The sequence below is a fragment of the Bufo gargarizans genome, chromosome 4 (genome assembly GCF_014858855.1).
Source record: "Bufo gargarizans isolate SCDJY-AF-19 chromosome 4, ASM1485885v1, whole genome shotgun sequence".
Taxonomy (NCBI): Eukaryota; Metazoa; Chordata; class Amphibia; order Anura; family Bufonidae; genus Bufo; species Bufo gargarizans.
The window spans coordinates 509,033-646,756 of NC_058083.1; the positions used below are offsets into that span (position 1 = coordinate 509,033).

At 44.5% G+C, this 137,724-nt stretch overlaps 1 protein-coding gene and 1 pseudogene across 1 annotated transcript; one reads left to right on the forward strand and one right to left on the reverse strand.

Moving 5' to 3' along the window:
- Window positions 1–42,032: 42,032 nt before the first annotated feature.
- LOC122937335 lies at window positions 42,033–42,179 on the forward strand (annotated as a pseudogene).
- Window positions 42,180–77,516: 35,337 nt separating this feature from the next.
- On the reverse strand, window positions 77,517–121,682 carry LOC122933979 (vomeronasal type-2 receptor 26-like). Its single transcript, XM_044289070.1, has 8 exons — window positions 120,945–121,682; window positions 119,838–119,932; window positions 119,312–119,398; window positions 97,149–97,440; window positions 92,048–92,869; window positions 89,503–89,721; window positions 82,299–82,422; window positions 77,517–78,424 (listed from the first exon to the last, which is right to left on the reverse strand). Exons 1-8 carry the CDS (start codon window positions 121,680–121,682, stop codon window positions 77,517–77,519), a joined length of 3,285 nt encoding a protein of 1,094 aa, XP_044145005.1.
- Window positions 121,683–137,724: the final 16,042 nt, after the last annotated feature.

The following is a 137,724-nucleotide window of genomic DNA, read 5'->3' on the forward strand; positions in this document are numbered from 1 at the left end:
GTTTAATAGGTAAAGTAAGGTCTTGTCACGGATGTAGTAGGGGAGAACACCAAAAGACAACAAGGAGGAAGGGAAAAGACACTAGGCCTCACCGCTAGGGAAGGAAAAGGGTCGCCACCTATAAAACCCTGGTCCTGGCCCTAACTCCTATCCGTATGGGCACCTCTCGATGATAGAGATGCCCATACACAGGAACCTAGAAAACCCTGATGGCCCTCGAATGCCCTAAAGGTAATGACAGGGTATAGACAACCCGCTCCTTCCCTGGTGAAGGAACCAGCGTCTCGCTGAGGCCTAGTAAACAACAAAGGGTGGGGGGGGGAATACAAAACACAACAAGTGTAACACTTAACTTCTAAGGATGATGGATGATGGACGATTAGGACTTCAACAAGAACCACACTCCAGCTCTACCAAAACGAAATGAAGCTATCCAGAGCAAGGAGTGATGGGTAAAGTCAGACTAAATAGGGGGAGGTAAAGGTCACATTATCCACACATGAACAGGACGTGTGGACATACCAGCAACACACAGACAAAGTGAAACCAAAAGAGGCTGTCAGATCACTAATGTGCAGATAATCTTTCAGACCTTCTAAAACCTGTCACCGGTGTGACAGGTCTATAGGCTTTGAAAGTAGAGTTTGTAATTGGATTGAAAACTGGCTGAAGGACTGTGTCCAGAGAGTTGTGGTCAATGATTCCTATTCAGAATGGTCCTAGGTTATAAGTGGTGTACTGCAAGGTTCAGTGCTGGGCCCTTTATTATTAAATTTATTTATTAATGATATTGGGGACGGGATTAATACCACCATATCTATTTTTGCAGATGACACTAAGCTGTGTAGTACTGTGCAGTCTATGGAAGATGTCCACAAACTACAAGCTGACCAGGACACTCTGAGTGATTGGGCATCAACTTGGCAAATGAGGTTCAATGTGGACAAATGTAAAGTTATGCATCTTGGTAGTAATAATCTCTGTGCTTCATTCGTCCTAGGTGATGTAACACTGGGGGAGTCACTTATAGAGAAGTATTTGGGTGTCCTTGTAGATGGTAGATAAAATTACAGCATACAATGTCAATCAGCTGCTTCTAAGGCCACCAGGATATTGTCATGCATTAAATGAGGCATAGACTCGTGGGGCAGGGATGTAATTACAAAGTGTTGGTTTAACCTTATCTGGAATACGCAGTCCAGTTCTGGGCACCAATCCATAGAAAGCAGGCCCTGGAGCTGAAGAGAGTACAGAGGAGAGCGACTAAACTGATAAGGGGAATGGAGGGTCTTGTTATGAAGAAAGATTAAAAGAATTGATTTTAGAAGAGACGTCGACATGATTAACCCGTACAAGTATATAAATGGGCCATACAAAAAATACGGTGAAATGCTGTTCCATGTAAAATGCGCTCAAAAGACAAGGGGGTGCTGCCTCCGACTGGAGAGGAAAAAGTTCAGTCTCCAGAAGCGTCAAAGCTTCTTTACTTTAAGAATGGTGACTCTGTGGAATAGACTTCCTCAGGACGTGGTCACAGCAGGAACAGGGGACAGTTTCAAAAAGGGTTTAGATGATTTCTTAAAAGTAAACAACATTAATGCTTATGAAAACGAGTAGAAATTACTTCTTTCTGGGATTCACGTCCCCACTGATCCCTTGGTTGAACTTGATGGACTTATGTCTTTTTTCAACCGTATTAACTGTGTTACTATGTCAGGCACAGCTTTTTCAGTCACCATGTACAGTTTCCCAAGACTATGTGGAGGCAGGGGGTTAAGTCTATTTCTTATTATCCGCTTAGTCTTCCCAGAGTGACTAAGAGGTTTAACTTGATTATCTCACTATTACAGTACTCTAACTCTCACCGCCTATAAACAGGTGATCAGGAGGTTCCCTTAGTATGATGGGGGACTTGAAGCCTATTAGATCTCACAAACATGCAGGGAAGTCAGTAGCCAAGATGCAGACACTCTAACTTATGGAATCACCACACTCTCTTTATAACCCAATAACTTCTTCCCTGAAGGGCTTGCACATACAGTCATGTGAAAAAATTAGGACACCCTTTGAAAGCATGTGGTTTTTTGTAACATTTTTAATAAAAGGTTATTTCATCTCCGTTTCAACAATACAGAGAGATTAAAGTAATCCGACTAAACAAAGAAAACTGAAGAAAAGTCTTTTCAAGATCTTCTGTAAATGTCATTCTACAAAAATGCCTATTCTAACTGAGGAAAAAGATAGGACACCCTTGCCCCTAATAGCGAGTGTTACCTCCTTTGGCTGAAATAACTGCAGTGAGACGGTTCTTGTAGCCATCTACCAGTCTTCGACATCGGTCTGAGGAAATTTTACCCCACTCCTCAATGCAGAACTTTTTCAGCTGTGAGATGTTTGAGGGGTTTCTTGCACGTACAGCCCTTTTCAAGTCACCCCACAGCATCTCAATGGGATTCAAATCTGGACTTTGACTTGGCCATTCCAGGACTCTCCATTTCTTCTTTTTCAGCCAATCTTTGGTTGATTTACTAGTATGTTTTGGGTCATTGTCATGTTGCATGGTCCAGTTCCGCTTCAGCTTTAATTTTCTAACTGATGGTCTCACATGTTCTTCAAGCACCTTCTGATACACAGTAGAATTCATCGTGGATTCTATGATGGTGAGCTGACCAGGTCCTGCTGCAGCAAAGCAGCCCCAAACCATGACACTTCCACCTCCATGCTTCACAGTTGGTATGAGGTTCTTTTCTTGGAATGCTGTGTTTGGTTTACGCCAAACATGTCCTCTGCTGTTGTGTCCAAATAATTCAATTTTGGACTCATCTGTCCAAAGAACATTATTCCAGAAGTCCTGGTCTTTGTCAACTTTATCTCGGGCAAATGTCAGTCTGGCCTCGATGTTTCTCTTGGAAAGCAAAGGTTTCCTCCTTGCACACCTCCCATGCAAGTTAAACTTGTACAGTCTCTTTCTGATTGTAGAGGCATGTACTTCTACATCAACAGTAGCCAGAGCCTGCTGTAGTTCTCGAGATGACACTTTAGGGTTTTTGGAGACCTCTTTTAGCATCTTGCGGTCTGCTCTTGGGGTGAACTTGCTGGGGCGACCAGTCCTGGGCATGTTGGCAGTTGTTTTGAAAGCCCTCCACTTGTAGACTATCTTCCGGACAGTGGAATGGCTGATTTCAAAATCTTTTGAGATCTTTTTAAATCCCTTCCCAGACTCATAGGCTGCTACAATCTTTTTTCTGAAGTCCTCTGACAGCTCTTTTGCTCTCACCATGGTGCTCACTCTCACTTCAACAGTCAGGAGCACACCAAACTAAATGTCTGAGGTTTAAATAGGGCAAGCCTCATTCAACATGCAGAGTAACGATCTACTAATTATGTGCACCTGGTGTGATATACCTGTGTGAGATCTGAGCCAATTTAAGAGGGAATACATGTGAGGGTGTCCTATCTTTTTCCTCAGTTAGAATAGGCATTTTTGTAGAATGACATTTACAGAAGATCTTGAAAAGACTTTTCTTCAGTTTTCTTTGTTTAGTTGGATTACTTTAATCTCTCTGTATTGTTGAAACGGAGATGAAATAACCTTTTATTAAAAATGTTACAAAAAACCACATGCTTTCAAAGGGTGTCCTAATTTTTTCACATGACTGTATACTGTTACTTTGCTTCTTTTTGCAATCTATAGGGTAAGAGTATTCCCTGTACAGTTGTCTTCCTAGTTGCTTACACACTCACTATCTACATCAGGCCAACCTCATATACTGCAGAGGAAGAGGTGGTGCCAGCCCATGCCTAGCAATAGTAACTAGGACCCACCACTCTCTCCATACTCAGCCTATGAGACATACTGTACATAAAGTACAATCACAGTATCACTTGCTGTGGAGATACTGCAATTGCCCTTCATCAGGGCAGGGTATATAGAACTGGCTTAGCTGGGTGAGATGCCTTTGTAAGGAATCAGGAAGTACTATCTGTCCTTGTGAAGAGCATTTAGTAGGTGTAAGGACTCCTATAGATCATACAATGCTTCTCTTGGATAAAAAAGTATGCAAAAATGCTGTATTTTCCAATTGATTTGCCCTCTATCTGACACAACCCCCAAAAGCTTAATTTGGATTTATTGTATTTAATCATCTTTCTGAAATTGGATTTTATGTTGAATTACTGTAATTAGTAGCTTTTTAGAGGAAGTGCAGGAAAAAAGTCCTTTTTGTTTATCCTCTACATTGCACCTTCTTTCCACCATTGGATCCTGACAAGCTCCTCCTATGATGTGGATGACCAAGTCCAGATAGCAAGCCTCACACGTCCTGCTACAGTATGTAGTATATGTGCCTTATGGGTGTTGTGACCAATCATGACACAAGTAGGTGAGTGACCTATTGTCTTCTCAAATCCCTATGTACGTTGGGCAGCACCCTATATTTGCACTCTAACTTTTTAAAGTAATGGTAAAGAGACAGACGCGCTTGGCTGGCCCTTAGGTCGCTTCAGAACAGCCGCAGATCATGTGTCCTCCAATGCCACTTCCAGATTTGCTGTCCTTGAGCTGTGTTGGAAAAACAAGCATCTTTGAGTCAAAAGTCCAGTGCAGTTTTAGATTTCGTAAAGATTGACTATTATTTGTATTGCATTGCCTTGTATGTTATCTACTGTCTTACATACTGTATGTGTGGGACCTTTTCACATATGATTTAGTCTTATTGGTCATGGATGTGTAACGCCCCAGAGGTGCATTACCACCTTCTACACCTTCCCACTGTCTCCCATGGTTCATCTAGTGTCATTCCCTGTATTTATTTCTAAGGCCTGCAAATTGTGCATTTGTATTTCTTGTTTTGTGACTGTTTAAGTGTAATGTACCTGGTTAACCAGCAGGTGGCAGCGAGCTTGGCAGAGCTATGTTAGCTAGGATGGAACCTTCTTGCCATTCTAACTCCCTCTCTAGAGAGGGAGGAGGTTAGTCAGCGAGGAGGGAGTTGAGAGTACCCTCTCAAAGGGGAAGGAAGCAGGCCTTCGTCCCTGCTGGACGAGCCCTGAAAAAGCCAGCCAGAGAACCATCAGCTCTGCTAGATTAGGAGGCCAAAGCTGAGAGCCTCGGCAACCAGGAGTAAAAGTCCCCTGGATAAAGATAAAGACAGACCAGAGTACAGAAAGCTAAGTTCAGTAGAAAGGAAAAGTTTCAATTGAATCCTGTTAGCACAGCAGAGCCAGAGAGCAATAGACGTAGCAGAGCCTAGTGTGTTTGCCTGCCAGAATTAATGCCAAAGCCTGCTGGTAACCAAGACAAAGTAGGAAGATTGTTTCCTGATGAAAGTTTATTCAAGTAAAGCTGTTATCAACTTCAATACACGCCTGGACTCAATTTATTTCATCATCCCCTTCACCAACTATTTCTCCTATTTGCTCTGCTTCGCCCGACGACGACTGGGGTTCCAGCGTATCCAGGTAGGAGCACCATGACACGTGCACAGCCACATCTAAAAGGACATTATAGGCTACCTTACCCTACTCTGGCATTCCTACACCTGGGTACCACCAACACCATCTATTTAAGGGGACTCTGTCCCTTGTTGCTTCAATGCAACTGGCATCACGACAAATTTACTTAAAAACAACCCCAGTAGCAAAAATCGAACAGGAAAAATCCAGATTCCCAGGAATAAAATAATCTAGCCAGGTGAGCACTGCAATCTGACTTTGTTTAAAAACAACCCCATACGCATGTCGGACGCTGCAGATGTAGTTTACACTAATATGGGTCAATGTAAGTTGGGGTGCAAGAATATAGTTACAGGTGAGTGTGACAACAGCAGAGAACAGCTGGACTACCAAGTCCGCACAGCCAGGGGCCATGTAGATGTTCTGCCCGGGCACAAACAACCTCTGACTCTCTGTCTGGACAGGTATTTCACACTGAGGGAAGTGCCAGTAATTGGGGACTGACTGAATCTTGACAAATGTTGGTCATGGAGTTGAGTAATCAGAGGAGCCTCTGGGTTCAACTTCATGTGGTGATTTACCAGGATTTAACTGATTTCGTAAAGTCCATGTCTAGGTGTCTGTGGTCCTTGACCAGAACATCATTTCTACTGTTCTACAATCAGTGTGTGATTCAAAGCTTCTCTAATTTACATTATTTCCTCACCAATGAAAATGTATCCACAGACCCGTGCCTCAGTATTACAAGGACCTTCTGACTTTCCGTTTCGCCATTGAGGAAATTAACCGAGATCAGACAATTTTACCTAATGTCTCTCTAGGATATCACATATTTGACTCGTGTTCCGACAGTAAGAAAGCTGTGAAAAGTGTCCTACAGATTCTATCAGGACCAGGAATGACCGTCCCCAATTATTCCTGTAGAGGAAAGAGGAACGTGGCTGGTTTTATTGGAGATCAGAGTTCATCAACCACAGTGTCCATCGCTGAGGTCCTGGCATTATACCGATACTCACAAGTAGGTGGCATTCTCTTATTGACTGTAATAACCAGTAGTCACACATTTGTTGATACTAAGGGCCTGGTAGAATCTTATTTGTTCAGTTATGGGTCAAAAACTGATTAAATAACTGAAGTGTGAACTCAGCCTTACAGGTCAATGTTAGTGTCAGGTATAATGGACTTAACCGTGCAGTGGCCTAAGATTGTATTACAGTGCCTTGCAAAAGTATTCACCCCCCTTGACTTTTTCGTGTTGTGGTGCCTCACAACCTGGAATTAACATGGATTGTTTGAGGACTTGAATAATTTAATTTACAGAACATGCCCACAACTTTGAAGATGTGCATAACTATTCACCCCCCTAAAGTTAATACTTTGTAGAGCCGCCTTTTGCGGCAATCACAGCTCCAAGTCGCTTCGGATAAGTCTCTATGAGCAGTTGCCACATCTTACCACTGGGATTTCTGCCCATTCCTCCTTGCAAAACTGCTCCAGCTCCTTCAAGTTGGATGGTTTGCGCTTGTGAACAGTGATGGCCAGTTCGCATTGTTCGCCCGCGAACATATGCGGGCTGCCATCTTTATTCACAAGTCCGACGAGGCACAGGTAAGCCCTTACCTGTGCCTGTACCGGTAGCCTGTCTGAAAACAAATGTGGTCACCGGGAGCAGGCAGTTCCGAGAACAGCCCGATGAAGGCCCCCGGTGGCTGTTCTCAGAACTGCCTGCTCCCGCTGACCGCACTTGTTTTCAGACCGGCTCGCGAACAGGCACAGGTAAGGGCTTACCTGTGCCTCGCCGGACTTGTGAAAAAAGATGGCAGCCCGCATATGTTCGCGGGCAAACAATGCGAACTAGCCATCACTGCTTGTGAACAGCAATCTTCAAGTCTGACCACAGATGGCCATTCCAACACATTTACATGTTTCCCCTTAAACCACTCAAGTGTTGCTTTAGCCGTGTGTTTGGGGTCATTGTCCTGCTGGAAGGTGAGCCTCCGTCCTAGCCCCAGATCACGCACAGAGTGGGACAGGTTTTGCTGAAGAATATCCCTGTATTTAGCACCATCCATCTTTCCCTCCACTCTGACCAGTTTCCCAGTCTCCCCAGCATGATGCTGCCACCACCATGTCTCACTGTGGGGATGGTGTTCTTTGGGTGATGTGATGTGTTGAGTTTGCACCAGACATAGCGTTTTCTTTGATGGCCGAAAAGTTCCATTTTAGTCTCTTCAGACCAGAGCACCTTCCTCCATACATTTTGGGAGTCTCCCGCAGGCCTTTTCGCAAACTCACAACGTGCCTTATTGTTTTTAGCTGACAGTAATTGCTTTCTTCTGGCCACTCTGCCATAAAGCCCAACTCTATGGAGTGTACGGCTTATTGTCGTCCTATGTACAGATACTCCAGTCTCTGCTGTGGAACTCTGCAGCTCCTCCAGGGTTACCTTAGGTCTCTGTGCTGCCTCTCTGATTAATGCCCTCCTTGCCCGGTCTGTCAGTTTTGGTGGGCGGCCGGCTCTGGACAGGTTTGCTGTTGTGCCATGTTCTTTCCATTTGGTTATGATAGATTTGATGGTGCTCCTGGGGATCATCAAAGATTTGGATATTTTTTTATAACCTAACCCTGACTTGTACCACTCAACAACATTGTCCCTTACTTGTTTGGAGAGTTCCTTGGTCTTCATGGCAGTGTTTGGTTAGCGATGCCTCTTGCTTAGGTGTTGCAGCCTCTGGGGCCTTTCAAAAAAGGTGAGTATATGTAATGACAGATCATGTGACACTTAAATTGCACACAGGTGACATCATTTCACTAATTATGTGACTTCTGAAGGTAATTGGTTGCCCCAGAGCTTTATATTAGCTTCCTAACAAAGGGGGTGAATACTTTTGCAAGGCACTGTATAGAGTGAAAGCGCGCACTCCTTTTACACCATCTGCTGATTACACATAGATTGCTAGAGAACATGTTCTGGTACACGCTGATCCACGTAGTGGCCCGTGACAGAGTGTCAGCAATAAGTTTGTGTTGACATCACTGGTTATTTTGCCCTTCTTCTGATCCGTCAGAAGATTAACCAGAAAACAAATGGATCCTGTCTTTTGAGCATCTGCCTTCACATGGTCAGTATTTGGTCAGTAATTGATCAGTATTGGTAAGGCCAAAAAAACTGTAGTCGGTCCAAAACAGAGATGACACATGATTGGAATGTTGGCATGTCTTCTGTGTTTAGGACCCACTCTTGCTTCCAAAAAATTATCAAATCCTGATGCAAAATGCTGACCTGTGATAGAGGTCTCAAGGTCAATTTGCATGAGTTTTTGCAATTTACCTCTCAAAATCAGTTTTATATAGATGGAAAAAAAAGTCCTGCATGCAGGACTATAATGGCCTCTATCACACAGTCAGTATTTGGTCAGTTTCTTGCACCAGTATTTCATCAGTGTTGGTAAGACAAAAACAGGAGAATAAAGGCCAAATGGAACTGCTTAACTGTGAAATCAGGTGGACACCACCATAATGGTTATATTACACAGGATATTTACTCCAATTTGAGAATCAAGGTGTAAGAATCAATTTGACATATGGCTACTCTTAAGAGCATTGTCTAGGTGGTCTTCATGTCTTTACATCTTGCAGTAGGGTCTGTTCAATGACAGCTGACACAGGTGGGTTAAGAGACAGTGGTGTGTAGCACCCAGGTACCATACAAGAGCGAGGACAGGTGATAACCCGAGGTCAGGGTAGACAGAGTTACTGTAGTAAAGACCCATAAATAGGGAGAAGGTCAGCACAAGCAGCCCAGGCTCAGTATGGAAATCAGGTAGGAGACAGGGCAGGCAGCACAGGGTCAATCCGGTAAACAGGCGAAGGTTGGGCACTTGACAGGAGCTCAGGACAAAGCAATGACTTTGCAGGACTAGACTTCACACATTACGTGATGTTCTCTTTCTAACAAAGCTAGAACCAGCCCTGTACCTCACATGTTACCAGAGATCACCCCAATCATTGCTCCAGTTGTCTGGTAGATTTATTTCAGGCTGGCAGCTTGGGGGGCATATCCTTTCTCAGGGATGTGTCCTCTCTGATGTAGATCTTACCCTGTAACTGCCACAGCTTCTAATAGACAATATGGTTGGTGACAGCTGAAGATTTAAACTAACTGCTTGCGACCACCTCCGTGAGGTGCAGATCTAAAAAATGTGTAATATTTTTTATGCACAACCCCATAAAGGGGTTATCAAATACTATAAGCTGCCCCCCCCCCCATATGCCGGGCCCCTCACTGGGAATATACTTACCCCACTCCCTGCGCCACTCCTGGTCCCCGCACCCCCACTACTTCTTCTCCCTGTGTGCTGATTAAAACATCCAGTGTCAGGGGCGCGCAAGCCAATTGCAGCCAGGGACAAGAACGAGCCTCCATAGCATCACACGCAATGCAAGAGAGGCTCGTCCCCCTCCCTGCCTACCATTGGCTGCTCCCCCCCCCGACACTGGATGTTTTAATCAGCGCACAGGGAGAAGTAGTGGTGGTGCAGGGACCAGGAGTGGCGCACGGAGTGGGGTAAGTATATTCCCAGGGAGGGGCCCGGCATATGGGGGAGAAGTTTATAGTATTGGATAACCCCTTTAAAATAAACCACATTATGTAGCCATTGGCTAGGGAAACATCAGGCCACATGTGCCTTTTAAGAGCCTGGGAGAGTATGCAAGCCTTAGACAGCGGAGCAGGAACTGGCAGGTAGTGATGGCCAGGAGAAGCCTAGAATGTGGAAAGACTCCAGCAGCTATGGCCACCAGGAGAGGCAAGTGAGACACAGGCAGCCTTGATCCGCCAGGAACACAGAGCTGCAGGAGGGGTGATTGCTCTGGTGCATCTAGGATTAGGGAAATGATCTGCATCTAGTCTGATAAGGGGTCATTACAAGATTTCATTTATTAGAACCCTTTACCATTTAGAAATTCAGTTCTTTCTTCTAAGTTTTTTCTAAATATAATTTAGATGTTGTATAAGATAAGATCATTTTACTTGTTTTCTATTGTTATCTCTATTTTTGTAGATCAGCTACGGTGCTACAAGTTCTGTTTTGAACAATCGGAATCGCTACCCAACATTTTACCGCACCAGTCAAAGTGTCAAAATCAGTTATTTGGTGTTATCCAAGATGATCAAGTTCTTTAGATGGACGTGGGTTGGGATTTTATCTTCAGATGATGAGAGTGGGAATGAGGAGGTTCAAATTTTGACACAATATCTGACCATGAATGAAATCTGTGTGGCCTACACCATAAAAATAAAGTATGTTCCCCTACGTTTTCTGGATGCCATTGAAAAAATGAACTCTGAGATCATCAGAAAGTCCTCAGCCCAGGTTATAATACTCTGTGGGACATATTCTACATTCCTTGGAGATCAGCTAAAGATAATACAAGATGTGTTCCGTGATAAGACCCTGGTCCTCGGTCCTGCATTTGCATCAATCACTAGTCTTATGGAGCATCACAAAGAAACATTTAATGGGAGTCTGACTTTTGAACCTTCTGAATTTCCTGTACCAGACATGACAAGTTTCTATGAAAGGTTCCAGATGATAAATCATCCAGAAGACATGTTACTGGCTCATATTTGGTTGTTATACCTGCACTGTTTATCAAGAGATCGTCGTATGAATGATTTCCATCAGTTCGCATACAACAAAACTCTACATAACTGTACCGGGACAGAGCGGGTCACCGATTTTTACAACTTTAAAGGCATAGGACTCTCTGACCGAGTGTATAAAGCTGTTTACTTATTGGCTCAGGCTCTACATGATCTGCACATGTCTACAGACAGATGGTCTACTGATAAGACTGCTCTTCTTCATAGATATAGACATCAGGTAATTATATTGATGGACAATGTGCAAAATGATTGTTTTGAAAAGTGATACCATTAATGAGCACAACCCTCGATGTTCTCAATAGGATCCGTGGCATCTAAGTGGTTAGACAGGAGGAAGGGGCCCCTTTGGTGCTCCATGATGCCCTTGTGTTCTTATGGTAGCTGTGTGCCTAATGTAGGCCCCAAGGTCTACCATCTTTGTACACCTATTAGCCCCTGCCAAAGTCCTTTATTATAAGTAGAGATGAGCAAAGTTTTCAAAAAGTTTATTTGGACGCTTTGCCAAAAATTTTTAAAAAAATTGCTTAGATCCAAATTAATTCATTACAAAGCACATTATAAATCAGCTATTTTCCATCCTGCAGGGAACATGTATCTCGGTGTACAGTACAGACCAAAAGTTTGGACACACCTTCTCATTCAAAGAGTTTTCTTTATTTTCATGACTATGAAGGCATCAAAACTATGAATTAACACATGTGGAATTATATACATAACAAACAAGTGTGAAACAACTGAAAATATGTCATATTCTAGGTTCTTCAAAGTAGCCACCTTTTGCTTTGATTACTGCTTTGCACACTCTTGGCATTCTCTTGATGAGCTTCAAGAGGTAGTCACCTGAAATGGTCTTCCAACAATCTTGAAGGAGTTCCCAGAGATGCTTAGCACTTGTTGGCCCTTTTGCCTTCACTTTGCGGTCCAGCTCACCCCAAACCATCTCGATTGGGTTCAGGTCCGGTGACTGTGCAGGCCAGGTCATCTGGTGCAGAACCCCATCACTCTCCTTCATGGTCAAATAGCCCTTACTTTCAAAGTTTTTCCAATTTTTCGGCTGACTGACTGACCTTCATTTCTTAAAGTAATGATGGCCACTCGTTTTTCTTTACTTAGCTGCTTTTTTCTTGTCATAATACAAATTCTAACAGTCTATTCAGTAGGACTATCAGCTGTGTATCCACCTGACTTCTCCACAACGCAACTGATGGTCCCAACCCCATTTATAAGGCAAGGAATCCCACTTATTAAACCTGACAGGGCACACCTGTGAAGTGAAGACCATTTCAGGTGACTACTTATTGAAGCTCATCAAGAAAATGCCAAGAGTGTGCAAAGCAGTAATCAAAGCAAAAGGTGGCTACTTTGAAGAACCTAGAATATGACATATTTTCAGTTGTTTCACACTTTTTTGTTATGTATATTGTAACGGCAGACGAACAGGAAAGCGTATCAGTCAGCTTACACTCCTGGCAATCAGTTTCTAACAGCATACAGGGAATCCCCCCAATAACAAGACAAGGCTCCGTCTTGAGGGTCAGCAGTGGTCTGATGTGCTGGCACACCCAGCCTGGTTTTTATTACAGTTTTGCAAATACAGAACAGATACAACACATCCCCACAATGCATCATGGTTTCCTCCTCTCTGTCCCAGAGACAACCGAAGGCAATCCAATTATCTCTCAGGACAAAGGGAGATCGCCAATACACATGTGGAGACAACAGGACAGACATCACCATTTAAACACACAATGTCACACCCCCACAGCAAACACAGACATCTAACATATCCCCAGATAGCTCAAGTCTGAGTGCATATCATTAGGTGAATGGCACTCAGAATACACAAATACAATGATATTAGCTATCTGGGTGCCCTCACATAACATACAATTTAACCGAACGCATAATAACATAAAATACAATTCTACAGACAGATTTAAGCTGTGCGGCCGGTCTGTCTTCTCCTTTAAAGTTACTATGGGCCATAATCCTGAGGCAAGAGGCCTTCAAACAGCCCCATCCAAAACACCGTGGCGAGGTTGGTTTCGCCACATATATAATTTCTCACACGTGTTAATTCATAGTTTTGATGCCTTCAGTGTGAATCTACAATTTTCATAGTCATGAAAATAAAGAAAACTCTTTGAATGAGAAGGTGCGTCCAAACTGTTGGTCTGTACTGTACATCTGTCAGAGGTAATGGGGAGATAAAACACAGAAGGAAATAGACCGGAGTCTAGGCCTCATAGCTAAGGGAGAGGTATGGTCACCTCCTAGGAATCCCTAGACCTCTCCATGACTTCTGCCAATATGAGTAGACCCTGAATGTGGAAATACTTATACACTGTAACCTTAGCCCTGGAGACCCTGGAAAGCCCTAGGAGTGGTGACAGAGGATGAGACTACTGTTTACTTCCCAGATGAAGGAACCAGCATCTCCCTGAGGCCTAGAAAACAACAAACACAAGCGAACAACAAAATGCAAAACAAAATGCACTTAGTTCAAAGAAGAATGGAGGAGCGGGAGATCCAAAGGAACAACACACCAGCTCAACCAACTCCAGTGGGAAATATCAACCGCATGGTAAGCAGTGTGAGTCAGAACTAAATAGAGCCTCAGTAATGACCACAAGCTGCACCTGACAAGAGGTGTGGTCATTACCAAACAACAATACTGCAAGGAGAATACAGAAAGACTGTCAGATACCCTCACATGCCGCCAGTCTCTCAGATCTTCTCAACTCTGTCATGGGAGGGACCGTGACAGTACTCCCCCCCCCTATACGGGTTATCTTTGGACACCCAGGGCCTACTTTGTCAGGATGCGCCCTGTGAAAGGCCTTCACAAGACGACTGGAATTAACGTCGGTCACAGGAACCCACATTCTTTCCTCTGGACAGTAACGTTTCCAGTGCACAAGATACTGAAGAGATCGACGGAGAATTCGTGAGTTTCAGATTCCTGGCAATCTAAAATTCAAGATTACCTTCCACCAAGACAGGAGCAGGAGGTAAGGAGGACGGTTCAGCAGGTTCAGCAGTTCACCCCAATTTGAGAATCAAGGTGTAATAGAATTGCTTGTCTATTAAACAAGGTGGGTTCTGTTCAATTAGATATCTCTGTGCCCTACACAGGGATTGATGCAAACTGCACCGTTTCCTATGGATCCCTTCGGCTTACAGAGTTGGAGACTTCGGAGACCGAGCTGGATGAGGCTTTTTATAGGGCTGTGACATCACAGGGGCTGGTTAGCTGCCGATTGGCTATCTGGGCGATCTCGCATTCCTGGGCTTCCTACCTTAACTTTGTAATATGTGCAGAAGCCATTTTACAAAAAAACTATTTCGTTACCATGCAAGTAAGTGTAAGGAATTTCATATTTGTGGCAAATAGAATTTTTCCTAAACTTTGGATCAGATTCCACTCATTAACTTTGATTCATTCAACACTAATTATTAGAATAAAATGAAAAAATAAAAAAAGTTTTCATGCAGTAGCTCTTATTACCACATGCGAACTATAAAAATGTCTTGTTATTTAACCTGTATCTGGGGGGAAACTCTGTGTAAATTGCTGTTTTTTGGTCACTTTGATGCTGAAAAAAAAGGTATGAGGAAGATCAATAAGTTCAATCAAATAGGGCTGTAAGAAAAAGTAAGTGAACCCTTTGGAATCACCTGTATATCTGCATGGATTGATTATTATGGTCTGATTATTATAGACAAACACAATCTGACTGAAATGATAGCACACAGACAATTGTACCGCTCATGTAAATTTTATTGGGTACATTGAGTAAACATCCACAGTGCAGGGAGGGAGAGAAAGTAAGTGAACCTTTACATTTTACAAGCTGTTGAATCTCTTTAGCAGCATTCACCTCCACCAATCCCTGCCTATAGCTTTAAATACAGTGCATCTTCAGATCCTTTCTGTCTACATGATAGATGCCTTTGCTGAAGTGACACAACCCCTTTAAGGGGTTTAGTTTATGACTGATGGGCATGTATCTGCACCAGGGCCATGAACCTCTACATAAGCCCCTCAGGACACGTGCAGATCTCCTCTAGTTTGCGCTTCTTCAGTAGACATGGTTTCCTGGAAATAACCAGACACATTTTTTGTTTTTTACTCTTTCAGCTTCACCGGTTCCTGGGAAGCCAGAAGGATAATGCTGGAAATCGTCTCTTCTATGAAAATGGAGATTTAATCACTCAATACACACTAGTTAATAGGCTCAGTTTAACGAATAGATACCTTGGCTTAAATTATCATGTTGGATCTGCAAAAACAGTTCAAAGTCTTCCTACATTTAATATCACAGTGGAGAAGATCATATGGAAGAACAGGAACAACAAGGTGAGATGGAGGCTACGCTGAGTTACAATAGGAGCAGGTGTAGAATGCTAATATGTGTCCACCCATGTGGACATACGTACAACCACACATACTGTACCAGCTCTCTATGGTTTCACGATAACAACCACTGAAAAACTTCCATAGCTTCCATGCTATTCTAACAATCTTTAGATCCTGGAATCCTATCAACTGTCTGGATGCCAAAAAATGCAGGCAGAGAAAGGAGGACCATCTCAGGGCATGAAAAACCTCCAAGTAGAAGGCAGTATAACCGACCTTTCACTGATGACCTATCCTCAGGATAGGTCATCAGTAGTGTTGAGTGAATCGAGTTTGAAACTAATTTCAGGGAAAATTTGATTCACTGTGAAGCCGAATTGTCTTGTGCTTCGTGGTAATAAAATGATTTCCCTGAAATGGGGGTAATTTTTTTTTTTTAATCATACTTGCCTCCTCCGTTTGAGAGTGAAGAGCTGGATGCCACCACCTTGAGTGAAGATCCGTCGCGAAATCCCTTGCTTGGTGATATATGACGTCACCAAGCCATCCCCCATGGTGACATCATCACGGGCCGCGCAAAATAGAGCTGGATCTTCAATCAAGATGGAGACTCGTCACGATTAAATGGATCAGGTAAGTATTATTGGGAGCAAACTTCAATCCTTTATTTAGTAATTGACTTTGAGTATTTGATAAGATGACAGAACTCAAATTGATAATAGAATCGTTGTCCACAACGGATTCACTTATCTGGGGTAGTGTCGCCTTCTTCCTTCCCCCTCTCCTTGTCTTCCCCTTCCGTCCTTGTATTGTCTCGCCCTGGGGCGGTGATTCTGGTTGTGATAGTAGTTGTGTTGGTTGTGTATTCTCCCTACTGGTTGTGCTCTGTAATTTAGGTGATTTTGGTGAGGTAACTGTGGTCTGTTCCTTAAATTGTAGTGATGATCTGTGGGGGTGCTCAAGTGAGACGGTTGTGGTCTCATTATTGGTGACCTTGGTTTCGTGCATATTCTGTGATGCGGTGGAGTCTGATCTAAAAAATGCTTCCTCTCTTCTAAAATATCAAATCTATTGCGTGTAGGTATAGTGTACTCTATGTGTTCTAAATTATCTAACTCTATAGTGCTAGTGGTCTTCATATTGGTTGCCCCCAGACTAGATACAATACCCTTCACTCCTTCTCTATTTACCCCATATTTCTGTGTTTCTTTAGTGTTTCTTTTATTATATTTTAATTTTTTCATCTTTTTATCAATTTTTTCTCGTTCTACTTTATCCAAATTATAACACAATTTGGATCGTAAAGAGTTCAATTAATCATTTTGCGTGAATTTGTCAACTGCAATTTTTATTTCAGCAATTTTGTTAGTAATTTCTTCCAATAATTCAATCCGTCTTCTGTTTACTAAATTTGTCAATGCAACAGATTGATCATGTAATAAACTATCCCATTCTTTATTAAATTGAGGGCTACATAAATCTTGAGCCGGAGTTTTAGTCAATGTTAAACCCTTTGGGATCTGATTGATCTCTGTACATCTTTTCAAGGATTTGATCTCCCACCTTTGTCTTAATTGGCAAGTTAATAATATTTCCAATTCTTTAAAAACCTCTGTTACTATCACGATCGGCGTGACTATCACATACGTGACACAGAGGGAGGGAAAGAGGAAGGCCCTGCCCAAGTGAGAGGGAAGGTGGTGACCCCTGACTCACCTTGCGGCTGGCACCTGGCTGCCCTGACGTCCCTAGACGGGTTCCTCACCCGTACGCCGATCACGTGCCTAAAACCCTGGCTTTCCCTAAGATGAGCCCTAGATAGTGAACAGGGCGGTGGGAACACTAGTCCGCACCACTAGCTCTAAAGGAAAACACCAAGGGGAGGACAGACAATACAGACTAAACATATAATCCCAGGTGGGCGACAACAGAAGACAACAAAAAGCCCAACAGGGATCCGGAGGGTAGCACTCTGGAACAACAACCAGGATTCACAGCTCCAGTGGGTCAGTATAGATGTCCAGGCAGGAAGCTCTATAACTGGCAACTAGAGAAGTGAGAGAGGAGAATATAAGGAGATTGGGAGTGACAGACAAGAAACAGCTGAGGAGGAGAAGCTACGGATCCCTGAGTGAGACAAAAAGGATTGCAAGGCAAACACAGAAAACAATCACTAAGAAACAACGTGATCTTTAGACATAGAGCGCGCAGCCACCCGCTGCGACTTCCTGACCCCGGGTATAACGGAGTCAGACGTGGCTCTTGACACCCTCGTGACAGTTACACTGCATACATCCTCAGTATTTGCTGAGTCTGCTGTATCGAAATGAAAATTATCCACTTTCTGTTTTTTTGATTCAATATGGTCCAAATATCCATGATCTAGGTTGATCCGTGCAGTCACAAGGGTGAAATGGACAATAAATAAATATAAAATAATGGGACGCACTGGATAAACCTAGGATCAAGTGAGGTGCTCTCAGTAGAGTAGAGTCACCCAATCTATTCAATAGAATCACAATATAAACAACAAATGCACTGGGCATTCTCGGATATTGCGACCAATATTGAGTTTATTAAATGTCAGGTACTACCAGATAATAATGGGTGCTAGGCACAATAAAAAATATAAAAATCAACCATACACAATTATGATAAAATCGTGACACTAAAATCGTAACAATAAAATCGATAAGTGTTCGATATATGATAAAATTGCCAGTTATATTGCCTATATAAATGTTCGCATTCACTAGCAACATTCAAGGGTGTGAATATATAACATTCGAATCTTCGATCCGAACTAAATATAGGAAGACAAAATCTCAGTCCCATATGAATAACTTTGAATGAACAAAAAGTATCTCTTAGAACTGAATATAACTTGTGGTGGATTAATCACCCAAAGTTTGCCGCAGCCTTCACCCTCCTCACCAAGCACAGCGCCATCCATTTGATAGCGGCTGTGCTTGGTATCACTACTCAGCACCATTCACTTCAATGGGGCTAAGGAGTGCCTAGGCAATGTGACTGATGAATGTGACTTTACATGGCCTAGGAAAAGCTGTAGAAGGCTGCTGAGCGCTGGTGCTTTCTCAAACAGCTAATTGACGGGGGTCCTGAGTGATGGACCCTCAACGATCAGATACTGATGACTAGTATTGATTGAATCAAAGCATAGGAAGCGGAATTCGATCTGAAGTTTAGAAAACATTTGATTCAATACAAAGCCGAATTTCCTCACTCTTCGTGATTCGGTCATTACTACCGATGACCTATCCAGAGGAAAAGTCAACAGTAAAAAAAAACACTTGGAAAACTCATTAATGTGACTAAAATCTGAACTTATTAGTGCAACAAGGTCACTACCTTAACATTTAACTTACTTCCACCCATGACCTTGCCTGCATGAAGAGAGAGAGCGAAAGAGATGTTTATTTGAATATATTTTTCCTACACACCCAGAGGAGCTCGACTGGCCTATAATACTACTCCTGCCTAGTGTGCTCTCTCCATAAGTAAAAGTAGTACCCCCTGGACCCTGACCAAGGCCTCTCTGCTTGCTAAACCAATTCTCTCTGCTTTGCTCTAATAAAACGCAATTTCCCTGAAATAGCTGCTTGCAGGTAAGATACTGGCTTAGCTATTATCTGGGTTATGTTTGAAGGCCTGTTTAAAAGGTTGAGTTTCATTACATCAGGTGTTGTGAGATGCTTAGTTTTCTTTTCATTTTGGGAGGGAAACTGATTTACACAGCTATTTCCTAGAGATGTGGTCTCTGGCCTCTTTTCTCTTTTTCATATATTACAGTGGTTTTCCAAGACTTTTATACTGATCCTCTGAATAGGTCACCAGCATCTGATCAGTGGAGGTCCGACATTCAGGACCCCGGCAGTCAGCTGTTTGAGAAGACACTGGCCCTTGCAGTATCACCAAGGTCTTTTCAAAGCTTAGCCTAGGTGCAGCTTAGCCCTATTGAAGTAAATAGGGCTAAGCTACAATATGAAGCACAGCTGCGAAAAAAATGAAAATTGCTGTGCTTGTTGAACTGACAGAAGGCAGTGGCCCCCACCGACCAGATACTGATGAGCTATCCAGAGGATAGGTCATCAGTAGTGTTGAGCAAATTAAGCTTCAGATCATAGCTTCGGCCGGCGTGATGAGGTCAACGTGGCCTGCGCAAGATTTTTCGCCAGACCTTCAATCAAGATGGCGGTGGGCGGCCCTTCGAGAGCAAATGGATCAGGTAAGTATATATATACAGTACAGACCAAAAGTTTGGACACACCGTCTCATTCAAAGAGTTTTCTTTATTTTCATGACTATGAAAATTGTAGATTCACACTGAAGGCATCAAAACTATGAATTAACACATGTGGAATTATATACATAACAAAAAAGTGTGAAACAACTGAAAATATGTCATATTCTAGGTTCTTCAAAGTAGTGGTGACTCGGATGAACTTCTCCTCCGCAGCAGAGGTGACTCTTGGTCTTCCTTTCCTGGGGCGGTCCGCATGTGAGCCAGTTTCTTTGTAGCGCTTGATGGTTTTTGTGACTGCACTTAGGGACACTTTCAAAGTTTTCCCAATTTTTCGGACTGACTGACCTTCATTTCTTAAAGTAATGATGGCCACTCGTTTTTCTTTACTTAGTCATAAAAATAAAGAAAACTCTTTGAATGAGAAGGTGTGTCCAAACTTTTGGTCTGTACTGTATATATATACTTACCTGATCCATTTGCTCTCGAAGGGCCGCCCACCGCCATCTTGATTGAAGGTCTGGCGAAAAATCTTGCGCAGGCCACGTTGACCTCATCACGACCAAAGGTTTGGACCTTCTCATTCGAAGAGTTTTCTTTATTTTCATGACTATGAAAATTGTAGATTCACACTGAAGGCATCAAAACTATGAATTAACACATGTGGAATTATATACATAACAAAAAAGTGTGAAATAACTGAAAATATGTCATATTCTAGGTTCTTCAAAGTAGCCACCTTTTGCTTCGATTACTGCTTTGCACACTCTTGGCATTCTCTTGATGAGCTTCAAGAGGTAGTCACCTGAAATGGTTTTCACTTCACAGGTGTGCCCTGTCAGGTTTAATAAGTGGGATTTCTTGCCTTATAAATGGGGTTGGGACCATCAGTTGCGTTGTGGAGAAGTCAGGGGGATACATAGCTGATAGTCCTACTGAATAGACTGTTAGAATTTGTATTATGGCAAGAAAAAAGCAGCTAAGTAAAGAAAAACGAGTGGCCATCATTACTTTAAGAAATGAAGGTCAGTCAGTCCGAAAAATTGGGAAAACTTTGAAAGTGTCCCCAAGTGCAGTCACAAAAACCATCAAGCGCTACAAAGAAACTGGCTCACATGCGGACCGCCCCAGGAAAGGAAGACCAAGAGTCACCTCTGCTGCGGAGGAGAAGTTCATCCGAGTCACCAGCCTCAGAAATCGCAGGTTAACAGCAGCTCAGATTAGAGACCAGGTTAATGCCACACAGAGTTCTAGCAGCAGACACATCTCTAGAACAACTGTTAAGAGGAGACTGTGTGAATCAGGCCTTCATGGTAGAATATCTGCTAGGAAACCACTGCTAAGGACAGGCAACAAGCAGAAGAGACTTGTTTGGGCTAAAGAACACAAGGAATGGACATAGACCAGTGGAAATCTGTGCTTTGGTCTGATAAGTCCAAATTTGAGATCTTTGGTTCCAACCACCGTGTATTTGTGCGACGCAGAAAAGGTGAACGGATGGACTCTACATGCCTGGTTCCCACCGTGAAGCATGGAGGAGGAGGTGTGATGGTGTGGGGGTGCTTTGCTGGTGACACTGTTGGAAACTTATTCAAAATTGAAGGCATACTGAACCAGCATGGCTACCACAGCATCTTGCAGAGGCATGCTATTCCATCCGGTTTGCGTTTAGTTGGACCATCATTTATTTTTCAACAGGACAATGACCCCAAACACACCTCCAGGCTGTGTAAGGGCTATTAGACCATGAAGGAGAGTGATGGGGTGCTGCGCCAGATGACCTGGCCTCCACAGTCACCGGACCTGAACCCAATCGAGATGGTTTGGGGTGAGCTGGACCGCAGAGTGAAGGCAAAAGGGCCAACAAGTGCTAAGCATCTCTGGGAACTCCTTCAAGACTGTTGGAAGACCATTTCAGATGACTACCTCTTGAAGCTCATCAAGAGAATGCCTAGAGTGTGAAAAGCAGTAATCAAAGCAAAAGGTGGCTACTTGGAAGAACCTAGAATATGACATATTTTCAGTTGTTTCACACTTTTTTGTTATGTATATAATTCCACATGTGTTAATTCATAGTTTTGATGCCTTCAGTGTGAATCTACAATTGTCATAGTCATGAAAATAAAGAAAACTCTTTGAATGAGAAGGTCCAAACTTTTGGTCTGTACTGTATATATATATTTTTTACACTGCATTTTTACAATCAAATGCCACGATCATGCATGAACATGGCATCTGAGGGGTACAATGACAGGGTGCAATCGCTGCTCCCTGTCACTTCACCCACTAACTACAAATAAATGCTCTTTGTGATGAAGTAATTTTGCTCATCTCTTATCGGAACCATGGTCACTGATAACTTGAAGAACATTGTGTTGGCACTGCGTTAAGGAGGGTTGACCCATGCAGCCCGCATGGTGCACATCTTTAATCTGTCTGTAAATCGGTTCCTGAAATCTTCCACCCTACTGCAAGACATCTTGAAAATGGCCAGGAAACTGTGCATGCACTTCAGCCACTCTTACCCTGCAAAACACATCCTTTTGAGCTGCAAAGGCAGAATTTGTTCCCCAACATCGCCTCCTATGCGATATTTCCACCCGTTGAAACTCCACCCTCCACATGTTCGACTGACTATATAAGCAGCGGAAGGCCCTGACCGATTTCTTAATGATGCAGGTGGACAGAGGTACTCCCCTGTGTAACTTTTTTTGTCAATCACCAGGACTATGGGATGAATGATGTCATTCCACTCCTTCACATCCTGGAGCAGATGCTGATAAATCTGTCTGGCCAGGAGACAGGAGATTTGGCGCCTACATTTCAAGGCCACCTGAGCCCTGTGGGGGCTGAACTGGCAAAGGCGGAGGAGGACATTAATGCCCAGGAACTGTGTACAGAAATAGGTGGTTTATTTACCCAAGAAAAAGGAGAGAACCTGGAGAAGAATGAGGAGCTGGAGGGCGATGAGTAAGATCAGGCCTATGACCCAGACAGCCCGTACAGTATGCAGGGGAGTCCCTCCGATTCCTTTGCACAAATGGCCAGATGCATGCTGCATTATTACCATTCGGTAGAGGAATGGGTTTCCATGATGTTAGTCCCTCGCTATTGGACCAACATGGGGGCCTTCTTTACACCTTCTGAGAGGAATGATAAACTCAACTACTATTGAGACATCATATATAGTCGGTTGGTCGCTGCCTATGTGCGTCATCGCCCATCCTCATGCAGATCTGACCGGGGGGACCCTCTGCACTCGGGCTCCACTGCCATGACTGCTGGAGGGGGATAGGGGACAGGAGCAGCACCAGGTTCACATCAGCAAATGAAGTCTGGAGTCTCTAATGAACACTTTTCTTCACACACCTACTGAAGAAACCACCCAGCATCAGCAGGTGCAACAGGCCCACTACATATGCCTGGGGAATCCCTTACCCCAAAAGAGGTATTTGCGATTATATGTACCTCTGTTAGAGTAAGTAGTCGTGACGCCAGCTGCGGCGAAGCAGCAGAAGCACAAGGCTCCCTTTTGTAGTGATGGTATGGGTACCCAGATGTAGGAAGGCCACAATACCCCTGGAGATGTTGTGTAGCACGTGTCACGGTGCTCCTACCTTTGGATACGGTTGGATCCCAAACGTGGTGTGGTCTGAAGCAGTGCAAAAGGGGGTTGGTAACTTGGATGTAGTAGAATAAAGTTGAGTCCAGACTTGGTATAAGGTTGAACAATTGCTTTACTGATAATAAACGATAATCCATACAGTTTCCAGACTTTATCTTGGTTTTCAATAGGTTTCAGCAGGAAAATGGCAGGCAAATACTCTCTCTGCAAAACAAACTCCTCTCTGCTGTATCCTTAGGGAGTAGCTCAGCTATGTTAGAAGTAGTAGTCTGTCTCTTGCTATAGGCAATCTTAGGAACTTCTTGTCCTGGCTTTGAGTAACCCAAGCTCTGGCTTTAGCTTGGATTCAGGCAATGCAAGCCCAGGAGGGGACATGCAACCAAAATGTACAACCTTTAGTGATAAGGTTGGCTAGGACAGGCCAGCTCGTCCTTCCCCTTACAGGGGTAGACTGAAACTCACCCTGTCTCGTTAACTCCTCCTCTCCTTCTCCCTCTAGAGAGAGAAAGAGAATGGATAATCCAGTCCATTCCCTGTAACTAGCACTGCCAAGTGTTGCTGCCACCTTGTGGTAGACCAGGCAAATTACATGAACATTAAAAAGTTACAGGAATAAATATGCACAGTGTGAAGGACATGATACAAATGCAATTGATTACATGAATTAGCACATAGTAGACTGTAGCAAGGTGCCAAAAGGAGTGGCAATAGCACTCTGGCATATTACGCAGGAAATGGAGCAAAACCTGAATAAGCAGGTGGTTGCATACTTGGACTGCACCCTGCCACCCAAGATCCAAGATCCCCTGGACTACTGGGCAGCTAAACTTTACTTGTGGCCACAACCAGCTGCGGGGAATATGGTTATCCCAAAGAGAACTCTTTCAACACAAAATGATGAGAAATTAACTCTTATAAAGATGAATCAGGCGTGGATCAGACAGGATTTCCACTCACTGGTGCCTGATGCCCCAGACTCGATCACTCTGGCAGTATTGTATTGATTGCAGTGTGATGCCACTATGTTGACTCCTCATGCTGTTGCCACCCTCCGCACTCTATGACTGGGCCACTATATTGACTCCTCATGCTGTTTCCACCCTCACCACTCTGTGACGGGGCCATTAGTGTCCCTGTTTGGCCTTGTTAACATCACCATTTATTTTACCATTCTTTTGATCTGTAAGAAGAAACCTAAAATGAAAAACACAACAGATTCTGTCTTTGGAGCATCACACACAGAAGACACAAATATTTCCATCACACGTACCTGTTTTTGCCTTACCAATACTGATGAAATACTGATGTGAAATGCTGACCAAATACTGACCGTATGATAGAAACTTATTTTCCATCTGAATAAAACTGATTTCATATGCAAATGACCAAAACTTATGCAAATTGTGCATAAGGTCTCTATCACTCTGGCAGTATTTTGAACAGGATTTGATCATGATTTGGAAGCCAAAAGCATGAGTGGGTCTAAAACACAGAAGACATGCAAATATTCCAATCGTGTGTCATCTCTTTTTGGACCGGCTCCTGTTTTTTTTTGGGCGTTACCAATACTGATCAGTTGCCTCTCCTTTTGGACCAGCTCCTGTTTATTTTTGGCCTTACCAATACTGATCAGTTGCTGACCAAAAACTGACCGTGTGAAGTCAGATGCTCAAAAGACAGGATCCGTTTTTTGGGTTTCTTCTTCAGATGGATCAGAAGAATGGAAAAATAAACAGTGACGTCAACCCAAACTTACTGCTGACACCCTATCCACTCTGTCATGGGCCCGATACTTGTATCAGCGTGTAACAGAACAGGTTTTCTAGCAATCTATGTAAAATCAGGTGACGACTGTGTAAAAGGAGAGCGCTCTTTCACTCTGTTGTAGAATCTTGGGCCGTTCTTTTATACCTAACGCTAACATTGACCTATAAGGATAACTTCAAACAAGTTGTTTGGTCAGTTTTGGCCCTGTAACTGACCAAATAAGTGAAGTGTGAAGTGTCATCTGCATGTCATACTGACTCACTGTACTGTTTCACTCCACAGCGGACTAGCTACGAATGTCTCTGCAATGCACAGTGATGTACACTGAGATACACTCTCCCTGCAGGCCGGGATATGGCTGATTTCTAACGCTCTTTGTGACAAACTAATTCAGATCGAATCAAATTATTTTGAAAAATTCGGCGAAGTGTCCAAAAGGAGTTTTGGAAAACTTCGCTCATCTCTATTCATAAGTAATCTTGTTCAGTAGACAAATACAAAATAAACTGAGCTCTAACTAAGAATAAAATAATACACGAAAATCGTTTTTTCCTATTTGATTCTTAGTGAGAGGTCAATTTATTTTGTGTATGTCCACCAAACAAGAACTTCTTACAAGCTATTTACTAAGATTACCATCTCAGTAGAGGGAAGGACAAGACATCAAGTGTAGCTCCTGACCAGCAGCTGAAACCTTCAGTCCATCTTCCCCCAGCCCTTTTTTAGTCCTGCCCTCCTCCTGCTCACACCTCATGGTCTGTCTTTGTCTATTGACACCTCTATGTTAACTGCTTTGCCCCAAGGAGTTGGCTGCCCATGGTATTTGGCTGGAGCAGTCATAAGTGACCATACTGATGTGGTGGGCTGCAGGACTTCTCTGACCCCTACACCCCACCGGCAACAGCAACTGACAAGGAAGGCCACCAGTAGCCGAAATTGATTCTCAGGCCGCCTCTGGGAGTGATTTCCACCTGTACATACCTTAGCCCTGAAGTGTCATTTTGACTTTTGCTCCTGGTTGACTAAGAGGGGACTAGGGTTCAGATGGGAGGGTGAATGGGCACTCAGCCGAGACCTATCTTGGACCTGTGGTGAGTAAGAAGGGTCAGTAGCTGGGGCCTCTTCCATGGGTCAACACTTGAATTTCCTCCAGCCATCCATGCCCAACCTAAGAAATCTCCAGGTTAAGCTGATTCAAAGAATCCACCATAGTAAGATGGCAGGGACCACACCTGTGCTGCTCTTCTATCCACTAAATGGTGAGACGTCTTCCTGTAAACTTACCTATGAATTCACAGTGCATTATCACTTTAAACCTTAGCATGACAATAGTTCACTATCTTTAACTTCATGCTCCCCTGAAGCCTATAGCCACTTCTTACCCACTTCAGGGCCTCTATGTAGTTTTTTCATCCTTACATCATAGAAGATTATCATATTTTTTCTCCAGGATTGTAGAGGGATCATAGATCACCTAAAAGTTCTCATTTTATTTTATTTTTTCTAGATCCCTAGATCTCAGTGTTCGGAAAACTGTTTACCGGGAACCCGAAAGGTCTCAAAATCCAGAATCTATTCCTGCTGCTATTATTGTGTTCAGTGCTCCGTGGGAGAAATCTCCAATACTACCGGTATAAAAATATTATGTTCTGGTAATGTGAATATTATGTGGCTATAAACCCCACACCGAGGGGTAGTTTAATATAAACTAATACTAGGGAAATGAGATATTTTCATTTTCTACTATCTATTTGCCTTCTCCTTTGTGAGATCTATTAAAAGGCTGTCAAAGCCCCCACACGTACACCCAGTGGTGTATCTATCACGAGGCAAACAAGGCATTTGCCTAGGGCGGCACTTGCCAATGGGGCGGCAAAATGCCTTGTTTGCCCCTTGTCCCATCAGTCTTATCTGCCTCCGGTATACTCAGAAGATCCGATGGTATATTCTAACCCCCAGGCGTTCCCATGGTGACGGGGACGCTTGCCTGGGGGTTAGAATATACCATCTGATCTGAGTTTTCACGCTCTTAGTGAGAGCGTGAAAACACAAATCCGATGGTATATTCTAACCCCCAGGCGTTCCCATGGTGACAGGGACGCTTGCCTGGGGGTTAGAAAATACAGGGCCCCGCCGCTCACAGGAAAACATTTAAAAACGAATCAGTAACCTTAACTTTATTCATTGGTGATGTCTTTACTGTATACCTTACTCTGTCTTTCAGCTCCAGTAACAGCAGGCAGTACGGGCGGGCGGCGCTCACTCACTGACGTCACGCGCCTGTGCCGCCTAGTGGGAGGAGCAGGCGCGTGACGTCAGTGAGTGAGCGCCGCCCGCCCGTACTGCCTGCTGTTACCGAAGCTGAAAGACAGAGTAAGGTATACAGTAAAGACATCACCAATGAATAAAGTTAAGGTTACTGATTTGTTTTTAACTGTTCTCCTGTGAGCGTCGGGGCGTGGGGAGGAGGAATCTTTGGATGGCACCGTTCAGGGGAGGGGGGGGGAGCAATCTGTGAATGGCACCGTTTAGGGGAGGGGGGGGAGCAATCTGTGGATGGCACCGTTTGGGGGGGGGGGGGAATCTGTGGATGGCACCGTTTAGGGGAGGGGGGGAGGAATCTGTGGATGGCACAGTTTAGGGGAGGGGGGGGCATCTGTGGATGGCACCGTTTAGGGGAGGAGGGGGATCTGTGGATGGCACCGTTTAGGGGAGGGGGGGGTCTGTGGATTGCACTGTTTAGGGGAGGGGGATCCGTGGATGGCACTGTTTAGGGGAGGGGGATCTGTGGATGGCACCGTTTAGGGGAGGGGGATCCGTGGATGGCACCGTTTAGGGGAGGGGGATCCGTGGATGGCACTGTTTAGGGGAGGGGGATCTGTGGGGGGCACTATTTAGGGGGGATCTGTGGATGGCACATAGGAAGGGGTGGGATTTAGAGAGAAAGGGGTTTGGCCTTGACAGGAAGGGGATGGTCAAATTTATATTAGGGGGGTGCCCGAGTTTAGTCTCGCCTAGGGCAGCACAAAACCAAGATACACCACTGCGTACACCATGTTGATAACACTAGACAGTCATGTAATCTTTCTCAAAACTGTGTGTACTGTCTACAGGCAAAGGGCCAAATGACATATTTGCGTGCACAGTAACTGTACAAGGCTTCTAAGTCTGTAATACGAATAATTCCATGCGTACTGTATTATATACCAATTCCATATGGACCCATAATACTGTGGTGTTTCTGCATTTTAAAAGAGTCTTCCAGCCACTAAAACCCCAAAATGCTTGAAATAAAAAAAGAAGAAGCAATACTCACCTCACCGACTTCCAACACTTCTGTTCCAATGCTTCCTTTTATGCTTACTGGTCCCTCTTATCACAGAAATATCCACCATAGCCAGTGCTTGACTAGTCAGCCACATATCTGTGTCGACAGAAACCGGCAGGTGTGAGAGATTAGTGATGAGCGGCAGGGGTCATATTCGAATTTGCGATATTTCGCAAATATTTCGTACAATATTCGCGATTTCGAATATTCGTTATATTCTACAATTTTTTACTTGAAAAATCGTCAAGGTAATGATGGCGTAATATGCGAATATTATGCGATCAATACAGGCGTGGGTCAAAAACAAATGTATAGCACTATAGAATTTAGTGCTATATATTCGTTTTATAGAATATTCGTCATTTTTTTCCATCTGATGTCATGATTCCTCCCTGCTTATTAGTGTTTAAGCTGGGAGGAATCATGACTTCAGATGGAAAAAAATTACAAATATTCCAAAAAACTAATATATAGAGCAATATAGCTAATATAATGCTATATTCGTTTTTGAGAGAATATCATGACTTCAGATGGAAAAAAATGACGAATATTCTAAAAAAAGAATATATACGATATAGTGCTATATATTTGCTTTTTCGAATATTCGTAATATTCTAAAACAAGAATATATAGCAATATAGCAAATATTAAAATACTAATATAGAGCAATTTAGCTAATATAGTGCTATAATCATTTTTTTTATAGTTGTAAGCTTTTCCAATCTGCACTTTAGATGAGAAAAAAATGACAACTATTAGACAAAGAAGATTATAGCACTATATTAGCTAAATTGCTCTATATTCGTTTTTTTCGAATATTCGCTATATTGCTATATATTCTTGTTTTAGAATATTACGAATATTCAAAAAACTAATATATTCAATATAGTGCTATATGTTCGTTTTGTAGAATATTCGTCATTTTTCCCATCTAAAGTCATGATTCCTCCCTGGTTAAGTTGCTTGTGGGCCAATGACTCATTGGCCCACAAGCAAGAAGCAGGGAGGAATCATGTTTTTACACGGCAATTCAAAAATTTGCGATAAAATTCGCATTACAAAAATTTGCAATCAATACTACTCCTAAAGTCAAAGAGACTGCAACCTTCTCATTGGCCCACAAGCTAGAAGCAGGGAGGGATCATGTGTACTGATTAAAAAAAAACTTTAATATTCGAAATTACTAATATATATCACTATATTCTAAATATTCGCAAATTCTCGAAGTGTCTATATTCGCGATAAAAATTTGAATATTCATGATCAACACTACGAGAGATGTGTCAGAACAGGCGCAGCAAGGGATCGGTGAGTTGAGCGGTGCTTCTTTTTCTGCTCAACCACAGTTCTTTCCAGTCATGTCGACAATGAATCTTTTTTCTGACTCTAGTCCTTACATGTTTACATTCATATTTGGATGGATGAGGTTCCTGTGATTAGTACATTGTGATTAGCCTTTATTTATTTCACATGCCGCTCTTTTATTTCATCCATATGTTTGCCAGACAGTGAAAAATGCATGAAATGTTTGGACCTTGATTGGCCCAATGAGAAGAAGGATGGTTGTGCTCCAAAGCTGCTGGAATTCCTCTCCTACACAGATGACATAATTGTCCTGGTTGTTTCTCTGGTTTCTACTCTACTTTCTTTCCTTACATTCTTGATTCTTATAACTTTTATTTTGCACCAAGACACGGCCATTGTGAAGGCCAATAACAGAAACCTGAGCTTCCTTCTCCTGGTCTCCATCATGCTGAGCTTCCTCTGTGTCTTCTTGTTCCTCGGACATCCAGTTGACCTCACTTGCATGCTACGTCAGGTCTCATTTGGAATCCTCTTCTCAGTAGCTGTTTCTTGTGTCTTGGCCAAAACAGCTATGGTTTGCATTGCTTTCAGAGCCACAAAGCCCGGCAGCTCCTGGAAACGCTGGATTGGAAGCAAGTGGTCTAATTCTCTGGTGTTGTTCTGCTCGTCCATCCAAGTAATGATCTGTCTGGTTTGGTTGACTCTAGCACCTCCCTTCTCAGAGCTGGACACTCACTCCAATCAGGGAAAGATCATTGTGCAGTGTAATGAAGGCTCCGTTATTGGGTTCTACTCAGTCCTGGGTTATATGGGGGTCTTGGCAATTATTAGTTTTATTATGGCTTTTTTAGCTCGGACATTACCGGACAGTTTTAATGAGGCCAAGTACATCACCTTCAGCATGCTGGTGTTCTGCAGTGTCTGGATTGCTATGATCCCAGCTTATCTCAGCACCAAAGGGAAATACATGGTGGCTGTGGAGATATTCGCCATACTGACCTCAAGTGCTGGAGTCTTAGGGTGTATATTCTTCCCAAAATGTTACATTATCCTGTGGAGACCTGAACTCAATGCAAGATCACATTTACTGGAGGGAAGACAAAAATGAAAAGTTCCGACTCCTCTGGATAGATCATCAGCTTCTGATCGGCTGGGGTCCGACACCCGGGACCCCCGCCGATCAGCTGTTTGAGAAGGCAGCGGCGCTCCAGCAGCGCCACGGCCTTCTCACTGTTTACCGCCGGGCCGCCCGCCCACTGACGTCACGACTTGTATCAACTAGAGTGGGCGCGGCTAAGCTCTGTTCACTTGAATGGAGCTTAGCCGCGCCCACTCTAGTTGATACAAGTCGTGACGTCAGTGGGAGGGCGGCCCGGCGGTAAACAGTGAGAAGGCCGCGGCGCTGCTGGAGCGCCGCTGCCTTCTCAAACAGCTGATCGGCGGGGGTCCCGGGTGTCGGACCCCGGCCGATCAGAAGCTGATGATCTATCCAGAGGATAGATCATCAGTTAAATGAAAGTGAAGAACCCCTTTAAGTGACCATCAGGTTCACGCTTCTCAACTGTTTAATTCAAAAGATACAAAAATAAAAGCTATAAGTAATTTTAGAAAGTTTTATGTCAGAAGGAAAAATACTGTATATGTTTCTGTTCCACAGATGAAATACTCATGATCACAATGTTTCAGCTTGTAGGGCTTTATACAGCATGAACAAGACCTAAAAGTTTAAAGTTGATCAAGCTTTGACTGTCTCGTATATTCCTTCCACCCAAAACAGCTCTAGCAACAGTGCCTCTAGTGCAGTGCCAGCCACAAGACCTCTAGTGCAGTGCCAGCCACAAGACCTCTAGTGCAGTGCTAGCCACAAAGCCACTAGCATGGTGCCAGCCACAACATCTCCAGTGCAGTTCCAGCCACACTGTGTTATGTGAATTCAGTGAGCGGGAGGGCAGAAGTTATGCTACAGCGCAGAGAGGCGAGCAGCAGGGTAAGAACACTGAAATCGCGCACAGACGGCCCACACTTTCTGCAACAGCTCTGACATCTCGGTGTAATTTTTCAGGAACCTCTGCATCTGCACCACCAAATTCAGCATATGCACCAGGCAAGGAATGTGCAGCCTCCACTACTTTTCCAGGCCGTCCCTGCCCTGCATGAACAAATGGCGGATAAAATCAGTTGTGCTCTGCACAACGCCATCTGTGACAAGGTCCACATAACTAGTGTTGATCGAGCATGCTCGGCCGAACACAGGTTAGGCTCGAGCATCACTATGCTCGGCACATCGTGGAGTTCGGCCGAACACTGTGTGTGCTCAAACGCGATGCTCAAGTCAGTGTATTTAAATGTAATTTAGCATCTATTTCTGAAAAGTTTCTTCCGGGATTTGAACTCCCAACCCCTTGTACATTAGAGGCAAGGACCTGAACGCTAAACTGTGTCAGAAAAACCTCATAGTAGTTTCTGATGTAGTGAAAATTCCTATTCAGCAGAAGACTTATTTCATATTTCTGTGCAGGTTAACATATAGCTGTATAGTGTAGTGGTTAACATCCTTGCTTCTAATGTACAAGGTAAGGAGCTTGGATCCTGGCAGAAACATTTCTACATATATACACTCACCTAAAGAATTATTAGGAACACCATACTAATACGGTGTTGGACCCCCTTTTGCCTTCAGAACTGCCTTAATTCTATGTGGCATTGATTCAACAAGGTGCTGATAGCATTCTTTAGAAATGTTGGCCCATATTGATAGGATAGCATCTTGCAGTTGATGGAGATTTGAGGGATGCACATCCAGGGCACAAAGCTCCCGTTCCACCACATCCCAAAGATGCTCTATTGGGTTGAGATCTGGTGACTGTGGGGGCCATTTTAGTACAGTGAACTCATTGTCATGTTCAAGAAACCAATTTGAAATGATTCGAGTTTTGTGACATGGTGCATTATCCTGCTGGAAGTAGCCATCAGAGGATGGGTACATGGTGGTCATGAAGCGATGGTCATGGTCAGAAACAATGCTCAGGTAGCCCGTGGCATTTAAACGATGGCCAATTGGCACTAAGGGGCCTAAAGTGTGCCCAGAAAACATCCCCCACACCATTACACCACCACCACCAGCCTGCACAGTGGTAACAAGACATGATGGATACATGTTCTCATTCTGTTTACGCCAAATTAGGACTCTACCATTTGAATGTCTCAACAGAAATCGAGACTAATCAGACCAGGCAACATTTTTCCAGTCTTAAACAGTCCAATTTTGGTGAGCTCGTGCAAATTGTAGCCTCTTTTTCCTATTTGTAGTGGAGATGAGTGGTACCCGGTGGGGTCTTCTGCTGTTGTAGCCCATCCGCCTCAAGGTTGTGCGTGTTGTGGCTTCACAAATGCTTTGCTGCAGACCTCGGTTGCAACGAGTGGTTATTTCAGTCAACGTTGCTCTTCTATCAGCTTGAATCAGTCGGCCCATTCTCCTCTGACCTCTGGCATCCACAAGGCATTTTCGCCCACAGGACGGCCGCATACTGGAGGTTTTTCCCTTTTCACACCATTCTTTGTAAACCCTAGAAATGGTTGTGCGTGAAAATCCCAGTAACTGAGCAGATTGTGAAATACTCAGAACGGCCCGTCTGGCACCAACAACCATGCCACGCTCAAAATTGCTTAAATCACCTTTCTTTCCCATTCTGACATTCAGTTTTGAGTTCAGGAGATTGTCTTGACCAGGACCACAACCCTTCATGCATCGGAGCAACTGCCATGTGATTGGTTGACTAGATAATCACATTAATGAGAAATAGAACAGGTGTTCCTAATAATTCTTTAGGTGAGTGTATATATATAATAGAAAAAAAAAACAAAAAACACCGGCACCACCACCAAAACGAGGTAAATGGAAAAAGGCGGGTGCAAGGTCCAAGTATGGCAACAGGTGCTTACCCACTGATATAGAATAAAAATCGGACTGCACTCCAGATGAATCTTCAATGAAACAGTGTGTTTTTTATTCACCCATATGGTGGCAAAAAGCGACGTTTCGGCTCATACATGAGCCTTTCTCAAGCTCATGTATGAGCCGAAACGTCGCTTTTTGCCAGCATATGGGTGAATAAAAAAACACTGTTTCATTGAAGATTCATCTGGAGTGCAGTCCGATTTTTATTATATATATATATGTATAGTTTTCCAAAAAAGAGGCAGCACTCCAATGTAAAGGTGATATGACCCGCTTTATTCCCCTCTGCAACGTTTCAACTGCTCATTGCAGTCTTTCTCAAGCATACATACTGGTGTCAACATATCCACATTTATACCCACAAAGGCTTGTGAGTCAGTTAATAGGTTAATCCGTGACAATTACATGATCAATTATACAAAAATATTAAAAATACATGATCAAGTGTGAACAAATAATGTAAAAATTATATACAGCATATATCGAATCAATAGTGCGCATATTCCGTGAGGCCATAATTACTGATCTTCAAGAAATCACAAACATCAATATCTACTTTCATAAAGTGCTTTGTACATTAATCAAAGTGATCACCTGTGTGTGTTCAGTGGTGGTCAATCGGCCGCACTAATTATACAAAAAACAACTTACACAGCGGAGTACTATGACGGCGTCTATCTCAGCGTCCCCGTTCCTTCATTGCGCATGCTCCGTTGCCCGGAAACTAGTGCGGACAACCCGTGACACGCCACCTGATGTATGACGTCAATCACGAGGCGCGCACCGGCAACCGGGCTCCTCCCCTGAAGCGTGACAAGCCAGAAGGTAACGTCCCACCGCCCAGCCACAGGATCACATGACCCGTCATGTGAGCCATCGCTCGGCAACCGGGAAGCGTCCCTATACTGCCATGTCGCAGTATGACTTATCCACACTTCATTTCTTTCACTGAGTGAGCTGTGATTCCAACCCCTAACATGGGACTAAAACACCATCGACAGTAGCCATCTTTTTCTACCGCTGTGGTAATAGACTTGAAAAGCTGGAAAATAATTTTTTTCTGATCCGATAAAATCTGAAAAATAAAAGAAAACATTATAAGTAAATAGGTAAGATATTAAACACCATAAGTGATCACAGTACCAGAGTTACACATGAGGATGCCAAACCCACAGGAGGACGGGGAGGACTCCCACAAAACTATATGATATTCCATTTGAAATCGACATTCAGGCCCTGTGGTTTAAGGGACTGAAGGCGATGTATCCAGCGCAGTTCCCTTTGTTTAAGGGTCACAGTGCGGTCCCCACCCCGTCTGCACCTTGGAACCCGGTCTATTATTGTGCATTTAAGTTCCCTCTCGGTATGATCATGCTCAACAAAATGTTTAGGAACCGGCAGATCCGTTCTTTTACGCCTTATAGAAAAGCGATGGTTATTCAGTCGTGTTTTCATGTCACACATAGAGGAGACCACATGGACATTGTAGTACATATATGACAAACGCACTGTCACATGTCAGAAAATGACGGATATCAAACTGTGATCCAATACCCGGGTGTGTGAAAACACTTCCCTTCATCATATAAGAGCAATTCACACACGTTAGGCATGGAAAACATCCTTCTTGAACCAAGAAATGTTTGGACCTTCCTCTTAACAGGGACATCCGCCTTTACCAACCTATCGCGTAAGTTGGAAGGACGCCTGTATGATAAGAGTGGGGGAGAAGTGAAGGATTCTATCATGGGAAAATTACCCTTTAGGATGGGCAAATGTTTTCTCAAAATACCAGCCACATCTCTGCTCTGTTCTGAGTATGTGGTAACAAGTGGAATCTGTCTAGATTTGGGTTTCTTTTCTGTCGCCTCCACTCCCTGAGGGCACTGTATTCTCCTCCGGTGTTTATACAGATTCCCTCGTGGGTACCCTCTCTGTCTGAATTTATTAATCATTTGTTCATACCTGATAGGTAATCTTTCAGGGTCTTGTACAATTCTCTTAACACGTAGTAATTGACTATGTGGTAAGGATTCAATACTAGGTCTGGGATGACAACTCTCATACCGCAACAAGGTATTACAGTCGGCTTGGTGAAAATATCGGTGGACAATCTGTCACCAACAATGGACACCATCGTGTCTGAGGATTTTGCACCTGATTTCACCAACAAGTGCTGCTGTTTTTCTTTGTGTGATATCTATATATATATATATATATGTTTTTAGCCATAATATATTTACATATATTATTATATATTTAGAATATATAAAATATTATAATATATGTAAATATATAATGGCTAAAAACATCAGTAGTAGTTTCCCAAATATTATGCATTCATATATATCAGAAGTATGGTGTATATATATATATATATATATATATTTCTTTTAATAATTACACATTTATTTTGTGTATAAAATATATAAATTTAATCTCTATTTCGTAAATTTTTCTGCCAGGATTCAAACTTCCAACCTTGTACATTATAGGCAAGGATGTTAACCACTACATTATACAACTACATGTTAACCTGCACAGAAATATGAAATAAGTCTTCTGCTGAATAGGAATACTCACTAGATCAGAAACTACTATGAGCTTTTTCTGACACAGTTTAGCGTTCAGCTTTATAGCTGAGTGGATAAGGTCCTTGCCTCTAATGTACAAGGAGTTAAAATCCCGGCAGAAACTTTTCAGAAATTAGATTTATATACACTGGGGTGTCCCCAAGCATTGACTCCATATATGGACATAGCTACATATGGAGTCAGAGCAGAAACTCCTAAGCCGAACTAGAGTCCTGACACCCTCCCCTGTTCAGAGCAGGGGTTGCCTGGGGTTCTCCCATTGACTTCTATTGTGCTCGGTAGAACACCCGAGCATCGTAAAGTGTTCTACTCGAGCACAGGAGCACCTTGGTGCTCAATCAACACTACCCAGACGCGTTGGGCATCTCTCATTTTGTTCAGACCCACTGCACCAGCTGCTTTTGCAGGTTCTGGCTCTTACTTTTTGACCTAATTATGGTCTTCTTTTATCCATTAGTAGCCATACCTCATTTAACATTTTCTACATGCAGTCTATAGGTGGATATTGTGTATAGCTGGTATATATTTCATGTCCTGATTTGTGGACGTTCAGTGGATTCTGTATGTGTCGGTTTTATTTTGTTACCGACACGTTGTTCATATTGTATACAATTTTTTAATATGTCTGTCTGTTTTAGTTGTCTAATAAACTTCATATATAAACTTTTATTACCTGTGGTCATTGTTGGATGGGCATTTATAGGGTGGTTCTTTTGACTCTTTTTTGAATCTATTTGTTTCGTATCATTTTAAACCACTCGTTTGCACTCCCTGGATTATTTGTATTTATTGGTGTGCCCCCTCCATCCACACTTCATATCTCCCTAACTTCCCACTGGGTAAAAGTAGTGGTGGCTGGGCCTGAAGCGTGAAGCGGTTTGGTGCATGTCCTACCACCACCACTGGACATTTCTCGGTTCCTCCTGTTTTCTCTTCCTCCTACTCCGCTTCCTCCTGTACTACCTCTTCATCACATCAGCACAACACCTGCACCACCAACTTCAGCACAGCCAGGGGGAAACCACAGCAGGCTGTTCTGAAACTCATCTGTTTGGGGGAAAGACCCACAGCGCGCAAGAGCTGTGGGCGGGCATGGAAGTACAGACCGATGAGTGGTTGGTGCAGCTAAGCCTCAAGCCCGGCCTGGTGGTGTGCGACAACGGGAGACAGGGGCTGACTGGCAAATTGTAGCCTGGGAGGCAAGCACACAGCACTGGCCCATGTGTAGCGGCCCACCCTTAAACTGTTTAACTCCGCCTACTATATAAAGGCAGTATAGGTAAATGGGTGTTCTGTCTTCATACACGTTCACACAGTGTGCGGTCTGACATTCAGTATAAACCAATCCTGTCCTCCAAATAAGAGCAATAATCTTTATTAACAAGAAACAAGGTGCAATACATTTTTACAACCGCTAGACAGTGCTGTTACCTAACTAATAGCTACAGGAATACAAAAATTGCAGCAGAATTAATAAGAAATGAAATAGACGTGATATGAAATGATACTTAAACTCTGGCAAATGAACTAAGATCATTTTCTATCCCTGCTGGGCAGAACACTCCCCGTCTGGCGTCAACAGACGCCACCACTAGGTCTTTCTTTATTAGCCACCCATTTTGGTCAATGGTGGGATCAAGCTTCTTCAAAGCGCTACCTTTGGAGACTGTTTGGCTTTTGCTGAGGTAGTCAATTTTCTTTGCATGACATTCACATTGTACAGTGCGAATTATTATGTTCTTGAACCTTTCCAGATTAGGAACGATAAAGGTATGTTTGCAGTGATGCCAACCTTTGCACAGCTTCTGGCTCACAGATAATGTCTGAGCTGTATGGACTACATAGGCTATAGCACAAAAGAGCAACATCCAGGTGGAGAACCTTTTGAAATGATGGGATTTGCATTGGTGGTTCGAAGTCACTGTGTGTAGAGCAGATACTTCAGGTCGGATTTCTTCATCTTTATCTGAGTCTACTAATTTGAATGTGTCGGACCCGTTGTTGCAAATCGTTGAACAGTACAGGAATGCAGAACCCGTAAACCATGTTGTGTCTTTAGGGTGGCTCGCTGCAACGGATCTAGACGCGTGGTCTGCAGAATTATGCTGTGTAGACACGTAGTGCCACTGTTTAGGACAAGTGGATCTCATGATCCTTAGCGATTGCAGACAAAAACGTAAAAGCATCTGGTTTTGTTGCAAATATATCCTAGGACTACCTTGCTGTCCATGTAAAACTCGACTTTTTGAATTTCTAGGTTCATCATTACAAAAGTTATAGGTCCGTCTAAATCCCGTGCAAAAATGGCCAGATGCATGCAGAGTTGCTTGTGTAGTGATTGCCGCATTATCACGATTCAGAAGAGAGATGACTACTGGCTCTCCACCTTGTTAGACCAGCGCTAGCAGTCCAAAATAGGGGCCTTTTTTCCACCTGCTGAGAGGGATGATATACCCAACTGCAATCAAGACATCCTATGTAGCCGCTGCCTATGTGCGCAATTACCCGTCCCGGTGAAGGTCTGACCAGGTGGACCCTTTGCGCTCCCGCTTCTCTGCCATGACTGTTGAAGGGAGTAGGAGGGGTTGGCAGTAGCAGCACCAGCTCTATGAGCAGCAACTTAAGTCTGGAGCACGTTTCTTCACCACCTACTGAAGAAACTACCCAGAAACAGCAGCAAAACATGGAGCAGAACCTGAACCAGCAGGTGGTGGCATAATTGGACTGCACCCTGCCATCACACATCCAAAATCCCCTGGACTACTGGGCAGCCAAACTTAAGTTGTGGCCGCAACTGGTCGAGTTTGCCCTAGGAAAGCTTTCCTGCCTGGGATCAGAGCTGGTGTTTAGTGCAGCAGGGTGCATAGTTATCCCAAAGATAACTAGCCTTTCCACACAACATGTTCAGGGACTAACCTTTATAAAGATAAATCAGGCGTGGATCAGCCAGGATTTCCACATGTCAGTGCCTGATGCATCAGACTAGATCATTCTGGGTGCAACACCAAAACTTTGTGAAAAGAGACCAGTTTTTTCTGGCCACCTGCTTCAGCCACTATTTTGATGCTGCCAACCACTTGATGCCACACACCTTCTGCCATCTTTTCCTACTGCCACTATTTTGTGCTGTTACTGTTACTGCCCCTGCTGTTGCCACCCACCTCCCCACTCTGTAACTGGGACACTATGTTGACTCCTCATGCGGTTGTCACTCTCCCTACTCTGTGATGGCCACTATGTTGACTCCTCATGCGGTTGCAACCTTCCTAACTCTGTGACAGGGCCACTGTGATGACTCCTCATGCTGTTGCCACACTCACCACTCTGGCATACTGGCTGGGGGACGGCCACTCTGCTTTTGCACCCTGCTCCCTCTTTTGCTGTTCAGCTGGCGCTGCGTTAGCCCTCCTCTTCTTCCGAACTCCATATGTCACTGACATGACCTGGATGCCATTTGAGGTCTAGGACCTCATCATCGTCCCCATCATCTTTCACCCTCACCTCTGCCCTTCTAGCTTGTCTGTACACTGCAGAAAGCCCCAGAACTTGACACCTGTGTTTCATCAACAGAGACATGCTGTTGTCGTTCTCCCACATCCTCATCCTCAAACATAAATGGTTGGGCATCAGTGCACTCAATCTTTGTCACTTCTGGGGCAGGGCTAGGTGGATGGCCCAAGAAAACCCCGCCAGCAAAGTCATCAAAAAGCATAAGAGACTGCTGCATGACGGCTCAGACTGCTTGGCTGATGTGCAAGGAGTTGAGGTGGAAGACGGATACCCATGGGGCGCCGGTGCCAACTCTGCGCATTCAGCAGTGGACTGGGTGGAATACAATGTGAAGGAACTGGAGGCACTCTCAGCCATCCAATCTACTACCGCCTCTATTTTTTCTGGCATCACCATTCTTAGGCCCAGTATTCGGGCCTAAAAAATGTTGCAACGTCCTCTCCATGCAGCAGGAGCTCCACCATCAACACAAGCAACACCACGGCCATTGTCAGAACTTTTGAATATAACAGAATTCATCATATATATATAATTTTGAAAGGGCAGGATGAGTTCAGGATCTTTTGAACTCAGAATTACTAACTTTAGGTTAACAATCTGTACAAAAGTGTTTAATGAAAAGTATTTATTTAGATAAGACATTGGAGAAGAAATATGCTGAGTTTTAGTTTATCTTCAGTGAATAGAAAGAGAGGGATTCACATAATTAGATGTTATATTTTACATGTTATTATGTTAAGATATAGGAAGTAAAGTATAATCATATAAGTGCCTTATATATAAGTATATTCATGGTGTCTATTATAGAAATAGCTGAATGTCTTGTACAGTCTGAATGTGTATGATACGATGTCACTATGGGGAGTTAATTATTTCAGTCTCAGGTGTTACTTCAGGAGAATTGTAGAGAGAGATCATGAACAAATACTGTATCTTCAATCTAAAGACAATAGACCAAAGTATCACCAGGAAGGGGTCTATCCCAATGAATAGAAAAGGGACTTTATAGTATTTGTCTTAATTAGATATGGTTTAATCCTGGATTTAGCAATAGAATGGATGTCTGGTGGAGTTGTATACTAAGGTGTCTGTGTGAACAGATTAGGACTTTGGATTGTGTGACTAGACTGGAAGTTAAAAAAGTGTATATATGATTGCTTGGTGAGAGTCAACATTCTATTGTTTCCCTGTTAGACATTCCAAACCCTGTTTTGAAAATCTGTTAATAAGTAAAATACAAATTAATTGCTAAGACTTTTATATAGAGCCTTAAGGCCACCTAGTGTTAGGATAAAATTAAAGCTTAAATTGTGAAATCACTAGGGGAGGTCCTATTAGTTATAAAGTGTAGTCACTAAGGGCTCTTTCACACTTGCGTTCTTGTCTTCCGGCATAGAGTTCCGTCGTCGGGGCTCTATGCCGGAAGAATCCTGATCAGGATTATCCTAATGCATTCTGAATGGAGTGAAATCCGTTCAGGATGCATCAGGATGTCTTCAGTTTCGGAACGGAACGTTTTTTGGCCGGAGAAAATACCGCAGCATGCTGCGCTTTTTGCTCCGGCCAAAAATCCTGAAGACTTGCCGCAAGGCCGGATCCGGAATTAATGCCCATTGAAAGGCATTTATCCGGATCCGGCCTTAAGCTAAACGTCGTTTCGGCGCATTGCCGTATCCGACGTTTAGCTTTTTCTCAATGGTTACCATGGCTGCCGGGACGCTAAAGACCTGGCAGCCATGGTAAAGTGTAGTGGGTAGCGGGGGAGCAGTATACTTACCGTCCGTGCGGCTCCCGGGGCGCTCCAGAGTGACGTCAGGGCGCCCCAGGCGCATGGATGATGTGATCGCATGGCACGTCATCCATGCGCATGGGGCGCTCTGACGTCACTCTGGAGCGCCCCAGAGCCGTGCGGACTGTAAGTATGCCGCTCCTCCGCTCCCCGCTCCTACTATGGCAACCAGGACTTTAATAGCGTCCTGGCTGCCATAGTAACACTGAAAGCATTTTGAAGACGGATCCGTCTTCAAATGCTTTCAGTACACTTGCGTTTTTCCGGATCCGGCGTGTACCTCCGGCAAGTGGAGTACACGCCGGATCCGGACAACGCAAGTGTGAAAGAGGCCTAAGTAAATGATCGAACCAGGACAGTCCTATTTTAGATGGGTTAAAAAGGTTGGGTGAACTAACAGTGAGGATGATCTTCTCACTTCTCGGCTTTTTGGCTAAGATCAAGTGTAGTATCTGTTCTTATCAGTCTGCCTTTTCTTGCCGGCCCAGGTCCTTGTGGGTACCCCCTGCACTCTGCCTTTGAGCATCGTTGATTTTATTCAGCTTTAGCTCACTGCTGCTATTGGGTGTAGGGCTATTCCCCAGGGAGCAAGAGTGCTCTGGTCTCCGACCTCCTCTTGGCCTGTGGCTTAATAGTATTGGTGTACGACGTTAGACAGTGCTTACTTGGATCTCGACAGCCCGAACACGACTCCTGGAAAATTTTCTTTGACTGCGATTCAGGAGAAGACTTTGTGAAGACTCGACGAGGAACCCCGACGACGAGGACTGAAGACTCTGGCCTGAAGACTCAGGCCTCGGGGGACCCCGACGAGGAAAAGAGGCTCGGCGAAGCCCTCCCCCGGAAGAAGCTCTGCCCAGCAAGAAGACTTACCAGGGAGAGGAAGGCAGGAAGAAGGAAGAAGCCATGGCCTCTACCTCAACCTCCAAGCCTCCCAAGAACAAGAACAAGACCAAGAAGCCCACCACAGAAGGAAGAAAGGCCACGGAAGAAGCCCTCCAGGCCCCTTCAGCCTCCACTTCATCAGCTACTGACCCGGCGGCGCCCGGTCCTCCTCCGAAACAACAGGAAGGCCAGAAGCCCGACCCCGGCTCCCCTCCCCTGGAGCCCTGGATGAGGCAGACGGTTGTCCTGAAGTTGAAGGAGGTGGACGGGAGAGTGCCGGACATGAGCCAGGATGTGTTTGGCAAGAAGATGGTCCTGGAACAGGGGTTTGCAAAGCCAGAAGTGGTATCCATCCATGCATTCTTCACAGGGATGTTCTGGATCACTTTTGCTTCCGTGGCCATCTGCAAAAGGTACTGGGAGATGAAAGCAGCGAGACCGGAATCCCCTTTAATGTGCTTCGTGGGCAGCTGCCCCGTACAGAGGGAAGAAAGGAGAGTGACCATCTCTATGCGGAATCCACACGTCCCAGGCAAAGACATCGTTACCTTCCTGAAGCGGTTCTGCACCGTGGTGAGGGATCCCACCCACATCCTGGATGGAAACAGAATCTGGACCGGCAAGTGGTCCGTTATCGTCCGTCTCAACAAGGACCCTTCAGACCCGGATGGCGTACAGCACCTGCCACAGTCATTTTCCTTGGGCAACTCTTCGGCCCTTATCTACTACCCCGATATGCCGCAGGTCTGTAGGAAATGCAGCAAGAAGGGCCACCAGATGAAGGACTGCAAGGAGGACGCCTGCAGGATCTGTCACGTGGCAGGGCACGACTTCAAGGACTGCCCCAAGCAGACACCTGCCCTAAGCCATGCTCCCGTCACCCCCCTCTCCCGCCCCCCCTCCCGCCCCGTCGTCACCACCACTGAGGATTCTCAAATCCAACTGCCCATTACCTCAGTGGCACCTTCCACCGCCCCAGCCCAACCCGCCCCATTGCCACCACTGCAGCAGCACTAACCCCTCCTCCAGCTGCTGCAGCCCTCTCTTTGGAGGATTTTCCCCCTCTTGCCTCTCCAGAGGTCAGCCCGAGGAAAGGGAAGAGAAAGGGGAGGGACAGCCCCATCACCGACCACTCCAAAAAGAAGATGGTCATTGTCGAGGTAGAGGACGTGGCCTCACCCAACAAAGAGGAAACAGAGGAAACAGAGGAAACAGAGCAGCAGATGGAAGAACTGGTGGCCACCAACGAGGACCCCCAACAGCAAACCCTCCACCCCCCTGCTAGCCTCGATGAGACCGAGGTGGAGGAAATAGTGGCCAACGGAGCAACCGCCGACCCGATACGGCTACAGATGACTCTAGAAGAGATCGTAGCCAGCTTTGCGCTGTTGCAGGGGCAACCCACAGACAGCGGACAAGGAATCGAGAAGCCGCCAGACGACCAGAGTGGTAACTAAGATGTATTGTTTCCGCTAACCTCTTTCTTTCTCTCACATGATGGCAAATTTTAACCTTTTTACCATCAATGTTAGGAGCATCAGGGACAGGTTCAGACGTCAGACGGTACTAACCTTTCTTACTGCACAGGTTGCCGACGTGTTTATGTTACAGGAGTGTTCTCTGCCGACCTCTAGGTCATACAACCATCTGGCCAGGGAGTGGTCCCATGGCCCCCCCTACTGGTCTGGTGGTGGCGACTGTAAGTCGGCCGGGGTTGCCATCCTCCTCAGGGGAAACGCGTTCACACCTGACTCCGTCCAGGAGCTCGTCTGCGGCAGACTACTTGTCGTAGACGGCTCCTCTGGGCGGGAGAGCCGGTTAGGCTCATCAACGTGTACAACATGACAAGGGTGAGCGACTGGAGCTCTTCCAGGCCCTCCGACTGCAACTCGCCACCACTAGGACCGTGGTGATGGCCGTGGATTTCAACAGCCCGATCGAGGAGGACGGACGCAGCTCCGGGACGTCAAGCAAGCTTGACGTCACTTCCAAACTGCTCATTGAGATGGTGACCGAAGCGCGTCTGCAGGACGTTGTGGGCTCCATGGGGAAAGGCTCCATTAATTACACGTGGAGCCGACCCAATGGCTCACTCCGTTCTCGGATCGTTTTTGTGTTTACCTCTCGGGCAGTCAGGCAGTGTAGGCACTCTATGGTCCCTTGCTTCTTCTCCGATCACAGGGCCATTCAGGTCCAGTGCACCCTAGGCACCGGGTTCCCCCCCGGCCGAGGGTCCTGGAAACTGAACTGAACTGCCCTCTGCTGAATCGCGAGGATGTGCTTGCGGAACTTAGAGAGGACTTCACCGGTGCGGCTGGAGCGTTAGAGAGGAGCTGGAGGGGGCCAATAAGAGCTTGAAAAGGCACTTAGAGGAGGAATCCAAGCTAATCGTCTTACGTTCCAAAGTGGAAAACCTGGACAAGGATGAGAAGTGTAACTCGTTCTTTTTCAGGAAACTCCACGCCGGCCACACGCCCCGAACGAACTTCGAGACAAAGACGGCAACATGCGTTCGGGGAAGGAGGAAGTAATGGGAGTCATCACAGACTACTACAGCGACCTCTACTCCCTGAGGAACACTGACCAGAAGGCCGCCGATAAATTCCTGTCAGGTATCACTAACCATCTTGACCGTGCAGGTACGGAGGCAATGGATGACCCTCTGACGGTGGGGGAGGTGCTCTCTGCCGCTAGATCCTTTAGGTCCGGCAGGACCCTGGGCAGTGACGGCCTTCCAGCGGAGCTCTATGTAGCGCTGGAGGACCTGATCTGTCCGGTCCTGCTGGAACTCTATAAGGAGATGGTGGTGGAGGGTACAATGCCCCCATCGTTGAGGGAAGGAATGATCACGATCCTGTATAAGCGGAAGGGGGAGAGATGTGACCTGAAAAACTGGCATCCCATCTCTCTCCTGAACGTGGACTACAAGATCCTCGCCAAGGTACTGGCCAACCGGCTGAAGGTCGTCATCGGCGGAATCGTCCACCCGGACCAGACCTGCGGCATCCCCGGCCGCAGGATCGCAGACAGCCTCGCTCTTGTGAGAGACACGGTGCACTACATTCAGGACCGCCGTGTTCATGCCGCCCTGGTCAGCCTGGACCAGGAGAAGGCATTCGACCGAGTCTCTCATGAGTTTATGGGCAAGGCGTTGCGCAGGCTAGGTCTAGGCAGGAGGTTATTTTCTTTTGTTGATGTACCTTGATATTTGCAGCACGTGCTGGTGAACGGTTGGAAGACTGACCCCTTCCCTGTCCTCTCTGGGGTCAGGCAGGGCTGCCCTCTTTCACCTCTCCTTTTTGTTTGTGTAACGGCTCTGGGGGCAAGGCTATGTCTCGCTTTTTCCTCCTGCCCCTCTGGAGGGTCTGGGCTGGGACAAGTGGGACAGCTCCATCCCTTACAACTGGCACGCTCCCTGGTTCTACGGGGACCTTGTCGGGTTTGTGAGGGAACACCAGCTGGAGGGCCTCAAACCCGACTTGTGGAAGCCAAAAACTATCCACAAACTCATCAGAGCAAAGGACGTGGTGGAGTCAATTCCAGGGATCCAGGACGACACCGTAGAGACAGTTTGGACTAATGTGTTGTCAAACAGGTTGACCAACGGGCATAAGGACTTGTCATGGATGGCCATTCAGGGTGGACTGCCTATCCGGTCGTTCATGCATGCCCGTAATCTGTGCAAAACCCGGTACTGCCCCAGGTGCCCTTTCGTGGAGGAAACATCCTATCACCTGTTTTGGGAGTGCCCCTTTGCACAGCGCCTGTTGGACGCCCTGGAACATGAACTCAAAGACTCTGTACCCAGGAACAGCCTGCAATGCTCTTCGGTGCTGTATGGACTATTTCCTGGGATTCATACTGTTGGAGCCATCCAGGAGGCCTGGCGCCTTATGAACTGTGATTGAATAGGTATGCTAGTGTAGCATTCATTGCGATGAATAGTGTAGGGTAGCCTGTGCTTTACATAACAATGCCATGCTCGCAAAGACCCAAAAAGGGCCCAAATGGATAGAATATAGAGAGGGGCACGTTACAAGGCTGCAGATGAAAGCCTGAAGATCAACTAAATATAAATTAAAATGTAAAGAACTTAATCTCTTTAGCCACTTATCTTCTGCATCCTCAGCTGTGCCTCCTCAAATTTTCAGTTCCTTGAGGGTCTACAGTGTTTGGGAAATAAAAGCCTCTGGAACTGCAGCCCATGTTCTACTGGGCATCTATGGTTTTACTCAGGGCCAGCATCTGGCAAGTCCCGGGGCCCAATGCTCCTGGGGGGGGGCCCACTCAGGCGTATGCCTCAGATTGCTGAACAGTGGGGAATCCCCCAGTGTTACTAAAGAGTTGGGACTCCAGTTCCCCACTTAGGAGTCCCTGCTTTGATTCCATATATGGCTATATCCATTTATTGAGTCAGTGCTATGAACATGAAGGGGGTATCCACAAGCATTATGCTTGGGGACTACCTGTGTATTTAAGTCTAATTTAGCCTCTACAGGGAGTGCAGAATTATTAGGCAAGTTGTATTTTTGAGGATTAATTTTATTATTGAACAACAACCATGTTCTCAATGAACCCAAAAAACTCATTAATATCAAAGCTGAATATTTTTGGAAGTAGTTTTTAGTTTGTTTTTAGTTTTAGCTATTTTAGGGGGATATCTGTGTGTGCAGGTGACTATTACTGTGCATAATTATTAGGCAACTTAACAAAAAACAAATATATACCCATTTTAATTATTTATTTTTACCAGTGAAACCAATATAACATCTCAACATTCACAAATATACATTTCTGACATTCAAAAACAAAACAAAAACAAATCAGTGACCAATATAGCCACCTTTCTTTGCAAGGACACTCAAAAGCCTGCCATCCATGGATTCTGTCAGTGTTTTGATCTGTTCACCATCAACATTGCGTGCAGCAGCAACCACAGCCTCCCAGACACTGTTCAGAGAGGTGGACTGTTTTCCCTCCTTGTAAATCTCACATTTGATGATGGACCACAGGTTCTCAATGGGGTTCAGATCAGGTGAACAAGGAGGCCATGTCATTAGATTTTCTTCTTTTATACCCTTTCTTGCCAGCCACGCTGTGGAGTACTTGGACGCGTGTGATGGAGCATTGTCCTGCATGAAAATCATGTTTTTCTTGAAGGATGCAGACTTCTTCCTGTACCACTGCTTGAAGAAGGTGTCTTCCAGAAACTGGCAGTAGGACTGGGAGTTGAGCTTGACTCCATCCTCAACCCGAAAAGGCACCACAAGCTCATCTTTGATGATACCAGCCCAAACCAGTACTCCACCTCCACCTTGCTGGCGTCTGAGTCGGACTGGAGCTCTCTGCCCTTTACCAATCCAGCCACGGGCCCATCCATCTGGCCCATCAAGACTCACTCTCATTTCATCAGTCCATAAAACCTTAGAAAAATCAGTCTTGAGATATTTCTTGGCCCAGTCTTGACGTTTCAGCTTGTGTGTCTTGTTCAGTGGTGGTCGTCTTTCAGCCTTTCTTACCTTGGCCATGTCTCTGAGTATTGCACACCTTGTGCTTTTGGGCACTCCAGTGATGTTGCAGCTCTGAAATATGGCCAAACTGGTGGCAAGTGGCATCTTGGCAGCTGCACGCTTGACTTTTCTCAGTTCATGGGCAGTTATTTTGCGCCTTGGTTTTTCCACACGCTTCTTGCGACCCTGTTGACTATTTTGAATGAAACGCTTGATTGTTCGATGATCACGCTTCAGAAGCTTTGCAATTTTAAGAGTGCTGCATCCCTCTGCAAGATATCTCACTATTTTTGACTTTTCTGAGCTTGTCAAGTCCTTCTTTTGACCCATTTTGCCAAAGGAAAGGAAGTTGCCTAATAATTATGCACACCTGATATAGGGTGTTGATGTCATTAGACCACACCCCTTCTCATTACAGAGATGCACATCACCTAATATGCTTAATTGGTAGTAGGCTTTCGAGCCTATACAGCTTGGAGTAAGACAACATGCATAAAGAGGATGATGTGGTCAAAATACTCATTTGCCTAATAATTCTGCACTCCCTGTATTTCTGAAAGGATTTGAACTCACAACCTTCTACATTAAAGGCAAGAACCGTAACCACTGAGCTATAGAGCTCAATGCTAAATTGTGACCAGAAAAATCATGTATTAAAATACTTTCACATTAACGCTTTCAATTCCGCTTTCGAGATCTGTCATAGGATCTCAATAGCAGAAGAAAACGCTTTAGTTTTGACCACATTCATTGTCAATGGGGACAAAACTGAACTTAATTTTTTGTTCCGTTTCGTTTGGCTGTGTCCCCATCGCTGACAGAAAAACGATGCAAGCATCGTTTTTCTGTCCGTGATGTGGTGCGAAGCAAGAGACACAATAGAAAACGGATCCGTCCCCAATTGACTTTCAAAGGTGTTCAAGCCGGATCCGTCATGGCTATAGAAGACATAATACAACCGGATTCTTTCATGATGGATGCATGCGGTTGTATTATTGTAATGAAAGCGTTTTTGTAGATCCATGACGGATCTGCAAAAAACGCTAATGTGAAAGTAGCCTTAGGTATTCTTATACAGCAGAAGTATCATTTAATATTTTTTTTTTAGTAATTGTAAAAAAATGTATGGCACAAAATAAATGTGTAATTGCTAAATATATATATATAAAATCATACTTCTGATTAGAGTTGAGTGGACACCTGGATGTTCGGGTTCGGCAGGTTCGGCCGAACTTGAAAAAAAGAATTCGGGTTCGGGACCTGAACTTGACCCTGAACCCGAACCCCATTAAATTCAATGGGGACCCGAACTTTTGAGCACTAAAATGGCTGTAAAAATGTCATGGAAAGAGCTAGAGGGCTGCAAAAGGCAGCAAAATGTGCTTAATAGCATGGCAAGTGATCTGCAAACAAATGTGGATAGGGAAATGAATTAAAAAAACATAAAAGAACTTAAAAAAAAAATATTAGGAATGATGTAGGAGGAAGAGGTTGAGGAGGCGGTGAATGGGTGGATGTGGCCGTGTCGGCTCACGTGGGAGTCTAGGTGGAAGCGGGGCGAAGGAGGAATAGGTAGCCAACACAGATGTGTGTTATTTTGCATTTTTACATAGGGGTATCCCCCAAAATATTGGGACATATAAAAAAAAAAGGTTGAGGCTGTTAGAACTGTCTATTCTGCACAAGGTACAGACAAGTCCTGAGGGATCCAGGCCTGGCTCATTTTAATGAACGTCAGCTTGTCCACGTTGGCTGTGGACAGGACGGCTGCGTCTGTCTGTAATGACTGCCTCCTGCCGTGCTGAATACACGTTCAGAGAGTACACTGGCTGCAGGGAAGGCCAGCACCTTCAAGGCATACAGGGCAAGCTCTGGCCATGTGGACAATTCGGAGACCCAGAAGTTGAATGGGGCAGAACCATCAGTCAGTACGTGTAGGCGCGTGCACAGGTACTGCTTCCACCATGTTGTTCAAATGCTGCCTCCTGTTAACACGCTCCATATGAGCAGTTGGGGCCGGTTGTTGCGGCGAGGTGACAAAGCTTTTCCACATGTCGGCCATGCTAACCCTGCCTTCTGAGGTGCTGGCGCTGACACAGCTGCGTTGGCGACCTCTTCCTCCTCCCCTGCCTTCGCCTTGTGCTTCCACTTGTCCCCCGACGTCAGTCGGGAATGCTCTCAGGAGCCCACATTGTCTTTGTAACGGGGATGCAGCAGGGTGGCCACCCAGTAGTCAGCACACGTTAAAATGTGGGCAACTCTGCTGTCGTTGCGCAGGCACTGCAGCATGTAGTCGCTCATGTGTGCCAGGCTGCCCAGAGGTAAGGACAAGCTGTCCTCTGTGGGAGGCGTATCGTCTGCGTCCTCCGTATCCCCCCAGCAACGCACCAGTGATGGGCCCGAGCTGCGTTGGATGCCAACCCGCTGTGAACATGCTTCATCCCCATCCTCCTCCTCATCCTCCTCCTACTCGTCATCCAGTAGTGGGCCCTGGCTGGCCAAATTTGTACCTGGCCTCTGCTGTTGCAAAATTCCTATTTCTGAGCCACTTCTAAAAGACTGGCCTGAAAGTGTTAGAGATGACCCCTCTTCCTCGTCCTGGGCCACATCCTCTTCCATCATCGCCCTGTTTTCTCAAGGAGACATAGAAGTGGTATTGTAACGCTGATAACGGCGTCATCGCCACTGGCCATGTTGGTGGAGTACTCGAAACAGCGCAACAGGGCACACAGGTCTCGTATGGAGGCCCAGTCATTGGTGGTGAAGTGGTGCTGTTCCGCAGTGCGACTGACCCGTGCGTGCTGCAGCTGAAACTCCACTATGGCCTGCTGCTGCTCGCACAGTCTGTCCAGCATGTGCAAGGTGGAGTTCCACCTGGTGGGCACGTCGCATATGAGGCGGTGAGCGGGAAGGCCGAAGTTACGCTGTAGCGCAGACAGGCGAGCAGCGGCAGAATGTGAACGCCGGAAGCGCGAACAGACGGCCCGCACTTTATACAGCAGCTCTGACATGTCGGGGTAGTTGTGAATGAACTTCTGCACCACCAAATTCAGCACATGCGCCAAGCAAGGGATGTGCGTCAAACCGGCTAGTCCCAGAGCTGCAACGTGATTTCGCCCATTATCGCACACCACCAGGCCGGGCTTGAGGCTCACCGGCAGCAACCACTCGTCGGTCTGTTGTTTTATACACCGCCACAACTCCTGCGCGGTGTGGGGCCTGTCCCCCAAACAGATGAGTTTCAGAATGGCCTGCTGACGTTTACCCCGGGCTGTGCTGAAGTTGGTGGTGAAGGTCTGTCGCTGACCGGATGAGCAGGTGGAAGAAGAGGAGGAGGAAGCCGAGAAGGAGGAGGTGGCAACAGGAGACAAAGAATGATGCCCTGCGATCCTTGGCGGCGGAAGGACGTGCTCCAAACAGCTCTCCGCCTGGGGCCCAGCTGCCACTACATTTACCCAGTGTGCAGTTAGGGAGATATAGCGTCCCTGGCCGTGCTTACTGGTCCACGTATCTGTGGTTAGGTGGACCTTGCCACAGATGGCGTTGCGCAGTGCACACTTGTGATTTTATACGATACTTGGTTGTGCAGGGAGGGCAGCGGCTCTCCTAGAGAAGTTGTGGCGGCTGGGAACAACATACTGTGGGACAGCAAGCGACATGAGCTGTTGCAAGCTGTCCGTCTCCACCAGCCTAAATGACAGCATTTCAAAGGCCAGTAGTTTAGAAATGCTGGCATTCAGGGCCAGGGATCGAGGGTGGCTAGGTGGGAATTTACGCTTTCTCTCAAAGGTTTGTGAGATGGAGAGCTGAACACTTCCATGTGACATGGTGGAGATGCTTGGTGACGGAGGTGGTGGTGTTGGTGGCACATCCTCTGTTTGCTGGGCGGCAGGTGCCAACGTTCCTCCAGAGGCGGAGGAAGAGGCCGAGGCAGCAGCAGAAGAGGGAGCAGGAGGGGCCTGAGCCCTTTCTTGGTTTTGAAGGTGCTTACTCCACTGCAGCCCGTGTCTCGCATGTAGATGCCTGGTCATGCAGGTTGTGCTCAGGTTCAGAACGTTAATGCCAGAGGCGGAGGAAGAGGCCGAGGCGGCAGCAGCAGAAGAGGCCGAGGCGGCAGCAGCAGAAGAGGTAGCAGGGGGAGCCTGAGTGACTTCCTTGTTTTAAGGTGTTTACTCCACTTCCAGGTAATGCTTTGCATGCAGGTGCCTGGTCATGCAGGTTGTGCTCAGGTTCAGAACGTTAATGCCTCGCTTCAGGCTCTGATGGCACAGCGTGCAAACCACTCGGGTCTTGTCGTCAGCACATTGTGTGAAGAAGTGCCATGCCAGGGAACTCCTTGAAGCTGCCTTTGGTGTGCTCGGTCCCTGTTGATGGTGGCCAGTAGCAGGCGAACTGTTTTGGCGACTGCTGCTCTGCTTTTGCACCCTGCTCCCTCTTTTGCTACGCTGTTGCCTCGGTCTCACCACTGCCTCTTCCTCCGAACTCTGAAAGTCAGTGGCACGACCTTCATTCCATGTGGGGTCTAGGACCTCATCGTCCCCTGCATCGTCTTCCACCCAGTCTTCCTCCCTGACATCCTTTTCGGTCTGCACACTGCAGAAAGATGCAGCAGTTGGCACCTGTGTTTCGTCATCATCAGAGACATGCTGAGGTGGTATTCCCATGTCCTCATCATCAGGAAACATAAGTGGTTGTGCGTCAGTGCATTCTATGTCTTCCACCGCTGGGGAAGGGCTAGGTGGATGCCCTTGGGAAACCCTGCCAGCGGAGTCTTCAAACAGCATAAGAGACTGCTGCATGACTTGAGGCTCAGACAGTTTCCCTGTATGCATGGGGGTGATGTGACAGACTGATGGGCATGGGTTTCAGGCGCCATCTGTGCGCTTTCTGCAGAAGTCTGGGTGGGAGATAATGTGAACGTGCTGGATCCACAGTCGGCCACCCAAATGACTAGCACCTGTACTTGCTCAGGCCTTACCATCGTTAGTACGGTATTAGACCCGACCAAATATCGCTGTAGATTCTGGCGGCTACTGGGACCTGAGGTAGTAGGTTCAGCAGGACGTGTAGCTGTGGCAGAACGGCCACGTCCTCTCCCTGCACCAGAGGCTCCACCAACACCACCACCACGACCATGACCGCGTTTCTTATTGGATGTTTTCCTCCTAGTTAGTGTTTACAAAGCAAAGTATAAAGTGGTTAAGTCTGTTAAAATTAATTAACCGCCCATAAAAACCCTGATGTAGGGTATTGCACTCTTATCCCAGATGTGCAGTATATCAGAGGCTTTTTTCACCCCAGTAACCAAAAAGCCGTATTTCTGGCCTAAATGTGACAGTCACTTATGCATGTCTAATCCCAGATGTGCAGTATATTAGAGGGTTTTTTCACCCCAGTAACCAAAAAGCCGTATTTCTGGCCTAAATGTGGCACTCACTTATGCACGTGTAATCCCAGATGTGCACTATATTTAACAGATGCATTTTTTTCACCCCATTAAGCAAAAAGCAGTATTTCTGGACTTGCAGACATGCAGATAGCCTGTGCTGGTGCACTATCGTTGCATAAAATGGCTGCTGATCATGTACTGATATTGACTAACTGCAGAAAAAAAGTTTGTTTTTAGTAGTAGTTGGCTCAGGGCAGGCTTAAAAAAATTGTGCACTGCACCCACAAAACACATTTGCTGTAGATCGCTGAGTACAAAAAACTGTTCTTGATAATATTTCTTCCTGATCTCTCCTCACAGCAGCTGCATCCTCTCCCTACACTAATCCGAGCAGAGTGACGGGCGGCGCTACGTAACTTCAGCTTAAATAGAGGCTGGGTCACATGCTGCAGTTGGCCAATCACAGCCATGCCAATAGTGGGCATGGCTGTGATGGCCTTTTGGGGCAAGTAGTATGGCGCTTGTTGATTGGCTGCTGCGCAGCCTTTCAAAAAGCGCCAAGAAAGCACCGAACACTAAAACCGAACCCAAACTTTTACATAAATGTTCGGGTTCGGGTCCGGGTGCCAAAAAACCTAAAGTTTGGTACGAACCCGAACTTTACAGTTCGGGTTCGCTCAACTCTATCTAAGAGCCATAGTTTTTTCAGTTTTTGGGCAATTATCTTAGGTAGGGTATGATTTTTGTGGGATGAGATGACGGTTTGATTGGCACTATTTTGGGGTGCATATGAATTTTTGATCGCTTGCTATTACACTTCTTGTGATGTAAGGTGACAAAAAATGGTTTATTTAGCACAGTTTTTTTATTTTTTACGGTGTTCATCTGAGGGGTTAGGTCATGTGATATTTTTTTACAGCTGGTCGATACGGACGCGGCGATACCTAATATGTATACTTTTTTTATTTATGTAAGTTTTACACAATAATATCATTTTTGAAACAAAAAAAAATCATGTTTTAGTGTCTCCATATTCTGAGAGCCATAGTTTTTTTTAGTTTTTGGGCGATTATCTTAGGTAGGGTCTCTATTTTTGTGGGATGAGATGACAGTTTGATTGGCACTATTTTGGGGTGCACATGACTTTTTGATCGCTTGCTATTACACTTTATGTGATGTAAGGTAGCAAAAAATGGTTTATATAGCACCGTTTTTATTTTTTATTTTTTACGGTGTTCACCTGGGGGCTTAGGTCATGTGATATTTTTATAGAGCCGGTCGATACAGACACGGCAATACCTAATATGTATACTTTTTTTAAATTTATTTAAGTTTTACACAATAACAGCTTTTTTAAAACAAAAAAATTATGTTTTAGTGTCTCCATTTTCTGAGACATATATTTTTTTATTTTTTGGGCGATTGGCTAATTTTTTGTGGGATGAGGTGACGGTTAGATTCGTACTATTTTGTTGGGCGTACGCCTTTTTTGATCGCTTGGTGTTGTACTTTTTGTGATGTAAGGTGACAAAAAAATTGTTTATTTAGCACAGTTTTTATTTTTTATTTTTTGCGGTGTTCATCTGAGGGGTTAGGTCATGTGATATGTTTATAGAGCCGATATGGACACGACGATACCTAATATGTCTATATGTCTTTTCCCTATTTTTTTTAACTATTTTTTTTTACTTTATTTTTGGAAAAGAAAGCTTTTTTTCTTTTTCTACTTTAAATATTAACATTAAATTAACTTTTTTTTTTGTAAAACTTAAATTTTATCAACTTTTTTTTTTCACTTTATCTTTTGTCCCACTATGGGACAGGGTCTGATCCTTGTTTCAATACAGCACAATACATCTGTATTGTGCTATATTGAACTGTTAGTGTCTTACACTGTAAGACGCTAACAGTTGCCTAGGAGACCCAGCCTGGGGGCTGGGCCTCATAGGCTTCCGTACATGACAGGCCACAAGCCTTGGAATGGCTTGGGGCTGCCATGGCAACCATCGAGTCCCCGCCAGTGCGGGGACCCGATGTATGAGGTGAGGGAGCGCAAACCTCCCATATGCCGCGGTCAGCGCTGACCGCGGCATATGAGGGGTTAATCCACCAGCATCGGCATTATCGCCAATGCTGGTGGATGCAGCAGGGATCCAGCTGTCAGTAACCACCAGGTCTCTGCTGCTGATCCGGGGGACCACACGCGGGGGGAGGAACGACTGCAAGTGCCGGCGATTGAGGATGAGCATTCTCGTCCTGGGTCGTTAAGGGGTTAAAGGACTACATAAATTTTACCTGATTGTCAACAATCATGCTGAGATCGTGAAATTCTTCATATGAGGCTAAATGGACAGTTACTAAAAATTCCTTATAAAGTTCTACCGAATTATAACTGGTGAGAAAGAAAGGGAATGACAAAGAAGTCACAGCTGTTCACAGACGCTTCTGAAGACCAAGGAATTCCTGATGTTTGTAAGTTAAAATCTGTGTCCAGGAAAGATGTGTCACCACAAATAGTAAAAGGTGATAGATCTTGTACATGGAAATCATTGGTAAATATGATAAAATTTGATTGAAGGACTGCACATCATCCACATAAAGTTCTATCATAGACTTTATGTGAGTCAAATTTAAGATGAATAAGTGAAATTACAGTATCAAGACCATGACGAGACCAGAGGAAGATGATGAAGAGAGGAAGATGCCTAATAAGATAGTAGATTAGTTCCTAAATTAATTTCATTGGTATTCAATCACAGTTTACCATATGTTCAGCAAATATTATTATTGTGTTGTCAAATAAGTAATTGATGGACAATTAATTAATTTATAAAGAAGAAAAGAAGAATGAAGAGTCCAAGATAAGTGTAAAATTTGATGTTGTGGGTTTCGAAAAGATTATCTCACCCTCAAGAGTGGGAAATGTTAAGTAGTAAGTGATATAATATTAATTGGTATTTAATATAAATTATGTATTACACTACACAGTGACACCATTTATAGTGATACACAAGGGTGATGGGAGGTCTGTATGAGGATGTCAAGACCTATATTTGAAGTCTCCATATATGACAATGTATAAGCCCATATATTAGTAAGACACGCCTGTATCTATGGTAGACATGACTGACAGGGACAGACAAGGGGGGTCTTCTTACACTCACTCTCAAGTCTGTTGGGGGTTGTTGTTGCTGGAGAAGATGAAGACACATGGAGCTCGAAGAGAATTCCTGGCCTTCAACAATGATACTTCAACTACTTTCAACATTCACTCGTGGACAATAGATTAAGACCTTTCCTAAACTATGATCGATAATAAATTGCATTATTCATTTTTTTTATATAACTCTTGTTGAAATCCTAGTGATGAGTCCTCAGGGTGTTCTTTACTCCAAATAAGCATACACTGGATTTGGAGAGGATTACCAAATCAGGTTGATATATTTTTCATACATAAATATTTTACATTTGGAGACATATTACAACTCCTAAAGTCAAGGATATTGCAGCCTTCTCATTGGCCCACAAGCAAGAAGCAGTGAGGGATCATGGGTACTGATGAAAAAAAGACGGATGATGATGATGACAATTATGACATCAAATCATCCAAGTGGTGGTGGAGTTGAAAAAAATAGGGTCCTCTGGCATGCTGGTCAGTATGACAAGCTGTATGCTTGCTTGCTTATGTAATCAGAGGTGTATCATAGACATCAAGCAGTCTGATGATGACTGGATTGCCATGCTTTTACACTCTACAAGCAAAACAGGTGAATGTTGTCCTCCTGCTAAAACAAAGGTCAAATTACGTTATTACCAGGAAACACCAGGTACACAGCTTGTTTTTTCCAACTAATTTTCATATCATTGAGGCTATAAAAATGAGGAAAGGGACCAGAAAGTATGTTTGTTATGACTTTGTCATCTACAGGGTTAATGCATGAAGGTTTGGTGACTGACTCCCCTTAAATGACATCCCTTAAATCTGTTTTAAGAATAACGATGTACAAACCGGATTCCAAAAATGTTGGGACACTATACAAATTGTGAATAAAAACTGAATGCAATGATGTGGAGATGGCAAATGTCAATATTTTACTTGTAATAGAACGTAGATGACGGATCAAACGTTTAATCCGAGTAAATGTATCATTTTAAAGGAAAAATACGTTGATTCAAAAAGTTCCCAAAAAGTTGGGACAAGTAGCAATAAGAGGCTGGAAAAAGTAAATTTGAGCATAACGAAGAGCTGGAAGACCAATTAACACTAATTAGGTCAATTGGCAACATGATTGGGTATAAAAAGAGCTTCTCAGAGTGGCAGTGTCTCTCAGAAGCCAAGATGGGTAGAGGATCGCCAATTCCCACAATGTTGCGCAGAAAGATAGTGGAGCAATATCAGAAAGGTGTTACCCAGCGAAAAAGTGCAAAGACTTTGCATCTATCATCATCAACTGTGCATAACATCATCCGAAGATTCAGAGAATCTGGAACAATCTCTGTGCGTAAGGGTCAAGGCCGTAAAACCATACTGGATGCCCGTGATCTCCGGGCCCTTAAACGACACTGCACCACAAAGCAGGAATGCTACTGTAAAGGAAATCACAGAATGGGCTCAGGAATACTTCCAGAAACCATTGTCAGTGAACACAATCCACCGTGCCATCCGCCGCTGCCAGCTGAAACTCTACAGTGCAAAGAAGAAGCCATTTCTAAGCAAGATCCACAAGCTCAGGCATTTTCACTGGGCCAGGGATCATTTAAAATGGAGTGTGGCAAAATGGAAGACTGTTCTGTGGTCAGACGAGTCACGATTCGCAGTTCTTTTTGGAAATCTGGGACGCCATGTCATCCGGACCAAAGAGGACAAGGACAACCCAAGTTGTTATCAACGCTCAGTTCAGAAGCCTGCATCTCTGATGGTATGGGGTTGCATGAGTGCGTGTGGCATGGGCAGCTTGCATGTCTGGAAAGGCACCATCAATGCAGAAAAATATATTCAGGTTCTAGAACAACATCTGCTCCCATCCAGACGTCATCTCTTTCAGGGAAGACCCTGCATTTTTCAACAAGATAATGCCAGACCACATTCTGCATCAATCACAACATCATGGCTGCGTAGGAGAAGGATCCGGGTACTGAAATGGCCAGTCTGCAGTCCAGATCTTTCACCTATAGAGAACATTTGGCGCATCATAAAGAGGAAGGTGCAACAAAGAAGGCCCAAGACGATTGAACAGTTAGAGGCCTGTATTAGACAAGAATGGGAGAGCATTCCTATTTCTAAACTTGAGAAACTGGTCTCCTCGGTCCCCAGACGTCTGTTGAGTGTTGTAAGAAGAAGGGGAGATGCCACACTCGGGGGCTCAGGCCGAACACATCGTGATATTTGGGTGCTCGAGCACCCAAGTATAATGGGAGTCAATGGGAGAACCCGAGCATTAAACCAGGTACCCCCTGCTCTAAAGAGGGGAGGGTGCCTGGTTCATAAGAAAATGTCAGAAATTTTTGGTAACATCACCGAAATGGTTCTGTAGCAGCATGGGGAGGATGTATGGATGCATCTTGGACTCGCTGGTTGCTGCTGGGAACAATGTTGTCCGAATAGTACGCCACTATTACATAATGACAACAATAGGCACAAAACCAAGGGGGAAAAATGTATTTTAGAGGAAAAATTTCTAGAAAACATTCTTTCCTGAATATTTACTTGTATATAAAGTGCAAGTGCTGCCAAAAATTACAAGGAAGAGGCACTCCGATACACCCTTAGTTACACATAAAGGAAGGCATCATACACACCCTTTAAAAATTATGATTGATGCCCTGCTGGTAATCCTCAAAAACATTAGGAGCAAGGGCCTGCTGATCTGACCATCTAAAACATTATGGGCAGTGGCCTGCTGCCGCTTTGGTGACTCTAGTTATCCTGGGGCCGATGGCACGTCCCCATGACGGCGACGATCCATTCGGATGTCTGGCCTATCAACTTTCGATGTAATTGTCAGCTTAAAACCATTGTAAACTCTGGGTAACGGGGAATCAGTGTTTTATTTCGGAGAGGGAGCCTGAGAAACGGCTACCACATCCAAGGAAGTCAAGCGGGTAGCGCGCAAATCACACACTCCCGACTCATGGAGGTAGTGATGATAAATAACAATACAGGACTCTTAAGATGCCCTGTTATTGGAATGAGTAATAAAAAATTTACAGGGACTGTCACTGCAGTCTTTTGATGTTCTTTTATGCGCCTAGCATGGTGACCACCGGTAACGGGGAACCAGGGTTTCATGCCGAAGAGGGAGCCTGATAAAGAGCTACGGCTACTACTTCAAAGCAAGGCAGCATGAGTTGCGGGCCTGCATGTGAGCTGACCCAGTAAAATATTTGAGTTGCGGGCCTGCAGGTGAGCTGACCCAGTAAAAGATTTGAGTTGCGGGCCTGCTGGTGAGCTGAAGTGGAACCGACAAACCCAACTTGATTTTCATGGCTGCATTAATCTGCAGGTGACCGTCATACAGCTCTACAGATTTGTTTCCATCTGCATCTTTCTCAACAATCTGTGGCCTCAGTCTTTTATCCAGACTCTGTCATTGTGCCACTATGTGGCCTCCTCATGCTGCCATCTCCACACCATGTCACCTTGCCACTCGTTTTTATCATCATGCTGCTGCTGATGCAGCTTAAAAGGCCTTAAACTGATCACCAGGCCCACAATTGAATTAAGGTTTTGGAATCGATAAACCCAACTTGCTTTTGTGGGCTGCATCAGTGGCGTAGCTAGAAATGACTGAACCTCAAAGCAAATTTTTGAATGGGGCTCCATCTCACAGTCATTTTTTAGCGACCCCTTCCTTTCTTGCCGCCACCATTCCTGTGGCTAGTAAATATCACTTTCTCAGACCAGGGCCGGCAGCTGTTCCATCCATTTTATACACTGTTTATACTGTCACTGTATATAATTTCATTGTGTAATACTGTTGAGGGGGCCCTGACCGAATCCTTTAGTCCTCCTCCTCCTGGATTGGCCTCTTCTGGGTTAGGGCCCCAAAGCTGCAGCTTCCCCTGCTTCCCTATATAACTACGGCCCTGGTCTGCATTAATCTGCTGGTGACAGTGATACAGCTCCATAGATTTCTTTCCATCTGCATCTTTCTAAACAATCTGTGGCCATAGTCTTTTATCCAGACTCAGTCATTGTGCCATTATGTGGCCTCCTGATCCTACAATTTCCACACCATATCACCTTGCCACTCATTTTTATCACCATGCTGCTGATAATGCTGCTTAAAAGGCCTTAAACTGATCACCAGGCCAACAATCTAAGGTTTTAGGCACAAAACCAAAGTAAAAAATCGATTTAAAAGAATAAATTGATTGAAAACATTCTTTCCTGTATATTTACTTGTATATAAAGTGCAAGTGCTGCCAAAAATTACAAGGAAGAGGCACTCCGATACAACCTGTATATCACATAAAGGAGGGCATCATTTACATTGAGTTGCGGGCGTGCAGGTGAGCTGACCCAGTAAAAGATTTGATTTGCGGGCCTGCAGGTGAGCTGACCCTGTAAAAGATTTGAGTTGTGGGCCTGTAGGTGAGCTGACCCTGTAAAAGATTTTAGGTTTGGGCCTGCAGGTGAGCTGACCCTGTAAAAGATTTGAGTTGCGGGCCTGTAGGTGAGCGGACCCTCTAAAAAATTATATGTGAGAACCTGCTGGTGAGTGGACCCTGTAAAAAATTTGATGTGAGGGCCTGCTGGTGAGCGGACCCTCAAAAAAATTATATGTGAGGGCCTGATGGTGAGCGGACCCTCTAAAAAATTATATTCGAAGGCCATATATGCGAGGGCATTATATGTGACGAATAAGCAATGCATGTTGATATGACGGAAGAGGAGGATGAGAAAAGGAAGATTCAACCACATACCCTTGCTTGGACACTTAGTAGTTGTAAGGCACTGAGGGATCATTGAGGACACTGACACGTTCTGCTATGTACTCCTTCACCATCTTCCAAAAATGTTCTCTCCTTGTGGCAGAAGGCAGCACATCAGGGTGAGGGTGCTGGCAGGGTGTCATAAAACTGTCCCAGGCTTTGAAGAGTGTTACCCTGCCTCTGTTGGAACTGCTGTGTGTTCCCCTTGTCTCCCCTCCTCAGTTGGCCAAGGAACTACGGACTCTGCCGCCAGCGTTGTCAGATGGAAAATTTTGGAGCAATTTTCCAACAAGGATCTTCGGGTATTGCACCATTTTGCTCATCCTCCCCACCACAGGAATGAGAGATGAGAAGTTCTCTTTGTAGCGGGGGTCGAGAAGGGTGAACAACCAGTAATCCGTGTTGTTTAAAATGCATATAACGCGTGTGTTGCGGGAAAAGAAGCATAACATGAAGTCGGCCATGTGTGCCAGAGTACAAACAGGCGAGACTTCGCTGTCATCATCAGGAGGATCACTCCCAATCTTCTGATCCTCTTCCTCCTCTTCTGCCCACCCACGCAGAACACATGGAATTAAACTTCCATGAGTACTACCCTCTGTAGCCGAGGCAACCGTCTCCTGCTCCTCCTCCTCTTCGGCCTCCAATTCGCACTGAGAAGACGAACTGAGGGTGGTCTGACTATCATCAACCTGTGTCTTGCCCCATTTCCACCTCTTCCACATGCACAGCGTTGTCCTTAATTGTGAGCAGTGAGCGTTTGAGTAGACACAGAAGTGGGATGGTTACACTGATAGCGTTATCGCCGCTCACCATCTGTGTTGACTCCTCAAAATTGCGTAAAACCTCACAGAGGTCAGACATCCATGCCCACTCCTCGCTTGTGAATAGCGGAATCTGACTGGAAAGGCGAAGTGCATGTTGCAGCTGGTATTCCACAACTGCTCTCTGCTGCTCACAAAGCCTGGCCAACATGTGGAACTTGGAGTTCCAGCACGTGCTTGCGTCGCACAACAGCCGGTGAGCTGGCAATTTCAAGCGCTGCTGCAGTGTTGACAGATCGGCTGAAGCTGTCAGTGACTTGCGGAAATGTGCACAACTATGCCTGATTCTAGGTTGAGTGGCGAGAGCCACAGCTCAGTCTGGTCTCTTAACCCCTGCCACAGCTCTGTGGCGGTGTGCTGTTTTTCACCTAGGCAGATCAGCTTCAGCACGGCCTGTTGCTGCTTCCCTACTGCAGTGCTACACTGCTTTAAGCTACCGACTGATGACTGAATGGTGCTGCACGCAAATAATTCGTAGGTGGAAGTGGAGAAGGAGGCCGATAAGGAGAAGTGGGGGTTGGAGCCACTAAAGTAGGTGGTGGCAGAAAACCCTGATGGAATTGGGGCCCGCAATCCTTGACTTTAGTAGCACCTGTGCCATCCCAGGGTACGAGTCGCTCCTGGCCTCCACAACATTATACCAGTGTGCCATTAGGGATATGTAGCGTCCCTGCCTGAAAGCACTTGTCCATGTGTCCGTGGTTAAGTGGACCTTCCCAGTTACTGCATTGGTCAGAGCACGTGTGATGTTAAGGGACACTTCTTGATGTAAGGCTGGCACGGCACACCTTAAAAAATTGTGGCGGCTGGGGACTGCGTAACAAGGGATGGCCGCCGACATCAGGCTGCGGAAGGCCTCAGTGTCCACAAGCATAAATGGCAACATTTCCAGGGCCAGTAATTTGGAAAGCTGCACATTTTGTGCTATGGCCTGTGGGTGGGTTGCTGGGTATTTGCTCTTGCGTTCAAATGCCTCAGGTAATCACATTTGGATGCTGCGCTGGGACAGGGAAGTGGATGTGGTCACTGATGGTGGTTGCGAAGGTCCAGGTGCAGGGTGGGAGGCATCCGGGCCTGCCCCTTCGACAGGGGATTGGCCAGCACGTAACACAGGGGAAGAGGAGGCAGTGTTGTGACCCGCAAAAACAGATTGTGGACCCAAGCATTCGGCCCACCTATTAGGGTGCTTTGATGCCATGTGGCGGATAATGCTGGTGGTGGTGAGGTTTCTAGTGTTCACACCCCGGCTTATTTTGGTGTGGCAAAGGTTGCAAACGACTTTTCTTTTTTCGTCCTCACTTTCCTAAAAAAAAAAGTGCCATACTGCCGAACACCTACCCCTTGGCAAGGGATATTAATGCAAGGGGGGCCTGTTCGGTGGTAATCTCCTTCTACTGCCTCTTCCAGCCTGTTTAAATGCTGCAGATCCCTCCCCCTCTGCACTGCTCTCCTCGCTCAGCTTGTTGCCACCTTCCCAGGTTGGGTCAGTGACCTCGTCATCCAGCATCTCCTCTTCCACTTCCTCACTCTGATCATCCTCCTGATTTGTTGACCTAACCACAACCTCAGTGATTGACAACTGTGTGTCATCCTCTTCCTCAACCTCTTGAGACAGTAATTGCAGTTGAGTCCTTGGCAACTGTGTCTCATCATCATCCACCTCATTAAACACTAATTGACGTTCCCCAGCGTCATGTTCTTGTGACTCTGGATGCTCAAGTGGTTGGAAATCGGGGCGCAATATCTCAGGTCCCTCTTCAAGTGTGCTTGGCGAGAGGGCCAAATCAATTAATGGCGATATAAAGAGGTCCTCGGAATATCCAAGTGTGGGATCACTTGTTTGGCCAGACTGTAAATGGTGGGAGGAAGGAGGATCAGGGTGAGAATTTTGTGGACAAGACTCCTGGCTACTGAGACTGGACTTGGTGGAAGACAGGGTGATGCTTAACCGACTGGAAGCATTATCTGCTGCAATTCAACCGACAACCTGCTCACACTGGGCTGACTACAAGAGTGGTGTCCTGCGCCGCCCTGCAAACTGGGACATGAAGCTAGGTATCTTGGATGATTGTTTTTCTTGTGCTCTGGCAGCAGGCACAGTTTCACCGCGCCCAGGGCCACGGCCTCTACGTGCACCATCAGTATCACGCCCACTTCCCCGTCCCTTAATGCTCAACTTCTTCATATTAAATGTTCTATGTTATAAGGGACCGTTTATAGGAAAAATGTGGATAAATTATGCAAAAAATATAATTGTTTTTGCTAATATTTTTCCCAATATCTGGGCCTGACACACACACGCGTCACTGCATGGACCTTTATAGGAAAATTATAGATAAATTATGGAAAAAATATAATTGTTTTCGCTAATATTTTCCCAATATCTGGGCCTGACACACACACGCTATTGCAGCGCAGATGTGACAATTCACTGCAGACACCATTTATAGGCAAAGTGTGGATAAATAATGGAAAAAATATCATTGTTTTGGCTGTAATTTTCCCCTATATCTGGGCCTGACACACACACACCCTATTGCAGCGCAGATGTGACAATTCACTGCAGACACCGTCACTGCAGACATCGTTTATAGGCAAAGTGTGGATAAATTATGGAGAAAATATATTTGGTGTCAGTAAAAATTTTCCCAATATCTGGCCCTGACACACACACGCTATTGCAACGCAGATGTGACAATTCACTGCAGACACAGTTTATAGGCAAAGTGTGGATAAATTATGGAAAAAATATACCGTATTTTTCGCCCTATAAGACGCACCGGCCCATAAGACGCACATAGGTTTTTGAGGGAGGAAAATAAGAAAATAAATATTTTGAACCAAAAGGTATGCTTTTGGTGGGCTTTGAACTAATGGTAGCCTGTGAATGACACTATTATGGGGGTCTGTGGCTGGCACTGTTATGGGGGCGTATGTGGATGGCACTGTTATGGGGGCATCTGTGGATGACAGATAAATAGCATCTTATGCTATTTGACATCCACAGGTCCCCCCCATAACAGTGTCAGCCACTGTTAATGACCCCCAATACAGGGGCTGGGGGCTGGCATCTACACTAGTTTTTAAATGGCAGCGGGGGCCCAGTGCAGTCATTGTATTCCATTGCACCGCGCCCCGCTCACTGTACTAATGGTATCTGTAACTGCAGGCAGGCAATGGTTAACTATACATATGTTCGATCTCACAGCCTGTACTTACGATCATAGCAGGCTGGATGCTGGAGGCTGGAGGCAGGAGGCTGGGCGGGCGGGCGGGCACTGGCAGCGTAACTTCCTACGTCACGTGCCTGAGCCGCCTGCTTCATTCATAAAGTGGGCGGAGCAGGCACGTGACATAGAAAGTTACACTGACAGTGCCCGCCCACCCAGCCTCTTTCCTCCAGCATCCAGCATCCAGCCTGCTATGATCGCAAGTACAGGCTGCTCAGTGCTGGATCGAACATATGTATAGTTAACAATTGCCTGCCTGCAGTTACAGATACCATTAGTACAGTGAGCGGGGCCCGGTGCAATAGAATACAGTGAATCCACCGGGCCCCGTTGCCATTATAAAACTAAAGGCCGGCCCCCAGCCCCTCATCCCCCTCGCTGATACACACGCCAGCCGCGCTGTGCAGCTTGCGGTCGGCGGTGTATCAGTGTAAAAATGGCAGCATTCGCCCCATAAGACGCACTGCCATTTTCCTCCCACTTTTGGGAGGGGGGGGGGGGGTGTCTTATAGGTCGAAAAATACGGTAATTATTTTTGCTAATATTTTTCCCAATATCTGGGCCTGACACACAGAAGGTATTGCAGCACAGATGTCACAAGTCACTGCAGACACTCTATATCGAAAGATTATTGCAAAGAATGGGAAAAAAAATTTGCTGGCTATATCATATTCCTGCCAGCCTGCCACCACATACAATAGTCCGTAAGGACTTTTGGGTCTTTGAAACGTTTTTCTATTGAATATATTGGGTTCACACTCCCTACACTATCTGTCCCTTCCTAAGCACAAATCTCCCTGACTCACAATGAGCCGAACCCGTGTCATCGGGTGCTATATAGCACCCGATGACGCGTTCCAGCCAGCCAATCAATGTAATGCCAGTAGCCAACATGGCAATACAGTAATGGCAGTACTTACCTGCATGTTTATTGGCAGCTTAGCAGCCACGAAATGTGTGGGGAAGAGACTTGAGCATGGCGCTCAAGCACATGCGGTACTCGGCCGAGTACCGCCATGTGCCGAGAATAGCGATGCTCGAGCTGTACAGGTATTCGGCCGAGCATGCTCGCTCAACACTACTGGTGATACAATATGTCTCAAGTTATGGTTATATACCTATAATGTTATTATATTACTATATTACTATATTATATTACTATATTACCTGACTCCATAAATGGACATAGCTACAGTTGCAAGAAAAAGTATGGATTTCTGCACAAATTTGTCATAAAATGTGATCTGATCTTCATCTAAGACACAACAATAGACAATCGCAGTCGGCTTAAACTAATAAAACACAAAGAATTAAATGTTACCATGTTTTTATTGAACGCACCATGTAAACATTCACAGTGCAGGTGGAAAAAGTATGTGAACCCCTAGACTAAGGACATCTCCAAGAGCTAATTGGAGTGAGGTGTCAGCCAACCGGAGTCCAACCAATGAGATGAGATTGGAGGTGTCGGTTACAGCTGCCCTATAAAAACACACACCAGTTCTGGGTTTGCTTTTCACAAGAAGCATTGCCTGATGTGAATGATGCCTCGCACAAAAGAGCTCTCAGAAGACCTACCATTAAGAATTGTTGACTTGCATAAAGCTGGAAAGGGTTATAAAAGTATCTCCAAAAGCCTTGCTGTTCATCAGTCCACGGTAAGACAAATTGTCTATAAATGGAGAAAGTTCAGCACTGCTGCTACTCTCCCTAGGAGTGGCCGTCCTGTAAAGATGACTGCAAGAGCACAGCGCAGACTGCTCAATGAGGTGAAGAAGAATCCTAGAGTGTCAGCTAAAGACTTACAAAAGTCTCTGGCATATGTTACATCCCTGTTAGCGAATTTACGATATGTGAAACACTAAACAAGAATGGATTTCATGGGAGGATACTACAGAGGAAGCCACTGGTGTCCAAAAAAAACATTGCTGCACGTTTAAAGTTTGCACAAGAGCACCTGGATGTTCCACAGCAGTACTGCCAAAATATTCTGTGGACAGATGAAACCAAAGTTGAGTTGTTTGGAAGAAACACACAATACTATGTGTGGAGAAAAAGAGCCACAGCACACCAACATCAAAACCTCATCCCAACTGTGAAGTATGGTGGTGGGGGCATCATGGTTTGGGGCTGCTTTGCCTCGTCAGGGCCTGGACGGATTGCTATCATCGAAGGAAAAATGTATTCCCAAGTTTATCAAGACATTTTGCAGGAGAACCATCTGTCCACCAGCTGAAGCTCAACAGAAGATGGATGTTGCAACAGGACAACGACCCAAAGCATAGAAGTAAATCAACAACAGAATGGCTTAAACAGAAGAAAATTCGCCTTCTGGAGTGGCCCAGTCAGAGTCCTGACCTCAACCCGATGGAGATGCTGTGGCAGGACCTCAAAAAAGCGACTCACACCAGACATCCCAAGAATATTGCTGAACTGAAACAGTTCTGTAAAGAGGAATGGTGAAGAATTACTCCTGACCGTTGTGCACGTCTGATCTGCAACTACAGGAAACATTTGGTGGAAGTTATTGCTGCCAAAGGAGGTTCAACCAGTTATTAAATCCAAGGGTTCACATACTTTTTCCACCTGCACTGTGAATGTTTACATGGTGTGTTCAATAACAACATAGTAACATTTAATTCTTTGTGTGTTATTAGTTTAAGCAGACTGTGATTGTCTATTGTTGTGACTTAGATAAAGATTAGATCACATTTTATGACCAATTTGTGCAGAAATCCAGATCATTCCAAAGGGTTCACATACTTTTTCTTGCAACTATATATATGGAGTCAGGGCAGGAACTTCTAAGCCGCGGACTCACACTGAGGGATTCACTCACTGTACAACGATCTTCTGCATAGAAGCATTGCGCTCGAACACACGCAGTGTTGGGCCGAACTCCGCGATGTGCCGAGCATAGCGATACTCGAGCCTAACTGATGTTCAGCCGAGCATGTTTGCTCAACACTACTTAGGGTGCACAGTTTTCCACAGGACAAGAGAAGACAACAGGATCGCAATGTCCATAAAAGACAGGCTGTTCTTGGATATCATGGATAAAGGAATGGTAAAGGAACAGTCAAAAAAGCTGGGTTGCACCTTTACCGTTTAAACCCCAGAGACAACGCTTACCTAACAACAACGAACTTGTCTGCAGTCAAATTATCTCCCTCAAACATAAACTTCAGAGGAGACGAGAGAACATTTCTTTACTTTCATGGAAAGAATATTCCAGAACAACCATGCAGAAATGGCACCTGCGCTCCAAGACTCAGAGGAGTGTTGGTACTTACCCAAATTTGGCATGTATCATCCTAAAAAGCAAGGGCAGATAAGAGTAGTATTCGACTCGAGCGCCAGGTGCGAAGGCGTTTCGCTGAATAATGTCTTACTGTCTGGTCCAGACCTCAACAACAGACTTCTAGAGGCACTTCTAAACTTCTGCAGAGATTCCGTGGCATTTATGGCCGACATACAACAGATGTTCCACTTCTCCCTCGTCAAGGAAGAACATAGAAACTACTTAAGGTTCTTCTGGTACCACAACAATGATCCCAATGAAGACATTGTAGAGTGCCGAATGAGAGTGCACATCTTTGAAAACAGTCCTTCCCCTGCAGTTGCTATCTACGGTCTCAGACATTCAGCCCAAGAGGGTGAAGCAAAGTATGGGTCAGATGTCAGATCCTTTGTGGAAAAAGATTTCTACGTGGACAACTGCTTGAAATCCACCCCCACGAATGAGACTGCATTCAGTCTCCTGAAAAGGGCTCAAGAGATGCTCGCTCTATCTAATTTGAGGTTGCACAAAATCACCTCCAACAGCCGTGAGTTAATGGAAGCCTTCTCACCCCAAAATCATTCAAGTGATCTAAAGGACCTAGATCTTAGTAGCGATTCCCTTCCCATGCAGCGGAGTCTCAATTTGCTCTGGGATTTAAAGGCAGACACATTTACCTTTCGAATCAGCAAGGAAATAAGCCCTTCACATGGTGATGAGTTCTGTCCACCATAAACAGCTTATATGATCTTCTGGGATTCGTAGCGCCTGTTACCATCCAAGGTAAAATGATGCTAAGGGACTTCACCACAGAGACATCTGATTGGGATGATCCACTTCCCATGGAGAAATAGGACCTATGCACAGGTTGTAAGAAGTCTCTCGAAGCTTTGACCAGCCTTCATGTGGCACGACCCTATGCTTCCGTGCCATCTACTGAAGTCAAGATGCAAAGACTGTATATCTTCTGTGATGCTTCAGTCAAGGCAATTGCTGCCGTAGCATACCTAAAGACTATTGACGTCAAAGAACAATGCCATATAGGATTTGTTGTGAGCTGGACCAAACTGGCGCCACTCCACGAACACACGATTCCCAGACTGGAGCTCTGCGCTGCGGTGCTTGCAGTGTAGTTGGCTGTACTTATAACTTTTGGAATGAACCTAGAAATTAAAGAAGTCGAGTTTTATGTGCACAGCAAGGTAGTCCTAGGATATATTTGCAACAAAACCAGATGCTTTTACGTTTATGTCTGCAATCGGGTGCTAAGGATCAGGAGAGCCACTTGTCCTAAACAGTGGCACTAGTGTCTACACAGCATAATCCTGCGGACCACGCATCTAGATCCATTGCAGCGAGCCATGGGTACTGCATTCCTGTACTGTTCAACGACTTGCAACAACGGGTCAGACACAATCAAATTAGTAGACTCAGATACAGATGAAGAAATCCGACCTGAAGTATCTGCTCTACACACAGTGACTTCGAACCACCAACGCAAATCCCATCATTTCAAAAGGTTCTCCACCTGGATATTGCTCTTTTGTGCTATAGCCTATGTAGTCCATACAGCTCAGACATTACATGTGAGCCAGAAGCTCTGCAAAGGTTGGCATCACTGCAAACATACCTTTATCGTTCCAAATCTGGAAAGGTTCAAGAACATAATAATTCGCACTGTACAACATGAATGTCACGCAAAGAAAATTGACTACCTCAGCAAAAGCCAAACAGTCTCCAAAGGTAGCGCTTTGAAGAAGCTTGATCCCACCATTGCCCAAAATTGGTGGCTAAGAAAGAAAGACCTAGTGGTGGCGTCTGTTGACGCCAGACGGGGAGTGTTCTGCCCAGCAGGGATAGAAAATGATCTTAGTTCATTTGCCAGAGTTTAAGTATCATTTCATATCACGTCTATTTCATTTCTAATTAATTCTGCAGCAATTTTTGTATTCCTGTAGCTATTAGTTAGGTAACAGCACTGTCTAGCTGTTGTAAAAATGTATTGCACCTTGTTTCTTGTTAATAAAGATTATTGCTCTTATTTGGAGGACAGGATTGGTTTATACTGAATGTCAGACCGCACACTGTGTGAACGTGTATGAAGACAGAACACCCATTTACCTATACTGCCTTTATATGGTAGGCGGAGTTAAACAGTTTAAGGGTGGGCCGCTACACATGGGCCAGTGCTGTGTGCTTGCCTCCCAGGCTACAATTTGCCAGTCAGCCCCTGTCTCCCGTTGTCGCACACCACCAGGCCGGGCTTGAGGCTTAGCTGCACCAACCACTCATCGGTCTGTACTTCCATGCCCGCCCACAGCTCCTGCGCGCTGTGGGTCTTTCCCCCAAACAGATGAGTTTCAGAACAGCCTGCTGTGGTTTCCCCCTGGCTGTGCTGAAGTTGGTGGTGCAGGTGTTGTGCTGATGTGATGAAGAGGTGGTACAGGAGGAAGCGGAGTAGGAGGAAGAGAAAACAGGAGGCACCGAGAAATGTCCAGTGGTGGTGGTAGGACATGCACCAAACCGCTTTACGCTTCAGGCCCAGCCACCACTACTTTTACCCAGTGGGAAGTTAGGGAGATATGAAGTGTGGATGGAGGGGGCACACCAATAAATACAAATAATCCAGGGAGTGCAAACGAGTGGTTAAAAATGATACGAAACAAATAGATTCAAAGAAGAGTCAAAAGAACCACCCTATAAATGCACATCCAACAATGACCACAGGTAATAAAAGTTTATATATGAAGTTTATTAGACAACTAAAACAGACAGACATATTAAAAAATTGTATACAATATGAACAACGTGTCGGTAACAAAATAAAACCGACACATACAGAATCCACTGAATGTCCACAAATCAGGACATGAAATACACTCACCTAAAGAATTATTAGGAACACCTGTTCTATTTCTCATTAATGCGATTATCTAGACAACCAATCACATGGCAGTTGCTTCAATGCATGTAGGGTTGTGGTCCTGGTCAAGACAATCTCCTGAACTCCAAACTGAATGTCAGAATGGGAAAGAAAGGTGATTTAAGCAATTTTGAGCGTGGCATGGTTGTTGGTGCCAGACGGGCCGGTCTGAGTATTTCACAATCTGCTCAGTTACTGGGATTTTCAAGCACAACCATTTCTAGGGTTTACAAAGAATGGTGTGAAAAGGGAAAAACATCCAGTATGCGGCAGTCCTGTGGGCGAAAATGCCTTGTTGATGCTAGAGGTCAGAGAAGAATTGGCCGACTGATTCAAGCTGATAGAAGAGCAACGTTGACTGAAATAACCACTCGTTACAACCGAGGTCTGCAGCAAAGCATTTGTGAAGCCACAACACGCACAACCTTAAGGCGGATGGGCTACAACAGCAGAAGACCCCACCGGGTACCACTCATCTCCACTACAAAAAGGAAAAAGAGGCTACAATTTGCACAAGCTCACCAAAGTTGGACTGTTGAAGACTGGAAAAATGTTGCCTGGTCTGATGAGTCTCGATTTCTGTTGAGACATTCAAATGGTAGAGTCCGAATTTGGCTTAAACAGAATAAGAACATGTATCCATCATGCCTTGTTACCACAGTGCAGGCTGGTGGTGGTGGTGTAATGGTGTGGGGGATGTTTTCTGGGCACACTTTAGGCCCCTTAGTGCCAATTGGCCATCGTTTAAATGCCACGGCTACCTGAGCATTGTTTCTGACCATGTCCATCCCTTCATGACCACCATGTACCCCCCTCTGATGGCTACTTCCAGCAGGATAATGCACCATGTCACAAAGCTCGAATCATTTCAAATTGGTTTCTTGAACATGACAATGAGTTCACTGTACTAAAATGGCCCCACAGTCACCAGATATCAACCCAATAGAGCATCTTTGGGATGTGGTGGAAAGGGAGCTTCGTGCCCTGGATGTGCATCCCTCAAATCTCCATCAACTGCAAGATGTTATCCTATCAATATGGGCCAACATTTCTAAAGAATGCTATCAGCACCTTGTTGTATCAATGCCACGTAGAATTAAGGCAGTTCTGAAGGCTAAAGAAGGTCCAACACCGTATTAGTATGGTGTTCCTAATAATTCTTTAGGTGAGTGTATATACCAGCTATACACAATATCCACCTATAGACTGCATGTAGAAAATGTTAAATGAGGTATGGCTACTAATGGATAAAAGCAGAGCCAGAACCTGTAAAAGCAGCTGGTGCAGTGGATCTGAACAAAATGAGAGATGCCCAACACGTATCACCGGCGCAGTCCGGCTTCCTCAAGAGATATAACTTCCCTGCCTGTGCTTACTGGTCCACGTATCAGTGGTTATGGGTAGTGTTGATTGAGCACCAAGGTGCTCCTGTGCTCGAGTAGAACACTTTACGATGCTCGGGTGTTCTACCGAGCACAATAGAAGTAAATGGGAGAACCCCAGGCAACCCCTGCTCTGAAGAGGGGAGGGTGTCAGGACTCTAGTTCGGCTTAGGAGTCCCTGCTCTGACTCCATATATAGCTATGTCCATATATGGAGTCAATGCTTGGGGACATCCCAGTGTATTTAAATCTAATTTCTGAAAAGTTTCTGCCGGGATTTTAACTCCTTGTACATTAGAGGCAAGGACCTTATCCACTCAGCTATAAAGCTGAATGCTAAACTGTGTCAGAAAAACCTCATAGTAGTTTCTGATCTAGTGAGTATTCCTATTCAGCAGAAGACTTATTTCATATTTCTGTGCAGGTTAACATGTAGTTGTATAATGTAGTGGTTAACATCCTTGCCTATAATGGCAGAAAAATTTACGAAATAGAGATTAAATTTATATATTTTATATATTTTTAGTAATTGTAAAAAATGTATGACACAAAATAAATGTGTAATTGCAAAAAAATAAATAAATAATATATATATATATATATATATATATATACTGTATATATAGCAAACAAATAAAGTAGCAGCACACAGGGTTGTCCTTGTCCTCTTTGGTCCGGATGACATGGCGTCCCAGATTTCCAAAAAGAACTTTAAATCGTGACTCGTCTGACCACAGAACAGTCTTCCATTTTGCCACACTCCATTGTAAATGATCCCTGGCCCAGTGAAAACGCCTGAGCTTGTGGATCTTGCTTAGAAATGGCTTCTTCTTTGCACTGTAGGGTTTCAGCTGGCAGCGGCGGATGGCACGGTGGATTGTGTTCACTGACAATGGTTTCTGGAAGTATTCCTGAGCCCATTCTGTGATTTCCTTTACAGTAGCATTCCTGCTTGTGGTGCAGTGTCGTTTAAGGGCCCGGAGTTCACGGGCATCCAGTATGGTTTTACGGCCTTGACCCTTACGCACAGAGATTGTTCCAGATTCTCGGAATCTTCGGATGATGTTATGCACAGTTGATGATGATAGATGCAAAGTCTTTGCAATCTTTCGCTGGGTAACACCTTTCTGATATTGCGCCACTATCTTTCTGCGCAACATTGTGGGAATTGGTGATCCTCTACCCATCTTGGCTTCTGAGAGACACGGCCGCTCTGAGAAGCTCTTTTTATACCCAATCATGTTGCCAATTGACCTAATTAGTGTCAATTGGTCTTCCAGCTCTTCGTTATGCTCAAATTTACTTTTTCCAGCCTCTTATTGCTACTTGTCCCAACTTTTTGGGGATTTGTTGACACCGTGAAAATTTGAATCAACGTATTTTTCCTTTAAAATGATACATTTACTCGGATTAAACGTTTGATCTGTCATCTACGTTCTATTACAAATAAAATATTGACATTTGCCATCTCCACATCATTGCATTCAGTTTTTATTCACAATTTGTTTAGTGTCCCAACTGTTTTGGAATCCGGTTTGTATAAACCATACTTCTGATATATATGAATGCATAATATTTGAGAAACTACTACTGATGATTTTAGCCATAATATATTTACATATATTATAATATATTATATATTCTAAATATATAATAATATATGTAAATATATTATGGCTAAAAACATATACATACAGCACAGACCATTTGGACGCACCTTCTCATTCAAAGAGTTTTCTTTATTTTCTCGACTATTAAAATTGTAGATTCACACTGAAGGCATCAAAACTATGAATTATCACATGTGGAATTATATACATAACAAAAAAGTGTGAAACAACTGAAAATATGTCATATTCTAGGTTCTTCAAAGTAGCCACCTCTTGCTTTGATTACTGCTTTGCACACTGTTGGCATTCTCTTGATGAGCTTCATGAGCTAGTTACCTGAAATGGTCTTCCAACAGTCTTGAAGGAGTTCCCAGAGATGCATAGCACTTGTTGGCCCTTTTGCCTTCACTCTGCGGTCCAGCTCACCCCAAACCATCTCGATTGGGTTCAGGTCCGGTGACTGTGGAGGCCAGGTCATCTGGCGCAGCACCCCATCACTCTCCTTCATGGTCAAATAGCCCTTACACAGCCTGGAGGTGTGTTTGGGGTCATTGTCCTGTTGAAAAATAAATGATGGTCCAACTAAACGCAAACCGGATGGAATAGCATGCCGCTGCAAGATGCTGTGGTAGCCATGCTGGTTCAGTATGCCTTCAATTTTGAATAAATCCCCAACAGTGTCACCAGCAAAGCACCCCCACACCATCACACCTCCTCCTCCATGCTTCACGGTGGGAACCAGGCATGTAGAGTCCATCCGTTCACCTTTTCTGCGTCGCACAAAGACACGGTGGTTGGAACCAAAGATCTCAAATTTGGACTCATCAGACCAAAGCACAGATTTCCACTGGTCTAATGTCTATTCCTTGTGTTCTTTAGCCCAAACAAGTCTCTTCTGCTTGTTGCCTGTCCTTAGCAGTGGTTTCCTAGCAGATATTCTACCATGAAGACCTGATTCACACAGTCTCCTCTTAACAGTTGTTCTAGAGATGTGTCTGCTGCTAGAACTCTGGGTGGCATTGACCTGGTCTCTAATCTGAGCTGCTGTTAACCTGCGATTTCTGAGGCTGGTGACTCGGATGAACTTATCCTCCGCAGCAGAGGTGACTCTTGGTCTTCCTTTCCTGGGGCGGTCCGCATGTGAGCCAGTTTCTTTGTAGCGCTTGATGGTTTTTATGACTGCACTTGGGGACACTTTCAAAGTTTTCCCAATTTTTCGGACTGACTGACCTTCATTTCTTAAAGTAATGATGGCCACTCGTTTTTCTTTACTTAGCTGCTTTTTTCTTGCCATAATACAAATTCTAACAGTCTATTCGGTAGGACTATCAGCTGTGTATCCACCTGACTTCTCCACAACGCAACTGATGGTCCCAACCCCATTTATAAGGCAGGAAATCCCACTTATTAAACCTGACAGGGCACACCTGTGAAGTGAAAACCATTTCAGGTGACTACCTCTTGAAGCTCATCAAGAGAATGCCAAGAGTGTGCAAAGCAGTAATCAAAGCAAAAGGTGGCTACTTTGAAGAACCTAGAATATGACATATTTTCAGTTGTTTCACACTTTTTTGTTATGTATATAATCCCACATGTGTTAATTCATAGTTTTGATGCCTTCAGTGTGAATCTACAATTTTCATAGTCAGGAAAATAAAGAAAACTCTTTGAATGAGAAGGTGTGTCCAAACTTTGGGTCTGTACTGTATGTTTCTGCCAGGATTCAAGCTCCCTACCTTGTACATTAGAAGCAAGGATGTTAACCACTACACTATACAGCTATATGTTAACCTGCACAGAAATATGAAATAAGTCCTCTGCTGAATAGGAATTTTCACTACATCAAAAACTACTATGAGCTTTTTCTGACACAGTTTAGCGTTCAGGTCCTTGCCTCTAATGTACAAGGGGTTGGGAGTTCAAATCCCAGAAGAAACTTTTCAGAAATAGATGCTAAATTACATTTAAATACACTGACTTGAGCATCGCGTTTGAGCACACGCAGTGTTCAGCCGAACTCCACGATGTGCTGAGCATAGCGTTGCTCGAGCCTTACTGATGTTCGGCCAAGCATGCTCGATCAACACTAGTTATGTGGACCTTGTCACAGATGGCGTTGTGCAGAGCATAACTGATTTTACCCGCCACTTGTTTATGCAGGGCAGGGACGGCCTGGAAAAGTAGTGGAGGCTGCACATTCTTTGCCTGGTGCATATGCTGAATTTGGTGGTGCAGAGGTTCCTGAAAAATTACACCGAGCTGTCAGAGCTACTGCAGAAAGTGTGGGCCGTCTGTGCGCGATTTCAGTGTTCTTACCCTGCTGCTCGCCTCTCTGCGCTGTAGCATAACTTCTGCCCTCCCGCTCACTGCATTCACATAACACAGTGTGGCTGGAACTGCACTGGAGATGTTGTGGCTGGCACCATGCTAGTGGCTTTGTGGCTGGCACTGCACTAGAGGTCTTGTGGCTGGCACTGCACTAGAGGTCTTGTGGCTGGCACTGCACTAGTGGCTTTGTGGCTAGCACTGCACTAGAGGTCTTGTGGCTGGCACTGCACTAGAGGTCTTGTGGCTGGCACTGCACTAGAGGTCTTGTGGCTAGCACTGCACTAGAGGTCTTGTGGCTGGCACTGCACTAGAGGCACTGTTGCTAGAGCTGTTTTGGGTGGAAGGAATATACGAGACAGTCAAAGCTTGATCGACTTTAAACTTTTAGGTCTTGTTAATGCTGTATAAAGCCCTACAAGCTGAAACATTGTGATCATGAGTATTTCATCTGTGGAACAGAAACATATACAGTATTTTTCCTTCTGACATAAAACTTTCTAAAATTATTTATAGCTTTCATTTTTGTGTCTTTTGAATTAAACAGTTGAGAAGCGTGAACCTGATGGACACTTAATTATGAAGATGAAAAATCCAGAACTATTCATTTTTGTCTACCCTCCAGTAAATGTGATCTTGTATTGAGTTCAGGTCTCCACAGGATAATGTAACATTTTGGGAAGAATATACACCCTAAGACTCCAGCACTTGAGGTCAGTATGGCGAATATCTCCACAGCCACCATGTATTTCCCTTTGGTGCTGAGATAAGCTGGGATCATGGCAATCCAGACACTGCAGAACACCAGCATGCTGAAGGTGATGTACTTGGCCTCATTAAAACTTTCCGGTAATGTTCGAGCTAAAAAAGCCATAATAAAACTAATAATCGCCAAGACCCCCATATAACCCAGGACTGAGTAGAACCCAATAACGGAGCCTTCATTACACTGCACAATGATCATTCCCTGATTGGAGTGAGTGTCCAGCTCTGAGAAGGGAGGTGATAGAGACAACCAAACCATACAGATTATTACTTGGATGGATGAGCAGAACAACACGAGAGAATTAGACCACTTGCTTCCAATCCAGCGTTTCCAGGAGCTGCCAGGCTTGGTGGCTATGAAAGCAATGCAAACCATAGCTGTTTTGGCCAAGACACAAGAAACAGCTACTGAGAAGAGGATTCCAAATGAAACCTGACGTAGCATGCAAGTGAGGTCAACTGGATGTCCTAGGAACAAGAAGACACAGAGGAAGCTCAGCATGATGGAGACCAGGAGAAGGAAGCTCAGGTTTCTGTTATTGGCCTTCACAATGGCCGTGTCTTGGTGCAAAATAAAAGTTATAAGAATCAAGAATGTAAGGAAAGAAAGTAGAGTAGAAACCAGAGAAACAACCAGGACGATTATGTCATCTGTGTAGGAGAGAAATTCCAGCAGCTTTGGAGCACAACCATCCTTCTTCTCATTGGGCCAATCAAGGTCCAAACATTTCATGCATTTTTCACTGTCTGGAAAACATATGGATGAAATAAAAGAGCGGCATGTGAAATAAATAAAGGCTAATCACAATGTACTAATCACAGGAACCTCATCCATCCAAATATGAATGTAAACATGTAAGGACTAGAGTCAGAAAAAAGACACTTCAAGAATTTGTGAATATTTAGAATATACTGATATATATTCGTAATTTCGAATATTCAAGTTTTTTTTAAATCAGTACACATGATCCCTCCCTGCTTCTAGCTTGTGGGCCAATGAGAAGGCTGCAGTATCTTTGACTTTAGGAGTAGTGTTGATTGCGAATTTTCGTAATGCAAATTTTTATTGCAAATTTTTTAATTGCCGTGTAAAAACATGATTCCTCCCTGCTTCTTGCTTGTGGGCCAATGAGTTATTGGCCCACAAGCAACTTAACCAGGGAGGAATCATGACTTTAGATGGGAAAAATGATGAATATTCTACAAAATGAATATATAGCATATATTGAATATATTAAATAGAAAAGGAGGCTTCAGCACCAAGCATGGACGTAAAAGAAATTCCCAATCTTTATTCAGCAATATTCCATATGTACAGCAATCAGTGGCACAGGCTCCCGCTTATTCCCAGGAAATCAACGCGTTTCGAACAAAAGTGTTCTTAGTCATGATCTAGGTGTCTAACATGGTGATCATTGAAATAGGGTCCAGTTCCCGCTATTCCGCCCCCAGGAGGAGTCCTGGAGAGGTGGGTTGGACGCAAAGACAATCAGAACCATGCAAGGCACCTGTACAAACATTTCTCCCGTGGCATAAAACATATAAGTTTACTTTAAGCATACTAAACAATTAAACAATCTAAAATCATGTGGTTTTACCTATCAAAATACACCAGGGATATTGGCCCGAGAGTGGTGAAACAAATATGTCACTGTCCACAAGGCAAGTTCGAGACAAATAAATGAACGTATACAAATATATAAATGGATATCCGTAGCAAATATAAAATATAAAAAGGCAAAAATATATAAGTATAGGTATAAGGTATATAAGGTATATAATAAGGCAGGATGCAAAAGTATAAGGATAAGAAATGCCAGGAAATATACAAATACAACCAAATGAAACCATATAAGATTGGCAATATATATGCGCATATCCCGTTGTAAGGCTGGTTGTGTCAATTCAGTTGAACCATATCAGGGTAGCCATGGTTCTAGACGAATTGTGTTCCCATGTACACCTGGCAATCGCCTGGTGTGAATTCATGTCCTAGTCTGCGCTTATTCGTCAATCAAAGGGTTATAGCCGGCATGGGGTTAATTAGCAGCGCCGCCTCGTAGTGTTTCTCTTATTTCTTGCTGCATAGAGAAATCCTTTTCTGGCGATCATCTTAGTATTCTCAAAGAGAATGCAATGTCACTGAGATCCGAGATTTTAAAGAGGGAAAAATAAAATAAAAAAGACAGAGTAATTATACAGAATCTAATCTTCTTATTTATATTAGATATAATCAATATTGTTATTTAATACTACATTCATTTTTGGTTTTGGTTTTATTATTGACATCTTATTTCCCATTCCCATTTAAATTGATACATTACTTCCATTCTCACATTCCCAATGTTTGTTCCTAGTTGATATTTATTCTTGATCACCCATAATTATAAAGTAGTGGCCAATAGTACTTTTGGTATATAAGCCTAACAGAATATATTTGTTTGGGCATTAACCCCATTCATATCTAAATTGGAACACCATTAAACAGGATGTATCTATATTCAATAACCATGATCGTAACTATAAGGAAACCGGACCATATGGAATATAGAGCCATTGTAGGACACTGTCACCACACTGGAGCCTCAAAATCAGTAGATAAAGAGAGGAAAACCCACATGTTTAAAAAGAAAAAAATATTTTAAATGACCATGTATAGAAACATAGGTCTGCTTGCAAAAGTATAAAACAGGATTAAAACAAAATGATAATGGCTTAGCTGCATGTTACCTTTAATATAGGTACATTAATTCTTTTTTAAGGTTAAGACCCTGCAGATATCTTGTTTTTAATCTCCAAATCCAATATGCTTCCCGTAAAAGGATCTTTTGTTTGATGTTGCCGCCCCTTTGTGGTAGTGTGATACGTTCAAAAGCGAAGGTGGAGAATGTGTCTATATTACGATCATGGATATTTATGAAGTGACTGGCCGATTGTCTTTGCGTCCAACCCACCTCTCCAGGACTCCTCCTGGGGGCGGAATAGCGGGAACTGGACCCTATTTCAATGATCACCATGTTAGACACCTAGATCATGACTAAGAACACTTTTGTTCGAAACGCGTTGATTTCCTGGGAATAAGCGGGAGCCTGTGCCACTGATTGCTGTACATATGGAATATTGCTGAATAAAGATTGGGAATTTCTTTTACGTCCATGCTTGGTGCTGAAGCCTCCTTTTCTATTTGAATCCACTACACGGACTGACTTGGGTCCGCCTCGTGCACAGCTACATTGGACATCTGAGGTGAGCTGGCTTTTTCTCCTTTTGCCTATATTGAATATATTAGTTTTTTCAAATATTCGTAATATTCTAAAAATAGAATATATAGCAATATAGTGAATATTTGAAAAAAACGAATATAGAGCAATTTAGCTAATATAGTGCTATAATCTTCTTTGTCTTTTTTTCTCATCTGAAGTTCAGATTGGAAAAGCTTACATTTATAAAAAAAAATATTATAGCACTATATTAGCTACATTGCTCTATATTATTATTTTTTTTTATATTTGCTATATTGCTATATATTCTTGTTTTAGAATATTACGAATATTCGAAAAAGCTAATATATAGCACTATATCGAATATATAATTTTTTTTAGAATATTCGTAATTTTTTCCATCCGAAGTCATGATATTCTTGTTTTAGAATATTACGAATATTCTGAAAAACGAATATAGCATTATATTAGCTATATTGCTCTATATATCAGTTTTTTTTTATATTTGTCATTTTTTTCCATCTGAAGTCATGATTCCTCCCAGCTTAAGCACTAATAAGCAGGGAGGAATCATGACATCAGATGGAAAAAAATGACGAATATTCTATAAAACGAATATATGGCACTAAATTCTATAGTGCTATATATTCGTTTTTGACCCACGCCTGTATTGATCGCTTATATTCGCATATTACGCCATCATTACCTTGACAATTTTCGAGTAAAAAATTGTAGAATATAACGAATATTCGATTTCGCAAATATTGTACGAAATATTTGCGAAATATCGCAAATTCGAATATGACCCCTGCCGCTCATCACTAATCTCACACACCTTCCGGTTTCTGTCGACACAGATATGTCGCTGACTAGTCAAGCACTGGCTATGGTGGATATTTCTGTGATAAGAGGGACCAGTAAGCATAAAAGGAAGCATTGGAACAGAAGTGTTGGAAGTCGGTGGGGTGAGTATTGCTTCTTCTTTTTTTATTTCAAGCATTTTTGGGTTTTAGTGGCTGGAAGACTCTTTTAAAATGCAGAAAGACCACAGTATTATGGGTCCATATGGTATTGGTATATAATACAGTACGCATGGAATTATTTGTATTACAGACTTAGAAGCCTTGTACAGTTACTGTGCACGCAAACATGTCATTTGGCCCTTTGCCTGTAGACAGTACACACAGTTTTGAGAAAGATTAGATGACTGTCTAGTGTTATCAACATGGTGTACGTGTGGGGGCTTTGACAGCCTTTTAATAGATCTCATGAAGGAGAAGGCAAATAGTAGAAAATAAAAATATCTCATTTCCCTTGTATTAGTTTATATTAAACTACCCCTCGGCGTGGGGTTTACAGCCACATAATATTCACATTACCAGAACATAATATTTTTATACCGGTAGTATTGGAGATTTCTCCCACGGAGCACTGAACACAATAATAGCAGCAGGAATAGATTCTGGATTTTGAGACCTTTCTGGTTCCCGGTAAACAGTTTTCCGAACACTGAGATCTAGGGATCTAGAAAAAATAAAATAAAATTAGAACTTTTAGGTGATCTATGATCCCTCTACAATCCTGGAGAAAAAAAATATGATAATCTTCTATGATGTAAGGATGAAAAAACTACATAGAGGCCCTGACGTGGGTAAGAAGAGGCTATAGGCTTCAGGGGAGCATGAAGTTAAAGATAGTGAACTATTGTCATGCTAAGGTTTAAAGTGATAATGCACTGTGAATTTATAGGTAAGTTTATAGGAAGATGTCTCACCATTTAGTGGATAGAAGAGCAGCACAGGTGTGGTCCCTGCCATCTTACTCTGGTGGATTCTTTGAATCAGCTTAACCTGGAGATTTCTTAGGTTGGGCATGGATGGCTGGAGGAAATGCTATTCAAGTGTTGACCCATGGAAGAGGCCCCAGCTACTGACCCTTCTTACTCACCACAGGTCCAAGATAGGTCTCGACTGAGTGCCCATTCACCCTCCCATCTGAACCCTAGTCTCTTCTTAGTCAACCAGGAACAAAAGTCAAAATGACACTTCAGGGCCAAGGTATGTACAGGTGGAAATCACTCCCAGAGGCGGCCTGAGAATCAATTTCGGCTACTGGTGGCTTTACTTGTCAGTTGCTGTTGCCGGTGGGGTGTAGGGGTCAGAGAAGTCCTGCAGGCCACCATATCAGTATGGTCACTTATGACTGCTCCAGCCAAATACCATGGGCAGCCAACTCCTTGGGGCAAAGCAGTTAACATAGAGGTGTCAATAGACAAAGACAGACCATGAGGTGTGAGCAGGAGGAGGGCAGGACTAAACAAGGGCTGGGGGAAGATGGACTAAAGGTTTCAGCTGCTGGTCAGGAGCTACACTTGATGTCTTGTCCTTCCCTCTACTGAGATGGTAATCTTAGTAAATAGCTTGTAAGAAGTTCTTGTTTGGTGGACATACACAAAATAAATTGACCTCTCACTAAGAATCAAATAGGAAAAAACGATTTTCGTGTATTATTTTATTCTTAGTTAGAGCTCAGTTTATTTTGTATTTGTCTACTGAACAAGATTACTTATGAATAGAGATGAGCGAAGTTTTCCAAAACTCGTTTAGGATACTTCGCTGAATTTTTTTTAAAATAATTTGATTCGATCTGAATTAGTTTGTCACAAAGAGCGTTAGAAATCAGCCATATCCCGGCCTGCAGGTAGAGTGTATCTCAGTGTATATCACTGTGCATTGCAGAAACATTCGTAGCTAGTCCGCTGTGGAGTGAAACAGTACAGTGAGTCAGTATGACATGCAGATGACAGGCATCACTCTTAGAATTACTCTTAGGCATCACTCTTAGAATTACTTCCCACTACACTTATTTGGTCAGTTACAGGGCCAAAACTGACCAAACAACTTGTTTGAACTTATCCTTATAGGTCAATGTTAGCGTTAGGTATAAAGAACCGTGCAGTGGCCCAAGATTCTACCATAGAGTGAAAGAGCGCTCTCCTTTTACACAGTCGTCACCTGATTTTACATAGATTGCTAGAAAACCTGTTCTGTTACTCGCTGATACAAGTATCAGGCCCATGGCAGAGTGGATAGGGTGTCAGAAGTAAGTTTGGGTTGACATCACTGTTTATTTTTCCCTTCTTCTGATCCATCTGAAGAACAAACCAAAAAAACGGATCCTGTCTTTTGAGCATCTGACTTCACACGGTCTGTTTTTGGTCAGCAATTGATCTGTATTGGTAAGGCCAAAAAAAAACAGGAGCGGGTCCAAAAAGAGATGACACAAGATTGGAATATTTGCATGTCTTCTGTGTTTTAGACCCACTCATGCTTTTGGCTTTCAAATCATGATCAAATCCTGTTCAAAATACTGCCCGAGTGATAGAGACCTCATGCTCAATTTGCATAAGTTTTGGTCATTTGCATCTGAAATCTGTTTTATTCAGATGGAAAAGAAGTTTCTATCATACGGTCAGTATTTGGTCAGCATTTCGCATCAGTATTTTATCAGTATTGGTAAGGCAAAAACAGGAGTGGGTCCAAAACAGGTATGTGTGATGGAAATATTTGTGTCTTCTGTGTGTGGATCCACTCCTGCTTTTGGCTTCCAAATACTGACCATGTGATAGAGGTCTTATAGATGCTCCAAAGACAGAATCTGTTGTGTTTTTCATTTTTTGTTTCTTCTTACAGATCAAAAGAATGGTAAGATAAACGGTGATGTTAACAAGGCCAAACAGGGACACTAATGGCCCCGTCACAGAATGGTGAGGGTGGAAACAGCATGAGGAGTCAATATAGTGGCCCAGTCACAGAATGGTGAGGGTGGCAACAGCATGAGGAGTCAACATAGTGGCCCAGTCATAGAGTTGGGAGGGTGGCAACAGCATGAGGAGTCAACATAGTGGCATTGCACTGCAATCAATACAATACTGCCAGAGTGATCGAGTCTGGGGCATCAGGCACCAGTGAGTGGGAATCCTGTCTGATCCACGCCTGATTCATCTTTATAAGAGTTAATTTCTCAATATTTTGTGTTGAAAGAGTTCTCTTTGGGATAACTATATTCCCCGCAGCTAGTTGTGGCCACAAGTAAAGTTTGGCTGCCCAGTAGTCCAGGGGATCTTGGATCTTGGGTGGCAGGGTGCAGTCCAAGTATGCAACCACCTGCTTATTCAGGTTTTGCTCCATTTCCTGTGTAATGTGCCGGAGTGCCATTGCCACTCCTTTTGGCACTTTGCTACAGTCTCCTATGTGCTAATTCATGGCATCAATTGCATTTGTATCATGTCCTTAACACTCTGCATATTTATTCCTGTAACCTTGTAATATTCATGTAATTTGCTTGGTCTAGCACAAGGTGGCAGCAACACTTGGCAGTGCTAGTTACAGGGAATGGACTGGATTATCCATTCTCTCTCTCTCTCTCTAGAGGGAGAAGGAGAGGAGGAGTTAACGAGACAGGGTGAGTTTCAGTCTACCCCTGTAAGGGGAAGGACGAGCTGGCCTGTCCTAGCCAACCTTATCACTAGAGGTTGTACATTTTGGTTGCATGTCCCCTCCTGGGCTTGCATTGCCTGAATCCAAGCTAAAGCCAGAGCTTGGGGTACTCAAAGCCAGGACAAGAAGTTTCTAGGATTGCCTACAGCAAGAGACAGACTACTACTTCTAACATAGCTGAGCTGAGACAGCTACTCCCTAAGGATACTGCAGAGAGGAGTTTGTTTTGCAGAGAGAGTATTTGCCTGCCATTTGCCTGCTGAAACTTATTGAAAACCAAGATAAAGTCTGGAAACTGTATGGATTATCGTTTATTATCAGTAAAGCAATTGTTCAACCTTATACCAAGTCTGGACTCAACTTTATTCTACTACATCCAAGTTACCAACCCCCTTTTGCACTGCTTGAGACCACACCACGTCTGGGATCCAACTGTATCCAAAGGTAGGAGCACTGTGACACGTGCTACACAACATCTCCAGGGATATTGTGGCCTATTTAACACCATTCTGGCCTTCCTACATCTGGGTACCCATATCATCACTACAAAAGGGAGCCTTGTGCTTCCGCTGCTTCACCGCAGCTGGCGTCACGACTACTTACTCTAACAGAGGTACATATAATCGCAAATACCTCTTGAGGGGTAAGGGATTCCGCAGGCATATGTAGTGGGCCTGTTGCACCTGCTGCTGCTCGGTGGTTTCTTCAGTAGGTGTGTGAAGAAAAGTGTTCATTAGAGACTCCAGACTTCATTTGCTGATGGTGAACCTGGTGCTGCTCCTGTCCCCTATCCCCCTCCAGCAGTCATGGCAGTGGAGCCCGAGTGCAGAGGGTCCCCCCGGTCAGACCTGCGTGAGGATGGGCGATGACGCACATAGGCAACAACCAACCGACTATATATGATGTCTCAATAGTAGTTGAGTTTATCATTCCTCTCAGAAGGTGTAAAGAAGGCCCCCATGTTGGTCCAATAGCGAGGGACTAACATCATGGAAAGCCATTCCTCTGCCGAATGGTAATAATGCAGCATGCATCTGGCCATTTGTGCAAAGGAATCGGAGGGACTCCACTGCATACTGTACAGGCTGTCTGGGTCATAGGCCTGATCTTCCTCATCGCCCTCCAGCTCCTCATTCTTCTCCAGGTTCTCTCCTTTTTCTTGGGTAGATAAACCACCTATTTCTGTACACAGTTCCTGGGAATTAATGTCCTCCTCGGCCTTTGCCAGTTCAGCCCCCACAGGGCTCAGGTGGCCTTGAAATGTAGGCGCCAAATCTCCTGTCCCCTGGCCAGACATATTTATCAGCATCTGCTCCAGGATGTGAAGGAGTGGAATGACATCATTCATCCCATAGTCCTGGTGACTGACAAAACCTTGTCAAAGGGCCTGAGGAAACCTCATGCATGAGCTGCCACTGGCTAACATCTAACTTACATAAGGGAGTACCTCTGTCCACCTGCATCATTAAGACATCGGTCAGGGCTAGTTCTGTCATATATTCCCTGTCCCACAGCCCTAAACGACTTTTTAACACTTTTAACTCCCCTCTACGTTCCCCAGCACCCTCAAATTTCATCTCATCTAAGGACTTTGCCACATACTTCAATCAAAAAATAGTCAACATTAGAGAAAGCTTCAGTGCACAGTTCCCACAGACCCTCTATACAACTGCTCAGTCTTCTTCTCCCAAAACCCACTTCTCCACTATTACAGAAGAAAAACTCTCCACTCTACATCTTGCCACCTGTGCACTTAACCCAATCCCATCTCACCTCATCCCTAACCTCACCATAGTGTTTATCCCAGCTCAGCTAACTCATCTCTTCAACGTATCACTAACCTCTGGTGACTTTCCCTCTGGTTTTAAACATGCTACCATTACACCCATCCTCAAAAAGCCTGCACTTGACCCATCTTCTTTGTTCAGTTATTTCCCCATATCACTTCTTCCGTCTGCCTCAAAGATACTTGAGCAACGTGTCCATTCTGAACCGTCCTCTCACCTCTCCTCCTGCTCCCTCTTTGAATGGCTGCAATCTGGCTTCCGACCACACCACTCAACTGAGACTATCCTCACCAAAGTCACCAATGATCTACTAACAGCCCAAACCAAAAAACATTACTCTGTCCTCCTTCTCCTTGACCTGTCCTCTGCCTTTGACACTGTCAATTGCTCCCTTCTGTTACAAACTCTCTCATCTCTTGGCATTGCTGACCTGGCCCTTTCCTTGATGACATCATACCTCACAGAGCGGACATTTAATGTCTCCCACTCTCACACTACCTCCTCGTCTTATTCGCTCTCTGTTGGTGTCCCGCAAGGCTCTGTCCTAGGACCCCTGCTCTTCTCTATCTGCACTTTCAGCCTAGGACAGCTCATAGAGTACCATGGCTTTCAGTATCACTTTTGTGCTGATGACACACGAATCTACCTCTCTGGTCCAGAACTTACTATCCAGAATCCCACAATGCCTATCTTCCATATACTCCTTCTTCTCCTCTCCCTTTCTTAAACTTAATATGGATAAAACAGAATGCATCATCTTTCTGCCATCTTGCTCAACCCCCCCCCCCAACAGACCTATCTATCATGATCAATGGCTGCACTCTCTCCCCGGTCAATCAAGTCCACTGCCTTGAAGTGACCCTGGATTCTGCAGTCTCCTTCTGACCACACATCCCAGCCCTTTCTACCACATGCCTCCTCTTATTCAAAAACATCTCCCGCATCCGCGCTTTCATCAACTTTAAATCTGCAAAAATGCTTGTACATGCCCTCACCATCTCCCACCTAGACTACTGCAACATCCCCCTATGTGGCCTTCCATCTAGCACTCTCGCACCCCTCCAATCTATCCTCAATTCTGCTGCCTGACTAATCCACCTCTCACCCTGTTACTCCTCTGCCTCTCCCCTCTTCCAATCCCTTCACTGGCTCCCGATTGCCCAGCAAATTCAGTTCAAAATACTAACAAATACATACAAGGCTGTCCACAACCTGTCCCCTCCCTACATCTCTGAGCTACTTTCCTGATACATCCCCACACGCAATCTCCGATCCTCACAAGACTTACTTCTCTCCTCTCCTCTTTTCACATCTTCCCACAATCGCCTCCAGTATTTCTCTTGTGCATCCCCCATACTCTGGAACTCGCTACCCCAACATAACAGACTCTCACCTACAGTGGAATCCTTGAAAAGAAACCTAAAAAAAACTACCTCTTCAGACAAGCCTACAACCATTGCCCCTGTTGCCTCTATACCGCCTTGACCAACTTCACCTTCACCTACTGTGTCCATACCATGTAAATTGAAAGCCTCAAGGGCAGGGCCCTCTCTCCTTCTGTACCAGCTTGTAACTCGTCTTGTTCATGCTTAGTGCAATTGTCTGTATTATGTATGTATACCCCTTTTCATATGTGCAACTCTATGGAATGAATGGCGCTTTAATAAATTATAATAATACATACCTTATCCCTTTGATCGTGAGGAGTCTCCATCTTGATTGAAGATCCAGCGCGATTTTGCGCGGACTGTGATGATGTCACCATGTCGGCGGGCTTGGTGACGTCATGCATCACCAAGCACAGGATTTCACGAGGGATCTACACTCAAGATGGTGGCATCCAGCTCTTCACTCTCAAACGGAGGAGGCAAGTATGATTTTTTTTATTTTATTTACCCCCATCTCAGGGAAATCGATTTATTACCACGAAGCACGAGAAAATTCGGCTTCACAGTGAATCAAATTTTCCCTGGAATTTGTTTCAAAGTCAATTCGCTCAACACTACTGATGACCTATCCTGAGGATAGGTCATCAGTGAAAGGTCGGTTATACTGCCTTCTCCTTGGAGATTTTTCATGCCCTGAGATGGTCTTCCTTTCTCTGCCTGCATTTTTTGGCATCCAAACAGTTGATAGGATTCCAGGATCTAAAGATTGTTAGAATAGCATGGAAGATATGGAAGTTTTTCAGTGGTTGTTATCGTGAAACCATAGAGAGCTTGTACAGTATGTGTGGTTGGACGTATGTCCACATGGGTGGACACATATTAGCATTCTACACCTGCTCCTATTGTAACTCAGAGTAGCCTCCATCTCACCTTGTTGTTCCTGTTCTTCCATATGATCTTCTCCACTGTGATATTAAATGTAGGAAGACTTTGAACTGTTTTTGCAGATCCAACCTGATAATTTAAGCCAAGGTATCTATTCGTTAAACTGAGCCTATTAACAAGTGTGTATTGAGTGATTAAATCTCCATTTTCATAGAAGAGACGATTTCCAGCATTATCCTTCTGGCTTCCCAGGAACCGGTGAAGCTGAAAGAGTAAAAAACAAAAAATGTGTCTGGTTATTTCCAGGAAACCATGTCTACTGAAGAAGAGCAAACTAGAGGAGATCTGCACGTGTCCTGAGGGGCTTATGTAGAGGTTCATGGCCCTGGTGCAGATACATGCCCATCAGTCATAAACTAAACCCCTTAAAGGGGTTGTGTCACTTCAGCAAAGGCATCCATCATGTAGACAGAAAGGATCTGAAGATGCACTGTATTTAAAGCTATAGGCAGGGATTGGTGGAGGTGAATGCTGCTAAAGAGATTCAACAGCTTGTAAAATGTAAAGGTTCACTTACTTTCTCTCCCTCCCTGCACTGTGGATGTTTACTCAATGTACCCAATAAAATTTACATGAGCGGTACAATTGTCTGTGTGCTATCATTTCAGTCAGATTGTGTTTGTCTATAATAATCAGACCATAATAATCAATCAATGCAGATATCCAGGTCATTCCAAAGGGTTCACTTACTTTTTCTTACAGCCCTATTTGATAGAACTTATTGATCTTCCTCATACCTTTTTTTTCAGCATCAAAGTGACCAAAAAACAGCAATTTACACAGAGTTTCCCCCCAGATACAAATTAAATAACAAGACATTTTTATAGTTTGCATGTGGTAATAAGAGCTACTGCATGAAAACTTGTTTTATTTTTTTTATTTTATTATAATAATTAGTGTTGAATGAATCGAAGTTAATGAGTGGAATCCGATCCAAAGTTTAGGAAAAATTCTATTTGCCACAAATACGAAATTCCTTACACTTACTTGCATGGTAACGAAACAGATTTTTTGTAAAATGGCTTCTGCACATATTACAAAGTTAAGGTAAGAATCCCAGGAATGCGAGATCGCCCAGATAGCCAATCGGCAGCTAGCCAGCCCCTGTGATGTCACAGCCCTATAAAAAGCCTCATCCAGCTCGGTCTCCGAAGTCTCCAACTCTGTAAGCCGAAGGAATCCATAGGAAACGGTGCAGTTTGCATCAATCCCTGTGTAGGGCACAGAGATATCTAATTGAACAGAGCCCACCTTGTTTAATAGACAAGCAATTCTATTACACCTTGATTCTCAAATTGGGGCGAACTGCTGAACCTGCTGAACCGTCCTCCTGCTCCTGTCTTGGTGGAAGGTAATCTTGAATTTCAGATTGCCAGGAATCTGAAACTCACGAATTCTCCGTCGATCTCTTCAGTATCTTGTGCACTGGAAACGTTACTGTCCAGAGGAAAGAATGTGGGTTCCTGTGACCGACGTTAATTCCAGTCGTCTTGTGAAGGACTTTCACAGGGCGCATCCTGACAAAGTAGGCCCTGGGTGTCCAAAGATAACCCGTATAGGGGGGGGGAGTACTGTCACGGTCCCTCCCATGACAGAGGTGAGAAGATCTGAGAGACTGGTGGCACGTGAGGGTATCTGACAGTCTTTCTGTTTTCTCCTTGCAGTATTGTTGTTTGGTAATGACCACACCTCTTGTCAGGTACAGCTTGTGGTCATTACTGAGGCTCTATTTAGTTCTGACTCACACTGCTTACCATGCGGTTGATATTTCCCGCTGGAGTTGGTTGAGCTTGTGTGTTGTTCCTTTTGATCTCCTGCTCCTCCATTCTTCTTTAAGCTAAGTGCATTTTGTTTTGCATTTTGTTGTTCGCTTGTGTTTGTTGTTTTCTGGGCCTCAGGGAGATGCTGGTTCCTTAATCTGGGATGTAAACAGTAGTCTCATCCCCGTCACCACTCCTAGGGCTTTCCAGGGTCTCCAGGGCTAAGGTTACAGAGTAGTAGTATTTCCACATTCTGGGTCTACTCATATTGACAGAAGTCAGGGAGAGGTCTAGGGATTCCTAGGAGGTGACCATCCCTCTCCCTTAGCTTTGAGGCCTAGACTTCCTTCTATGTTTTATCTGGTGTTTTCCCCTCCCCATTACCTCTGACAGATGTACACCAAGAAACATGTTCCCTGCAGGATGGAAAGTAGCTGATTTATAATGTGCTTTGTAATGAATTAATTTGGATTGAAGTAATTTTTTAAAATTTTTTGGCAAAGCGTCCGAATAGAATTTTTGAAAACTTTGCTAATCTCTACTTATAATAAAGGACTTTGGCAGGGCCTAATAGGTGTTCAAAGATGGTAGACCTTGGGGCGTTCATTAGGCACACAACTACCATAAGAACACAAGGGCATCATGGAGCACCAAAGGGGCCCCTTCCTTCTGTCTAACCACTTAGATGCCACGGATTCTATTGAGAACATCGAGGGTTGTGCTTATTAATGGTATCAATAATTTTGCAAGTTGTCCATCAATGTAATTACCTGATGTCTATATCTATGTAGAAGAGCAGTCTTATTAGTAGACCCTCTGTCTGTAGACATGTGCAGATCATGTAGAGCCTGAGCCAATAAGTAAATAGCTTTATATACTCGGTCAGAGAGTCCTATGCCTTTAAAGTTGTAAAAATCGGTGACCCGCTCTGTCCCGGTACAGTTATGTAGAGTTTTGTTGTATGCGAACTGATGGAAATCATTCATACGTCGATCTCTTGATAAACAGTGCAGGTATACCAACCAAATATGAGCCAGTAACATGTCTTCTGGATGATTTATCGTCTGGAACCTTTCATAGAAACTTGTCATGTCTGGTACAGGAAATTCAGAAGGTTCAAGAGCCAGACTCCCATTAAATGTTTCTTTGTGGTGCTCCATAAGACTAGTGATTGATGCAAATGCAGGACCGAGGACCAGGGTCTTATCACGGAGCACATCTTGTATTATCTTTAGCTGATCTCCAAGGAATGGAGAATATGTCCCACAGAGTATTATAACCTGGGCTGAGGACTTTCTGATGATCTCAGAGTTCATTTTTTCAATGGCATCCAGAAAACGTAGGGGAACATACTTTATTTTTATGGTGTAGGCCACACAGATTTCATTAATGGTCAGATATTGTGTCAAAATTTGAACCTCCTCATTCCCACTCTCATCATCTGAAGATAAAATCCCAACCCACGTCCATCTAAAGAACTTGATCAGCTTGGATAACACCAAATAACTGATTTTGACACTTTGACTGGTGCGGTAAAATGTTGGGTAGCGATTCCGATTGTTCAAAACAGAACTTGTAGCACCGTAGCTGATCTACAAAAATAGAGATAACAATAGAAAACTAAGTAGGTAAAATGATCTTATCTTATACAACATCTAAATTATATTTTGAAAACACTTAGAAGAAAGAACAGAATTTCTAAATGGTAAAGGGTTCTAATAAATGAAATCTTGTAATGACCCCTTATCAGACTAGATGCAGATCATTTCTCTAATCCTAGATGCACCAGAGCAATCACTCCTCCTGCAGCTCTGTGTTCCTGGCGGATCAAGGCTGCCTGTGTCTCACTTGCCTCTCCTGGTGGCCATAGCTGCTGGAGTCTTTTTCCACATTCTAGGTTTCTCCTGGCCATCACTACCTGCCAGTTCCTGCTCCGCTGTCTAAGGCTTGCATACTCTCCCAGGCTCTTAAAAGGCACATGTGGCCTGATGTTTCCCTAGCCAATGGCTACATAATGTGGTTTATTTTAAAGTTTTTATCCAATACTATAAACTTCCCCCCCATATGCTGGGCCCCTCCCTGGGAATATACTTACCCCACTCCCTGCGCCACTCCTGGTCCCTGCACTGCCACTACTTCTTCCTGTGCGCTGATTAAAACATCCAGTGTAGGGGGGGGAGCAGCCAATGGTAGGCAGGGAGGGGGACGAGCCTTTCTTGCATTGCGGGTGATGCTAGGGAGGTTCGTTCTCGTCCCTGGCTGCAATTGGCTTGCACGCCCCTGACACTGGATGTTTTAATCAGCACACAGGGAGAAGAAGTTGTGGCGGTGCGGGGACCAGGAGTGGCGCAGGGAGTGGGGTAAGTATATTCCCAGTGAGGGGTCCGGCATATTGGGGGGGCAGCTTATTGTATTAACCCCTTTACGGGGTTGTGCATAAAATATATTACACATTTTTTAGATCTGCACCTTTATCTGAATACTTTTGTAATTGCAAATTTGTTTTCCTTATTTTTTGTCCACCTCACGGAGGTGGTCGCAAGCAGTTAGTTTAAATCTTCAGCTGTCACCAACCATATTGTCTATTAGAAGCTGTGGCAGTTACAGGGTAAGATCTACAGCAGAAAGGACACATCCCTGAGAAAGGATATGCCCCCAAGCTTCCAGCCTGAAAAAAATCTACCAGACAACTGGAGCAATGATTGGGGTGATCTCTGGTAACATGTGAGGTACAGGGCTGGTTCTAGCTTTGTTAGACGGAGAACGTCACGCAATGTGTGAAGTCTAGTCCTGCAAAGTCATTGCTTTGTCCTGAGCTCCTGTCAAGTGCCCAACCTTTGCCTGTTTACCGGATTGACCCTGTGCTGCCTGCCCTGTCTCCTACCTGATTTCCATACTGAGCCTGGGCTGCTTGTTCTGACCTTCTCCCTATTTATGGATCTTTACTACAGTAACTCTGTCTACCCTGACCTCGGGTTATCACCTGTCCTCGCTCTTGTATGGTACCTTGGTGCTACACACCACTGTCTCTTAACTCACCTGTGTCAGATGTCATTGAACAGACCCTACTGCAAGATGCAAAGACATGAAGACCACCTAGACCAGTGTTTCCCAACCAGCGTGCCTCCAGCTGTTGCAAAACTACAACTTCCAGCATGCCGCACAGCCAAAGGCTATCTGGGCATGCTGGGAGTTGTAGTTTTGCAACAGCTGGAGGCACGCTGGTTGGGAAACACTGACCTAGACAATGCTCTTAAGAGTAGCCATATGTAAAATTGATTCTTACACCTTGATTCTCAAATTGGAGTAAATATCCTGTATAATATAACCATTATGGTGGTGTCCACCTGATTTCACAGTTAAGCAGTTCCAATGGTAAATTGCAAAAACTCATGCAAATTGACCTTGAGACCTCTATCACAGGTCAGCATTTTGCATCAGGATTTGATCAGGATTTGGAAGCAGGAGTGGGTCCAAAACACAGAAGACATGCAAACATTCCAATCATGTGTCATCTCTGTTTTGGACCGACTACAGTTTTTTTGGCCTTACCAATACTGATCAATTACTGACCAAATACTGACCGTGTGAAGGCAGATGCTCAAAAGACAGGATCCATTAGTTTTCTGGTTAATCTTCTGACGGATCAGAAGAAGGGCAAAATAAACTGTGATGTCAACACAAACTTATTGCTGACACTCTGTCATGGGCCACTACGTGGATCAGCGTGTACCAGAACATGTTCTCTAGCAATCTATGTGTAATCAGCAGATGGTGTAAAAGGGGTGTGCTCTTTCACTCTATACAGTGCCTTGCAAAAGTATTCACCCCCTTGACTTTTTCATGTTTTGTTACATTACAGCCTTAAGTTCAATGTTTTGTTAATCTGAATCTTATGTGATGGATCAGAACACAATAGTCTAAGTCGGTGAAGTGAAATGAGAAAAATATATAAATAAAACTATTGGTTTTGAAATAGAAAACAGAAAATTGTCCTGTGCGTATGTATTCACCCCCTTTGTTAGGAAGCTCATATAAAGCTCTGGGGCAACCAATTACCTTCAGAAGTTACATAATTAGTGAAATGATGTCACCTGTGTGCAATTTAAGTGTCACATGATCTGCATTACATATACTCACCTTTTTTGAAAGGCCCCAGAGGCTGCAACACCTAAGCAAGAGGCATCACTAACCAAACACTGCCATGAAGACCAAGGAACTCTCCAAACAAGTAAGGGACAATGTTGTTGAGAAGTACAAGTCAGGGTTAGGTTATAAAAAAATATCCAAATCTTTGATGATCCCCAGGGTCACCATCAAATCTATCATAACCAAATGCAAAGAACATGGCACAACAGCAAACCTGCCAAGAGACGGGCGCCCACCAAAACTGATGGACCGGGCAAGGAGGGCATTAATCAGAGAGGCAGCACAGAGACCTAAGGTAACCCTGGAGGAGCTGCAGAGTTCCACAGCAGAGACTGGAGTATCTGTACATAGGACAACAATAAGCCGTACGCTCCATAGAGTTGGGCTTTATGGCAGAGCGGCCAGAAGAAAGCCGTTACTTTCAGTTAAAAACAAAAAGGCACGTTGTGAGTTTGCGAAAAGGCGGAAGGGGCTCGGGTCTAAAGAGACTAAAATGGAACTTTTCTCCCATCAAAGAAAACGCTATGTCTGGCGCAAACCCAACACATTACATCACCCAAAGAACACTATCCCCACAGTGAGACATGGTGGTGGCAGCATCATGCTGGGGAGACTGGGAAACTGGTCAGAGTGGAGGGAAAGATGGATGGTGCTAAATACATGGATATTCTTCAGCAAAACCTGTCCCACTCTGTGCGTGATCTGGGGCTAGGACGCAGGCTCACCTTCCAGCAGGACAATGACCCCAAACACACGGCTAAAGCAACACTTGAGTGGTTTAAGAGGAAACATGTAAATGTGTTGGAATGGCCGAGTCACAGCCCAGATCTCAATCCAATAGAAGATCTGTGGTCAGACTTGAAGATTGCTGTTCACAAGCAGTGATGGCTAGTTCGCATTGTTTGCCCGCGAACATATGCGGGCTGCCATCTTTTTTCACAAGTCCGGCGAGGCACAGGTAAGCCCTTACCTGTGCCTGTTCGCGAGCCGGTCTGAAAACAAGTGCGGTCAGCGGGAGCAGGCAGTTCTGAGAACAGCCACCAGGGGCCTTCATCGGGCTGTTCTCGGAACTGCCTTCTCCCGGTAACCGCATTTGTTTTCAGACCGGCTACCGGCACAGGTAAGGGTTTACCTGTGCCTCCTCAGACTTGTGAAAAAAGATGGCAGCCCACATATGTTCGTGGGCGAACAATGCGAACTGGCCATCACTGTTCACAAGCGCAAACCATCCAACTTGAAGGAGCTGGACCAGTTTTGCAAGGAGGAATGGGCAGAAATCCCAGTGGTAAGATGTGGCAACTGCTCATAGAGACTTATCCAAAGCGACTTGGAGCTGTGATTGACGAAAAAGGCGGCTCTACAAAGTCTTGACTTTAGGGGGGTGAATAGTTATGCACATCTTCAAAGTTGTGGGCATGTTCTGTAAATTAAATTATTCAAGTCCTCAAACAATCCATGTTAATTCCAGGTTGTGAGGCAACACAACATGAAAAAGTCAAGGGGGGTGAATACTTTTGCAAGGCACTGTAATACAATCTTAGGCCACTGCACGGTTAAGTCCATTATACCTGACACTAACATTGACCTGTAAGGCTGAGTTCACACTTCAGTTATTTAATCAGTTTTTGACCCATAACCGAACAAATAAGATTCTACCAGGCCCTTAGTATCAACAAATGTGTGACTACTGGTTATTATAGTCAATAAGAGAATGCCGCCTACTTGTGAGTATCGGTATAATGCCAGGACCTCAGCGATGGACACTGTGGTTGATGAACTCTGATCTCCAATAAAACCAGCCACGTTCCTCATTGCTCTACAGGAATAATTGGGGACGGTCATTCCTGGTCCTGATAGAATCTGTAGGACACTTTTCACAGCTTTATTGCTGTCGGAGCACGAGTCAAATATGTGATATCCCAGAGAGACATTAGGTAAAATTGTCTGATCTCGGTTAATTTCCTCAATGGCGAAACGGAAAGTCAGAAGGTCCTTGTAATACTGAGGCACGGGTCTGTGGATACATTTTCATTGGTGATGAAATTATGTAAATTAGAGAAGCTTTGAATCACACACATTGTAGAACAGTAGAAATGATGTTCTGGTCAAGGACCATAGACACCTAGACATGGACTTTACGAAATCAGTTAAATCCTGGTAAATCACTACATGACCTTGAACCTCTGATTACTCAACTCCATGACCAACATTTGTCCAAGATTCAGTCAGTCCCCAATTACTGGCACTTCCCTCAGTGTAAAATATCTGTCCAGACAGAGAGTCAGAGGTTGTTTGTGCCCGGGCAGAACACCTACATGGCCCCTGGCTGTGCGGACTTGGTAGTCCAGCTGTTCTCTGCTGTTGTCACACTCACCTGTAACTATATTCTTGCACCCCAACTTACATTGACCCATATTAGTGTAAACTACATCTGCAGCGTCCAACATGCGTCTGGGGTTGAGATTGCAGTGCTCACCTGGCTAGATTATTTTATTCCTGGGATGCTGGATTTTTCCTGTTCTATTTTTGCTACTGGGGTTGTTTTTAAGTAAATTTGTTGTGACGCCAGTTGCATTGAAGCAACAAGGGACAGAGTCCCCTTAAATAGATCGTGTTGGTGGTACCCAGGTGTAGGAATGCCAGAGTAGGGTAAGGTAGCCTATAATGTCCATTTAGATGCGGCTTTGCACGTGTCATGGTGCTCCTACCTGGATACGCTGGAACCCCAGTCGTCGTCGGGCGAAGCAGAGCAAATAGGAGAAATAGTTGGTGAAGGGGATGATGAAATAAATTGAGTCCAGGCGTGTATTGAAGTTGATAACAGCTTTACTTGAAGATAGCTATAGGACCAGACTAGGGCAAGGTTAATCAAACACTTTATTTACAGATGCCTAGGTAGGCAAATAAACCTATCTTGGCCCAAGTCAAATTAATATATCACTTTTATTGGATATGCGTTAAAACCTAAATAAGGACATAGAACGTTATGGTACCGACCATTGAAACAAAAAAGTAACTAGGATATTAAAACCACAGCCACCAAACCACTGTTATTGACATTGGCTTAGTAACTTAGGAGAAAGGAAAAAAGAAAAGAGAAAAAGAAAAAGGGTGAAGACAGGAGGAAGGGGGGAACGTGCACAATCCCTACCCCTGAAAACGTGAGGGGGACTTAATTGCCCTCCCACGTAACCACTTTATAACTGCAGTAAGATCTATTTGCCTTGCTTGCACATCTGCTACACAGGTGTACTGGTGTGCGACCTGTATCATCAGCACACCCAGGCAGATATAGGTGCTGTCTATCTCCTGCCTTTTAATCCAAACGTGGATGACACTATTATTTCTCCTAAAACTACCAACTACTATCTATGGTGAGCCTGTAATCCATCCGGACTACTCATGGAAGCTACACAGTAGAGAGGTGACCGCACATTAAAACCTAACTCTGCCCCCCGACATGTTTCGCCAGTTACACTGGCTTCCTCAGGGGTAATGGGCAGCAATGGATGACATCAAACACCGGAGCCTAAAGTAGTGAATATACTGATTGACAGGTATTAGCTACCTATCCTTCATGGGGGAGGTAGAAGCCTCAGCCAATCTAAATCCGACACTGAAGCTGGACGCCGTATCATAGGGAGGCCGCCGTCACCACAGGAGGGCCGCGTCATTACTGGTGCGCTGACCCTGCGGCGCATACACTGTTTCTTGGAGAGGCCGCCGTCGCCACCTATTTGCGTCATCATTGGTGACCAATCGATACGGCGCATGCGCAGACGAAACGGCGACCGCAAGATGCCGCACGCACGACTGCGCATGAGTTGCGCAGCAACAGGCTGCGCACCAACTCAGAACCCTCCTATTCGCAAGAAAGGGCTAGAGAATACGTCAACAGACAGATGGTAAATCATTGGCATAGGATGAGTGGTAAAAATCAAACGCCTGACACAGATCACAGGCTGTCCCAAATAGATACCCACATAGTATTGGTGACAAAACCATTCCCACCACTACCAAGGGGTAGTAGATAACTGTATTTTAGCTTATGATAATTACAGACAATACATTAGTTGCAGACAATTTATTAGTAAACCAGTTATCTTATTGAAAACCACTGGCAGTGATGTGATTATAGTAGGCAAGATTATAAGTACTATTTGAGCCTGCCTATATCACACTGTTGCTCACCTATATATTCCTGATATCAGTTGTAAAGTGTCCTGGCTGTATTAACCACCCCAATGATGTCAGACCTGTCGCTAATATTAAATACGTGTTTGAAATTAGATATTGTAACTCTGATATAAAATATTAAATCCATATAAATATCAATCCAATGTTAATGTCATAAATACTAGTCTGTCTCAACGTCTGATTCAGACCTCGATGGAAGCTAACATTACTGAATTTACATGTGAAATAACCACAAATTAATAAATTTTCCTCTCATGTTTATAAGAAGGCAGTAAATGCAAAGCCTTCATTGAGCCCCTTTGGGCTACGACTGTCCAAGCGATATATCCACCTGGTTTCTTCTTGTAGAAGAAGCACGTCCAGGTCCCCTTTCCTTGCACCCAAAGATTTTTTACAGATACCCCAAAATTTGAGTGTCCTATAATTACCACCATGATGGGTTCTCACATGTCTGGAGATTGAGGTATCTGCCGAGGTATTGATACTACTGATGTGTTGACAGATCCTTCTCCTAAACTGTTGGGATGTTTTGCCAACGTAAATCTTACAGCAAGGGCATTCAATGGCATAGACAATACCTGTGGTCTTACAATTGATGTATTGTCTGATCTGATACTCTCTTTTATCAACAGGATTAACAAAAGACCGGCACTTCCTGACGAGCGGACAGAAAATACAGTCACCACACGGGTAAGTACCTACTAAATTTGATTTCAGCCAGGTGGTCTTAGGTGGAACCGGACGAAAGAAACTATGGACTAGAGCGTCTTTTAGATTTCTGCCACGCCGATAGGTGACACTTGGATGTTGTGTAATCACTGCCCTCAGGTCGTTGTCCGCCCACAGAACATGCCAGTGCTTCCTAAGGATACCACATACTCTTTTATTTTGAACATCATAGGTGCCAATGCACCTGATTGTCTGTTTGCTGGAATCCTTGGGTGGAGTAGTCAGGAGCTCTGTCCTGCTGGTATTGCTTGCCCTGGCATATGCTTGGTGTAACACCTTTTTAGGATAGCCCCTAGCTCGAAACCGATCATATAGGATCTTACTTTCTTTTTGAAAGGTAGCTTCGTCCGAACAGTTCCTGCGGGCCCTAATGTATTGGCCAACTGGTATGCCTTTCCTGAGGGGCCTAGGGTGGAAACTGCTCCATTCTAGTAGGCTATTCGTCGCTGTGGGCTTACGATGGACTTCTGAACGAATGTGGCCATCAGGATCCAGGACTAATTTCAGATCCAAAAAATTAATAGTGTTTTCGTGTATTTCTGACGTAAATGCCATACCTATGGCATTAGAATTAAGCGCTGAAACAAAACAGTGACATTTTTCAATTGTGCCTTCCCAGAGTACCAGTACATCATCGATGTACCTACCCCAAAATAATATGTGTTGTGTAAAATCAGATAAATCAGATGTGAAAACAATGGTGTCCTCCCACCACCCTAAGAACAGATTAGCATAATTTGGTGCGCATTTACTTCCCATCGCGGTCCCAACAGTTTGTAAATAATAGTGGCCGTTAAACAGAAAGTAATTGTGTGTGAGTAAAAAACGAAGGAGAGTTAAAAGAAACTCATTATGTGCACAAAACTGAATACTCTTAGTTGAAAGATAAGTGGATACTGCCTCAATCCCCAAATCATGCCTAATATTTGAATACAAAGCCTCAACGTCGAGACTGGCCAATTTAGTTACTGGGGTTACCTGAATGTCCTGGAGCCTGGTGACCACATCCTTAGTGTCCCTAATATATGAGGGCAAACTGGGCACAAAAGGAGCAATAAATCCATCCACATATTGGCTAATGTTCTCTGTTAAACTATTGTTACCGGACACTAGTGGTCTACCCGGCACTGGTCGCCTCCGTTTGTGCACCTTTGGAGTCGCATATATAGTGGCAGTCGTTGGATGTGTTTTCAAGAGATATTGATATTCATCTTTTGAGATCAGTTTATTTGCCTTTGCTGTGGTCAAAATGACCTTCAATTCTCCTAAAAACCTGTGTAGCTTCCATGAGTAGTCCGGATGGATTACAGGCTCACCATAGATAGTAGTTGGTAGTTTTAGGAGAAATAATAGTGTCATCCACGTTTGGATTAAAAGGCAGGAGATAGACAGCACCTATATCTGCCTGGGTGTGCTGATGATACAGGTCGCACACCAGTACACCTGTGTAGCAGATGTGCAAGCAAGGCAAATAGATCTTACTGCAGTTATAAAGTGGTTACGTGGGAGGGCAATTAAGTCCCCCTCACGTTTTCAGGGGTAGGGATTGTGCACGTTCCCCCCTTTCTCCTGTCTTCACCCTTTTTCTTTTTTCTCTTTTTCTTTTTTCCTTTCTCCTAAGTTACTAAGCCAATGTCAATAACAGTGGTTGGGTGGCTGTGGTTTTAATATCCTAGTTACTTTTTTGTTTCAATGGTCGGTACCATAACGTTCTATGTCCTTATTTAGGTTTTAACGCATATCCAATAAAAGTGATATATTAATTTGACTTGGGCCAAGATAGGTTTATTTGCCTACCTAGGCATCTGTAAATAAAGCTTTACTTTAATAAACTTTCATCAGGAAACAATCTTCCTACTTTGTCTTGGTTACCAGCAGGCTTTGGCATTAATTCTGGCAGCCAAACACACTAGGCTCTGCTATGTCTATTGCTCTCTGGCTCTGCTGTGCTAACAGGATTCAATTGAAACTTTTCCTTTCTACTGAACTTAGCTTTCTGTAGTCTGGTCTGTCTTTATCTTTATCCAGGGGACTTTTACTCCTGGTTGCCGAGGCTCTCAGCTTTGGCCTCCTAATCTAGCAGAGCTGATGGTGCTCTGTCTGGCATTTACAGGCCTGGTCCAGCAGGGACGAAGGCCTGCTTCCTTCCCCTTTGAGAGGGTACTCTCAACTCCCTCCTCGCTGACTAACCTCCCCCCTCTCTAGAGAGGGAGCTAGAATGGCAAGAAGGTTCCATCCTAGCTAACATAGCTCTGCCAAGCTCGCTGCCACCTGCTGGTTAACCAGGTACATTACACTTAAACAGTCACAAAACAAGAAATACAAATACACAATTTGCAGGCCTTAGAAATAAATACAGGGAATGACACTAGATGAACCATGGGAGACAGTGGGAAGGTGTAGAAGGTGGTAATGCACCTCTGGGGTGTTACACATCCATGACCAATAAGACTAAATCATATGTGAAAAGGTCCCACACATACAGTATGTAAGACAGTAGATAACATACAAGGCAATGCAATACAAATAATAGTCAATCTTTACAAAATCTAAAACTGCACTGGACTTTTGACTCAAAGATGCTTGTTTTTCCAACACAGCTCAAGGACAGCAAATCTGAAAGTGGCATTGGAGGACACATGATCTGCGGCTGTTCTGAAGCGACCTAAGGGCCAGCCAAGCGCGTCTGTCTCTTTACCATTACTTAAAAAAGTTAGAGTGCAAATATAGGGTGATGTCCAACATACATAGGGATTTCAGAAGACAATAGGTCACTCACCTACTTAAGTCATGATTGGTCACAACACCCATAAGGCACATATACTACATACTGTACCAGGACGTGTGAGGCTTGCTATCTGGACTTGGTCATCCACATCATAGGAGGAGCTTGACAGGATCCAATGGTGGAAAGAAGGTGCAATGTAGAGGATAAACAAAAAGGGACTTTTTTCCTGCACTTCCTTTAAAAAGCTACTAATTAATTCAACAAAAAAATCCAATTTCAGAAAGATGATTAAATACAATAAATCCAAATTAAGCTTTTGGGGGTTGTGTCAGATACAGGGCAAATCAATTGGAAAATATGGCATTTTTGCATACTTTTTTATCCACGAGGAGCGATGTATGATCTATAGGAGTCCTTACACCTACTAAATGCTCTTCACATGGACAGATAGTACTTCCTGATCCTTACAAAGGCATCTCACCCAGCTAAGCCAGTTCTATATACCCAGCCCTGATGAAGGGCAATTGCAGTATCTCCACAGCAAGTGTTACTGTGATTGTACTATATGTACAGTATGTCACATAGGCTGTGTATGGAGAGAGTGGTGGGTCCTAGTTACTATTGCTAGGCATGGGCTGGCACCACCTCTTCCTCTGCAGTAAATGAGGTTGGCCTGATGTAGATAGTGAGTGTGTAAGCAACTAGGAAGACAACTGTACAGGGAATACTCTTACCCTATAGATTGCAAAAAGAAGCAAAGTGACAGTATATGTGCAAGCCCTTCAGGGAAGAAGTTATTGGGTTATAAAGAGAGTGTGGTTATTCCATAAGTTAGAGTGTCTGCATCTTGGCTACTGACTTCCCTGCATGTTTGTGAGATCTAATAGGCTTCAAGTCCCCCATCATACTAAGGGAACCTCCTGATCACCTGTTTATAGGCGGTGAGAGTTAGAGTACTGTAATAGTGAGATAATCAAGTTGAACCTCTTAGTCACTCTGGGAAGACTAAGCGGATAATAAGAAAGAGACTTAACCCCCTGCCTCCACATAGTCTTGGGAAACTGTACATGGTGACTGAAAAAGCTGTGCCTGACATAGTAACATAGTTAATACGGTTGAAAAAAGACATAAGTCCATCAAGTTCAACCAAGGGATCGGTGGGGACGTGAATCCCAGAAAGAAGTAATTTCTACACGTTTTCATAAGCATCTGGTACTTATTTGTCACCACCAGACATCTGAGAAGCTCTGTCAGACGTTCTTCAGAACCTCCTGCTTGAGGTTCCTTTTGTTTTGCTTTCGTTTTCTCATCTCGTTAGCCTCTCTCAGCTGTCATGTAGTTGCACTGATTGCATCCCTTTAAATCCCTTCCCATACTGCATCACTTTGCAGTTTATACAACTTCCTGGAGTGTATGCATGCTGGATGCTACTACTGAGTCTTCTACAGATAAGTTTTGTTCATTCATTTGTGTTTTCCTGTTTGCTGGATCCCAGGTGACCCTGACTCCCTCCGTATCAAGTGTAGGGAGCTGGTGGTCCCGTAACAGAGAATCTGGCTTCATGTCAGCAGAGAATCAGTCTGCATGTCATAGCAGAGAATCAGGCTTCACGTCAGCCACCACTGGAACAGTCCATTGTCATATATTTAGGCCCAGCACCCAGGCAGAGGAGAGATGTCCCGTAACAGAGAATCTGGCTTCATGTCAGCAGAGAATTAGTCTGCATGTCATAGCAGAGAATCAGGCTTCACGTCAGCCACCACTGTAACAGTCCATTGTCAGATATTTAGGCCCAGCACCCAGGCAGAGGAGAGAGGTCCCATAACAGAGAATCTGGCTTCATGTCAGCAGAGAATCAGTCTGCATGTCATAGCAGAGAATCAGGCTTCAGGTCAGCCACCAGTGCAACAGTCCATTGGCATATATTTAGGCCCAGCACACAGGCAGAGGAGAGAGGTCCCGTAACAGAGAATCTGTCTTCATGTCAGCAGAGAATCAGTCTGCATGTCATAGCAGAAAATCAGGCTTCATGTCAGCAGAGAATCAGTCTGCATGTCATAGCAGAGAATCAGGCCTCACGTCAGCCACCACTGCAACAGTCCATTGGCATATATTTAGGCCCAGCACCCAGGCAGAGGAGAGAGGTCCCGTAACAGATAATCTGGCTTCATGTCAGCAGAGAATCAGTCTGCATGTCATAGCAGAGAATCAGGCCTCACGTCAGCCACCACTGCAACAGTCCATTGGCATATATTTAGGCCCAGCACCCAGGCAGAGGAGAGAGGTCCCGTAACAGAGGATCTGGCTTCATGTCAGCAGAGAATCAGTCTGCATGTCATAGCAGAGAATGAGGCTTCACGTCAGCCACCACTGCAACAGTCCATTGGCATATATTTAGGCCCAGCACACACACAGGCAGAGGAGAGAGGTCCCGTAACAGAGGATCTGGCTTCATGTCAGCAGAGAATCAGTCTGCATGTCATAGCAGAGAATGAGGCTTCACATCACCCAACATTGGAACAGTCCATTGGCATATATTTAGGCCCCGGCACCCAGACAGAGGGTTGCCTCGCAATATAATGGTAAAATGAAAAAAAAATAGGATTGAATGAGGAAGTGCCCTGGAGTACAATAATATATGGTTAAGGGGAGGTAGTTAATGTCTAATCTGCACAAGGGATGGACAGGTCCTGTGGGATCCATGCCTGGTTCATTTTTATGAACGTCAGCTTGTCCACATTGGCTGTAGACAGGCGGCTGCGTTTGTCTGTAATGACGCCCCCTGCCGTGCAGAATACACGTTCAGACAAAACGCTGGCCGCCGGGCAGGCCAGCACCTCCAAGGCATAAAAGGCTAGCTCTGGCCACGTGGACAATTTAGAGACCCAGAAGTTGAATGGGGCCGAACCATCAGTCAGTACGTGGAGGGGTGTGCACACGTACTGTTCCACCATGTTAGTGAAATGTTGCCTCCTGCTAACACGTTGCGTATCAGGTGGTGGTGCAGTTAGCTGTGGCGTTTTGACAAAAGTTTTCCACATCTCTGCCATGCTAACCCTGCCCTCAGAGGAGCTGGCCGTGACACAGCTGCCTTGGCGACCTCTTGCTCCTCCTCTGCCTTGGCCTTGGGCTTCCCCTTGTTCCCCTGTGACATTTGGGAATGCTCTCAGTAGCGCGTCTACCAACGTCCGCTTGTACTCGCGCATCTTCCTATCACGCTCCAGTGCAGGAAGTAAGGTGGGCACATTGTCTTTGTACCGTGGATCCAGCAGGGTGGCAACCCAGTAGTCCGCACACGTTAAAATGTGGGCAACTCTGCTGTCGTTGCGCAGGCACTGCAGCATGTAGTCGCTCATGTGTGCCAGGCTGCCCAGGGGTAAGGACAAGCTGTCCTCTGTGGGAGGTGTATCGTCATCGTCCTGCCTTTCCCCCCAGCCACGCACCAGTGATGGGCCCGAGCTGCGTTGGGTGCCACCCCGCTGTGACCATGCTTCATCCTCATCCTCCTCCACCTCCTCCTCATCCTCGTCCTCCTCGTCCTCCAGTAGTGGGCCCTGGCTGGCCACATTTGTACCTGGCCTCTGCTGTTGCAAAAAACCTCCCTCTGAGTCACTTCGAAGAGACTGGCCTGAAAGTGCTAAAAATGACCCCTCTTCCTCCTCCTCCTCCTCCTCCTGGGCCACCTCCTCTTCCATCATCGCCCTAAGTGTTTTCTCAAGGAGACATAGAAGTGGTATTGTAACGCTGATAACGGCGTCATCGCCACTGGCCATGTTGGTGGAGTACTCGAAACAGCGCAACAGGGCACACAGGTCACGCATGGAGGCCCAGTCATTGGTGGTGAAGTGGTGCTGTTCCGCAGTGCGACTGACCCGTGCGTGCTGCAGCTGAAACTCCACTATGGCCTGCTGCTGCTCGCACAGTCTGTCCAGCATGTGCAAGGTGGAGTTCCACCTGGTGGGCATGTCGCATATGAGGCGGTGAGCGGGAAGGCCGAAGTTACGCTGTAGCGCAGACAGGCGAGCAGCGGCAGGATGTGAACGCCGGAAGCGCGAACAGACGGCCCGCACTTTATGCAGCAGCTATGACATGTCGGGGTAGTTGTGAATGAACTTCTGCACCACCAAATTCAGCACATGCGCCAGGCAAGGGATGTGCGTCAAACTGGCTAGTCCCAGAGCTGCAACGAGATTTCGCCCATTATCGCACACCACCAGGCCGAGCTTGAGGTTCACCGGCAGCAACCACTCGTCGGTCTGTTGTTCTATACCCCGCCACAACTCCTGTGCGGTGTGGGGCCTGTCCCCCAAACATATGAGTTTCAGAATGGCCTGCTGACGTTTACCCCGGGCTGTGCTGAAGTTGGTGGTGAAGGTGTGTGGCTGACTGGATGAGCAGGTGGAAGAAGAGGAGGAGGAAGCTGAGTAGGAGGAGGTGGCAACAGGAGGCAAAGAATGTTGCCCTGCGATCCTTGGCGGCAGAAGGACGTGCGCCAAACAGCTCTCCGCCTGGGGCCCAGCTGCCACTACATTTACCCAGTGTGCAGTTAGGGAGATATAGCGTCCCTGGCCGTGCTTACTGGTCCACGTATCTGTGGTTAGCTGGACCTTGCTACAGATGGCGTTGCGCAGTGCACGCTTGATTTTATCGGATACTTGGTTGTGCAGGGAAGGCACGGCTCTCTTGGAGAAGTAGTGGCGGCTGGGAACAACATACTGTGGGACAGCAAGCGACATGAGCTGTTTGAAGCTGTCTGTGTCCACCAGCCTAAATGACAGCATTTCATAGGCCAGTAGTTTAGAAATGCTGGCATTCAGGGCCAGGGATCGAGGGTGGCTAGGTGGGAATTTACGCTTTCTCTCAAATGTTTGTGAGATGGAGAGCTGAACGTTGCCGTGTGACATGGTTGAGATGCTTGGTGATGGAGGTGGTGGTGGTGTTGGTGGTACATCCCCTGTTTGCTGGGCGGCAGGTGCCAACGTTCCTCCAGAGGCGGAGGAAGAGGCCGAGGCGGCAGCAGCAGAAGAGGCTGAGGCGGCAGCAGCAGAAGAGGTAGCAGGGGAGCCTGAGTGACTTCCTTGTTTTTAAGGTGTTTACTCCACTGCAGTTCATGCTTTGCATGCAGGTGCCTGGTCATGCAGGTTGTGCTCAGGTTCAGAACGTTAATGCCTCGCTTCAGGCTCTGATGGCACAGCGTGCAAACCACTCGGGTCTTGTCGTCAGCACATTGTTTGAAGAACTGCCACGCCAGGGAACTCCTTGAAGCTGCCTTTGGGGTGCTCGGTCCCAGATGGCGGCGGTCAGTAGCAGGCGGAGTCTCTTGGCGGCGGGTGTTCTGCTTTTGCCCACTGCTCCCTCTTTTGCTACGCTGTTGGCTCGGTCTCACCACTGCCTCTTCCTCCGAACTCTGAAAGTCAGTGGCACGACCTTCATTCCATGTGGGGTCTAGGACCTCATCGTCCCCTGCATCGTCTTCCACCCAGTCTTGATCCCTGACCTCCTGTTCAGTCTGCACACTGCAGAAAGACGCAGCAGTTGGCACCTGTGTTTCGTCATCATCAGAGACATGCTGAGGTGGTATTCCCATGTCCTCATCATCAGGAAACATAAGTGGTTGTGCGTCAGTGCAGTCTATGTCTTCCACCGCTGGGGAAGGGCTAGGTGGATGCCCTTGGGAAACCCTGCCAGCGGAGTCTTCAAACAGCATAAGAGACTGCTGCATAACTTGAGGCTCAGACAGTTTCCCTGGTATGCATGGGGGTGATGTGACAGACTGATGGGGTTGGCTTTCAGGCGCCATCTGTGCGCTTTCTGCAGAAGTCTGGGTGGGAGATAATGTGAACGTGCTGGATCCACTGTCGGCCACCCAATTGACTAATGCCTGTACCTGCTCAGGCCTTACCATCCTTAGAACGGCATTGGGCCCCACCAAATATCGCTGTAAATTCTGGCGTTTACTAGGACCTGAGGTAGTTGGTACACTAGGACGTGTGGCTGTGGCAGAACGGCCACGTCCTCTCCCAGCACCAGAGGGTCCACTAACACCACCACGACCATGTCCACGTCCGCTTCCCTTACTAGATGTTTTCCTCATTGTTATCGTTCACCACAACAACAAAAATATTATTTGGCCCAATGTATTGAATTCAAATTCAGGCCTTTTTTTACAGACACCTAACACTATCTGGCTATCTATTTAGGTACCGTATTACACTAATACAGGCACAGCAGTAACCACACCTGAATATAAATTTGAGGCCTATTATTTAGGCGCTGGGTGACAGGTATAGGTTTACTGACGGAATTAGACTGGGATATGCACAGTAGCGTGTGTGTGAAGTTATTGAGAATGACCCTATCAGCACCTTGATTCTGATATACCCTTTTAGGGATGTATTTAAAGTATGCCTGATACAGCAGAAACCACTAAATTAGGAAATTGCTAAATTGGGAATTGTATTTCAACCCAGAACAAAAACTGTGCTTTGACGGACACTAAATAACTTGACCAGCAACAGCAGTAACGACAGATTTAGCGGGATATAAACTTGAGGCCTAGTATTTAGGCGCTGGGTGACAGATATACATTTACTGACAGAATTAGACTGGGATATGGCCAAAAAATAACCACACTATTGATGGTTAAATGCACTTGGTGTGAGAGCTTGACCAACCACACCATTGAGGGTTAAATGCACTTGGTGACGGGCGCAGCTTGCCCCTGATGTAGTATATGGCCAAAAAATAAACAGACTATTGCTGGTTAAATGCACTTGGTGTGACAGCTTGACCCTGATGTAGGCTTTAGCCAAAAAACAACCACACCATTGAGGGTTAAATGCACTTGGTGGCAGCTTGTGCTGGCGCACCACAAGACACAAAATGGCCGCCGATCACCCCAGAAAAAAGTGACTGAAAAACGCTCTGGGATGCCTAAAAACAGTGAGCAATTCAATAGCAGCAGTTCAATCATCCACAGCTGCAGATCGATCAATGGATGGAGTCTTTTGGAGGAGTTAATCTGCCTAATCTCGCCCTACTGTCGCAGCTGCAACCTCTCCCTACACTGATCAGAGCAGAGTGATGGGCGGTGCTATGTGACTCCAGCTTAAATAGAGGCTGGGTCACATGGTGCTCTGGCCAATCACAGCCATGCCAATAGTAGGCATGGCTGTGACGGCCTCTTGGGGCAAGTAGTATGACGCTTGTTGATTGGCTGCTTTGCAGCCTTTCAAAAAGCGCCAAGAAAGCGACGAACACCGAACCCGAACTTTTACGAAAATGTTCGGGTCCGTGTCACGGACACCCCAAAATTCGGTACGAACCCGAACTATACAGTTCGGGTTCGCTCATCCCTAATAATAAATCATTTATATTTTTGCATAGATGCTTGTACCATGTTTTACTGATTGCACAATATAATTAAATTAATGATTAATTATTTTTGAGGTGTTTTATATGTCCAACTCTAGGATCAATTCCCTTTGAAATTTTTCCTTTGTACCTTTCTTTTATATAAAGCATTTGCTTTATATCCCCGACAGATTCAATTTGGAAAAATTGCTGAAAATGCTGTCCGTCATTTTAAACATCAAAGCACAGTCACAGGGAAGATGAAAAGGGAAAATCACATGACTCTGGAAGGTGTCTGTGGCCAATGAGCTTACCCACAATGCCTTGGAAGTCCCCCATAGCCAATAATGTGGGACTATAGCTGCCATGTGTGTGCCCGTGTAATAGGCACCATATAAATCCCAACCAGGCAATCTACCTTAATTTCTGAGCTTGTACATGCGTGAGATAGGATCTCTGTCAGAAAGAGAGAGCAAAGACTCTCAATACAGTTGGTTTAGCCTCAGAGACAGTGTTAGGGAAGATTATAGATAGATTAAAATAATAAATAGAGAGAAAGGATTAGGGGACTGGATTGGGTCAGTTAAGTTAGTTATCTAATGTATGTAGTGAGGATTCTGCACTGCACAGCAATATTTAAAGCTACAGAAGTCATTTTTATTGTGTAGGAGCCAGCTAGCAGCCCAATTTACATCCCAAAAATTCATGAAAGCACTGGCTGACCTGTTATTATGCACTAACTGCACTTGGACTCTGCTCAATTGTGCATTTTTTTTATTAAAAAACCTTTGCAGTTTATTCAAATAATAGCCAAACCGGACCAGACATTCCTTGCAGTATCTATTTCAGTTTTACTTTTGAGCCTAGAACTCACTACCCCGTCTTCTGAGATCTAAGTGTCCCCTGTGTCTGCTCACAATTTTCTGTCCAATTAATTTCTCAACAACTTTAAACTTGAATTCCCCCCAGCTATTATATGGCTGCAACGGCCTCTGTACCACGCAGCTTCCCCTTGTATCTCTCCACACCCAAAATGAAGCTCGGGAAGGTGAGCAATGTACTGTAGGAGGGACAATGAAACATTTAGCAGCAGATATACAGACGTGGACAAAATTGTTGGTACCCTTTGGTCAATGAAAGAAAAAGTCACAATGGTCACAGAAATAACTTTAATCTGACAAAAGTAATAATAAATTAAAATTCTATAAATGTTAACCAATGAAAGTCAGACATTGTTTTTCAACCATGCTTCAACAGAATTATGTAAAAAAATAAACTCATGAAACAGGCATGGACAAAAATGATGGTACCCCTAACTTAATATTTTGTTGCGCAACCTTTTGAGGCAATCACTGCAATCAAACGCTTCCTGTAACTGTCAATGAGACATCTGCACCTCTCAGCAGGTATTTTGGCCCACTCCTCATGAGCAAACTGCTCCAGTTGTGTCCGGTTTGAAGGGTGCCTTTTCCAGACTGCATGTTTCAGCTCCTTCCAAAGATGCTCAATAGGATTGAGGTCAGGGCTCATAGAAGGCCACTTTAGAATAGTCCAATTTTTTCCTCTTAGCCATTCTTGGGTGTTTTTAGCGGTGTGTTTTGGGTCATTGTCCTGTTGCAAGACCCATGACCTGCGACTGAGACCAAGCTTTCTGACACTGGCTAGTACATTTCTCTCTAGAATTCCTTGATAGTCTTGAGATTTCATTGTACCCTGCACAGATTCAAGACACCCTGTGCCAGACGCAGCAAAGCAGCCCCAGAACATAACAGAGCCTCCTCCATGTTTCACAGTAGGGACAGTGTTCTTTTCTTGATATGCTTCATTTTTTCGTCTGTGAACATACAGCTGATGTGCCTTGGCAAAAACTTCGATTTTTGTCTCATCTGTCCACAGGACATTCTCCCAGAAGCTTTGTGGCTTGTCAACATGTAGTTTGGCATATTCCAGTCTTGCTTTTTTATGATTCGTTTTCAACAATGGTGTCCTCCTTGGTCGTCTCCCATGTAGTCCACTTTGGCTCAAACAACGACGGATGGTGCGATCTGACACTGATGTTCCTTGAGCATGAAGTTCACCTTGAATCTCTTTAGAAGTCTTTCTAGGCTCTTTTGTTACCATTCGGATTATCCGTCTCTTAGATTTGTCATCAATTTTCCTCCTGCGGCCACGTCCAGGGAGGTTGGCTACAGTCCCATGGATCTTAAACTTATGAATAATATGTGCAACTGTACTCACAGGAACATCTAGTTGCTTGGAGATGGTCTTATAGCCTTTACCTTTAACATGCTTGTCTATAATTTTCTTTCTGATCTCTTGAGACAGCTCTTTCCTTTGCTTCCTCTGGTCCATGTCGAGTGTGGTACACACCATATCACCAAACAACACAGTGATTACCTGGAGCCATATATATAGGCCCAATGGCTGATTACAAGGTTGTAGACACCTGTGATGCTAATTAGTGGACACACCTTGAATTAACATGTCCCTTTGGTCACATTATGTTCTGTGTTTTCTAGGGGTACCATCATTTTTGTCCATGCCTGTTTCATGAGTTTATTTTTTTACATAATTCTGTTGAAGCATGGTTGAAAAACAATGTCTGACTTTCATTGGTTAACATTTATAGAATTTTAATTTATTATTACTTTTGTCAGATTAAAGTTATTTCTGTGACCATTGTGACTTTTTCTTTCATTGACCAAAGGGTACCAACAATTTTGTCCACGTCTGTATGTACAGATGTGTCTGCCCTTACCTTTCCACAAATTTGGTTAAGATTAATTAGCAACTGCTGCATCTGACGGGTTAACAAATCTCCCTCTGTCCTCTGATCTCCTGCAAATGCAATGGGTGGGAAGCCGAGTACTTGTCATGGCAGTCATTGACCTTCTGAAGCCTCCCAGAACACAGAAGAAGTATTATAGTGTACTGTACAAGTGGTCAAACGATCGCAGATTGGACTTCCCTAAAAAGACTAAAAAATTTGAAAAACTCTTGAATAAAGTTTTTAAAAATAACTGAAAAAAGAAACAAAAGATTAAAAATACAAAAACCCTCATTTCACACAGACACGTACATATATATGCCCGATGCTGGCCAGTGGGGGTGAGATGCAGGAAGGGTGGTGAGTATGGGAAAGGTGGCTGAGGTAACAAAGGTGGTTGTAGTCCTCACAGTGGTTAACCCCGGCTCCAGTGGTCTCCGAGGTTGTGTGGGCAGTGAATGAGGGGCATAATCCTTCTTCCCCTCAGGGTACACCCTTGGCTTGGGGCTCCTGCCTGGTGGTGGCTGAAGGAAATGTGCTATCTGATTGGGATAGTGTTTCCCTGCACAAGGCAGTAGTATGCACATACCGCTTTTCTCTCTGCCTGGTTCACCAGAAGATTGTTAATCAGGAGGTAGGACCAGCCCACCACCTGGCAACGGAAACCAAGGCTGCCAGTTAACTATTTTCTCCCATACATGGCCTTAATGGATCACAGAGTTCATAAATCACTGCATAAAATAGCATTAAAATAACAGACATGGATAACATTCCTGCAGCAACATTAGTCATTTAGCAGTAAGAGTGTCACTATATATATATATATATATATATATATATGCTATGGACAATAGCACCAGCGCATCTGAACAGTTAGAGAGTCCTCTCTCCTTCGATTAGTTGCTATGGCAGCCTTAGGTCTTGTGAAAGCTACCATGCATGCTACATCTAACCTGCCTGTTAACATGTGCCTGTGGCAGGGCTTGACAGACAGCTACAAAATACCATAGACTGCAATAGTATTCTATGCAGACTATGGTACAATCAGAAGACTACATATTAAAAACTCAAATCACCCCTACACTCTCTGCAGTCAAGAACATAAAAAAAATGTATGGGTGACAGATTATGGTGATGCAAAGCAAATTTTTATTGTTTCAAGCTTTTTATTTGTTTAATAGTAAACATAATGAAATCTACATAAATTTGGCATCACTGTAATCGTATGATCCAAAGAATAATCTTGTCAGCTAATTTTTAGTCTACAGTGGGGGGAATCGTGCTTTTTTGGGGGGGGTTTCACCCGGCAAAGATTTTTTTCCCCGTTTTCAATACAAAATATGGTAAATTACATGGTGACCAATAATAGATCATAATAGGGGTATTTGAGTTGTTAGCCATGCGATCAATGTTTCTTTGGGACCCATCACCGCCCAAACCACCCATTACAAGTAGAGATGAGTGAATAGAAGTTGATGAAGTGGAATTCGATCAGAATTTCAGGAAAATTTTGATTCGACCCAAAGTCGAATTTCCTCAAACTTCGTGGTAACGAAGCTAATTTTGTTCTAAAATGGCTGCTGAACATGTTAGAATGAGGAAGCAATAAGCCCGGGAATGAGGGAGCACCCATAATGCCATGCAGACAGTCAATCAGCAGATAGCCAGCCCCTGTGATGTCACAGCCCCTCTAAAAGGTCTCCTCCTGCCCTGTCTCCGCCATTTTACAGTGAACTTAGTGCAGGGAGTGATGTAACAGGCACTAGGGACAGTGATTAGAGACTTTATTCCCCCCCAAAAAACTATTGAGCAGATCAGGGAAAGATTATTCATAGTGTAGGGATATAATAGGGAGGCATTATCCAAACTGCTGGGCTGATTTACAGCCAGGTGGGGTCAAATACCGGACCGTATTTTAATGCCGGTCCGGGTTTTGGCAGCACCTGGCTGTCCTTAAATAGGCAGCTGGGCTCAGAAGTCATGTTGGAGTGCTGGGATCTAAGGCCTGTGCTGGGTTAGAGAGCTGAGACCCGTGTGTCAGGGGAACAGGCCGCCTAAAGCCTGTATTTGGACTTTCTGAGGCAGAACTGCCACCAAGGTGACTTTTTGTTATATTGGGTGTGTAGAAACACCGACACTGCAAAAGTGATGTTTTGTTTTTGGCACCATGTGTGAATAAACACTGAAGTTTGAATTACGAACTTGTATTTTGCCTCTGTACTGCGCCCGCTTATCCTAACTACCAGAGCGAATCCCCACAGTATGTATGTCCGCTAATCCACACCTTCGCATTTGCAATCACGAAATTTTGCACAGCCGCCTCCTGTGACTCGGGAAACGTCATAGACTATGTTTTGAGTGGAAATGTTAACCCCACGCTTCCCAATTATTTGCCAAAAAATAGGCTTAATAACCTAACCGCCGAACTCCAGGAGCCATTGTGTGTTGGCTGTTGTGGCAGTTAGCCTGGATATTCATCAGGTGGCATATAGCAACCAATCACAGCTCAGCTTCTATTTTACTACAGGTCATTAATACGAGCTCTGATCGGTTGCTATAGGCAACGAAGAACATTCTTAGTATAAGAAGCTTATGTGGGAATTAATATGATTTCCATTGCGACACACAAATGCTTTTATTGTATAAAACTGAAATAAAATAAGAAAAATAGACATATTATGTATTGCTACGTCCGTAATGATCTGCTCTATAAAAATATCACCTGATCTACCCCCTCAGGTGAACGCTGTTAAAAAGAAAAAAAAAACAAGTGTGCCAAAATAGCAATTTTTTGGTCACCTTGACCCCAAAAAATGTCGTATTGAATGATCAGAAAATCCTATGTACCTTAAAATAGTTCCAATACAAATGTCAGCTCTTCCTGCAGAAAAAGAGACTCTGCACAAGACGATCGGCAGAAAAATAAAAGTAATGTAGCTTTCAGAAAATGAAGACGCAAAAACATTATTTTTGTTTAAAAAAATGCTTTATTATATAAAACAAAAAAATACACATATTTGGTATTGTCGCATCCGTATCAACCTGCTATAAAAAAATAACACATGATCTGTCCTGTCACAACAGCCATTTTTTCTTATAGTAACATAGTACATAAGGACGAAAAAAGCCCTCTGTCCATCCAGTTCGGCCTGTCATCCTGCAAGTTGATCCAGAGGAAGGCAAAAAAAAACCTGTGAGGTAGAAGCCAATTTTCCTCACTTTAGGGGAATAAAAAATTCCTTCCCGACTCCAATCAGGCATCAGAATACCTCCCTGGATCAGCGACCCCTCTCTAGTAGCTATAGCCTGTAATATTATTACACTCCAGAAATACATCCAGGCCCCTCCTGAATTCCTTTATTGTACTCACCATCACCACCTCCTCAGGCAGAGAGCTCCATAGTCTCACTGCTCTTACCGTAAAGAATCCTCTTCTATGTTTGTGTACAAACCTTCTTTCCTCCAGACGCAGAGGATGTCCCCTCGTCACAGTCACAGTCCTGGGGATAAATAGATGATGGGAGAGATCTCTGTACTGACCCCCGATATATTTATACATAGTAATTAGATCTCCCCTCAGTCGTCTTTTTTCTAAAGTGAATAACCCTAATTTTGATAATCTTTCAGGGTACTGTAATTGCCCCATTCCAGTTATTACTTTAGTTGCCCTCCTCTGGACCCTCTCCAGCTCTGCTATGTCTGCCTTGTTCACTGGAGCCCAGAACTGTACACAGTCCTCCATGTGTGGTCTGACTAGCGATTTGTAAAGTGGTAGGACTATGTTCTTATAATGGGCCCCTTCTGATGCAACCCATTATCTTATTGGCCTTGGCAGCAGCTGCCTGACACTGATTTTTACAGCTTAGTTTGCTGTTTATTAAAATTCCTAGGTCCTTTTCCATGTCAGTGTTACCAAGTGTTTTACCTTTTAGTATGTACGGGTGACTTGCATTATTCCTTCCCATGTGCATAACCTTACATTTGTCAGTGTTAAACCTCATCTGCCACTTATCTGCCCAATCCTCCAGTCTATCCAGATCCATCTGTAGTAGTATAATGTTCTCTGTAGTATATATACAGTATACTGTACTCATCAGTGTTAATTACTTTACACAGTTTAGTGTCATCTGCGAAAATTGATACTTTACTATGCAAGCCTTCTACAAGATCATTAATAAATATATTGAAGAGAATAGGGCCCAATACTGACCCCTAAGGTACTCCACTAGTGACAGTGACCCAATCTGAGTGTGTACCGTTAATAACCACCCTCTGTTTTCTATCATTGAGCCAGTTACTTACCCACTTACAGACGTTTTCTCCCAGTCCGAGCATTCTCATTTTATATACTAACCTTTTATGTGGTACAGTGTCAAATGCTTTGGAGAAGTCCAGATACACGACATCCATTGATGTCTTACCCAATACCTCACAAAAAGCGTAATCTAGAGCAATAAAAAATCATACGTACCCCAAAATAGTACCAATAAAACTATTACTTTATTCCGTAGTTTACAAAATGGGGTCACTTCTTGTGCGTTTCTACTCTACGGGTGCATCAGGGGGTCTTCAAATGTGACATGGCAACTTTAAATTATCCCAGGGAAATCTGCCCTCCAAAAACCATATGTTGCTCCTTCCCTTCTGCGTCCTGCCGTGTGCCCGTACAGCAGTTTACGACCACATGTTGAGTTATCCTATAAATAAATATTGAGTTTTCTTTAGCTTTTAATCCTTGCCGTGTTACAGAGAAAAATAGATAAAAATGGAAAATCTGCAAAAATTTTTGAAAATTTGAAATTTCACCTCCATTTTCCTTTCAGTCTTGTGGAACACCTCAAGGGTTAACAAAGTTTGTAAAATCAGTTTTGAATAACGTGAAGGGTGTAGTTCTAAACTGGGGTCATTTATGGGGGATTTCTTCTATGTAAGCCCTAAAAAGTGACTTCTTAACTGAACTGGCCCTTAAAAAGTGGGTTTTGGAAATTTTCAAAAAAAATTTAAGAATTGCTTTTAAAATTCTACGCCTTTTAACTTCCTGAAAAATAAAATTACATTTTCAAAATGATGCCAACATGAAGCAGACATCTGGGAAATGTAAAGTAATAACTATTTTATGAGGTCACAATCTGCTTTAAAAGTAGAGACATTCAATTTTCAAAAATTGTGAATTTCTTTCCAAATTTTCAGTACATTTTGGAATTTTTCATAAATAAGGCCCTTTGCAGACGAACGTGGCGAATTAGGTCCGGATGCGTTCAGTGAAAAATGCACGATTTCGCAAGCAAGTTCAGTCAGTTTTGTCTGCGATTGCGTTCAGTTGTTCAGTTTTTTTTACGCGTGTTCAATGAAAAATGCTGAATATAGAACATGCTGTAATTTTCACGCAATGCATAAGTGATGCGTGAAAAACAACGCTCATGTACACAGAATCATTGAAATGAATGGGTCCGGATTCAGTGCGGGCGCAATGCGTACGCATCATGCATTGCACCTGCGCGGAAAACTCGCTCGTGTGAAAGGGGCCTAAAGATGTAACATATTGACTCAAATTTACCACGAAGGGTGGGTTCACACTAGCCTAAGGGATTCCGTTATGGCTTTCCGTTATAACATGGTTATAACGGAAAATAATGGAATCCATAAGACGGAAGGATGGATCCGTTCTTTTGCCCACAGACTTGTATTATGACGGACTGTCGACAGGACTTTGCTTTCCGTCTTGCATAACGGGACCCAGACGGACTTCTATTAGGACGGAAAGCAAACGCAATGCCTTTTAAAGGCTTCCGTTTTGCATTGCGTCATAATACAAGTCTATGGGCAGAAGAACGGATCCATCCTTCCGTCTTATGGATTCTGTTATTTTCCGTTATAACCATGTTATAACGGAAAGCCATAACGGAATCCCTAACGCTAGTGTGAACCCACCCTAACATGAAGTACAATATGTCACGAGAAAACAGTCTCAGAATGGCTTGGATAAGTAGAAGCGTCCCAGAGTTATTACCACATAAAGTAAAACATGTCAGATTTGCAAAATGTGGCTTGGTCCTTATGGTGAAAACTGGCTTGGTCTTGAAGGGGATAAAGGATCGAACACTGACTTACAGGATCGCTGCCCTACATCTGGTGGCATCAGAGGCAGAGCTTGTTAAGAGCTCATTGACATCCCTTTCTTGTTGGGCATGATCCACCCTGTAATATAGATGTAATGTATATTGGGTACTGAATCCACTGCTCGTACATTATAAAAGATGAAAAGTCCGGGAGGTTAATATTTCTAGAGTCAGTTACAGGTAATTCATTAGGACTGGGATCTATGGATGGATACTGTCAATTCTGGGTTTCCAGCCACGATTCACTCTCCAAGAGACACTGCTGCATATAGAAGAACACTCTATAAGAATATCATGACCCCAGTCACCACGGACAGTAGGAAGAACTTTCACTGCTGACATTGTAAAGAAGACATCAATAAAAAAAGAATTCATGATCGACATCACATGTAGACCTGACATGACCTGTAAACTCCATGAGGAAGCCTCAAGTCAGTGAAGGACAAAACATCTGACCAAGCCATGGAGATGTGGACCTGAAAGCTCCTCAACATTGACCCTGAGGCCTTCAAACTTACCTCAAACAAATGTAAGTAGTGTCACCCCTATTAAATATAAGCTGATTCATCAAATAATTAACAGTGAAAACTCCTCCAATAATGGCTTCTCCATCCTGGAAATATTCATAATCCTCCAAAAACTTAACAAAATTCAAATGACAGGCCGGTGGTGGCTTCTGGGATCTACAATGTGTCACACACAGAATCAGGACAAGTAACAGGGCCGTCCTGGTGTGTGCTGAGAGTAGGGGTCTCTGCATGGCTCCCCCAGATAAGGCTGTGCACCCCAATATAACACAGAGCAGGAGCAGGTGGCTGTAGAGCTCAGGGTCATGAGGCATGGTGTAGACAGAGGACAATGCACCAGATGTCAGCATCTCCCCCTCCTTTATACAGTTCAGTGTCATACATCTCAGTGTGGTCTGGATTTAGCTGGAGGCTCAGCTGTTCTCTGACTGACACGTTCCATCTCCAGGAGAGCAGCAATTACCTCCTTTCTCATTTATTTTTAAAAATGCAAAAGAAATCTTTACTTTCTAGATTCAAAATAAAAGTTTGTTAACATCCATCGCATGAGATTCATACGCAACTGGACGGCAAATGTCCAAAGGATGCACAGAGCGGTATAAAAAAGGCGAGGATGTAGTGAGTAGATATACGGTGTTCCGATGTGTAGGTGTGATTGGACCGCCAATACAAAAACAACTAATCTATCCAAATTATTAAAGGGGTTGTCCAGGTTCAGAGCCTGAATCAGAAGACCAGTACGGCGCAGGCGCCAGATTTTGAACGCAGACAGGGCCAGCCAGACGACGAGCGCGTTCACTGGCCCTGTCAATCAAGATGAGGAGGGGGCGTCTTTATGAAAGCAGGACGCGGCTGCTACCAGCAAGTAGCCACCCTACTTGCTGGTAGAGAGGTCATTTACATATTATAAAAGTCCGTTTTTTGAAGAAACTGCTGAAGGAAAATGAGTAAGAGCATTATATATTGATATATCACAAGTCCTCCTTGTTCAAGGTATTCTGATGTGACCCCAAAAATTTCTCCTCCTGTTGTTTTTTCTGGCAATCCCTTGCAAAAAAAGAAGTTTTCTCTAATTGCATCACCATCCACAAAACGCACATTGGCCAAGAGTTGAGCATGTCCACTGATATCAGTAGACTCGTCAAGTTGCAATGCAAATTTTTCACCGATACGGATCTTTTCCAAAACCACACTTTCGATGTCTGCAGACATGTCATTAATATGTCTGGAAATTGTGTTGTCTGAGAGAGGGACTTTGGCTATTTCCTTAGCTGCTTCAGGTCCGAGCATCTCCTCTACAATGGCTTTGCAGGCAGGAAGTATTAATGTCTCTGCCACAGTGTGCGACTTTTTTGACTTAGCTATAAGTTCAGCAACGTGATAGCTAGCTTTAAGAGCTCTTTCATTTACCTTTGTGGTTTTTCTCATGAAAGTTGCCTGTTTCTCTGTGTTTTCACGCAGGCGAACAAAATAGTCTGCATTCTTGTTTTGAAGCGAAGGGTGTTTCGTTTGGAGATGGCGTTTAAGTTTACTTGGGACCATAGCACTGTTAGATAGCTTTTCACCACACACCAAGCACAGTGGAGTCGGTTTCTTTGCATCTCCGGTGAAAGTAAATCCAAATGAAATATATCTTTCGCTATAATGCCTTGCGCCAGAGAATTTGCTTGAGCTAAACGTCTTTGCTTTCTTTTGATCCCCACTCATACTTGGGCTCTCATCTGGCTCCGAATTTTGTTCAGGGTCCAGTTCATCATCTTTCCTTTTAAAAAACTTGTCCATCACTGTTGCCGTATCTTCTCCTGTGTCACTGTCACTCAGCACTCTACTGCGCATGTCTCCTCCAGAAAGCCGCTGTCCATCACTTGGCGCTCTACTCTGCGCATGTCTCCTCCAGAAAGCCGCTGTCCGTCACTCGGCGATCTACTGCGCATGTCTCCTCCAGAAAGCCGCTGTCCGTCACTCGGCGATCTACTGCGCATGTCTCCTCCAGAAAGCCGCTGTCCGTCACTCGGCGATCTACTGCGCATGTCTCCTCCAGAAAGCCGCTGTCCGTCACTCGGCGATCTACTGCGCATGTCTCCTCCAGAAAGCCGCTGTCCGTCACTCGGCGATCTACTGCGCATGTCTCCTCCAGAAAGCCGCTGTCCGTCACTCGGCGATCTACTGCGCATGTCTCCTCCAGAAAGCCGCTGTCCGTCACTCGGCGATCTACTGCGCATGTCTCCTCCAGAAAGCCGCTGTCCGTCACTCGGCGATCTACTGCGCATGTCTCCTCCAGAAAGCCGCTGTCCGTCACTCGGCGATCTACTGCGCATGTCTCCTCCAGAAAGCCGCTGTCCGTCACTCGGCGATCTACTGCGCATGTCTCCTCCAGAAAGCCGCTGTCCGTCACTCGGCGATCTACTGCGCATGTCTCCTCCAGAAAGCCGCTGTCCGTCACTCGGCGATCTACTGCGCATGTCTCCTCCAGAAAGCCGCTGTCCGTCACTCGGCGATCTACTGCGCATGTCTACTCCAGAAAGCCGCTGTCCGTCACTCGGCGATCTACTGCGCATGTCTCCTCCAGAAAGCCGCTGTCACTCGGCGATCTACTGCGCATGTCTACTCCAGAAAGCCGCTGTCCTGTAACAGGACAGCAACACCGGAGCTATTTATAGTCCGGAACATGCGGTAATTCGGCTCACAAATATTTTTTAGAGTCAGACCAATTAGATGAAACTGGATTATTTCCCATGGCGCACCAGACAATATCTCACGGCACACTAGTGTGCCGTGGCACAATGGTTGAAAAACACTGATCTACACTATAGAGAGAGAGCAGAGACCAATAGGAGAGTGTAACGCCTGGGTGACAGGAGCGATTCTATTACACCTTGCTGCACTAATTGGACACTAGGATAATATCTGACACTGGGAAAGCTGGGTAATAACTCAGGGATAAAATCTGACACTGGGAAAGCTGGGTAATAACTCAGTGTAGATCGCAAATATTCTAATCACAAATTTTTATTGTGAATTTTTCAGGCAAAAGGCTACATAGAAACATAGAAACATAGAATGTGTCGGCAGATGAGAACCATTTGGCCCATCTAGTCTGCCCAATATATCTGAATCCTATGAATAGCCCCTGGCCCTATCTTATATGAAGGGTGGCCTTATGCCTATCCCATGCATGCTTAAACTCCTTCACTATTATTTGCAGCTACCACTTCTGCAGGAAGGCTATTCCATGCATCCACTACTCTCTCAGTAAAGTAATACTTCCTTATATTACTTTTAAACCTTTGCCCCTCTAATTTAAAACTGTGTCCTCTTGTGGTAGTTTTTCTTCTTTTAAATATTCTCTCCTCCTTTACCGAGTTGATTCCCTTTACGTCTTTCTTCCAAGCTATACATATTAAGGTCCTTTAACCTTTCCTGGTAAGTTTTATCCTGCAATCCATGTACTAGTTTAGTAGCTCTTCTCTGAACTCTCTCTAGAGTATCTATATCCTTCTGGAGATATGGCCTCCAGTACTGCGCACAATACTCCAAGTGAGGTCTCACCAGTGTTCTGTACAGCGGCATAAGCACCTCACTCTTTCTACTGCTTATACAGTCATGTGAAAAAATTAGGACACCCTTTGAAAGCATGTGGTTTTTTGTAACATTTTTAATAAAAGGTTATTTCATCTCCGTTTCAACAATACAGAGAGATTAAAGTAATCCAACTAAACAAAGAAAACTGAAGAAAAGTCTTTTCAAGATCTTCTGTAAATGTCATTCTACAAAAATGCCTATTCTAACTGAGGAAAAAGATAGGACACCCTCACATGTATTCCCTCTTAAATTGGCTCAGATCTCACACAGGTATATCACACCAGGTGCACATAATTAGTAGATCGTTACTCTGCATGTTGAATGAGGCTTGCCCTATTTAAACCTCAGACATTTAGTTTGGTGTGCTCCTGACTGTTGAAGTGAGAGTGAGCACCATGGTGAGAGCAAAAGAGCTGTCAGAGGACTTCAGAAAAAAGATTGTAGCAGCCTATGAGTCTGGGAAGGGATTTAAAAAGATCTCAAAAGATTTTGAAATCAGCCATTCCACTGTCCGGAAGATAGTCTACAAGTGGAGGGCTTTCAAAACAACTGCCAACATGCCCAGGACTGGTCGCCCCAGCAAGTTCACCCCAAGAGCAGACCGCAAGATGCTAAAAGAGGTCTCCAAAAACCCTAAAGTGTCATCTCGAGAACTACAGCAGGCTCTGGCTACTGTTGATGTAGAAGTACATGCCTCTACAATCAGAAAGAGACTGTACAAGTTTAACTTGCATGGGAGGTGTGCAAGGAGGAAACCTTTGCTTTCCAAGAGAAACATCGAGGCCAGACTGACATTTGCCAGAGATAAAGTTGACAAAGACCAGGACTTCTGGAATAATGTTCTTTGGACAGATGAGTCCAAAATTGAATTATTTGGACACAACAGCAGAGGACATGTTTGGCGTAAACCAAACACAGCATTCCAAGAAAAGAACCTCATACCAACTGTGAAGCATGGAGGTGGAAGTGTCATGGTTTGGGGCTGCTTTGCTGCAGCAGGACCTGGTCAGCTCACCATCATAGAATCCACGATGAATTCTACTGTGTATCAGAAGGTGCTTGAAGAACATGTGAGACCATCAGTTAGAAAATTAAAGCTGAAGCGGAACTGGACCATGCAACATGACAATGACCCAAAACATACTAGTAAATCAACCAAAGATTGGCTGAAAAAGAAGAAATGGAGAGTCCTGGAATGGCCAAGTCAAAGTCCAGATTTGAATCCCATTGAGATGCTGTGGGGTGACTTGAAAAGGGCTGTACGTGCAAGAAACCCCTCAAACATCTCACAGCTGAAAAAGTTCTGCATTGAGGAGTGGGGTAAAATTTCCTCAGACCGATGTCGAAGACTGGTAGATGGCTACAAGAACCGTCTCACTGCAGTTATTTCAGCCAAAGGAGGTAACACTCGCTATTAGGGGCAAGGGTGTCCTATCTTTTTCCTCAGTTAGAATAGGCATTTTTGTAGAATGACATTTACAGAAGATCTTGAAAAGACTTTTCTTCAGTTTTCTTTGTTTAGTTGGATTACTTTAATCTCTCTGTATTGTTGAAACGGAGATGAAATAACCTTTTATTAAAAATGTTACAAAAAACCACATGCTTTCAAAGGGTGTCCTAATTTTTTCACATGACTGTACCTCTCCCTATACATCCAAGCATTCTGCTGGCATTTCGTGCTGCTTTATTACATTGTCTTCCCACCTTTAAGTCTTCTGAAATAATTACTCCTAAATCCCTTTCCTCAGATACTGAGGTCAGGACTGTGTCAAATATTCTATATTCTGCCCTTGGGTTTTTACGCCCCAGGTGCATTATCTTGCACTTATCCACATTTAAATTTCAGTTGCCAGAGTTCTGACCATTCTTCTAGTTTTCCTAAATCCTTTTCCATTTGGCGTTTCCCTCCAGGAACATCAACCCTGTTACATATCTTTGTGTCATCAGCAAAAACGACACTAATAAGCTTGTCATAAGACTCATAGTCTGATATTCTTGTCAGAAGACTATGAAACAAATAGATGAAGCTATTGAGTTGTCTAAAAGTAGACATATTAGGTATTGCCATGTGCGTAACGATCTACTCTATAAAGAAGTCACATGACTTGATCCCTCAGGTAATTCGCTGTAAAAATAAAAACAGTGCCAAAACATCAATTTTTTTGTTACCTTGCCTCACAAAAAACTTAATATACAGCAAAAAAAATTATATCTACCCCAAAATAGTACCAATAAAACTGGCACCTTATCCCGTAGTTTCCAAAATGTGGTCACATTTTTGTGTTTCTACTGTTGGGGTGCATCAGGGGAGCTTCAAATGGGACATGGCATCTAAAAACCAGTTCAGCTAAATTTGCCTTCCAAAAACCATATGACATTCCTTTCCTACTGCGCCCTGCCGTGTGCCCGTACAGCAGTTTACGATCACATGTGGGGTGTTTCTGTAAACCACAGAATCAGGGTAATAAATATTGAGTTTTATTTGGTTTTAACCCTTGCTTTGCTACTGGAAAAAATGGATTAAAATGTAAAATCTGCCAAAAAAGTGAAATTCTGAAATTTCATCTCCATTTTCCATTAATTCTTGTGGAACACCTAAAGGGTTAACAATGTTTGCAAAATCTGTTTTGTATACCTTGAGGGGTGTAGTTTCTAAAATGGGGTTTTGGAAATTTTCTGAAAAATTTCAAGATTTGCTTCCAAACTTCTAAGCCTTCTAACGTCCCCAAAAAATAAAATGTCATTTTCAAAATGATCCAAACATGAAGTAGACATATGGGGAATGTAAAGTAATTACTATTTTTGGAGGTATTACTATCCATTATAAAAGTAGAGAAATTGAAATTTGCAAAATTAAAAAAAAATTGGGTAAATTTTGTATTTTTTATGAATAAAAATGTTTTTTTTTACTCATTTTTACAACATGTCATGAAGTACGATATGTAACGAGAAAACAATCTCAGAATGGCCTGTATAAGTAAAAGCGTTTTAAAGTTATCACCACATAAAGTGACACATGTCAGATTTGCAAAAAATGGCCTGGGCAGAAAGGTGAAAACAGGCCTGGGGCTGAAGGGGTTAATTCTGTTTCCAAACCATTTTGATGGGGTTTGTATAAATTAATAACCTTTTTTTATGAACCAGACACCCTCTTCTCTTCCGAGCAGGGGGTGCCTGGGGTTCTCCCATTGACTTCCATTGTGCTCGGGTGCTCTTGAGAACACACGAGCATACCGATGTGTAAAGCTAGAGCACCATAGCACACAAGCACTTTGGTGCTCGCTCAACACTACATCCAGCGGTTGTTTTTTGACCAGTAACCAAGCTGTCGATAAATGGACGACTCGGTATTCAACATCATCTCAACTAATATCAGACACCCCCAGCCAGGAGTTGTGGGTTCCTCTGACACCACGCTTAGTTTACATGGCCCAGGAACAAGCTCTGTGCCCCCAACTATCCTGAAACTGCCTCTTTCATTTTCTGTTCCTTCTGCTTAGGAAGTATTGTATGCCGTCGGCTCTGCTCCGCTTTTCAGTGAGGACAAGCTTATTGAGGACAGTCAGCAGCTACTGTCCAGCCAAAAGGTAGAGGAGAAATCTGTTGCTTTCTCCTGTAAGCGGGCAAGTAGCGACAATGAGAGTTGGGTTGGAGTAGGTGTTTGCGAGAGGTCAAGCATGTGGCCCTGAGACTGGTGAGAGTCAGGGATGAGGTTAACAGCTTGCTAATGAGACAGCACCTGAGCCAGCAGGGTGGTAGCATGACAGTAAGTCAGCAGGGTGGCAGCAGTGTGAGGTCTGGAGCTAAACGTGCCTAGGGTAGACCGTTCGCTACTCAGGAGCCTACCTGTCCAGGAACAACTAGCGGTGGAGGAGAAATGCCAAACTGGGAGGTTTAAGAATTTTTCACTAAGTCGCCGGAGGACGCCAGTATGGCTGTGTGTAGAATCTGTGAGCAGAAGGTGAAGCATGGCCAGGATGCCAATGTTGGCACCATGGCCATGCATCAACACATGCAGCGTCACCATAAAATGGCCTGGGAAAAACGTGGTGCTAATGTTGTTGTACAGCCTGACGTAGAAACCCCTGCATGTTCCAGTGGCCCGTACCTCTTCACCAGCAGTCAAGGCTCCACCACCTCAGCAGAAGGGAGCTGTGATTCCTTCCCATCATCTAATGGTCCTGATGTCCCTCCTACTCCTTGTCACTCATTTCGCCAGCAATCGATCATTAAGGTGATTGCAAAAACACAACAGTATGTGTGCATTCATCCAATGGCACAGAAACTGAACATGCTACTGGCCAAGTTGCTGGTACTACAGTCTCTCCCTTTCCATGTGGTGGACTTTGCACCTTTCAGAGAACTGATGGCTTGTGTTGAGCCAAGGTGGAGAGGCCCAAACTGTCATTACTTCTCCAAAAAGGCTGTACCAGGCCTGCACACATACGTTGAGCAGAAGGTGGGCCAGTCCTTGAGCCAGTCGGTGTCTGCTAAAGTTCAAGGCAGCGCCAATGTGTGGAGCTGTAACTATTGTCAAGGACAATATATGTCCTTTACGTCCCACTGGGTAAATGTGGTTCCTGCCCAGCCAAACTAGCAACTTGGCCAGGTGATAGCAATGCCGCCTCGGCATTCTCAAGTTGAGTCCTGCTCTAGTGTCCTCCTCTGCTTCCTTATCCTCCACCCTGTCCTCAGCCTCCACTGCATGCACAATTCAGAGTGCTCCTCCAGCATACCACCTATGCAGAGCATGGCGGTGTCATGCTGTTCTGCACCTAGATTATTTGGGCGAACTGAGTGAGACCGGGGAGGAACTGCTCCGCGTCCTTTAATAGGAAATCGAATTCTGGCTATCTCCTCACCAACTGAAGATTAAAACCATGGTCACCGATAACAGGAAGAACATTCTGTCGGCCCTGCGTCAAGAAGGGCTGATCCATGCACCCTGAATGGTGAACATCTTTAACAGGGTTATCCAATACTATAAAAATGTGTCGGGCCCCTCACAGTGAATATACTTACCCTGCTCCCTGTGCCGCTCCAGGTCCCCGCACCACGGCTGATGCTTCTCCCTGTGCGCGGATAAAAACATTTGGTGTAGGGGGGGAGAAACCAATGGCAGGCAGGGACGGGAACGAGCCTCCCTAGCGTCACCTGCAATGTTAAGTATATTCACTGTGAGGGGTCCGGCATATGAGGGAGCTTTTTATACTTTTGGATAACTCCTTTAATCTGGTTGTAAAGTGGTTCTTGAAGTCTTCCACCTAACTGCAAGACATCTTAAAAATGGGCAGTAAACTGTTCATGCACTTCAGCCACTCATACACTGCAAACTACGTCCTTTTTAAGCTGCAAAGGCAGAATAGTGTTCCCTAACATCACCTCATAGGCGATGTTTCCACCTATTGGAACTCCACCCTCCACATGTTAGGCCAACTATATGAGCAGAGGAATGCTGTGAACAATTTGTTGATGATGCAGGTAGACAGGAGCACTCCCCTGTGTAACCTCGATGTTAGCCAGTGGCAGCTCATCCATGACACCTGCCGGAGGCCACTTTATTTGTCAGTTGCCAGGACTGCGGGATGAATAACGTCATTCCACTCCTTCACGTCCTGGAGCAGATGGTGATCAATCTGACTGGCCAGGGAACAGGAGACATGTTGCCTACATCTCTCGGCCACCTTAGCCCCATGGGGGCTGAACTGGCAGAGGAGGAGGACATTCACGCACAATAAATGTATACAGAAATGGGTGGTCACTTACACAAGTGACAGGAGAGGAACATGAGGAGCTGGAGGGTGATGATGAAGGCCAGGCAGATGACCCTGACACAAGATGGCAGTATGCAGTGGAGATGGAAGCAGGAAGTCCCGCTAAATCCCTTGCACAAATGGTGAGATGCATGCTGAGTTGCTTGTGTAGTGATTACCGCATTATCACCATTCAGCAGAGGGATGACTACTGGCTCTCCACCTTGTTAGACCCTCACTAGCGGTTCAAAATAGGGGCATCTTTTCCACCTGTTGAGAGGGGTGATATACTCAACTTCAATCAAGACATCCTATATAGCCGCTGCCTATGTGTGCAATTACCCATCCTGGTGAAGGTCTGACCGGGGGACCCTCTGCGCCCACGCTCCACTACCATGACTGTTGAAGGGAGTAGGAGGGGGGGGGGGCAGTAGCAGCACCAGCTCTATGAGCAGCAACTTAAGTCTGCAGTCTCTATTAAGCACTTTTCTTCACCACCTACTGAAGAAACCACCCAGAAACAGCAGCAAGACATGGTGCAGAACCTAAACCAGTAGGTGGTGGCATACTTGGACTGCACCCTGCCACCCCACATCCAAGATTCCCTGGACTACTGGGCAGCCAAACTTGAGTTGTGGCCACAACTGGTCGAGTTTGCCCTGGGTAAGCTTTCCTGCCTGGCATCAGAGCTAGTGTTTAGTGCGGCAGGGTGCATAGTTATCCCAAAGATAACTAGCCTTTCCACGCAAAATGTTTAGGGACTAACCTTTATAAAGATGAATCAGGTGTGGATCAGCCAGGATTTCCACATGTCAGTGCCTGATGCATCAGACTAGATCATTCTGGGTGCAACACCAAAACTTTGTGAAAAGAGACCTGTTTCTTCTGGCCACCTGCTTCAGCCACTATTCTGATGCTGCCAACCACTTGATGCCACACACCTTCTGCCATCTTTTCCTACTGCCACTATTTTGTGCTGTTACTGCCACTGCTGTTGCCCCCCACCTCCCCACTCTGTAACTGGGCCACTATGTTGACTCCTCATGCGGTTGTCACTCTCCCTACTCTGTGATGGCCACTATGTTGACTCCTCATGCGGTTGCAACCTTCCTAACTCTGTGACCGGGCCACTGTGATGACTCCTCATGCTGTTGCCACCCTCACCACTCTCTGACTGGACCACTATGTAGGCTACTCATGTGGTTGCCACCCTCACCACTCTGGCGTACTGGCTGGGGGACGGCCACTCTGCTTTTGCACCCTGCTCCCTCTTTTGCTGTGCAATTGGCGCTGCGTTACCCCTCTTCTTCTTCCGAACTCCATATGTTACTGGCATGACCTGGATGCCATTTGAAGTCTAGGACCTCATCATCCTCCCCATCATCTTCCACCCTCACCTCTGTCCTTCTAGCTTGTCTGTACACTGCAGAAAGCCCCAGCAGTTGACACCTGTGTTTCATCATCAGATACATGCTGTTGTTGTTCTCCCACATTCTCATCCTCAAACATAAATGGTTGGGCATCAGTGCACTCAATCTCTGTCACTTCTGGGGCAGGGCTAGGTGGATGGCCCAGAAAACCCCCACCAGCAAAGTCATCAAAAAGCATAAGAGACTGCTGCATGACTTGGGGCTCAGACTGCTTGGCTGATGTGCAAGGGGTTGAGGTGGAAGACGGATACCCATGGGGCGCCGGTGCCAACTCTGCACATTCAGCAGTGGACTTGGTGGAAGACAATGTGAAGGAACTGGAGGCACTCTCAGCCATCCAATCTACTACCGCCTCTATTTTTTCTGGCCTCACCATTCTTAGGCCCGGTATTCGGGCCTAAAAAATGTTGCATAACATTCTGTCGCCTGCGCGCACCAGGGGAAGGTGTTTCATTTGGGTGTGTAGCTGGCATGGATCGACAACGTCCTCTCCCTGCAACAGGAGCTCCACCACCAACACAAGCAACACCACGGCCATTGTCAGAACTGGCATATATAGACTTTGATATATATAGACTTTGATATCCTGATATATGTGCTGTATAACAACCATTTTGTTATAAGGGCAGGATTTTTTGAACTCAGAATTACTAACTTTAGGTTAACAATCTGTACAAAAGTGTTTACCCAAGTCTGCTTTTGTGAGAAGGAGGTTTCACAAGGTCTAATGAAAAGTATTTATTTAGATAAGACATTGGAGTAGAAATGTGCTGAGTTTTAGTTTATCTTCAGTGAATAGAAAGAGAGGGATTCACATAATTAGATGTTATATTCTACATGTTATTATATTAAGAAATAGGAAGTAAAGTATAATCATATAAGTGCCTGATATATAAGTATATTCATGGTGTCTATTATAGAAATAGCTGAATGTCTTGTACAGTCTGAATGTGTATGATACGATGTCACTATGGGGAGTTCATTATTTCAGTCTCAGGTGTTACTTCAGGAGAATTGTAGAGAGAGATCATGAACAAATACTGTATCTTCAATCTGAAGACAATAGACCAAAGTATCACCAGAAAGGGGTCTATCCCAATTTTGCATATCATTGATTGAATTTCAATTGTCACCAATTTTCTTATATATATTAGTTTGCACCGTATTATTGTTATCTAATAAATATATATTTTGATTTACCACCGCCTTCTTTTTGTCGTCTAACTTAGCGCAGATCACGAGCTCGTTTTGGCTCGGTATTTATGATAATAGATTAGAATCTCCTTCATTACAGATTCTAATTTATTTGCATAAATAATATAGACTGTTAATCGGAGACAGCATAAATATTCCGACACCATGTCCCCTAGCTGATGCTCTCCTCATTTTGTTACAGTCACCCACAAAATTGCCTGACAAACAATTGTTTTGCCGATCTATGACAGATCCGCAAAAAAAGCTAATGTGAAAGTAGCCTTAGGTATTCTTATACAGCAGAAGTATCATTTAATATTTTTTTTTGTAATTGTAAAAAAATGTATGTCTCAAAATAAATGTGTAATTACTAAATATATATATATATATATATATATATATATATATATAATCATACTTCTGATATATATGAATGCATAATATGTGGGAAACTACTACGGAGGATTTTAGCCATAATATGATTACAGCAAACTAACATGAAGCTCTATAGCTCAGTGGTTAAGGTTCTTGCCGTTAATATACATGGCTGTGTGAGATGAGGAAACAGCTCTTCTTGTCCGAACACTGTTTGTGTAGATCAGCGATGCTCAACCTGTGGCCCTCCAGCTGTTGTAAAACTACAGTAGTGTTAGGTACCCAACTGCGGAGGCCACCTTGACGCCTGGTAGATGGGCCCGACACATGCTTGATTAAAAATGTGCGCAAAGAGCTTCTATTTTTTCATTTATAGTAGGTATAATACCACTTTCATCTAGGATGATCCCCATTTCTCAATTCTACTGTTTGCATGTGAAATGTTGTGCAGCCATTTTTTTTATCAACCATGTTTGCTTGATGGATATGCACCTGTGATTATTTTATAATTTTCTTGTGGTAAAACCACAACTCCCACCAGCCCTGCTGCAGACTGATAGCTGTAGACTGTCTGGGAATGCTGAGGAGAAGACAGGAGCGTTTATTACCGCTTCTGCCTTCCCTGTGCCTGCAGGAGAGCACTGAACAAGCGCACGGCGGAGAGCTTCCTCCTTTAGTCCCGTCGGTCACATGACCACTGGGGGCATCTGGAGCAGGGGCAGGAGCAGAGCTGCAGGGTCTAAGGAAAGCCTGATCCGCTCTGCCTGTGTGCCATGCCCCCACAGGGGCTGTTTTCCCCTGTAACTGGGGCTCCTGGAAAAGCCCCAGTTACAGTGGAAACAGTAAAAAAAAAAAAAAAAGTAAAAAACATAAAATAAAAGTCAGTGTCCTCCAGAGGTCTTTTAATGACCTCCTGGGGGACATATTATGTGCCAAAAAGAAATTAAAATTTAAGTAAAAATAAAATTAATAAAATATTAATAAATACAAATATGTAAAAAAATAATAATAATAATAAATGCAGTCTCTAACAGAAACCGTCACCATAGTCTCCCCGTTCTCTCAAACCTTTTTTATAGTCCTGTCTCCGGAGATGTGTGGGGGCTCATTCGAGGGACAATCTGTCTTTTTTGACAATACCATTTTCAGATGTGTATGACTTGATCACTTTTTATTCAATTTTCTTGCGTGATAAAGTGATGAAAATCCTTCATCCTTACATCCTTCATCATATGAGCTAACTTTTTTTTATATTGTCATAGTATGGGTGTTTTTGCATGCGACGATGTCCATAATGTAATTTTTTTTCTATATTTTTATTTTGGGGAAAATGGGATGATTTTCCTTTTTAATTTTAACTTTTTTTTATTACTTTTTGTTAGGTCCCCCAAGTGGACCACAACTTGCAATTATCAGATTGCAACTTATACAGCATAATGGGAATTGCTCTATTAGTCTGTATAGAAATCCCTATATCCCAGTTCAGTGCTGCCACCTAGTGGCCTTAACTGGGATATACTAACACTGAGCCTGGAAGCCTAGTACAGGCTGTGGCTAATTTTTAGAACAGGGTGCTTTCTCCGATCTCCGCTGGGGAAAGGCGCGTCTGAGCAGGAAGCCCGGGCTTCCGGCTATTAACACTCTCGGATGCCGCGGTGACATTTGACCACAGCATTGGGGTGGTTAAATGTCCAGGTCAGCATTACCACAGATCGTGGACATTGGTAGCGGGTGCCTGGTTGCAGAGCGGACACCATCTTTAAAGACCCGACATGTGCCGTACATTTATGGCGGATGCCGGAAAGGGGTTACTGGTCACAGATTTGTATAGGACAGAGCTTTCTTTCTGCACTGGCGCTCGTGCCGGTACTTTGGGAGAAAGCGGTTGTGTATCCTGCAAGCGGCCGGGTGAGGGAGGGTCTAGTGCTGTGCAGTCCTGGGGTACAAGCTATGCTGTACTATAGCTGTTTGTGAGGGAGGGGGCATGAGGCGTATTCTGGGGGCCACGAGGGTGCAGATCTGTGTGAGGGGCTTTATGGGGTGTAAGGAGGGAGGGCCAAAATCGACAAAATGTGACTGCGTTAGTACATTATTACAAGATTTGGGGCCCCACTTTTGATTTTACCCAGGGCCACATTTTGTCTAAAACCGGCCCAGGACCCATTGTACACTGGCGTGCCAAGGGGTGGCGGTAGCCCCTGGGTGCAGGTTCTCAGGTGGGAGCGCTAATTGCTGGAGCGCCGGGGAGTCATTGTGCTCCTGCAATGATAGCTATGTTAGGGGGCCACTGGGGGGTCATAACACTATGAGGGGGCCAGGGTTATTATACTGCGTGAGGGGCCACTGGGGGGTCATTACACTATGAGGGGGCCATAGCCATTATACTGTGTGAGAGGGCCACTGGGGGTTCATTACATTGTGTGTACCCCTTACACAGTATAATAAGTAGTACCCCCCCCCCCCCATACACAGTGTAATGATCCCCAGTGCCCCCCATTCAGTATAATCATCCCCTATGACCCCCATTCAGTATATTTCGGGGGTCCGTAGTGGTTATTATACTGTAGGGGGGTCACTATACTTTCTGGGGGGCACTGGAGGGTATTATACTGTGTGGGAGCCACAGGGGGATGTGTCACTGTAAAAAAATGCCACAAGGGGGTCCACTGAGATTTATCGCCCAAGGGCCCACATGAACCTGGAGCCGGCCCTGGTTTTACTTCTCATGACGTCAAGTCCTTTGCCCTCTCCTGGAAAATAGTCATCAATATAAAACATTTCCACTTATCTTGTCACTCATTAGGGAGCCACAAAAACAAGGTTGTCCGAATACTTAAAACTAATGAGCTATCCTCAGGATGGGTGGTCAGGGTGCTACTCATGGCCCTGCCGCCGATCATGTTTGGGGAGACAGCAGCGTTCCAGTGAGGGCTGCGGCTTTTCCCGAGCTCAGTGATGTCACCTTCATCTGTCACGTGGCCGAGGCCACAAGTGAATGAGACTGAACTGCAATACTAAGCCAATCCGCTCTCCAATGAGTGGCACAGTGCTGGGCAAGCCGAGAGGGGCTGTGGTGGGAGGATGAGCGAACTGATCCGTAACAAGCTGGGTTGGTTCCAAGTTTCGCTTTTCACATTCACTTCAGACAAATCCAGTAAAGCGGCTGTAGCATCATTTACTGCACCACAAGGGAGGAAGAAGAAGGTGCGAACATATCCCGGGGAGGAAGTGGTTGGGAGGGACCCCTGGATCAGCCAATCAGTCTGAGCAAAATGTCCTTCTGTGTTGGGCTGTTGATGGGATGGGTCCGAGCAGCGCCTGACAGAAAACAATCCTACATGGTGTACAGAGGAGCTGGGCGCTGATCTACCCTGCAAAACCAGCCGCATGCAAGAAAAAAATATTTGTCCTCATTTGAACGAAAAGGTCTGTATTTTTTCCAACACCTCAAATTTGTACATATTTGTTATTGCCAGCACATCAGTGACAGCATTCTGCTGCTCAGCAACGGCACTTCTTATGTCGTATAAACTATTCTTCTAGTGGTAGGCACACGTTCATACAGGAATTGCTGTTATAGACTCATTATGTTATTACAAAAAATATAAAATACACAGTAGAAAACCTAATCACCTTTAAGTCTATCCACTAAAATAAAGAAACCAATCTAATTGCTGAAAATATATATGTGTGCCTATGTAAGCCGTGTACCGGGGTAGGCTCCCCAGGATACAATGATCTGAAGGGCAGGAGCTGTGCAGGTCAGTACAGAAGAGCAGGAGCTGTGCAGATCAGTACAGAAGGGCAGGAGCTGTGCAGAACAGTACAGAAGGGCAGGAGCTGTGCAGAACAGTACAGAAGGGCAGGAGCTGTGCAGATCAGTACAGAAGGGCAGGAGCTGTGCAGATCAGTACAGAAGGGCAGGAGCTGTGCAGATCAGTACAGAAGGGCAGGAGCTGTGCAGATCAGTACAGAAGGGCAAGAGCTGTGCAGAACAGTACAGAAGGGCAGGAGCTGTGCAGATCAGTACAGAAGGGCAGGAGCTGTGCAGATCAGTACAGAAGGGCAGGAGCTGTGCTGATCAGCGCAGAAGGGCAGGAGCTGTGCAGATCAGCGCAGAAGGGCAGGAGCTGTGCAGATCAGCGCAGAAGGGCAGGAGCTGTGCAGATCAGTACAGAAGGGCAGGAGCTGTGCAGATCAGTACAGAAGGGCAGGAGCTGTGCAGATCAGTACAGAAGGGCAGGAGCTGTGCAGATCAGTACAGAAGGGCAGGAGCTGTGCAGATCAGTACAGAAGGGCAGGAGCTGTGCAGAACAGTACAGAAGGGCATGAGCTGTGCAGATCAGTGCAGAAGGGCAGGAGCTGTGCAGATCAGTGCAGAAGGGCAGGAGCTGTGCAGATCACTACAGAAGGGCAGGAGCTCTGCAGATCACTACAGAAGGGCAGGAGCTCTGCAGATCAGTACAGAAGGGGCCTTCGAATATAATATTTTAGAGGCTTCGCTCACCAGCAGGTTCTCACATATAATTTTTTAGAGGGTCCACTCACCTGCAGGCCCGCAACTCAAATCTTTTACAGGTTCAGCTCACCTGCAGGCCCAAACCTAAAATATTTTACAGGGTCAGCTCACCTGCATGCTTACAACTCAAATCTTTTACAGGGTCAGCTCACCTGCAGGCCCGCAAATCAAATCTTTTACAGGGTCAGCTCACCTGCAGGCCCGCAACTCAATGTAAATGATGCCCTCCTTTTATTTGTTCAGGGCCCCCTCAACAGTATTACACAATGAAATTATATACAGTGACAGTATAGACAGTGTATAAAACTGATGGAACAGCTGCCGGCCCTGGTCTGAGAGAGCGATCTTTACTAGCCACAGGAATGGGGGCGGCATGAAAGGAAGGGGTCACTAAAAAATTACTGTGGGATGGAGCCCCATTCAAAGATTTGCTTTGAGGTCCAGTCATTTCTAGCTACGCCACTGATGCAGCCCACAAAAGCAAGTTGGGTTTATCGATTCCAAAACCTTAATTAGATTGTGGGCCTGGTGATCAGTTTAAGGCCTTTTAAGCAGCATCAGCAGCAGCATGGTGATAAAATCGAGTGGCAAGGTGACATGTTGTGGAGATGGCAGCATGAGGAGGCCACATAGTGGCACAATGACAGAGTCTGGATAAAAGACTAAGGCCACAGATTGTTGAGAAAGATGCAGATAGAAGGGGGTGCCATGTTCAGACTGTTGGTAGTCACTCTCAGGAAAGGACAAGGGGGGAGGGGAGCCATCTAACCCCTGGCCCTGACATGCCAACCCACCACAAATGACACAGACAACCTTGTCAAATTTATAACTTTTATTTAACGATTTTGTTGGGTGGTAGTCGGCCACAGCTAATTCTTTTAACGGCATAACCATAGCTGAGCCCGTGCGATCCGCCAGCTGCTGAACTCCCAGCGGGCGGATTACGCCAGTTCACCTGCTCAGTATCCAACTTCTCTTTACCAGCCGCCAGCTGTGACTTAGTAGGATGCCCCAATTAACATGAA

Excerpts from the sequence above, each read along its gene's own strand:
- LOC122933979 (XM_044289070.1), bottom strand. The coding sequence starts at position 121,682 with ATGCGCAGTAGAGTGCTGAGTGACAGTGACACAGGAGAAGATACGGCA. Across the intron at positions 119,399-119,837 it reads ACTACTTACATTTGTTTGAG|GGTGGATCATGCCCAACAAG; the intron begins GTAAGTTTGAAG and ends TCTATATTACAG. Across the intron at positions 97,441-119,311 it reads AGATGTAGGGCAGCGATCCT|ACCCGTGCCTCAGTATTACA; the intron begins GTAAGTCAGTGT and ends ATGTATCCACAG.